General features: G+C 52.1%; 5 protein-coding genes and 1 non-coding gene across 19 annotated transcripts; 4 read left to right on the top strand and 2 right to left on the bottom strand.

Annotated features, from left to right (window-relative positions):
- Window positions 1–397: 397 nt before the first annotated feature.
- SNRPA (small nuclear ribonucleoprotein polypeptide A) lies at window positions 398–15,169 on the bottom strand. Of its 2 annotated transcripts, XM_030796635.1 has the most exons (7): window positions 15,058–15,083; window positions 14,513–14,897; window positions 8,551–8,723; window positions 6,481–6,660; window positions 2,699–2,872; window positions 2,111–2,199; window positions 398–779 (listed from the first exon to the last, which is right to left on the bottom strand). In XM_030796635.1, the coding sequence occupies exons 2-7, from the start codon at window positions 14,583–14,585 to the stop codon at window positions 620–622; spliced, it is 849 nt and encodes a 282-aa protein (XP_030652495.1). In that variant the 5' UTR covers window positions 14,586–14,897; window positions 15,058–15,083; the 3' UTR covers window positions 398–619. The 2 variants fall into 2 exon arrangements, with proteins under 2 accessions (XP_030652495.1, XP_030652494.1); XM_030796634.1 differs by having other exon boundaries at window positions 14,513–15,169.
- A 282-nt stretch (window positions 15,170–15,451) lies between these two features.
- Window positions 15,452–25,027, top strand: C17H19orf54 (chromosome 17 C19orf54 homolog). Of its 5 annotated transcripts, none has more exons than XM_030796629.1 (7): window positions 15,452–15,720; window positions 16,425–16,551; window positions 20,729–20,797; window positions 21,242–21,366; window positions 21,729–21,858; window positions 21,950–22,020; window positions 23,151–25,027. In XM_030796629.1, the coding sequence occupies exons 4-7, from the start codon at window positions 21,264–21,266 to the stop codon at window positions 23,486–23,488; spliced, it is 642 nt and encodes a 213-aa protein (XP_030652489.1). In that variant the 5' UTR covers window positions 15,452–15,720; window positions 16,425–16,551; window positions 20,729–20,797; window positions 21,242–21,263; the 3' UTR covers window positions 23,489–25,027. The 5 variants fall into 5 exon arrangements, with proteins under 5 accessions (XP_030652489.1, XP_030652491.1, XP_030652492.1 ...); XM_030796632.1 differs by lacking the exon at window positions 15,452–15,720 and having other exon boundaries at window positions 15,984–16,551; window positions 23,151–23,406; window positions 24,057–24,216; XM_030796631.1 differs by lacking the exon at window positions 21,729–21,858 and having other exon boundaries at window positions 21,944–22,020.
- On the bottom strand, window positions 25,023–50,057 carry ITPKC (inositol-trisphosphate 3-kinase C). The gene is made up of 7 exons (XM_030796617.1): window positions 48,903–50,057; window positions 41,605–41,704; window positions 37,593–37,806; window positions 33,759–33,963; window positions 30,031–30,132; window positions 29,348–29,419; window positions 25,023–26,565 (listed from the first exon to the last, which is right to left on the bottom strand). Exons 1-7 carry the CDS (start codon window positions 50,055–50,057, stop codon window positions 26,362–26,364), a joined length of 2,052 nt encoding a protein of 683 aa, XP_030652477.1. The 3' UTR covers window positions 25,023–26,361.
- A 188-nt stretch (window positions 50,058–50,245) lies between these two features.
- On the top strand, window positions 50,246–76,947 carry COQ8B (coenzyme Q8B). 6 transcript variants are annotated; one of them, XM_012496821.2, is made up of 15 exons: window positions 50,246–50,332; window positions 52,581–52,685; window positions 52,819–52,938; window positions 53,082–53,148; window positions 57,393–57,470; window positions 62,405–62,527; window positions 62,667–62,752; window positions 63,993–64,133; window positions 64,226–64,307; window positions 65,160–65,253; window positions 67,728–67,869; window positions 68,008–68,115; window positions 72,161–72,226; window positions 75,470–75,556; window positions 76,105–76,947. In XM_012496821.2, the coding sequence occupies exons 2-15, from the start codon at window positions 52,584–52,586 to the stop codon at window positions 76,441–76,443; spliced, it is 1,635 nt and encodes a 544-aa protein (XP_012352275.1). In that variant the 5' UTR covers window positions 50,246–50,332; window positions 52,581–52,583; the 3' UTR covers window positions 76,444–76,947. The 6 variants fall into 6 exon arrangements, with proteins under 6 accessions (XP_012352275.1, XP_030652486.1, XP_030652482.1 ...); XM_030796626.1 differs by lacking the exon at window positions 50,246–50,332 and adding an exon at window positions 51,388–51,511; XM_030796625.1 differs by lacking the exon at window positions 50,246–50,332 and adding an exon at window positions 51,974–52,167.
- Window positions 59,350–59,458, top strand: LOC115831013. The gene has a single exon (XR_004026569.1). It is a non-coding gene; the product is annotated as a U6 spliceosomal RNA (small nuclear RNA).
- On the top strand, window positions 76,785–102,696 carry NUMBL (NUMB like endocytic adaptor protein). Of its 4 annotated transcripts, none has more exons than XM_030796618.1 (10): window positions 76,785–76,885; window positions 81,532–81,616; window positions 83,989–84,128; window positions 85,555–85,629; window positions 85,721–85,795; window positions 87,462–87,602; window positions 91,131–91,320; window positions 95,524–95,829; window positions 99,138–99,260; window positions 101,198–102,663. In XM_030796618.1, exons 1-10 carry the CDS (start codon window positions 76,796–76,798, stop codon window positions 101,866–101,868), a joined length of 1,896 nt encoding a protein of 631 aa, XP_030652478.1. In that variant the 5' UTR covers window positions 76,785–76,795; the 3' UTR covers window positions 101,869–102,663. The 4 variants fall into 4 exon arrangements, with proteins under 4 accessions (XP_030652478.1, XP_030652480.1, XP_030652479.1 ...); XM_030796620.1 differs by lacking the exon at window positions 76,785–76,885 and adding an exon at window positions 77,787–78,039 and having other exon boundaries at window positions 95,527–95,829; window positions 101,198–102,696; XM_030796619.1 differs by lacking the exon at window positions 76,785–76,885 and adding an exon at window positions 77,787–78,039 and having other exon boundaries at window positions 101,198–102,696.
- The last annotated feature ends 519 nt before the right edge of the window (window positions 102,697–103,215 follow it).

Genomic DNA, 103,215 nt, shown 5'->3' with positions numbered 1-103,215 from the left:
ACTTTTGTGGAGTAGAAAAAGGTGAAGAAACACCTCTTCCTTAACACTCTTGTCATCTGTTAGAAAACTGGTGGCATAAACATACAAGCCTACAAAGTGAATGGTGTGCCCTTAAAAGGTGCCACTCTTGTGCAGTACCCAACCTGCCTAACTGTACGTGGCAGCCCTGACTTTCCATTTCCTGACCTAGGATTCCATTTCCTGCTGTGAATTGGGACAACATACAAAACTGCCAAAGCAGTAATTGTAATCCAAGTTTGAACAATATTACTACACTATCCTGTGTTTCCCCAAGGTTGCAAACCTCAAAATGCCAAGAGGTCCAAAAACCCAGGATGTGCTGCTGAGGTGGAGGGAAAGGAACCACGAAGAACAAGAAAATCAGACAGAAAAATGATTGTGAAAAACCAAACCTCAAAAAACCACTTTAATTCCGGCCTAACAGCGCCAGGTGCAATGTCTGGGGACAGACTCTGGGTACAATGCTGTGTGGCGACCACTCACTCACACACGGCTCCAAGAAGGCCCCCAAGGGGGGACTTACCTTCAGGGGGCTGAGCCAAGGGGGAAAGGGGTGGCCCCAGAACGGGGGAAGGGGCAGGCATGGGGGAAAAAGGTGCTACTTCTTGGCAAAGGAGATCTTCATGGCGTTGTTCTGCGTGATCTTAAAGCCCTGCAAGGCATCGCGAGCTGCCCCTGCCTGTACCTCATTGTCAAACTCCACGAAGGCGATATCATGCCGCCCGGGGACCAGACGGACCTCCTTGAAGCCAGGGAACCTGAAAGAGAACGACAGACCTCAGGGACTCAGCATTTCCCCCTAACATAATGGCATCAAGTGGACAGAGGCCAGAAATGATGCCAAATAGCCTCCAATACACAGGACAGGGCCCCATTACTCAGAATTATCCAGCCCAAAATGCAGATAGTACTAAGTTGAAAAACTCTAATGTAAACATAGCATTTAATGAAAAATTTAAACACAAACACCCAAGCAACTGCAACCTAAATCAAGAAACAGTACACCGCAGTCCCCTGGGCCCTTCCTAAATCATAACCCACCCGCCACACCAATAATAACCAATACTCTCACTTTTTCCATTTTTATTCTTGTATTTTTAGGAGACAAGGGGTTTCACCAAGTTGCCCACACTGGCCTCAAACTCCTGACCTCAAGTGATCTACCTGCCTCAGCCTCCCAAGATACGGGGATTTTAGGCATGAGCCACCGCACCCGGCCTTACTCTCACTTTTCTGATATGCTATTTCTCTAATGTCCCTCTTCTCATTCCACACTTCTTTCTCCATTAAGCAGCCATCCTCATGTTTACTAGGTATCCTTTTTTCCATCGGCATTCTCACAAAACATACAGCTTTGTGGACAGGCTGCAAATGTGGTATTGTTTTTCTGCATTTTTCAGGTTTTCACAATCTCCTCTCGGCACTATTATAAAGTTGCGCTTTGTGTTCTCAGTGCCACGCAGTACAGCATGGTGAGATGCTGCATGTAGCCATCCCTTCTCCCGGACAGCCTCCAACTCCCCACCACAAACACTGTGACGAATGCCCCACTCACAGCCCCTGAAACAGAACCACCACCAGACGAACTCACCCATACCCACAACTTCACTCAACAATGGTGAACAACCCCTCTACACGTCGGCCGCACCGGACTCCACCCTGACGCCTGGCACAAGAGTTCATGCATCCCCATCTCCCACACTTGCTATTTTTGAGCACGCTGACTTCTGCCAGTCTTAGCCAGTGTTCAAGGACATCTCAGTGTAGTTTTACATATACCTTGCCTTGCATGCCCCCATTTTGGGGGCTGGGAAAATGAGGCCCAGAGCCTGGACTCCCTCAGCCCTCAAATAAGGCTGAAAAAAGCCAGCAAGCCCTGGCCATGGAGACCTTTCCAGCCTCATCCCCACGTCCCCCATAGGCCGTGGGCCCAGCCACAGCCTCCCCCTTTCACATCTTTGGTCGCTATCCCTCCTGCAAAGCCTTACTTGGCTCAAAGCTCTGCTGGCAGAGTTCTGAGGCCTGTTTCCATGGAAATGCCTCCTGGCCATCACCCTCCAGGGACCACCCAGCCACAGGCCCCACTTACTGATTGAAAAGCATGGACAGCATGAGCTCGTTGGTCTCCTCTGGCAGGTTGGTGAGGAACAAGATGTGATTCGGTGGATTCTCAGAAAGCTGCGGGGTTGTAGGGGAGTCGGTGAGCACAACAGCCCTGAGTCCAGTGGGAGACCCATAGTACTGCCCCTTCCTCCATCCCTCACACTGCTTGAATTCACTCTGGTACTTCCACCCAACATACCACATATTGTTGCCTGTCTGCCTCCCACCTCTTTGCCCCTACAGACTATAGGCCACAGGACAGCAGAGGTTTCTATCTCAGTCCCTGCTGCAGCCCTACGGTGCAGAACGGGGTCTGGCACATAAGGAGGCACTCGATAGCTCATGGAATCAATCTAGCTGCTGGCACCACTCCAGCCTACCCTAACCTTCCAGACCCTCCAACCAGCATGCTAATTCCTCTGCCCAGGGCCCACCCCCACTGCTACTTCCTCATTCAGTACCACCTCCTCAGGGGGCCTGCCCAGACCACCCAACCTACAATAGCCCCCCAACTGGTCCCTTTCTAGTCCTGTATTCTGACTATGAGACCTGGTGGGTGGGACTAGATACTCACAGGCTGGGCAGGGGGCATCTGTCCTGGCATAAGCTGCTGTGGGGGCATGGCCCCTGGTGGGATCTGGCCAGGTGCAAGGCCTGGCGGGGGGATCATGCCAGGGGGCGGCATGTAGGGCGGCTGGCCCGGCATGTGGTGCATAATGCGGGGCGCCTGAGTCATCGGCGGCATGCCCTGTGGAGAGAGGGAGGAGAGTGCGTGGTTACAGCAGTCCCAGGAGGCAGAGAAGAGGCCATGAGAGGAAACCCAGCGGGTGAGAGATGTAAGGAAAAACACCCAGAAAGAGGCGAAAAAGGCACCCAAAGAGGGCCCGACAGAGCAAAACAAACCCAGGGTCTAGTGGGACATTAAATCAGAAAGAGTTAAATGCTATTTGGGAGGCTGAGGTAGGAGGATCACTTCAGCACAGGAGGTCAAGACTGCGTGCAGTGAGCTCTGATTGTGCCACAGCACTCCAGCCTGGGAGGCAGAGCAAGACCCTGTCTCTTAAGAAACAAAATCAAAGGAGGGGAGAGGTGGAAAAGGACAGTCAGGGCAGGTGCAGAAAGAAATGTGTGGTAGGCCGGGCGCAGTGGCTCACGCCTATAATCCTAACACTTTGGGAGGTCGAGGCAGGTGGATAGCCTGAGGTCAGGAGTTTGAGACCAGCCTGGGCAACATGGTGAAACCCTGTCCCTACCAAAAATACAAATATTAGCCAGGCGTGGTGGTGGGCACCTGTAATCCCAGCTTCTAAAGCGGCTGAGGCAGGAGAATCACTTGAACCTGGCAGGAGAAGGTTGGAGTGAGCCGAGATCACACCACTGCACTCCAGCCTGGGCAACAGAGTAAGTCTCTGTCTCAAAAAAACAAAAACAAAAACAAAGGAGGGCAGTGATGGAAAGGGACACTCAGGGCAGGTGCAGAACGAAACGCGTGGCAGCAAGGGGAAGAGGGAAGACAACAGATGGCAGGCAGCACACTCAGGGGCTGGAATCACAATCTGAAGTCAAAAGTGGACAGAAAACTAGGTGCAGTGAAGAGGAGAGAGGTTAACAGGAGCCCACAGTAATCCAGACACCATCACCAACTTGGAGAAAGTGTGAGTGGCACCAAATAGATCATGACCCAGTCAGAGCCATGAGACTCATGAAAGCCAGAGAGACACGGAGGCTCAGAGACCTAAGGAGTGGGCCTGGTTCATCCATCTTTTCTTTTGTACTCAGTGCTTTTTGTATCCTGTTTGGAAAACAGGATGTTTCCACTTTTCATGCCCTCATCAAGGTCATTTAGACATTTTCCTGTTTTCTTCTAGAAACTTTATTGTGTGAGGGCCGGGTGCAGTGGCTCATGCCTGTAATCCCAGCACTTCGGGAGGGTGAGGAGGGCAGATCACTTGAGGTCAGGAGTTCGACACCAGCCTGGCCAACATGGTGAAACCCCATCTCTACTAAAAATACAAAAATTAGCTGGGTGTGGTGGCACATGCCTGTAGTCCCAGCTACTCGGGAGGCAGGGACAGGAGAATCACTTGAACCCGCGAGGCGCAGGTTGCAGAGAGCTGAGATTGCACCACTGCACTCCAGCCTGGACTACAGAGCGAGACTCTATCTCAAAAAAAAAAAAAAAAAAAAAAAAAAAGAAAAAGAAAAAAGAAACTATATTTTGTGAGTTGTCACATTTGGATCTGCAATTCACTTCAAGTTATATTTTGCATATAGTATGAGGTAGGGCTAATTTTTTCCCCTTGCAGATATCCAACTGCCCCACATCATGAACTAGGGGAAAAAAAGTCCTTTCCCCAGTGAAGTGCAGTGGTACCCTGATCACACATCAAGTAACTGTACAAGAGTGGCTGTGCCTAGACTCTTCATCCTGTCCCTTTGGTCTGTCTTCCTACCCTTCTGCAAATTGTATATCATCCTGGTTGGTTGCTGCAGATTTTTTTTTTTTTTTTTTTGCACATGGACCTCGTGGCATGTGCCTGTGATCCAGCTACTTGGGAGGCTGAGGCAGAAGATCACTTGAACTTGAGAGGCAGAGGTTGCAGTGAGCCGAGATTGCACCACTGCATTCCAGCCTGGGGAGACAGATTGACTGAGACTCCCTCTCAAAAACAAACAAACAAACAAAAAGAGACAAGGTCTCACTCTGTTACCCAGGTTGGAGTGCAGTGGCAAAACCACTGTGAATTCACTGCAGCCTTGACCACCAGTTCTCAAGCAATCCTCCCACCTCAGCCTCCTGAGCAGCTGGGACTATAGGAATGAGTCACCACGCCCGGTTTTCTATTTTATTTTTTGTAGAGATGAGGTCTTGTTATTTTATAGAAGCTGGTCTTGAACTCCTGACCTAAAGCAATCCCCCTATCTTGGCCTCCCAAATTGCTGGGATTACATGCACGAGCCATTGGGCCTGGCCTGGTTGCTGGAGCTTCCCCTGGTCATGCAGGTCCCGGTGCTTTATTCTCCTTGCCTGGCTTGGCTTTGTCTTTCCACACTTTTAGAAAAGAGCCAATCAGTGTCCAGTGTTTACCAAAATTCCTGTTGGGATTTTGATTGCAATCACGTTGAATCTTCAATTAATTTGGATGGAACTGACCTCTCGACAGTAAACACCGAGTCTTCCTATCCATTGCTGAGTCTCTGCTTTCTCCCAGCTACATTCTGTGATTTCAGTGTAGTCGTTCTGCAAACCTTTTGTTGGATTTACCCCTCGGTGCTACTTTTCAGTGTGAACTCTACTGGTCTGTTACTGGCATATAAAAATACAACTGGGGGCCGGCCATGGTGGCTCATGCATGTAATCCTGGCACTTGGGGAGGCTGAGACAGTGAGTTTGAGACTAGCCTGGGTGGTATGGTTAAGCCCCGTCTCTACAAAAAATGCAAAAGTTAGCTGGGTGGGGTGCCACACACCGGCAGTTCCAGCTGCTAGGGAGGCTGAGGCGTATCACTTGAGCCTGGGAGGCGGAAGTTGTAGTGAGCTGTGATGGCACCACTGCACTCCAACCTGGGTGACAGTAAGACCCTGTCTCAAAACATAATATTAATAAGTAAATAATAAAACTAATTTTTTCCATATTGCCCTTATATCCAGCGACCTTTCTAAATTAGGTTCACTTATTAATCCTAACAGTTGCTTAGTAGACACTTGGATTTTCTACATGCACAATGAGTTACAAGACACAGGCGACAAAATCAAGGCCATGGAGAGAGCAAAACCAAGTCACAGCCATGAAGAAAGACCTTGAGAAACAGTCACAAGGAGGGAACAAGAGTTTCGAAAGGAGATAGCATCACCTAGGTGCTCAGTACCCCCAAAAGAGAGACAGAAACACATCTCTATAAAGAAATGGAAGGCTGGGCGCGGTGGCTCACGCTTGTAATCCCAGCACTTTGGGAGGCCGAGGCGGGCGGATCACGAGGTCAGGAGATCGAGACCATGATGAAACCCCGTCTCTACTAAAAATACAAAAAAATTAGCCAGGCGTGGTGGCGGGCGCCTGTAGTCCCAGCTACTCGGAGAGGCTGAGGCAGGAGAATGGCGTGAACCCGGGAGGCGGAGCTTGCAGTGAGCCGAGATTGCGCCACTGCACTCCAGCCTGGGCGACAGAGCGAGACTCCATCTCAAAAAAAAACCAAACAAAAAAAAACAAACAAAAAAAAAACAAAAAAAAGAAATGGAAAGGGGGTGTCTGAAGCCCCAAGGCGAGAACTCTCCCGACCCTGTCCTCCCAAAGCCAGTCCATGTGGCTGAGGAAGGCCTGGCAGTGGGAGGGCTAGTCTCCAGGGCCTGGCTTACCGGGACGGGCCCCTGGACGGCCCCCACCACGGGGGCGGCTCCCCCGCCTTGCACAGCCTTCTTGGTGGCCGGGGTCTCCTGGCTCTTGGGCTTCCTCTTCTCCCGCTTGCGGTCCCGCTCCACGAAGGTGCCTTTCATCTTGGCAATGATATCTGAGTCGGTCTTGGCATACTGGATACGCTACCAAACAGAGAGCAGAACGGGTTAAGAGCGTGGATTCAGAGCCAAATTGCCAAGATTCAAAATTGGACCTTTATCAGGGGCCAGGTGCTGCGGCTCAGGCCTGTAATCCCAGCCCTTTGGGAGGCTAAAGCGAGCAGATCGCTTGAGGCCAGGAGGTGGAGACCAGCTTGGCCAACATGGCAAAACCCCATTTCTTTCTTTCTTTTCTTTTTCTATTTTTTTTTTTGAGACATTGTCTTGCTCTGTCACCCAGGCTAGAGTGCCGTGATGCGATCTCAGCTCACTGCAACCTCTGCCTCCCGGGTTCAAGCAATTCTGCCTCAGCCTCCCTACTAGCTGGGATTACAGGTGCCCGCCACCATGCCCGGCTAATTTTTGTACTTTTAGTAGAGACGGGGTTTCACCATCTTGGCCAGGCTGGTCTCGAACTCCTGACCTGAAGATCCACCCACCTCGGGCTCCCAGAGGGCTGGGATTACAGGCACGAGCCACTGCATCTGGCCAGGAAACCCCATTTCTACCAAAAATACAAAAATTAGCTGGGCATGGTGACGCACACCTGTAGTCCCAGCTACTCAAGAGGCTGAGGCAGAAAAATCGCTTAAACCCGGGAGGCGAAGGTTGCAGTGAGCTGAGATCGCACCACTGCACTCCAGCCTAGACAACAGAGAAAGAAAAAAAAAAAATCAGACCTTATCAGGAGCTTACTGAGAAACACAGAAATATCTTGGCCTTAACTTCCTTGTCTGAAAAACAGGGATTATGATACTTCCCACTTCAAAGGACTGTTGTGAGGATTAAATGAGTTAAAGTACCTGACACACAGTAAGCCAAGTGTTCAGTAGAAAGGCTGTTGGTATTTTTAAGGGAAGCTGGAACAGCAATAAACATCAGGCCAAAGGACCGAGGAGACAAGGCTAAGAGAAGAGTGCAGTGCGGGGGGGATTTCCTGTCACACAAGAATATACTTCCGTCTTCCAGGTTCAATCTCATTCACTTAGCTGTTTAAGGAGAACCTGCCAGATGCCCGGCGCCATTCAAGGCTCTGGGAATAAAGCAATGAACAAAATAGACAAAAACCCCTCTTTCATGGTGCTTATTCAGTAGGGGAAGGTATGTTAAAGATTCTTAGTGTGGCACAGTGGCTCACGCCTGTAATCCTAGCACTTTGGGAGGTTGAGGCAGGCCAATCACTTGAGCTCAGGAATTCGAGACCAGCCTGGGCAACATGGCGAAACCGCGTCTCTACTAAAAATACAAAAATCAGCCGGATATGGTGGCATGTGCCTGTAATCCCAGCTACTCAGGTGGCTGAGGCAGGAGAATCACTTGAACCTGGGAGGCGGAGGTTGCAGTGAGCCAAGACTGCACCACTGTATTCCAGCCTGGGCAACAGAGCAAGATTCTGTCTCAAAATAATTTATTTGTTTTTTTTATTTTTTTATTTTTTTTTGAGATGGAGTCTCACTCTGTTGACCAGGCTGGAGTACAGTGGCAGGATCTCGGCTCACTTAACCTCCGCCTCCCGGGTTCAAGCAATTCTGCTTCCTCAGCCTTCCTCAGCTGGGAATACAGGAGCATGCTGCCACACCCAGCTAATTTTTGTATTTTAGTAGAGACAGGGTTTCACGGTGTTGCCCAGGCTGGTTGCGAACTCCTGAGCTCAGGTAATCCGCCTGCCTCGGCCTCCAAAAGTGCCGGGATTACAGACGTGAGCCACTGCGCTCGGCCAACAAAAAGGTTTTTAAATGAGGCAAGGTGCAATGGGAGCCTGGTCCAGCCTCACCTTGGTGAATGAACCGTAATATCCCCTCCTCTAATCCAGGCCCGCCCAGTCTCCTACGACATTTCACACACCCACACAGCCTCCGTACCCACAATGCTCACCATAGGCTTGTCATAGAAGGGGAAACCCTGCATGGAGCGCAGGGCGTTGGTGGCGCTGCTGACCTCCTTGAAGATGACAAAGGCCTGGCCCCTCATCTTCAGGCTCCGTGATACCAGGATATCCAGGATCTGGCCAAACTGGGAGAAGATGGCGTAGAGGGACTTTTTTAGCTCTGCAGTGGGGAAAAAAAAGACCTTTGAGCTCTCCTTTTTTTTTTTTTGAGACGGAGTCTCACTCTGTCGCCCAGGCTGGAGTGCAGTGGCGCAATCTCGGCTCACTGCAAGCTCCGCCTCCCGGGTTCACGCCATTCTCCTGCCTCAGCCTCTCCGAGTAGCTGGGACTACAGGCGCCCGCCACCACGCCCGGCTAATTTTTTGTATTTTTAGTAGAGACGGGGTTTCACCGTGGTCTCGAACTCCTGACCTCGTGATCCGCCCGCCTCGGCCTCCCAAAGTGCTGGGATTACAAGCATGAGCCACCGCGCCCGGCCTGAGCTCTCCTTTTTAGAAGCGCAGCCCAGATAGAGGACCATCAGACAATTGACGGGGTACCCAGAATGCCTCGGGTCTCAAGACCTAACAATCACAGAAGCAGCCAGGAACCACTCAAGTGGCCAAGTACACTCTTCTGTAAGATGTGCTTACAGAGAGCTGCTATATAACGAACATGTGCACAACATGCAAAGTGCTCAGGACAGCATCCAGCACATAGTAAACGCTCAATAAATGAGTGATTCTTTTCATTGCCACCAGCACCCTGACATGGGCCTGCATGACGTGGCCCTGGCAGATTTCCCCCACTTCATCCCTGCCCACATTCCACCGCCCTCCTGAGTTCCCAACCACATTGGCCCCCAGGTCTGACACACCAATTTTGCCCCAGGGCCTTTGCACTGGCTGCTCCCCTTACCTGGAACATCCCTCCCCTGAGGTTTACACGGTGGCCTCCTCCTAGTCACCCAGTCTCAGAGGAAATGTTGCCACCTCTGACCAACATGTCTAAATTTCTTCCCATGTCATTCTTACTCCCTTTTCTTTCATGACTATTTCCCACCTCCTGTCATGGTACGTTAACTTGTTTATCTTGCCTGAGGAGCTATAAGCCTGTCCCATTTGTTTACTGCAGTATCCCCACGCCTAGCATAGACTCCACCACGCATTTTTTTTTTTTTGTGACAAGGTCTCACTTTGTCACCCAGGCTGGAGTGCAGTGGCATGATCATGGCTCACTGTAGCCTGAACCTCCTGGACTCAAGCGATCCTCCCACTTCACCTATGGAGTAGCTGGGACCACAGGTGTATGCCATCATGCCCAGCTAATTTCTGGATTTTGTGCAGAGACAGGGTCTTGCTATGTTGCCCAGGCTGGTCTTGAGCTCCTGAGCTTAAGCAATTAGCCTACCTTGGCCTCCCAAAGTGCTGGGATTACAAGAGTGTGTCACCACACCTGGCTACAAACATTTGACTACAGATACCATCAAGTGCCTTTTCTTTTTTTAAGACAGGATCTCCTTCTACTGCTCAGGCTGGAGTTCAGTGGCATGATGATAGCTTACTACAGGCTTGACCTCCCAGGCTCAAGCAATGTTCCCACCTCAGCCTCCCAAGGAGCTGGGACTATAGGCACACAGCACGAGGCACGGCTAATTTTTTATTTTTTGTAGACACAGTCTCCTATGTTGACCAGGTTGGTCTTTAACTCCTGGGCTCCAGTGATCCTCCTGCCTTGGCTTCCCAAAGTGCTGGGATTACAGGCATGAGTCATCGCACCCCCATCAAATGCTTTATGGAGGTAACTTCACTTCCTCACAACAACCCCATCAGGTGGCAACTATGACTGTTCCAATTTTACTGGAAACAGGTTCTCAGAGGATTCTTCACTGGCCCAGGGCAACAATCTGGAGGGCACAGGGAAGGCTATGGCAGAGCCCAGTCCACGCATTCCATCTGAACCCGGTACCACCACATCTCAACAGCAAAGGGAATCACTTGACAGCAAGTGAGATTCAAGCTCACAAGTATGGACTCCCTCTCACCACCCAGATCTGCAAAGGGTACCAATGTCTTATGCAAAGAAGATGGCTGAGATGGCCAAGTATGGTGGCTCACACCTGTAATCCCAGCACTTTGGGAGGCCGAGGTGGGCAGATCCTTTGCACTGAAGAGTTCAAGACCAGTCTGGGCAATATGGTGAAACTCTGTCTCTACAAAAGATACAAAAATTAGCCAGGCATAGTGGTGCATGCCTTGTGGTCACAGCTACTTGGGAGGCTGAAGTGGGAGGATCACTCTAGCCTGGGAGGCAGAGGTTGCAGTCAGCCATGATCCCACCACTGGACTCCAACCTTCATAAAAACTGGCCAGGCGTGGTGGCTCATGCCTATAATTCCAGCACTTTGGGAGGCTGAGGCAGATCACGTGAGGTCAGGAGTTCAAGACCAGCCTGGCCAAGACGGTGAAAACCCGTCTCGACTAAAAATGCCAAAAAAAAAAAAAAAAAAAAAAAAAAAAAAAAAAAGAAAAAGAAAAATTAGCTAGGCGTGGTGGAGGGCGCCTGTAATCCCAGCTACTTGGGAGGCTGAGGCAGGAGAATAGCTTGAACCAGGGAGGCAAAAGTTACAGTGAGCAGAGATTGTGCCACTGCACTCCAGCCTGGGTGACAAATGGAAACACCGCCTCAAAAAAAAAAAAAAAAAAAAAAAAGCTGAGCTGAAGCAGAAGCCACTTGGTAAAATAGATACTAGGCTAGAAAAGAAGCAAGAAAATGTGTGTAGGCTGGTTGGGGGCAGGGACAGCATGTCAAGGTTGTTTTTAAGCAATTAGTCAAAAATTCTCCTGGTGGTGACATTTCCAGTTTTCCTCTCCATACTCCATCCCCATGAATCTCACTCAGACTTCACTCATTCCACGGGACTCTGGGCCTCTCTCTATTCTCCAGCCTCCCCTCGCCCATTCGCATTTACCCTCCACAGCTGGGAGGATATTCCACCAGGGAGGCAGCCAAGACAGGGAAGCAGTCTGGCTTCCCAACACCCTCAGGGCAAAGTCCAACACCTCATAGCCATGAGCCACTAGTGCACAGCTCACTGGAAGTTTCCCCATGATTTACAGGCCTCAAAACTACTTGTAATACCCAGAATACGCCAGGCTCTTTTGCCCCTAAACATCTGCACAAGCTGGCCCAAGTTAAGACCGCTCTTCTCCCTCAGTGTAACATAAATACTGCTCACTCTACCTGGCAGGCTCTCCAAAATGTCTCCTTTTCCAGGAAGCTGAATGGATCCCTCTTTCTAAGGTCCCAATCCCAGCCTTCAACACTCTGCCTAAGCTTCCTGCATGATGGCCCTGACTACTCTGGGCTGTCACTGTCCTAAAGAACCAGGGTTCTGGCCGGGTGCGGTGGTTCACAAGGTCAGGAGTTCGAGACCAGCAAAGCCAAGATGGTGAAACTCCGTCTCTACTAAAAATACAAAAATTAGCCGAGTGTGGTAGCAGGTGCCTGGAATCCCAGCTACTCAGGAGGCTGAGGCAGAGAATCACTTGAATTCGGGAGATGGAGGTTGCAGTGAGCTGAGATCGCGCCACTGCATTCCAGCCTGGGCAACAGAGCGACACTCCATCTCATCTCAAAAAAAAAAAAAAAAAAAAAACGCCGGGTGCGGTGGCTCACGCCTGTAATCCTAGCACTTTGGAAGGCCGAGGTGGGCAGATCGCAAGGTCAGGAGATCAAGACCATCCTGGCTAACATGGTGAAACCCTTTCTCTACTAAATATACAAAAAATTAGCCGGGCATGCTGGTGGGCGCCTGTAGTCCCACCTACTCGGGAGGCTAAGGCAGGAGAATGGCATGAACCCGGGAGGCGAGGCAGAGCTTGCAGTGAGCAGAGATAGCGCCACTGCACTCCAGCCTGGGCGACAGAGAGAGACTCCGTCTCGAAAAAAATAAAAAAAATAAAAACATAAAATAAAATAAAAAAACAACCAGGGTTCTATGTCAACAATGTGTCTCCATCACTGCCCGATAATGGTTGGGCACCACACTCTAAAAACATATGCAAAATTTACATTTCTGGCTTGTTTTTTTTTTTTTGAGACAGTCTCTATCACCCAGGCTGGAGTACAGTGGTGCGGTCTCAGCTCACTGCGACCTCTGCTTTCCAGGGTTCAAGTGGAACCTCAGCCTCCCCAATAGCTGGGATTATAGGTGTGCACCACCACACCCAGCTGATTTTTGTATTTTTAGTAGAGACGGGGTTTCACCATCTTGGCCAGGCTGGTCTTGAACTCCTGACCTCAAATGCTCTGCCCGCCTCAGCCTCCCAAAGTGCTGGGATTACAGGCGTGAGCCAGCGCCCGGCTGCTGGTTTTGCTTTCTTCAAGAGCAACTTCACTGGTAACCTCAAACTGAATCCCAGCAAGCTCCTCGGTTCTCCTGATAATTTTCTTGAAGTGGTAAGAGCTAACATTTATCCAGCCCTTTACTAGCTGCCAGTTACCATAAAAAAGAAATACTGCAAGGTTTAGCTAATTTAATCTCCCTCAACATCCATGCAAAAAAGGTATTATGATTTTGCTCAGTTTTTAGTTCTAGAAAATGAAGTTCAATAAAAGTGATAATTTACTTGAGAACGTGAGAGAGTCTTTCCCATTTCAATAATTGAGTTTTTTTTTTTTTTCCTTTTTTCAGATAGGTTCTTGCTCAGCCCAGGCAGCAGTGCAGTGGTGCAATCATAGCTCACTGCAGCCTCAACCTCTCTAGCTCAAGCGATCCTCCCACCTCAGCCTCCTGAGTAGCTGGGACCACAGACGCACCTCACCCACGCCCAGCCTTTTTTTTTTTTTTTTTTTTTTTTTGTAGAGACAAGGTCTCGCTTTGTTGCCTAGGCTGATCTTGAACTCCTGTGTTTCAGTGATCCTCCCACCTCAGCCTCCCAAAGTGTTGGGTTTACAGGCCTGAGCCACCACGCCCGGCCAAAACTTGGGTTCTTAGGCAGAATTCTATACGGGTGGCCTCAACCACTTTACTTGCTATGTGACCCTGGGCAAGTCACATCACCCCCCTGTCTCAGTTTCTTTTTCTTTTCTTTTTTTTTTTTTTTTTTTTTGAGACGGAGTTTCGCTCTTGTTGCCCAGGCTGTAGTTCAATGGCGCAATCTCGGCTCACTGCAACCTCCGTTTCCCGGGTTCAAGCGGTTCTCCTGCCTCAGCCTCCTGAGTAGCTGGGATTACAGGCATGCGCCACCGCGCCCGGCTAATTTTGTATTTTCAGTAGAGAAAGGGTTTCTCCATGTCGGTCAGGCTGGTCGGGAACTCCCGACCTCAGGTGATCCGCCCGCCTCGGCCTCCTAAAGTGCTGGGATTGATTACAGGCGTGAGCCACCACGCCTGGCCTCGGTTTCTTAGTTGACGAATGGGAATAACAATAGCCTTCTTCCTACAAGACTGTTGTGAGAATTAAATATAATCAAGATTTATATGAAAGCACACAGACCAGCCCATGATACAGAGCGTTAGCCACCATTATGGTACATTTTCATTGTGGGCTGATCACTGAAAAAGCCGGTGACCAAGAAAGCCCCAGTCCTTGCCCTCACGGAGCTCAAAGGCCACTGGGAGGAGAGAGAGCCCCACGACAGCTCAGAGGAATCAGGGTTTGATGGGAGATGGCCTCAGCGTATGGGAAGTCAGCGGCAGCCACGTGAAGGGACAGGGGAAGGCTTCCTGGAGGAAGAGTCCTGTGACCTCAAACCTTGTAAGATGAGCAGCAGTGACCAGGTTAAAGGGCAGAGTGTAAGATGAACTAATGGAGTGTTGAAGACAGGAAGTAGTTTGTGTAAAGGCCAAGGGGTTAACTCGAAGTTTGGCTGGACGAACACTTAGAAAGAGAAGCGGGTGCAGGGGATGCAAGAGGGACCAGCCCGTGCGGGACAGTCTGGACTCCGGACTATCCCGAGAACTCACCATCCTTCTTGATCTTCTCATTGAGGTTGTTGATATAAATAGTGTGGTTAGGGCGGGTCTCAGGAACTGCCATGGAGTGAAGTGTTGAGGTAAGTCTTAAAGGAGGAAAAACGTGACTTTAGCCCTGGGTTTCTCCAAATCCTTTGTCCCAACGTCGGCTGCTCAAGGATCTTCCTCCCAAAAAGGAAGTCAGGTAAGGCGGGAGTAGGGGGAAGGACGGAGGCAAAGCGCGGCAACAAAGCGTGCGTAGTACCCGCTTCTCCAGCCCGCGTGCGGAGAGAACTCTCGAGAGATTTACTACGACTTCCAGGATGCTCTACGCGACCCGGTGGGCGGAGCGCCCTAAATGGCGATTCCCATTGGCCCAAGCATCCGAAGGGCAGTCCTGGAGAAAAAACCCGGATGTGGGAGCCAGTATAGAAAAAACGGACAGGTCCTAGGCAGCCTGGCCTCGAACAGCCAGTTTCCTCAGACGGGCCCAGGGAGGCCCGGACGCCAAGCGTATCGCTCGCCTGTCGCCGATGGTCGTTTGCACCGGAGCTTACCTTCCGACAGGGCCGCAGTTCTCTCAAGCGGCCCCTGCTACTTTCCCGAGACCAAACCACAAAGCTTTCTCCCCTGGCCCCGCCTCTGCCTTTCTGCCAGCCAATCCCCGCGCGGAAACGCAGTAGCTTGACCAATCAGAGCAAGTCTCGTTTCTGGGCTCAGCTATTGCCAATCAAAACGATACTTGGGTTCCCGCCTAGGTGGAAAAACCCCGCCCCACTCCCTGAAAGCCCACCTCCTTCCGTGACTCCCGGGTCTACGGACCAATCAGTGAAGGCTACGAGTGTTTTGCCATCGGTACGCGTCTCGCGCTGAGGTGTCTTACGGAGGCAATCCTTTTTGAAGTCCCGCCTCTTCCCCCCGCCAGAGCTGCGTTTTCTGTCACGTGATCGCAAAATGGGCGGGAACTGTTGCGTGTAATACCGCGTGATATGGGAAAGGCAGTGTGCGGGGGCCGCCATTTTCCGGGAGTAGGGGGTGCTCTTTACTTCCTGATTCCTTTCCCTTTTCCGCTGGTTATCGCGGCGCCCACCGGCCTCTGATCTCTGAGTCTTCTCCAACCCACGGACGTTTTTTATTGCTCTGGTTCCAGGACCTTCTCCACAACTAGGCCATTTGCCCTGCCAGGTGTCCTTTTTGACCTCTTGACCTCTGACTCAAAGGTCAGCTCAAAGGTTCCGAACTCGGGCCTGGGATGTGAGGGGGGACTGAAACTAAGTTCTCCGCATCTTTAGCCCTGGGTCCCTAAGGCGCACCCTTAAGGCACCTCACTCTAGGTCTGAGCCTTCATATCGCAAACTCACTCATGAGTTTCCACATCCAGCCCCAAAGAATGAGTTAACTCCTACTAACTCTCCACCTAAGACTGCCGAGGTAATCCAACCGGTACCACAGATCCGGTTCCGGATTTAAGGACCACCACAGATCCGGTTCCGGATTTAAGGACCCCACCCTGTTAACCGTCAGGTGCCTTATGACTTGAGTCAGCCTCGCAATTCCTGCTCCCATGGTTTCAAATATTAGCCCTGGTCCTTTCACACCCACTGCTCAGCCCCCAGATTCTGGAACTCAGCTCTTAAACCTTTAAAATCTCCATCCCTGAGACCGTTCTCCGTTGGAGGATCCTTCCCCTCCCCGCTGAACCTCACCACCCCTCCTGTAGACCCCAAAATGACTTCTCCATGCTCTCCTCCCCTAAAACCACCAATCCCTCCTCCAAAAACCGCTGTACCCCAAGCCAGCAGCATTCCATCTCTTCCTCTACCCCCAAGTCCCCTGGACTTTTTAGCTTTACCATCCCCTCCCTGGAGTCAGCAGACCCCTGTTCCCCCACCGCCCCCACTGCCTTCTCCACCCGCTGCCACAGGGCCTGCTCCCCCTCATGTCTTCGGCCTGGAGAAGAGCCAGCTCCTGAAGGAGGCCTTTGAGAAGGCTGGCCCGGTCCCCAAGGGCAGAGAAGATGTGAAGAGGCTTCTGAAACTACACAAGGACCGGTAGGGTCTCCATGCCCCACCCACCACCCAGGCTCTGCCCTAGACACTTCTCCACAGATCTCTTGCGGGGGGTTCCCGTGTCCTCAAGATCAAACAGCCTGACTACTTAGGTCCCCCACCTAGATCCCTTCCATGGTGGTGTGCCTCCAGCAATGAAGAAAGCTGTCCTCACAAGTGCCCAGTCCAGTCCAAGCGCTTTGGGAGGCCGAGGCGGGTGGATCACCTGAGGTCAGGAGTTGGAGACCTGCCTGACCAATATGGTGAAACCCCATTTCTACTAAAAATACAAAAATGAGCCGGGTGTGGTGGCATGCGACTGTAGTCTCAGCTACTCAGGCGGCTGAAGCGGGAGAATTGCTTGAACCCTGGAGGCAGAGGTTGCAGTGAGCCAAAATTGCGCCACTGCACTCCAGCCTGGAAGACAGAGCGAGACTCTGTCTCAAAAAAAAGCAAATGCCCAGTCTAGTGGGAGAGACAGATCCCTCCACCCCTCCAGACGGTGACAACCCAGAGTGGTCAGGGCTGTCATGACAAAGCCCAGAGGGGTGTCTGTCCCAGGCTGGGGAGTCGGGGAGCTTCTTGGAGAAGGGGAACCCTGATTGCTGTTGAGCAAGTCGTGCAAATGCTGTGTGATGAGAGTATACAGCTTGTGCAGGGGCCTGGAGTGAAATGAGGACGTGTTCTATTCAAGGAACTGCAAATATGTCCTTAACTTGCCGGGGGAAGTGGCAAACATGGGGCTGTGAAAGCGGCAGAGTCAGCCCACACAGGACAGAGCAGATCGTGCAAAGGGACTGGGACTTTCCTGAGGGCACGGGGGAGCCCTGAAGAGGCTCTGTGCAGGGAAGGAGGCTGCCTGTGGAAGTGGTACTTAGGAGCCTTGAGGAAAGTGGGACATCCAGGGACCCAGGTGGGAGGGGAAAGGAGAGTGCCAGACCTAGGCTGGGGCCCTGAGGCTGAGGTTAGTGATTGCCTGGCTGAAGAAAAGAGGGAGAAGCGACTTGCCAGTACTCACATTGAAACTCCAAGCTTTCCAGGCACTTTTTTTTTTTTTTTAATGGAGTTTCCCTCTTTCATCCAGGCTGGAGTGAACTGGTGTGATCTCAGCAGACTGCAGCCTCTGCCCTACCACCAGCACCCGCCTTCTCCCTATTCAAGCAATTCTCCTGCTTCAGCCTCCCAAGTAGCTAGGATTACAGGTGCCCACCACCACACCCAGCCAATTTTTGTATTTTTAGTAGAGATGGGGTTTGTCATGTTGGCCAGGCTGGTCTCGAACTCCCAACCTCAGGTGATCCACCTGCCTCGGCCTCTCAAAGTGTTGGGATTACAGGCGTGAGCCACTGCTCCCGGCCTCCAGACACATTTATGATCTTCCCTAAATGCCCCCACTGAGATGAGGCAAATTTAATGCAAATTACAGCCACCTTTTACTGAATGCCTACCCTATGTCAGGCGCTAAGTGTTTAAATATTAATATACTGAGTCCTCTCAACAACCCCATGAGGTAGAAGCTGTTATTGTCTCATTTTCCTGGTGAGAAAACTGAGGCTCATAGAAGTGAAGCCCCTTAGCTATAATGCCCCTTAGCTATAGTGCAGAAAGAGGAAGAGTCCAATTTGAACTCTGGCGGCAGGGCTCCAGGCTCTTTGTTTGTTTGTTTGTTTGTTTGTTTTTGGGACAGGGTCTTGCTCTGTTGCCCAGGATGGAATGCAGTAGCTGGATCACAGCTCACTGCAGCCTCAACCTCCCAGGCTCAAGTGATCCTCCCATCTCAGCCTCCAAAACAGCTGGGACCACAGGTGTACGCCACCATGCCCGGCTAATTTTTTGTACATAATTTTTTTGTAGATATAGAGTCTCGCTGTGTTGCCCAGGCTGGGTCTTGAATTCTTGGGCCGAAGCGATCTTCTTGTCTCGACCTCCCAAAGTGCTGGAATTACAGGTGTTAGCCACCGCACCCAGCCTGGCTCCACGCTTTTTTATTTGTTTATTTATTTAGAGATGGAATTTCACTCTTATTGCCCAGGCTGGAGTGCAGTGGCGTGATCTCCACTCGCTGCAACCTCTGCCTCCCAGGTTCAAGTGATTCTTCTGCCTCGGCCTCCTGAGTAGCTGGGATTACAGGTGCCCACCACCACGCCTGGCTAATTTTTTGTATTTTTAGTAGAGACAGGGTGTCATCATGTTGGCCAGGCTGGTCTCGAACTCCTGACCTCAGGTGATCCACCTGCTTCAGTGTCCCAAAGTGCTGGGATTACAGGCGTGAGCTGCCATGCCCAGCCTCCATGCTTTTAATCATACTTATGTGGTATCATCTTTCATCAGGAGGGTACCCTAAACTGGGAACCAGGAGCTCTGAGTCTGCACCCCCCAACACCCAAACCGAACCTTGCCCTCTTACCAGCCTTGGAATAGGAATAATAAGCATGGGCCGGGCACGGTGGCTCACGCCTATAATCCCAGCACTTTGGGAGGCCAAGGCAGGCAGATCACCTGAGGCCAGGAGTTTGAGACTAGCCTGGCCAACATGGCAAAACCCTGTCTCTACCAAAAATACAAAAATTAGCCGGAAATGGTGGCACACACCTGTAATCCTAGCTACTCGGGAGGCTGAAGCAGGAGAATTGCTTGAACCCGGGAGGTGGAGGTGGCAGTGAGCCAAGATTGCACTACTGTACTCCAGCCCGGGTGACAGAGCAAGACTCCATCTCAAAAAAAAAAAAAAGGAGGCTAGGCACGGTGGCTCATGCCTGTAATCCCAGCACTTTGGGAGGCTGAGGCGGGCAAATCACGAAGTCAGGATATCGAGACCATCCTGGCTAACACAGTGAAACCCCATTGCTACTAAAAATACAAAAAATTAGCCAGGCGTGGTGGCGGGAGCCTGTAGTCCCAGCTATTCAGGAGTCTGAGGCAGGAGAATGGCGTGAACCCGGGAGGCAGAGCTTGCAGTGAACCAAGATCGGGCCACTGCACTCCAGCTGTCTCAAAAAAATAATAATAATAATACAAAAAATTAGCCGGGCATGGTGGCTATAATCCCAGCTACTCAGGAGGCTGAGGCAGGAGAATCGCTTGAACCCAGGAGGCGGAGGTTGTGGTGAACCGAGATCGTGCCATTGCACTCCAGCCGGAGCAACAAGAGGGAAACTCTGTCTCAAAAAAAAAAAAAGGAATGAATCCCTCAGGGCCAAGCTATCTGAGTGGCCTCCCCCAGGGTACAAAGATTCACGATCAAGGTGATGTTTTAGGCCTTAAGCATATTGTTACCTGGTTTTATTCAAAGTTCAGTTAAGGGATTTTCATTGTTGAACAGCCCAAGAAACAGACTTGAAATGAAAAACAAATCACAGAGTTTGGAGCCTGGGCAACATAGCATGACCTCATCTCTACTAAAAATAAAGAGTCGGGCATGGTGGCTCACGCCTGTAATCCCAGCACTTTGGGAGGCCAAGGTGGGTGGATCACCTGAGGTCAGGAATTCGAGACCAGCCTGGCCAACATGGTGAAACCCCATTTCTACTAAAAATACAAAATTAGCTGGGCGTGGTGGCGCATGCCTGTAATTCCAGCTACTCGAGAGGCTGGGGCAGGAGAATCACGTGAACCCGGGAGGTAGGGGTTGCAGTGAGCCGAGATCGCGCTGTTGCACTCCAGTCTGGGCAAAACGAGCAAAACTGTGTCTCAAAATAAAATAAAAAGAACTAGCTGGACGTGGTGGTACATGCCTATACTCCCAGCTACTCAGGAGGCTGAGGCAGGAGGAATCACTTGACCCTGGGAGGTCGAGGCTGCAGTGAGCTTTGATTGCATCATTGCATTCCATTCTGGGCAACAGAGCAAGAAAAAAAGAGTTGGAGATAGAGATACCACTTTGAGAAATTTCCTCAGATAAACCTGGTTGCAAAGTGCCACCCATTGCTCCTCACCCTTCAATAACTGAGAAGGCGAGCAGGGAGCAGGCAGGCAGAAGGACCATTCCCACAAACCAGATGAGGAAACTGAAGCTTGGGGAGGGCAAGTCAGTGACTGAACCAGGAGCCACCTTCAGCCTTGGGACAGCCAGGCCCATATTCCCTTCATCATCCCTGGATACGCCCACTCCCAGCCAGACCTTAGGGTAGGGGGTGCTTCAGAGCTGGCTCCCTGGTGACTGAGCGCGGCTCTGCTTCAGGTTCCGAGGTGACCTGCGGTGGATCCTCTTCTGTGCAGACCTGCCGTCCCTTATCCAAGAAGGCCCTCAGTATGTGCCCTGATGCGGGAACCCCAGACCATTTGCTGCCCTTACTCTGTCCTTGCTGGGCTTCTTAAGGACTGATCTGGAGAAGAGGAGTGGATTGTCCCTGCTGGGAGGAGGAGGGAAGGAAAGGGGGAAATTTCCACTCAGGCTTCTGAGTGCCTGCATAGTAAACATAGTTGGGACATGCGAGGAATGAACGAATGAGCCTGGTCCATCTCTCTAACTCTACCTTGGCTCCTCCTCCCAGGAAGCTCAGGTGACCTCTCCCCCACCTTCCACCCCCAGCCCTCCAGCCCTGGGCTCTCCCCTGAAGGGGAGTCAGGTCTCCCTCACTGGCCTGGGAGAGGGGAGGGGAACTCCTCCAGGGCAGCAAACCTGTTCCCCAACTCCAGCTTCCAGGTAAGGGGGCTGTGACATAGGATTGACAGGCTGGGCCTCTCTCCCCAGATGCGGGCTGGTGGCCTTGTGGATGGCAGGTACTCTCCTGTCGCCCCCCAGTGGCATCCCCTTGGAGAGACTCATGCAGGTGGCCACGGAAAGAGGCTACACAGCCCAGGGAGAGATGTTCTCAGGTGAGCTGGGTGACTGTGTGCTCCATCATCTCTTCATGAGGCTGGGACCGGAGAGGCTGGGTAGGGTGCTGGCAGCCATGTGTCAGGGTGTCTCATTCCATTCTTTGGGCCCTTCCCACTGCCCAGTAGAGCAGAGAGGTTACAAGATGGACTCGAGCTGGCTGCCTAGGTTGCAAACCCAGCTCTGCCACCTCTTCGCTGGGGCCATGGACAAGCCACTGATGCTCTTTGTGTCTCATTTTCTGCATTTGAACCAAGGGGTGGAAGGTCATGGTGAGGGTTGGAAGCATCGCCCACTGTGAGCCCTCAGCACGGTGCTGGGCACACGCAGCGAGCCCCCTCTGTGTGCTCTCACCCTGCAGTGGCCGATATGGGCAGGCTGGCCCAGGAGGTGCTGGGCTGCCAGGCCAAGCTGCTCTCTGGTGGCCTGGGTGGTCCTAACAGAGACCTCATCCTGCAGCACCTGGTCACTGGACATCCCCTGCTCATCCCGTATCCCAGGGCCTGGGAGGGAGGAGGGCAGGGGTGGCAAAGGGTGGGTCCCAGGGCCACGCCATCGTTTTTACCTTAATGCCAGCACCAGCTACGACGAGGACTTCAACCATGAGCCGTGTCAGAGGAAGGGCCACAAGGCCCACTGGGCGGTGAGTGCAGGTAGGTTCCCCCTCCTTTGTCTGCACCCCTCAACCTGGGTCTCCCCGGCCTCCGTTAATCCTCCTGACATTCTCACCCCTTGTGCTGGTGCCTCCCTAGCCAGGCTGGGCACTTAGCATAGCACCGGGCAGGCTGGGCCCCAGGTGTCCGCCAGTTGGAGCTTCTACAAACAGAAGCTCAGAGCACAGATTTCAGGATCAGACCATCTGGGCTTCAGGCCTGGCACAGCCTCTTCTAGGCTCTGTGACTCTGGGCAGGTATCATCACCTCTCTGGACCGCTCCTTTCCCCATCTGGAAATTGGGGGTAACAGTAGTACCCACCTCATAAGGCTGCCTTGTAGGCAGAGCACTCAGCACTCTTAGAACAAGGCTTGGCCAGGCGCGGCGGCTCACGCCTGTAATCCCAGCGCTTCGGGAGGCCGAGGTGGGTGGATCAGTTGAGGTCAGGAGTTTGAGGCCAGCCTGGCCAACATGGTGATACCGTCTCTACTAAAACTACAAAAATTAGCCGGGCGTGGTGGCGTATGCCTGAAATCCTAGCTACTTGGGAGGCTGAAGCAGGAAAATCGCTTGGACCTGGGAGGCGGAGGTTGCAGTGAGCTGAAATCGTGCCACTGCACTCCAACCTGGGTGACAGAGCAAGACTCCGTCTCAAAAAAAAGAAAAAAAAAAAGGCTTGGCATGTGACATGTCTCTGTAAGTATTACCAGCACCGTCTTCATCATTCCCCCTGCCTGAAAGAAAGGTGGCCAGGTTGGTCCACGTCAGGAGGTCCGGGGGAGGCCCTGCTCGGCTTCTTCATGGCTATGTGGTCTTGACAGCTCCTCTTGGAGCCTCTTCCCTAAACAGCTGAGGATGACTGGGTGACAGCATTTGCTTCATCTCATGCTGCCTCTCCACCTCCCCTGTGCTCAGGCCAGGCGAGGCAAGACTTAAAACACCTACAGCTCTGGAGCCGGATGCCATGGTGGGTCTAAATCCCAACCCACTGGCCACCACTAACGTCAGTGTAACCTAGGAATGGCAGCTGCACCCACCCTGGAGGGCTGGGAGAGGGTGGAACTTAGTGAGCCCCAGCTCCTGGTCCTGGCTCAGTCACTGCCACTCACCACCTTCTCCTCTCCCCCAGGGGTCCTGCTGGGTGTTCGGGCTGTGCCCAGTCTTGGCTACACTGAGGACCCTGAGCTGCCGGGCCTGTTCCACCCAGTGCTGGGCACGCCCTGCCAACCACCACCCCTGCCGGAGGAGGGTTCCCTGGGAGCTGTCTACCTGCTGTCCAAGCAGGGCAAGAGTTGGCACTATCAGCTGTGGGACTACGACCAGGTCCGGGAGAGCAACCTGCAGCTGACGGACTTCTCACCCTCACGGGCCACTGACGGCCGGGTGTACGTGGTGCCTGTGGGTGGGGTGCGGGCTGGCCTCTGTGGCCAGGCCCTGCTCCTCACACCGCAGGACTGCAGCCATTAGCTGGGGCTGCGGTCTCAGGCTGCAGCCTAGCTTGGTCACCATTTGAAGTGTGCCTCCACCTCTCCCACTGTGTGATGGCCACAAGATTTAAGCTAGGTCTCAGGGGCCTCCAGCCCTCCTTCATCAGGGCCGCCCCCTGCAGTATTGAGCACCAACTGGTCCCTCTAGGGAGAGATTGACAACAGCCCAGACCTTGCGGCCTGCCTGTCCCATCTGAATGTCGCATCGTCTGTTTGTCACTAGGGGCCGCCTCTGTCACCTCACTAGACATCTAAGGAACCTCCTGCCTGGGCCTTCTGCTGCTCACAGGACAGGGACACTGAACTGCGCCAGCCTCAGCTCACCCCTCCTTAGCCCAAGGTCTTCCTCACGCTTGCCACCTACTAGTCATACTGGCCTTTCAGATCCCTGAAGTGTTGTTCAGATCCCTGGAGCATTGAGTCCCATCCCCAGCCCTCTGCTGCGGATCACTCCTTAACTTCTCCATTGGGGCTCAGGTATCACTACCTCAGGGAAGAGTCCTGCAGCCCCAGTCAAGACACCCCTCCCCCACCTCATGTCTTCACAGTTTTAAAGCCCATCTGGGAGCAGTTACCTGTGCCAGCCCCTCTACCTGTGTTAGCAGATCTGGCAACCCTGTAAGGGGGGTGCTAGATGGACCCGATTTGACAGATGGCAAGACTGAGGCCTGGAGAAGTGGAATCGCTGGCCTGAGGTCACATGACTAGCACGTGGCAGGGTCAGGATTCAAGCTAGGTAGTCAGCGTCTCAGCCAGGCTGTCTCCTGGCTCCCTGAACATTAGGGTGCTGACCACAAACTTTCTTATCCACCCATACAAACATCTAGTGAGTGTGTGTGATTACTAGCTTCATGAATACCTGACCCCTCCACTCTGAAGTAGGAGGAACAGGCCTGTCTGGATCACTTCTCTGTCCCTAACTGAGCCCGTCTCATTTAGGGAAACTACAGAGCACTGTTGCTGGAGTGTACTGGCGTGATCTCAGCTCACTCCAGCCTCCACTTCCCAGGTTCAAGTGATTCTCCTGCCTCAGCCCCCCAAGTAGGTGGGATTACAGGCATGCACCACCATGCCTGGCTAATTTTTTGTATTTTTAGTAGAGATGGGGCTTTGCCATGTTGGCCAGGCTGGTCTTGAACTCCTGACCTCAAGTAATCCACCTGCCTCGGCCTCCCAAAGTGCTGGGATTACAGGTGTGAGCCACTGTGCCCGGCCACAGTGCAGTATTTCTAACCAGTGATCAGGGTAAAGAGGATGCGTGTCCACCATCCCAGCCCTGATCAGCCTGTGTGTGCATCCCCCATCCCAGCCAGGGCTTGGAGCAGCCTTGGTCACCACCGTGTCCCCTGCATTGTAACACATCCAGGCACAAGAATAGCCGCCCAGTGACTGCCAAGTGAGTGAACCAGCCTGCTCGGAGCCTGCCTCTTTCCCAAACTGCTCATTATCCTGTTACCCCACCCAGCCCACGTGTCCAAATACACTCCAGATGCAAAATAAAAAGCTCTACGACATTGGCTGTGAATGTCCTGTTTATTGGGGTGTTGTCATGGGTAGGAGGCTCAGCAGAGCCATTCTGCCTCCTGCTTTCCAGTACTACCCCGTCCAGCAACTGCCTCTCGTATATTAAGTATCAAGATGGTCAGTAGAAAAGGAGAGCGTTCTCCATTGGGGCTCAGGTATCACTCCTGAGGCTCACTCCTCAGCCCTGGAAGACAGTGTGGGAGCTTCAGCTTAAGGAAGAGGTAGGTGCCTGTCCGCCAGCCCAGCCTCAAGGGCCAGGAAGACCTGGCTATGGGTGCTGGAGGAGCCGTTAGCCACACCCCAGGGTTCTACAGTCTTTGGTTTGGATCAGGCTGCAGGCCAGGGTCCTGGCTGGCAGCCCCACCCACCCTGCACCTCTGACACACACCCAGCGCTTTTCCCTGCAGGGGCCCAGGATTGTATGGGGCCCTCCTGAGTGTAGCAGCTCTGAGTCGCAAGGGGAGGCCTGCTTTCCCAGCCTCTCAACCTCCTTTCTGCCACTGCAGTTTGCTGGGAGAAAGGAGAGAGAAGCCTGGGGGTCAGGCAGGAAGTGTAAGTCCTGAGGCCGGATCTGGTACACAGAGGAGCGAGGTACTGTCACAGTGCCGGCACAGAAGCTGGGATGTGGCTGTGGTTTGGGTCTGCAGGAGGTCAGCAGAGTCCTCTGAGGAACACGGAGGATCCCACAGGGCCACAGCAGGGCAGGATACTGCCCAGCAGTATCAGCCCTCAGGCCACGCCCAGTCCCATGGGGTCATGCCCTCTGAGCCTCTTGTCACTCAGCACTCAAATGGCTCCCTGGTGAAGACATGGACTGTCACTCTCCCCAGATGGTCCAGCAGTGCCTGCATCTGTTCACCACCACCGATGCCTGACCCTCTGAGGCGCCACAGATGAGCCTGACCCAGTCCCCAGCCTCAGCCAGCTGGCAGCCTGGAGGCTGACAGGGAGGCAGGTTAGAAGTGATTCGTGTGTCCACAGGCACCCTGTCACACCATACCCTGTGACATATGAACTGAATGCTCTCAGGGCAGCCCCTCAGAAGCCTTCCCGGCAGATCGGGGAACCCCCTTCTGGTTTTTCTGACTCACTGCCTCATCACGTTCCTTCCAGGTCCCCAAAACCCCTGCATCATGATGGGGCCAGGTGCTACCTGGTCTCCCAAGGCCCTTCAGACCTTTCCACGTTTGTCTCATGTGGCACATGACAGAATCTCTCCCGTCCCTGGGGGCCAGCTCCCCCATGGCCAACCTCAGGCCCCCCATGGCATCTCAGGGCTCCTCCAGCCAGACTGGCACCATCCAATTAACCTGATGGTGGCTCAGCAGCTCAGCTCTGTGCCAGCCCTTGCAGGAGGCAGATCATGTTGTCCAGGCCCCAGAGGTAGCCGTCCTCACGGTTGCCCTCAGCCCAGGGCAGCCTGTGGCTGAGCGTCTGGTGGTCGGGTAAGGCCACCGTCTTGCCGAAGTCTATCATCCAGACCTTGGCCAGGCCGGTGTGGTCGTGCACGAAGAGGAGGGAGCTGCCTACCACCTGCCGGGGGAGAGACGGGAGGTTAAGGGAGGAGCAGGCACTGGCCAAGGTCCCTTCCTGACAAGCAGCAGAGCAGGGTGGTTGACAGCATGAACCCTGGAGCCTGGCTGTCTGATTCATATCCTGGCTGTGCCACCTCCTGGCTGTGCAGCCTTGGGCAGGTGTCTTAACCTCTTTGTGGTTCTGCGTCCTCATATACAAAGTGAGAGTAATACAGTTAGCCTCCCTAGGCCGTGGTTTCATTTTCTTTGGTTTTAGTTACTCTCAGTCAACTGTGATCCAAAAACATTAAGTGGAAAATTCCAGAAATAAACAATGCATAAGTTTTAAGTTGCACACCATTCTAAGTACTGTGATGAAATCTCGTGCCATCCTGCTTCGTCCCACCTGGGATGCAAATCATCCCTCTGTCCAGCGTGTCCATACTGTATCCGCAACCCACCCACTAGTCACCTAGGAGCCATCTTGGTTATCAGATCGAGAAAACACAGTCTATAGTTCAGTACGATCCAGTTTCTGGCATCCACTGGGGGTTTGGAAGAGATCACCTGAGGATAAGGGGTCGACTGTAGGATCATTTACCTCAGAGGCTGCTGGGCATATTATATGTATGAATTAATCTACATTAAGTGCTTAAGACAGTGCTTGGTACATAGCAAATACACAGCAAATGTTCAGTGTGAGGCATAATCAAAATGCACTGCAGCCTTGACCTCCTGGACTCAAGCCTCAGCCTCCTGAGTAGCTGAGACTACAGGCGTGCACCACCACGCCTAGCTTTGCTTTTTTTTTTTTTGAGACAGAGTCTCACTCTCTTGCCCAGGCTGGAGTGCAGTGGCACAATCTCAGCTCACTGCAACCTCTGCCTGCTGGGTTCAAGCGATTTCTGGCTAATTTTGTTGTTGTTGTTGTTGCTGTTGTTGAGACAGAGTCTCGCCCTGTTGCCCAGGCTGGAGTGCAGCAGCGCAATCTCAGCTCACTGCAAGCTCCACCTCCCGGGTTCATGCCATTCTCCTGCCTCAGCCTCCCGAGTAGCTGGGACTACAGGTGCCCGCCACCTCGCCTGGCTAATTTTTTGTATTCTTAGTAGAGACGGGGTTTCACTGTGTTAGCCAGGATGGTCTCGATCTCCTGACCTCGTGATCCGCCCACCTCGGCCTCCCAAAGTGCTGGGATTACAGGCATGAGCCACCACACCCAGCCAATTTTTGTATTTTTAATAGAGACAGGGTTTCACCATGTTGGCCAGGCTGGTCTCGAACTCCTGACCTCAAGTGATCTGCCCGCCTCAGCCTCCCAAAATGCTGGGATTACAGGCGTGAGCCATTGCTCCTGGCTGCTTTTTTTTTTTTTTTTTTTTTTAAATACAGGGCTGGGCGCAGTGGCTCACGCCTGTAATCTCAGCACTTTGAGAGGCCGAGGAGGGCAGATCATGAGGTCAGGAGATCGAGACCATCCTGGCCAACACGGTGAAACCCTGTCTCTACTAAAAATACAAAAATCAAAAATTAGCCGGGTGTGGTGGTGGGCACCTGCAGTCCCAGCTACTCGGGGGGCTGAGGAAGGAGAATGGCGTGAACCCGGGAGGTGGAGTTTGCAGTGGGCCAAGATCGCGCCACTGCACTCCAGCCTGGGTGACAGAGCGAGACTCTGTCTCAAAAAAAAAAAAAAAAAAAAATAGAGACAAGGTCTCACCATATTGCCCAGGCTAGTCTTGAACTCCTGAGCTCAAGCGGTCCTCCCACCTCGACTTCTCAAAGTGCTGGAATTACAGGCATGAGCCACTGTGCCTGGCCTTTGCTAAGCCAGAATGCAAACTCAAATGCCTTCAGGATCCAGAATGAGTGAAGAGAGCCTGGTAGAAACTAAATAATTGGATCATGTGCTGGTCATGGTAGTGCACACTTGTAGTTCCAGTGACAGGCGGCCCAGGCAGGAGGATCACTTGAGCCCAGGAGATCGACACTATAGTGACCTATGATCGCGCCACTGCACTCCAGCCTGGGCAACAGAGTGAGACCCTGACTCTGACCAAAAAAAATTTTAAAAACTAGAATTGGATAATGCCTTCACTTAGAAAGAGACAGCTTCTCAGGCCTTGTGGACTGCCACTGATGACTGGTTTCCTTCTCTATAGCATGGGGATAATGGTACCAGCCCCTACTCATCAGGTGCCTCGCAGTGCTTGGCACAGTCAGCTCTCAGTAGATGCTGTTTTATTTTATTTGTTTTTATTTTATTTTATTTTATTTATTTCTGAGACAGAGTTTTGCTCTTGTTGCCCAGGCTGGAGTTCAATGGCGTGATCTTGGCTCACCACAACCTCCGCCTCCAGGGTTCAAGCAATTCTCCTGCCTCAGCCTCCCAAGTAGCTGGGATTACAGGCACGCGCCACCACACCTGGCTAACTTTGTATTTTTAGTAGAGATGGGGTTTCTCCATGTTGGTCAGGCTGGCCTCGAAATCCCGACCTCAGGTGATCTGCCCGCCTTGGCTTCCCAAAGTGCTAGGATTACAGGCATGAGCCACTGCACCCGGGCTTTTTTTTTTTTTTTTTTTTTTAATAGAGACGGGGTCTTGCTATGTTGCCCAGGCTGGTCTTGGCACTCCTGGGCTCCAGCAATCCTCCCACTTCAGCCTCCCAAAGTGCTGGTATTACAGGTGTGGGCCACGACACCCAGCCCCTTTTTATATCTTTGACCTGTAACTCATCAATGGTTTCCCCTCCATGCACCTGGACCCCGACACTCATACATCCACCCATGGCAGCCAGGGCTCGCACCTCGTGGGTCTTGAAGAAGGGGGAGATCTCCAGAGCTTCACGAAGTTCTTCTAGGCGTGCCACGTACTTTTGCTGTGTGACAGGGAGGGTTCCTTGGTTAGCATGGGGACTTTGTGGGGCCTTGCCCACCTTGAGCTCTGACCTCACCCCATTCCCCCAAAGAAGCAGGCAGGCTCTAGCCAGGATGGAATAGGGGAGCCATGGGGAAGACAGGGCGGAGGAGTGAGGGCTTGGATTCATCAAGGTAGCATGGAGAAGAGTGGTGGATTCCATGAATTTCCACTCCCATCTGGAGGTGGAGTCTGTCTCCCAACCCCTCGATCCAGGCTGGGTCACATGACTTGCTGAAAGGCAGAAATGATGGTGGCCATTCTGAGCCCAGGCATCAAGAGGCCTTGAATTTTTACTTGTTCTCTTGGCCCCCTGCCTCCACTGTAAGAACAATCCCAGGCCATCCTGCTATCGAGAGACGTGCGGCTAAGTCATAAGCCAAACGGCAGAGCTGGGAGCAGGGCCACCCTGGACCAGCCAGCCTTGCCAAGCCACCAACTGACCTCAGACTGAGCAAAGCCAGCCAGTATCAGTCCAGCCCCACCCAAAGCAGAAGACCACTGACTCTGGAGCAAGAATAAATGGTGGCTGTCTTAAGCTGCTACATTCTGGGACATGGGTGTCCCACTCACCAGGATGACGTGGTCTCCATCCACGAAGTCCTCCAGCACTTTTGTCACCTGCTCCAGTGCCTGCGTCTTCTTGAAGTTGGTGTTACAGGTCCCATCTGCCTTCTGTAGGGCAGGGTGTGCAGGGGCAGGGTCATGGCCTTTTCCTTCCCACGCCCAATACCCAGCAACCTCAAATACCTCCCAGGAGGCCAGGCACGGTGGCCAAGACCAGCCTGGGCAACATAGCCAGACCCCATCTCTATTTACAAAAAAAAAAAGCCTGGTGTGGTAGTATGCGCCTGTGGTCCCAGGTGTGGGATCACGCCTGTAATCCCAGCACTTTGGGAGGCCGAGGCGGGAGGGTCACTTGAGTTCACAACCAGCCTGGCCAACATGGTGAAACCCTGTCTCTACTAAAAATACAAAAAATTAGCCAAGTGTGGTGGCGGGCACCTGTAATCCCAGCTACTCGGGAGGCTGAGGCAGGAAAATCACTTGAACCCGGGAGGCGGAGGTTGCAGTGAGCGTTGATTGCACCACTACATTTGAGCCTGGGTGACAGAACAAGACTCTGTCTCAAAAAAAAACAACTTCCCAGGGCCACCCACCTGCCTGCACACTTGCTGCCAGAGGAGGAAGCCAGCTTACCTGCCCAGCCCAGCTCAACCCAGTCCCAGGTCACATGCCTGAGCCCCAGTCCTTCCACACCCTTCCAACCTTGAACCTCCTGGTTGAACCCATCTAGCAAAGTGGGCTTTGGAGCGGGGTGGAGCTGGCTTTGAATCGTGACTCTGCTCTTTTCTTTTTCTTTGAGATGGAGTCTCACTGTCACCCAGGCTGGAGTGCAGTGGTGCAATCGAGGCTCACTGCAAGCTCTGCCCCCCAGGTTCATGCCATTCTCCTGCCTCAGCTTCCTGATAGCTGGGACTACAGGTGCCCGCCACCACACCCAGCTAATTTTTTTGTATTTTTAGTAGAGACGGGGTTTCACCATGTTAGCCAGGATGGTCTCGATCTCCTGACCTCATGATCCGCCCGCCTCAGACTCCCAAAGTGCTGGGATTACAGGTGTGAGCCACTGCACCCGGCCGTGACTACTCTTTTCTAGCTGGGCAGTCTTAAGTCATTTTGGCTGCCTCAGCCTCAGTTTCCTCATCTGGAAAATGGGAATTGTGTTGGTGTCTACTTGCTAAGGCTGGTATAAGGATTAGAGGAGACCAGGTGTGTAGGATGCACAGCACAGTGCCTGGCATATAGTTATTTGAGACTAATGAGACTAATGTTATCTGTTATGTTTGAGTAGGGCTCAGAGAACCCACCTAAGTCATCTGCTACACTGTGCCAGGTACTATGTGGGCACTTGGCAACAGGGGGTAACACGACAGACACAGTCAGATGAGGGGGCAGACACTGATTAAGATGATCAGAAAGGAAGATAAGAATAATGAAAGAGTATAAGCAGCTATGAGGAGGTGAAGAGGGGACCCTGATCAATAGAACAGAAATCAGGGAGGGCTTCCCTGAGGAAGCAAAATTTGAAAGGAGACAGAAAAATGACTGAGAATCAACCAGACTGGGGGCACAGATGGAAGAGACCAGGGTGTGGTGGCATGCACCTGTGTCCCAGCTACTCAGAAGACTGAGTTGGGGGGATCACTTGAGTTTAGGAGATTGAGGCTGCAGTGAGCTGTGATCGCGCCACTGTACTCCAGCCTGGGCGATGACAGAGTGAGAGCCTGTCTCAAACAAACAAATAAACAAAAAAAATAGAAGAGCATTCCTGGCAGAGGGGTGCAGAGGCCTTGTGGCAGGAAAAAGCAAGCCTATTTCAAGTAAATGCAAGTGCTTCACTGTGCCTTAAGGTACACAAAAAGAATGAGAGGAATGAGAGGCTGGGCATGGTGGCTCATGCCTATAATCCCCACACTTTGGGAAGCTAAGGCAGGCAGATCACTTGAGGCCAGGAGTTCAAGATCAGCCTGGTCAACATAGTGAAACCCCGCCTCTCTTAAAAATACAAAACAATAGGCCGGTCACAGTGGCTTATGCCTGTAATCCCAGCACTTTGGGAGGCCGAGGCGGGGGGATCACAAGGTCAGGAGTTCAGGACCAGCCTGGGCAATATGGTGAAACCCTGTCTCTACTAAAAATACAAAAATTAGCCAGGAGCAGTGGCGCGCACCTGTAATCTCAGCTACTTGGGAGGTGGAGGCAGAAGAATCGCTTGAACCCGGGAGGCAGAGGTTTGCAGTGAGCTAAGACTGTACTACTGCACTCTAGCCTGGGCAACTGAGCGAGACTCTGTCTCAAAAACAAAAAAAAACAAAACAAAAAAACAATTAGCCAGGCATGGTAGTGCATGCCAGTAATCACATCAAGTCAGGAAGCTGAGGTGGGAGAATCGCTTGAACCCAAGAGGTGGAGGTTGCAGTGAGTTGAGACTGTGCCATGGCACTCTAGCCTGGGTGACAGAGTGAGACTCTTCCTCAAAAAAAAAGAAAAGAGAAGAATGAGAGAGATGAGGCTAGATCCTAGAGGGCCCTACAGGCTATGGAACTTTGCTTCAAGGTACTAGGGAGCCACAGAAGGGTTTTGAACAGGAGAATGGCATGGTCGGATCTGCAACAGGCATTCTCATACATTGCTGGTGGGCTGTGCGGTGGCATAACACCAACAGCGGAAGTTTGGTCATCTCTAGCAAATTTCCCATGCCTTTAATCTTTGACCCAGGAGTCCTGCTTCTGGAAATCTACAGCTCAATCTGCATACTTGCAAAATGTCTTATATGCAAAGTGATTCTTTGAGGCCTGCTAATGGCAAAAAATGGAAACAACCCAGGTGTCTGTTTATAGGGGACCAGGCACAGTCACAAAAACAGTGTTACATAGCTGTGGGGGAAAAAAAAAACAGAAAGAGGAGGCTTTCTATGGAATGATGTGGAAAACTCTCCAGGGTGTTACTATTAAGTGAAAATAGCAAAGTACCAATCAGTATGCGTACTGAGGAACATTTCGGATCTACAACTCCATTTACTTGCACTAACAGGAAGAAATACAAGAAACTGATAAAGTGGTTCCCCACGAGCGGGTAGAGAGATAGAGGGACAGAATGGGAAGGACAGCAGCAGAGTTGGGAGAGAAATTTCTCCACATTTACCCTTTTGTAATATTATTTTGACTTTTGAACTGTGGGACTAGCTATTCAAACAATTTTTTTTCTTCTAGAAACAGAGGCTCCCTATGTTGGCCAGCTTAGTCCTGAACTACTCCTGGCCTCAAGCAATCCTCCTGCCTTGGCCTCCCAAAGTGCTGGGATTACAGGCATGAGCCACCATGCCTGGCCTATTCAAACAATTATATTTAATTTGACAAAGAAAAAGGAATGCAAGAAAGAAAAAGAGAAACCTTCTCCATAGCCGGGGGAAAGGGATCCCTCCAGCTCTTGTGCTGCAGGGAGACCAGGGCCAGGATGCCCAGGGAGACAGAGGCAGGAGAAGATGGGGCTGGACTAGGACATGACCATGGAGAAGGAGAGGAGGAAAAGATGGACTCAGGAGATGCTCAGGCAGACGGATAAACAGAACATGGGCTCTGATGGGTGTGGAGGTAAGAAAGAGGCTGGGCTTCCCCAGCCCCAGCCTTTCATCCCACGCCGTCTCCTGCACTCTCTTGTGGCTTTCCCCAAGAAGCCCTGCCTGGGATCTGGCTATAGGCCTTTCCGGGACAGGCCAGGCGGTTCCTGGTCCTCACCTTGATGCCCTCGATCCGGAAGCCCAGGGTAGAGGTGGAGCTCATGGTTTCCCTCCACTGCATGTAGCGGGGCTTGGTGACTGCACCCTGGGCATGCTCCTCGGGGGTAGGGGCCCCAGGGTCCACAGCCACCATCTTCTCATACATGTCCTTCCGGGGACGGGGACGTTCCCGTGCCTTCACTAGCTCCTCTTCCAGATAGGTCCTGAGCACACAGAGGATGTGACAAAGGAAATTATGTAGAACAAACTGGAGGGCTTACCCTTCCTGATATTGACATAAAGCCACAGTGTGGCACAAGAATGGGCAAATCAACGCACAGAATACAACAGAGTCCACAAAGACACACACGTAGAGTTGTGCAGTTTATGATAAGGCACTGCAATTCAGTGGGGAAAGGGAAGTCTTTTCAATAAACAGTGCTGGGTCAACAGGACATCCATATGGAAAGAAATGAACCTGATCCCTACCTCCCACACACAGAAACATTAATTCTAGCTGGAATGTAGGTCTAAATGTGAAAGCTAAAACAATAAAGCTTGTAGAAGAAAACATAATATTTGCATGATCTTGGAGTAGGAAAAGATTTCTTAAACAATGAAAAAAACTGACAAACTAGACTAAATTAAAGGTAGGGCCAGGTGCAGTGCTCATGTCTGTAATCCTGACACTTTGGGAGGCCAAGGCAGGAGGTTCACTTGAGCCCAGAAAGTCAAGATCAGCCTCGACAACATAGCAAGACCCTGTGTGGTGTTAGTTACAACGTATATTGGTTTCTGTCTATGGTTCCTGGCTGGTAACTCCCATAGCCCTTGTTACAATCTTTTTTTTTTTTTTTTTTTTTGATGCCCGCCCGAGCTAGAGTGCGATGGAATGGTGGTGATCTCGGCTCACTGCAACCTCTGCCTCCCGGATTCAAGCGATTCTCCTGCCTCAGCCTCCCGAGTAGCTGGGATTACAGGTGCCTGCCACCACACCCGGATAATTTTTTGTATTTTTAGTAGAGATGGGGTTTCACGATGTTGGCCAGGCTGGTCTCGAACTCCTGACCTCGTGATCGGCCTGCCTCTGCCTGCCATTTACAAGTGTGAGCCACCACGCCCAGCCTTTTTTTTTTTTTTTTTTTTTGAGATGGAGTCTTGCTCTGTCGCCAAGGCTGGAGTGCAGTGGCATGATCTTGGCTCACTGCAACTTCTAGAACCTCCCGGGTTCAAGTGATCCTCCCACCTCAGCCTCCTGAGTAGCTGGAATTACAGGAGTACACCACTACACCTGGCACATTTTTGTATTTTTTTAGTAGAGTCAGAGTTTCACCATGTTGCCCAGGCTTGTCTTGAACTCCTGGCCTCAAGTGATCTGCCTGCCTTGGCCTCCCAAAGTGCTGGGATTACAGGCATGAGCCGCTGCACCCGGCCACAATCTTTTGTCATAATTTTGGGTGTGTTAGATCTCAGGAGCCGGCCTCAAGAAACCAGAATCTCTCTGACCTCTTCCTGCCCTCCTTTCACCTGCCCCAAGGCAGGACTCTAATCTTTCCCCACCTTCTTGACTGTGGGTTTTAGGACCCTCCCCAGAGAGGATGCCACCCTATACCCTGGGGGAAGGAATGCTGGTGTCTTAAAGCCTCCATAAAAACCCAAGGATTAGGCCGGGCATGGTGGCTCACGCCTGTAATCCCAGCACTTTGGAAGGCCAAGGCGGGCGGATCAGGCCGCTGCATTCCAGCCTGGGCAACAGAGTGAGACTCTGTCTCCAAAAAAAAAAAAAAAAAAAAAAAAAAACCCAAGGATTGGGTTCAGGAGCTTCCAGATATCCGACCCTGTGGAGGTTCCTGGAGCATGGTGCGCCCAGGGAGGGCATGGAAGCTCCGTACCCCTTCCCCCATACCTTGCCCTACACATCTCTTCATCTTTTGCAGTATCCTTTGTAGCAGCACCCAACCAGGGACTGGTTTTGTAGAAGACAATTTTCCCCACGGACCGTGAGGGGGATGGTTTCTGGATGAAACTGTTCTACCTCAGGTCATCAAGCATCAGTTAGATTCTCATAGGAGCATACAATCTAGATCCCCTGCAGGCACAGTTCACAATAGGGTTCGCCCTGGACCGGTACTGGTCCATGACCCAGGGGTTGGGGACCCCTGCTTTATATTAAACCAGTAAAGGTAGGTAAGTGTTCCCCTGAGTTATTTCAGCCACTCCAGCAAATTATTTGAACCCAAAAAGGAGGACATGGGAACTCCAACTTGGAGCCAACCAGTCAGAAGTTTCAAAGGCCTGAACTTATGACTGGTGTCTGTAGCCGGGGGGCAGTCTTGGGGATTGAGTCCCCAACCTGTAGGGTCTGACACTATTTCCAGGTAGATGGTGTTAGAATTGGATTGGAGGACATCCAGCTGGTGTCCGTTGCTTGGTGTGTGGGGTTAAAAAACCTATACATTTGGTCACAGAAGTCTTCTGTGCTGTCATTGTTGTGGCAGTGGTGTGAGAATGGAAAAGCATGGATACAGAACTTTTCTTAAACAGCGTGTCTCTACAAAAAAATTGAAAATTAGCTAGGTGTGATAGTATGTGCCTATAGTCACAGCTACTCAGGGGGCAGAAGAAGGAGGATCACTTGAGCTCAGGAGTTCAAGACCAGCCTGGGCAGTACAGAGAGACCATGTCTCTATACAAAATAAAATATAGCCAAGCCTGGTGGGACATACCTATAGTCCCAGCTACTCTGGAGGCTAAGGTGAGAGGACTCCTGCCTGAGCCCAGGAGTTCAAGGCTACAGTGAGCTATGATCATGCTACTGCACTTCAGCCGGGGCAAGAGAGTGAGACTCTGCCTCAAAAAATAATAATAATACAAATACTATTTTGTTTATCAAAATATGCTTATCAAAAGACTACTAAAAGAATGAAATGGGAGAGTTGAAGACTGGTGTGTGTCTGTGTGTGTGTGTGTATACAGCCTCCCAGAGCGTTGGGATTATAGGTGAGAGCCACTGAGTCCAGCTTGAGAAAGCAATTAGAGTTCACTTCTTGCAGACCGGGAGTGGTGGCTCACACCTGTAATCCCAGCACTCTGGGAGGCTGTGGAGGGTGGACCATCTGAGGTCAGGAGTTCCAGACCAGCCAGGCCAACATGGTGAAACGCCATCTCTACTAGTAATATAAAAATTAGCCAGGTGTGGTGGCGGGCGCTTGTAATCCTAGCTACTTGGTTTACACAGGAGAATCACTTGAATCCAGGAGGTGGAGATTGCAGTGAGCCGAGATCGTGCCACTGCACTCCAGCCTTGGCAATAGAGTAAGACTCTGTCTCAAAGAGGAAGAAAAAGGGATCCTATTCCAAACCCATTGGAATGGTTTAAGTTAATAAAACAGACAGTACCAAGCACCGGTGAGAATCTGGGATGACTGTAACACTCATACATGGTGGTGGGAAGGTACACTGGTACAACCACCTTGCAAATGGACTCGGCGTGATTTTCTTTTTTTTTTTTTCTGAGACAGGGTTTCACTCTTGTTGCCCAGGCTGGAATGCAATGGCTCAATCTCAGCTCACCACAACCTCCACCTCCCAGGTTCAAGCAATTCTCCTGCCTCAGCCTCCTGAGTAGCTAGGATTACAGGCATGCGCCACCATGCCCGGCTAATTTTTTGTATTTTTAGTAGAGACAGGGCTTCACCACGTTGGCCAGGCTGGTTTGGAACTCCCAACCTCAGGTGATCCACTGGCCTCAGCCTCCCAAAGTGCTGGGATTACAGGCATGAGCCACTGCGCCCGGCTAGGCCAATATTTTCAATAATGCCCACCCCCTGCCCCAGGGCTGCCCCAGCCCCACCTGCTGCCCATCTTGCAGTCCATAATGGAGGGGCCCTCGAAGTCAGCCAGGAGGTCTTCCATCTGGTTGAAGGTCTGGCCATCCTGCAGCACCATGCCATAGTAGGCAGGCACGAAAGGTCGCAGTGGGTCTTTCATCAGCTGCTCCAGGCTGCGCTGCTCACACTGACAGAAACGTTTCAGAATCCGACCATCCTCTCCTGCCTGGAAGTTCCCTAAAGGTGGCAGAATAAATGAGAGGATCAGGAACTGGATCAGGAAGAGAACCTCCCCCCAGTTCCCTGTTCGCATCAGATCCTGGCCACCATTATCTTGCCCGACCCTCCTGCAATGCTTTCTCTCCCTGCAACTTTTTTTTTTTAATGATTTTAAGATTTTATTTTATTGTTTTGAGATGGAGTCCCACTCTGTTGCCCAGGCTGGAGTGCAATGGTGCGATCTCGGCTCACTGCAACCTCCGCCTCCCGGGTTCAAGCAATTCTCCTGCTTCAGCCTCCCAAGTAGCTGGGATTACAGGTGCACACCACCAAGCCCGGCTAATTTTTGTATTTTTAGTAGAGACAGGGTTTCACCTTGTTGGTCAGGCTGGTCTTAAACTCCTGACCTCAGATGATCCACCTGCCTCGGCCTCCCAAAGTGCTGGGATTACAAGCGTGAGCCACCACGCCCAGCCTGCAACTCTTAAAAGTCTTGCCCAGGGGTTGGTAAGGAAAGGGCGAATTTCTGTTCTCTGTTGCTTAAACCAAGTCCTGTTCCCAGCACAGGATATCCTCATTTGTTTTGTAATTTTTGATTGTACACATGTGATCATCTGTGGGAATTCTGTGAGATCTAAGTCCAGAGCATCACTCTCCAGAGTGGATTTGCTTTTGCTGCTGCCTGGAGTCCCAAGGTGCTAACAACCAGGGCCTATTTAAGTTAATTTATAGATCAAGCATTTCCTGGACCATGCAGAGTGTATAGATTATAATAATTCTAATTTCTTCTTGTGGCAAGCTGTATTTTCAGATTATATTTTCTTTTTCTTTTTTTACTTGAGAGGATCTCACTCTGTCACCCAGGCTGAAATGCAGTGGCGCAATTGTAGCTCACTGCAGCCTCAAGCTCCTAGATTCAGGTGGTCCTCCCACCTCAACCACCAGAGTAGCTAGGACTACAGGTATGCACCCACACCACGCCCAGCTAATTAAAAAAAAAAAAATGTGTAATGTCGGGTTGGGGGAGTGTTGCTATGATGCCCAGGCTGGTCTCCAACTTCTGGCCTCAAATGATCCTCCCATCTCAGCCTCCCAAAGTGCTGTGATTATGTCCAGCCTGGATTACATGTTCCAAAGTTGGCTACAACAGTATCTCCTGATCACAGTGGGTCTCAGACCCATTCCTGATCTTGCTGTTATAGAATTTTCCCATCAAGGAGTATACTCTTAATTGCTCTCCCAAGTTGGGTGCAGTGGCTCATGCCTATAATCCCAACACTTGGGAGGTTGAGGCAGGAGGATCCTTTAAGGCCAGGAGTTCAAGGCTGCAATGAGCTATGATTGCACCACTGCACTCCAGCCTGGGCAACAGTGAGATCCTATCTCAAAATTAAGTGAATAAATAAAAAATAGATTGCTCTTCCATTAAATATGGGAGGGTTTATGGCAGAAGTGCTACTGCATGACTTCTGTTGGCAGAGACACTTACCTTCAAGGTAGTCCTGAGCTGTCTTGTTAGAAATCTGAGTACTCTGAGGCCACCATACTGTGAGGAAGCTCAAGGAGCTACACGGCGAAGCCACATATAGGCTTTCCAGGTGGCAGCCCCATCTGAGACCCCAGCCAATTGCCAGCATCAATCACCAGGCATGTAAGTGAATGAACCTCCAAAAGTTTTCAGCTTGTAGCCTCCAGGTGTCCCTAGCTGAGTTCCCAGATATTGTGGAGCAGTGAAAAGCCATCCCTGCCATCCTGTCTGAATTGCTGACCCAAAACTTGTAAGGTTAATAAAATGGTTGTTTTATTCTACTAAGTTTTTTTTTAACCAACACTAAGTATTGGGGTTTTTGGGTTTTGTTTTGTATTTATTTTATTTTATTTTATTTATTTATTTTTGAGACAGAGTCTTGCTCTGTCACCCAGGCTGGAGTGCAGTGGTGCTATCTCGGCTCACCGCAACCTCTGCCTTCCAGGTTCACGCCATTCTCCTGCCTCAGCCTCCTGAGTAGCTGGGATTACAGGTGCCCGCCACCACACCCGGCTAATTTTTTGTATTTTTAGTAGAGATGGGGTTTCACTGTATTAGCCAGGATGGTCTCAATCTCCCGACCTCGTGATCCGCCCGCCTCGGCCTCCCAAACTGCTGGGATTACAGGCGTGAGCCACCGCTCCCGGCGTATTTATTTTTGAGACAGGGTCTCACTCGGTCATCTAGGCTAGAGTACTGTGGTATGATCAAGGCTCACTGCATCCCAGACCTCCTGGACTCAAGTGATCTTCCCACCCTCAGCTCCCAAGTACCTGGGACCACAGGTGCATGCCACCATGCCCAGTTAATTTTTTTTATTTTTCATAGAGACAGGGTCTCACTATGTCGCCCAGGCTGGTCTCAAACTCCTGGGCTCAAGTGATCCTCCCACCTCAGCCTCCCAAAATGCTAGAACTACAGCCAGGAGCCGCTGTGCTCTGCTGAGTTTTTTGTTTTTTTAATAAACTCAGCAATAGTAACTAGAACACATATAGATGGCAAACTTGTGTTGACACAGTCTTAGGGGGCCTTGCCTTATTTCCAGGTCAGATCTAAAGACAAATAAGGCAGAAAAGTTCTCTTACTGTCTCCATTTGCCCAACCTGGGCACACTTTTCTAGTCCAGTCTGCTGCTGGTTTTTGCAAATAAAGTTTTATTGGAATACAGATACACTCATATGTTTACATAGTGTCTATGGCGGCTTTCCTGCTGTAATAGCAGAGCTGAGTAGCTGCAACAGAGACCATAAGGCCCACAAAACCTAAGGTATTTATGGCCTAGCCCTTCAAAAGAATATATGCTACCATTGTGCTACTATGTGCTAGAGGCATTTGCGACATCCTGGGGGCAAAATGTTACAGCTGCTACTTACTGAAGGCCTACTATGCTCTGCACACAGGAGAAGGCAAGGAGTGATCATTTCCATTCATGAGAGTCCTGCGCCTCAATCGTTTTTGTTTTTTTTTTTGAGATGAAGCTTCACTCTTGTCACCCAGCACCCAGGCTGCAGTGCAATGGCATGATCTCGGCTCACTGCAACCTTCGCCTTCCGGGTTCGAGTGATTCTCCTGCTTCAGCCTCCTGAGTAGCTGGGATTACAGGCACCCGCCACCACGCCCAGCTAATTTTTGTATTTTTAGTAGAGAAGGGGTTTCACCACGTTGGCCAGGCTGGTCTCAAACTCCTGACCTCAGGTGATCCACCCGCCTCGGCCTCCCAAAGTGCTGGGATTACAGGCGTTGAGCCACCGTGCCCAGCCAGTCTTTTTTTTTTTAATTGAAACGAGGTCTCACTATATTGCCCAGGTTGGTCTTGAATTCCTGGGCTAAAGCGATCCTCCAGTCTTGGCCTGCCAAAGTGCTGGGATTACAGATGTAAGCCACTGTGACTGGCCTCAATCTTTATATAATTTTGATTTTAAGTCTTCAGTTAATCCTGCAAGGGAGGTTAGATTATCTCCACATTAACACATGGGGCAGCTGAAGCCCAGTAAAGGAAAGTAACTTGCCCAAGTTCACCCACGAATACAGAGCAGAACTAGGGTTTGAACCCAGACCCATCTGTCTCCACAGCTGAAGCTCCCTCTCTCCACCAGAATAACAGGGAATAGCCCTCTGCCCTGACATATGAAGGGCCAGGCCGAGGCCTAAGCACTGCCCATAACAGTCCCACAAGGTGGGGACTGTCACCAAGCCCATCACTAGGTGGGGGAACTCAACTACAGAGAACATCCCTTTCCCTGGCCCAAGAGACTCTGCCCAGCTCTGTCCACCACCGCCCCACTTACCAGCATGTCCAGAAAGCTGGACCCAAGGGTAGTGTTTTCGGAAGGAGACCACGAAGGGCGAATACTTCAGAACTGTCTTCAGCTTCTTCCAGGGTTTGCTCTGTAGGGAGCAGAGCAGGGTGGGGTCAGGGCCAAGGCCAGGGAAGGCAGGGGCTAGAGGTGCTGCCATGAGAGGGAATGAAAGGGGACCTGCAGTTTTTCCAGGGCCAGGGGCTTCCTGGGATCACTGTTCCTAGGCTTGTTGGGGTGAGTGAGCCCCTCTTAGTTCAGCAATCACATGATCGCCCAAAGGCCTCAGCATGATAGGGGAAATTCTTTGTCCATTTCTCCCCTCTGTCATCACTTTCTTTGTATCTATGTCTCTCTGTCCTTCTCTTATGAGTAAAGATCTTATGAGTAAGGATAGGCTAGGTTTTGTTGTGGTTTAACAACCAACCCCTACATCTTCCACTGCACATACACAGTTCCAAATCTTTTTTTTTTTTTTTTAATTGAGACAGGGTCTCTGTCACCTAGTCCAGAGTGCAGTGGTACGATCTTAGCTCACTGCAACCTCTGCCTCCAAGGCTCAAGTGATCCTCCTGCCTCACCCTCCGAGTAGCTGGGACTACAGGTGCATGCTACCATGTCTGGCTAATTTTTGTATTTTTAGTAGAGACGGGGTTTCACCATGTTGTCCAAGCTGGTCTTGAACTCCTGACCTCAAGCAATCCACCTGCCTCAGTCTCCCAAAGTGTTGGGGTTACAAGCATGAGCCATTATGTAGGGACCAGTGTCAAATCTTGGAAGCCCCATCTCTGTCCCTAAACCAGGTCAGACCTTTTGGGGAAAATGATAGAGGCAGGAGTTTTGATGGATGGAGATGGACCACAGAGAGAGACAGAAATAAAGAGACAGATGACATAGTGATGACAGAGAGACAGAGACAGCGACAGAGACTGTGGCAGTCATGACAGCTGTTCACCACATAGCTCCAGCTACTAGTTCAGGGACGTCCCTGCCCTCCTGAACTGGGGATTGTTGTTTTTTGTTTGTTTTGTTTTGTTTTCATTTGTAGAGACCGGGTCTCATTCTGTCAGCCAGACTGCAGTACAATGGCACCATCATAGCTCACTGCAACCTCCAACTCCTGGACTGAAGCGATCCTCCCATCCCAGCCTCCTGAGTAGCCAGGACTACAGGCGTGTACCACCATGCCCGGCTATTTTATGGCATCTTGCTATGTTGCCCAGGCTGGTCTTGAACTCCTGGCCTCATGCAATCCTCCCACCTTGGTCTCCAAAGTGCTGGGATTATAGGTGTGAGCCACCACACCTGGCCTTGCTTTGGCCAATTAACTGTGAGCAGAAGTGTCACTTTCGGGTAGGAGCCTTAAGAGCCCGTTTATGACTTGCCACGTTTGTTCCCCTGTGGGTGAGGGAGTAAGAAGAGAAATGGAAGCTCCCTCAGCCTAGGCCCCTGAGTGAAGACAGCATGAAGCAGAGGCCCTGACCCACCACTGACCTGTGACCAATGTGCAGTATAAAGAAAAATAATCCTTTGTTGTTCTAAGTCACTAAGATTTGGGGGCTGTTTGTTACTGCAGAAAATCCTGACCTACCCTGACTAATACAGAGACAGGTACAGAATTGCTAAAAGATAAATAGGCCGGGTGTGGTGGCTCTCACCTGTAATCCCAGCACTTCGGAAGGGTGAGGTGGGTGGATCACCTGAGGTCAGGAGTTTGAGACCAGCCTGGCCAACATGGTGAAACCCCATCTCTACTAAAAATACAAAAATTAGCTGGGTGTGGTGGTACACACCTGTAGTCCCAGCTACTCAGGAGGCTGAGGCATGAGAGTCGTTTGAACCCGGGAGGCGGAGGTTGCGGTGAGCCAAGAACACACCACTGCACTCCAGCCTGGGCGACAGAGCAAGACTGTCTCAAAAACAAAACAAAACAAAACAAATATAGGAAGACTAAAAGAGAAAGATACAAAGTAATGATGAAAAGAAAAGATGAATAGAAGTAGAGAAGGAGAGATAGAGAACAAAGGAAACCACAGAAGCAGCGGATACGGTGGCTTACGCCTGTAATCTCAACACTGGGAAACCAAGGTGGGAGGATCACTGAGCCCAGGAGATTGAGGCCAGCCTGGGCAATATAGCAAGACCCCATCTCTACAAAAGATTTAAAAATTAGGCTGGGCGCAGTGGCTCATGCCTGTAATCCCAGCACTTTGGGAGGCCCGAGGCGGGTGGATCATGAGGTCAGGAGATCGAGACCATCCTGGCTAACATGGTAAAACCCCATCTCTACTAAAAATACAAAAAATTAGCTGGGCATGGTGGCGGGCACCTGTAGTCCCAGCTACTCGGGAGGCTGAGGCAGGAGAATGGTGTGAACCTGAGAGGCGAAGCTTGCAGTGAGCCGAGATCGCACCACTGCACTCCAGCCTGGGCGACAGAGCGAGACTCCATCTCAAAAAAAAAAAAAAAAAATTAAGAATCAGCTAGGCGTGGTGGTGTGCACCTGTAGTCCCAGCTACTCGGGAGGCTGAGGCAGGAGAATGGTGTGAACCTGAGAGGCGAAGCTTGTAGTGAGCCAAGATTGCACCACTGCACTCCAGCCTGGGTGACAGAGCAAGACTCCACCTCAAAAAAAAAAAAAAATAAGAATCAGCTAGGCATGGTGGTGTGCACCTGTAGTCCCAGCTACTCGGGAGGCTGAGATGGGAGGATCACTTGAGCCCTGGAGGGTGAGGCTGCAGTGAGCAGTGATTGTGCCACTGCACTTCAGCCTGGGTGACAGAGTGAGACCCTGACTCAAAAAAATAAGAAAGAAAGAAAGAAAACCAGAGAAGCAAATAGAAAACAGGGTTTTCGTTGTATCATGCTGACTAAACTATGAGCTTTTTGAGACAGGGTTAGTGTTGGATTCATGAACACATACACACACAGGAATACATTCTGCACCCCACAAGCATGTCAAGTCCCTTAACAAGTACTGGAAGAGTGGGTCACCTCCAGAGAAGGAAGCTGTATGGCTCATCCCTCTCCTACCCCAGGATCAGGGACGTGTTCATCTCTCCCGCCACCTCAGAGCCCAGCTACCTCACAGACATCTCTTTGACAGTGGGAAGGTTAAGAGGGAGTCAGGGTGTTGGACTTCAGGGTTCAGGAAGGGCTAGTCCCTCCCCAGTCCAGCTGCCGGCCCTGGGGAAGAGATGATTAATAAAGGTTCCTGTTTACTAAGTACCTGGAACATTCCAGGCACAATGACAAAGACTCAGTGTGCCACAACCTACTTCATTTCTAAAAACACAACCCCAGGGAGATTATCGTCTCGGTGTTACAGAGGAGGAAACAGAGGGTCTGAGAGGTGAAGCCACTTACCTAACATCACCCCACACAGCACTGGGGTTCTAGCTCTGGTTGGATCCCGGTGCCTTGGGGCTTATCCCCTACACTCTTGCTGGACTACAAGCTCATGATGGCAGAGACTGGGGTTGTCATGGTTATGATTACGTCCCCAGCACACGGCCTGGCACACAACAGATGCTCCAGAAACATTCTTTGATGCTTGGACTGAAGAATGTTAGTTGAGATTTTTTTAATAGTAATTTTTTCTTTTTTTTGAGACAGAATCTCACTCTGTTGCCCAGGCTGGAGTGCAGAGGTGTGATCTTGGCTCACTGCAATCTCTGCCTCCCGGGCTCAAGCAATCCTCCTGCTTTAGCCTCCCGAATAGCTGGAAAACAGGTGTATACCACCACATCTGGCTAATTCTTTTTTCCTTTTAGTAGAGATGAGGTCTCACTATGTTGCCCAGGGTGGTCTCAAATTTCTGAGCTCAGGCAATCCTCCTGCCTCAGCCTCCCAAAGCACTGGGATTATAGGCATGAGCCACCACACCTGGCCCCTTAATCATAAACGTAATATCTTCTCTGTTTTATGTTAGATCTGGGCTGGGCACAGTGGCTCATGCTTGTAATCCCAGCACTTTGGGAGGCTGAGGTGGGTGGATCACCTGAGGTCAGGAGCTCAGAACCAGCCTGGCCAACATAGTGAAACCCCATCTCTACTAAAAAAAAATTAGCCGGGTGTGGTGGCATGCGCTTGTAGTCCCAGCTACTTGGGAGGCTGAGGCAGGAGAATCACTTGAACCCGGAAGGCAGAGGTTGCAGTGAGCTGAGATCTCGCCACTGCACTTCAGCCTAGGCAACAGAGTGAAACTCTGCACCGCGCCCCCTCCAAAAAAAAAAAAAAAAGTTAGATCCAGTGGTTTATCTGGGCTTTCTCGGATTTTCTTCACAATGGTCTCAGCTTATATGCTCCTTCCTCCAGGAAGCCCTCTCTGATACCCTATGTCTGGCCAGTGACCTCCTTCTGGGCTCACACATCCTCCTGACCACTCTGAACTGTGACTGTCGGCTGATGGGTCTGTCTCTCTCATGGGCCTGGGAGCTCCATGAGTGTCTTGGTCACTGCTGTTTCCCCAGCAAAGCTAACATAGGACCAAATACATGGTAGGGGCTTAGGGAGTGATTTTTGTCTCATTAGAAGAATAGGATAGCACACCTGTAATCCCAGCACTTCGGGAGGCTGAGGCAGGAGGATCATTTGAGCCCAGGAGTTCAAGACCAGCCTGGGCAAGATAGCGAGACCCCGTCCCTACCAAAAAAGGAAAAAGAAAGAGAACACAATTTTAAAAAAAGAAGGACAGGAGGGTGAGAAGGAAGGAAGGAGGAAAGGGAGAAAGGAAGCTGAGCCTTTACGGTCAGAGAGGATTTCAAAATTAAGGGAGAAGGAAGCAAGGGTATGCTGGGCAGTGGGAACGGCTTGAGCAATGCGTGGAGGCAGGACGACAGAAGAGTGTTCAAGGAACAGCGTGTACTCAGGCCTAGTTACAGCAGAGGGGGTCAGGAGGAGGGAAGGAAGTCGATTCTGGGAAGGCGCCTGGAGACCGGAGGCTCCAAACACAGCACTGAGCCCCTGACTGCTCTCACAAAGGGCACCTGAGCAGACAGAGCTGGGCCATGGAGGCAGATTCTGGAAGGATGAGAAAAAAACTGGAGATAGGAAGGCCTGGGAGGGAGACAAGTTAGGAACCGATCCACACACTGCAGGGTTTAAACGATGGGTTTGAAACTCAGCCAGAACTGAGTTAGAATCCTGGCTCTGAGTTGACGTGGCCAACCCTAAGCAAAGAATCTCACCTCTCTATGCCTCAGCTTCCCCATCTGTTTGTTTTTTTGAGACTGAGTCTTGCTGTGTCACCCAGGCTGGAGTGCAGTGCTGCAATCTCGGCTCACTGCAACCTCCGCCTCCCACATTCAAGAGATTCTCCTGCTTCAGCCTCCCAAGTAGCTGGGATTACAGGTGCCCGCCATCACACACCTGGCTAATTTTTGTATTTTAGTAGAGACAGGGTTTCACCATGTTGGCCAGGCTGGTCTTGAACTCCTGACCTTAGGTGATCCCCCTGCCTCGGCCTCCCCAAGTGCTGGGATTACAGGCTTGGGCCACTGAGCCTGGCCCCCATCTGTTGAATGGAGACAATCTCAGTGCTGTCATAAGGATTCAGAGTTAACACATACAAAGCCCTTAATTAAGATAGATGCTATTTTAAGATAAAAAAAGACAGAAAAAAAAATTGACAAAAAAGACCAAAAAAAAAAAATTAGAAAAAACTTAAAACAGTGTCTGGTGTACAGTAAGGATTAGAATTATTCGATCCGCATCTTGCAAGGTGTATATCCTTGGATAAGTGACTTGAATTCTCTGTGCCTCAGTTTCCTCATCTGTAAAAGGGGATAATAATAGTATCTACCTCAGCCGGGTGCAGTGGCTCATGCTGGTAATTCCAGCACTTCGGGAGGCTGAAGCGGGTGGATCACTTGAGGTCAGGAGTCTTGAGGTCAGCCTGGCCAACATGATGAAACCCCGTCTCTACTCAAAATACGGAAATGAGCCAGGTGTGGTGGCGGGCGCCTGGTGTCTCAGCTACTCAGGAGGCTGAGGCAGGAGAATCACTTGAACCCGGGAAGCGAAGGCTGCAGTGAGCCGAGATGGCACCACTGCACTCCAGCCTGGGCAACAAAGCAAGACTGTCTCAGAAAAAAAAAAAAAGTATCTACCTCATTAGGGCTGCTGCGAGGAGTGAGTAGTTAATAAAAGCACAGCACTTAGCACAGGGCTAAACATGAGTGAGTGCTAATTGTTGTTGTTGTTGTTATTATTATTATTATTATTATTCACCCACTTCCAGCTCAGCTGTTCTGAGATGCCAAGGAAGTGAGAGGGCAGGCAGAGAGAAAAAAGCAATGGGGCCCAGGAAAGTCAGCCCCTGCACACAGGCACAGGCACGTCAAGGCAGGTCTGTCTCTCACAGCTAGGGCCACATGTGTGAACACGTCTCCAAGGAAGGCATGTGGGGTGAGGGGGGCTCAGAGCAGAGTCCAGCCAGGGGCCCCAGAGCAAAGAGAGGCCTCAGCAGGCAAGCTGGCAAGCTGATGGACTCCGGACTCGGCTCCCAGCCCCACGTGAGGCTCTCCAGTTTCACACCAGCCTCTGCTCTGTCCTGCCCTCCCTGAACCTGCCCGGCCAGTCCTCCTGATTCACCAGGGGAGAGCCACACCCAAGCTGGGGGTGACGGTGGACGAAGTAAACAAGAGTGTGCAGGGGGCTCCTTGGGGATCTAGGGGTCACAGGGGAGACCAGGTGGGCTCCTGGCTAGGCCAAGGATCCTTTGGCGTCTGGGGTCACACAGCCCTTTTGCGAATCTGATGAAAGCTGAGGGAATCGCTTTGCTCCCTAGAAAAATGTACATAGAAACAGGCTAAGGGGTGGTGAAGGCTTGCGACCCTTTAAGACAGCCACAGGCCCCAGATTAAGAAATGTGGCGTAGAAAGTGCACCCTGCCTGTCTCCCTATTCCAGTGTTCTTCAGATTCCAGAGGATTAGACAGATGTCAGCCCGTCGCTGCAACAACGTATGTGAACACGCACGGCAGGCTCCTTAGTCCTACAATTTCAGGGGTTCCTGGGCCCCATAAAGTCGGTCAGTGGCCCTCCATTGTAGACCCCCAGGAGTGGAGACAGTGCAGGAAGGGGAAAGGCGAGAATTAAGAAGGGGTGCCTGGAGTGAATTAGTAACCTGGCTGTCAGAGGGAGGAGGTCAGTGGATGGAAGAGGTTCCTGGAGATGAAATTGCTGGTGGGCAACTAAGAGTAAATGGGTAGAGAACTTCCTAAGCAAAGGCGGAGGAATAAGGAGTTTTGCGTGATGTGGCTCAAGGGGAGGATGGGTCCCACTCACCCCAGACCTGCCCTCGGGATCGCTGGCACCTCCGCCCCCGGCCACCACGTCATCCTCAGACTCGTCGAAGGAAGAGGCAGAGGAGAAGCCGCCGCTGCCCCCCTCAACCCGGGAGGGGGGTCCCACTGGCTGGGCCTCAGGCTCAGGGGTCTCAGGGGTGATGATGAGGCGGGGCACAGGGCACAGGGGGCTACACTTCAGGTGAGAGTACAGGTGAGTCACCAATTCCCCAGGTTCTGGTTCCTCTAATGGGCCATCCTCAGGCTCTCCCAAGAGGCAGTCTGTCCCAGGTGCTGTCTGGGAACCGTCAGTGCTAGGTTGTGTCCAGGAGCCATCGGTATCCTGTTGTATTTGGAAACCACCAGTGCCAGGCTGTTTCCTGGCTGTTTCAGTATCCTGTCTTTTCTGGGAGCCATCAGTATATGGCTCTGTCCAGGGACCTTCAATATCCTGTTGTGTCCTGGAGCCATCAGTATACAATTCTTTCCAAGAGCCATCAGCACTTGGCTCTTTTGAGGGACAGGCTCCTTCTGGGTGAGTCTGGAGGTTGGAACTGTTCTGGTGGGTCCAGAGGTTATCAGTCCAGAACTTGACCCTCGCTGGCTGAGTCTGTGACCCATGCGTTTCCAGCTCTGTCCAGGGCCCATCAACCCCTGGCTGTGTCCAGGGGCTGGCCTCCTCAGGCTGAAACTGGAGGTCGGACCTGTGCGGATCAGTCCAAAGGCCATCTGTCCCGGTCTCCGTCCAAAGACAAGTCGTCTCCAGCTCTGACCAGCTCCTTTCTGGATGCGTCCGGAGGCTGGACCTGTCTGGCTCCGTCTTTTGCCTGGGCCTCTCGGTCTCTATTCCAAGGCCAGCTGCCGTGGGCTCCGTCTGTCCGTCTGTCCAGAATTCTGCCTGCGGACTCTCTGTCCCCGGCGCAGGCCCGAGGCCGGCCCTCTCGGGCTCGCTGTGGAGGCTGGACCCCTCGGTCCGGGCCCAGGGTCCGCCCCCCTCCGGCCGCCCCGCCGGGGCCCCTGCGCCGGGCCCAGGTCGCTGCTGTCCCGGCTGCCGCCGCCGTCCTCCTCGCGGCGCCTCCAGTCCCATGCGGGCCGCCGCGGGCAGCGCCCCGGCCTCCGCCTCGCTCAGGCTCCCACGGCACGGGCAGCGCCTCATGCCCGCTCCTTCGGTTCGGGCTTCGGCCGACCCGGCCCCTCCTATCCCTTTAAATCCCGCGAGGGGTGTGGCTAGGGAGCCCCGACTCCCGGGTTCCGGCCCGCGGAGCTCCAGCCCGCCCCGCCGCGCAAGGGTTAACCGATACTCCCCCTTCAAGGGGAAAGCCCCGAAGCCCCGCCCCACCGGACGTGACGGAACGGAACAAGACGGAGCCTCGTCCGACTCCGCCTCCCAAGGGGAGGAGGTTTGCCTCTGAGCGTCCGAAGCGTGGCCAGGTATGCATCTAGGGTACTGGGGTCCTGGTGGCGCGCCAGTGGGCCCCCTCCCTCCACCCCTGTGACTAATCCACCCTCCCTACACGGTTGAATGACGAGTTCAACCTTCCCTAAAACCCCCGGTGACGAGTCCAGCCGCGCGCCCATTCTTCACGCAGGGGCGGGACGGACTTTCAAAGACTTGTAGTTCCCACGGGTGTGGGTTCGAGACCTTCCTCTGCCAGTTCCCAGCTCCGCTACCCTGAGCAAATGACTTACGCTCCATTGGGTTTTCTGTAAGAAATCTCTCTCATGTATAGAGCACTTGTTCTGTATCAGACCCTGACACGATTTCAGTTCATTCTCCAAGGCTGAACAATAGGGATGCCAGGGCTCCATTTTACACATGAGAACAGAGGCTCAGAGATCTGCCGGCCTCTACCGTTTGTTTGCAGTTACGGGGCTATCTGACATGATCTTATGTATGTGAAGCATGTGGTCCCAGGCCTGGCACTATCAGTTGTAGCCCAGTAGGATTATTTATTGTCCTAGGTGATTTTGATATATTTTGCCCCCAAGGCTGAGCTGCCACCCAGCTCCTGAGTCAGCCGTTCACGTCTGAAGGGGGACAGGAGGTGGTTTGTCTTGAAATTGAGTCAGCTGGGGGAGACATTGGGCACAGGTCCAAGGCTCTAAAATGAGTCACCTTTTCACAGACCAGTGAGAAATCGAAGGCAGGAGCCCACCTAGTACCTCATACAGGTTGGGAAGGAGAAGTCCAGAGAGGGATGAGGGCTTTTCTGAGGTCACGCAGTACGGGAATAGAGACAAAGAGGCCTGATTCCCGACAAGAGGGGTTGGGGCAGCGGGGTTCTGTGGGGGAAGCATCGGCATCCCTCCCTCTCCCAGTGGTGGGAAAGATGCCCCAACCAGCTGCTTCTATTCCAGACTGTGAGAAGTGGCTGAGTCAGCCTGTTGTGGGGAGAGCAGGCTTTCCAACGCGCGCGCGCACGCGCACACACACACACACACACACACACACGCACACAGAGAGAGAGAGAGAGAGAGAAAGATAGGATGGGAGGTGGTTTTCTGGGATGCCAAGGTTCCTGACTCAGCACTGGGAATCTTGGCTGAGTGTGTTCTGGGAAATGTCAGGCCTACAGGAAGCAGAGGGCTCCCAGTCGCACCATCCCGAAGGTGGGCGGGGAGCGGAGAGAGCAGGTTGTGTGAGGGAACAGAGACTCAGTGTGCAAGTAGGGGGGAGGGTATGTACACGAGAGAGTTGAAGGCGTGAGCGGGAAACAGTTGGCAAGCAAGGCAAGGGGTTTATATGCGCAAGGAAGGAGGTTGGGTGCCAGAATGTGGGTGTTTGTACAAAGTGGAGGGGCTTCATGTGCAAGGGAAATGTTTGCTGGGAAGAATGTGTATTCAAAGGAATTGTGTTGAGCCTGCCAGGGGTAAAAATAAGAAGGGGGGTTGGCAAGATATTCGTGCAGAAGACAGGCGTCAGGTTTGTAAGGGAGACTTTGCAAGAAAGTGTAGGGAACAGAAGGGTCTGTTGCGTACAAGGCACTTTGAGGTGAGTGGAAGGGCAGACAGGGCACGCTTGCGCTCCCGCGATGCCTCAGCAATCCCCCCAGATGGGCCCCCGGATGCCCACCTTAATTCCCGGCTCCATCGCTCGGGCCTCTCTCCTGGCCCCTTCCCCCGCGCACAGATGGAGAAACTCCGTGCCAGTCAGGGGGTTGCTGCCGCGCCATTGGTTGGCTGGCCGAAGGGGGCGGGCATGCAGAGGCTCCCGGAAGCACAGGAGGCCCCCAGCAGGTTGCGGACTCGGAGGCTGAGAGCAGTGGGTGCTTAGCAACGGGGGGACGTGCCCAGTAACGGGGTGGGGATCGGGTGGGGGGACACCGGAGGAATTGCGGGTGCCTACAGGGCCAACAGAGAGGAAGGCGGTGCATAGCAACGAGGGGGGTTTCAGAGAAGTGGAGAGGTGGCCCCTGAGGAACTGTGGGTGTCTAGTAACGAGGGCGGACGCTAGCAACGGCGAGAGTTGGGAGAGGGGGAAAGTGGGTTTTGGGAGGCGTGCAGGAAGAGCTAAGGGTTCCTAGCAACCAAGGGAGGACCAGGAGAAACTGTGGGAATCTATTAATAGTGGAGGGAGTATTTAGTGGGTGGGAATCAGAGAGGGTGGACACAGAGGGACATGGGGGCCTGGCCAAGAAGCCAGGCAACTCCCACCTGAATAATCCCTCCTCTTCTCCAGGCAATGTGGCTGAAGGTGGGGGGCCTACTTCGGGGGACCGGTGGACAGCTGGGCCAGACTGTTGGTCGGCCTTGTGGGGCCCTGGGGCCTGGGCCCCACCGCTGGGTAAGAGGCTAGGGAGCAGGTCTCCAAGGGGAAGAGGCTGAGGGAGACTTCAGAGGGTAAAAAGACAGGAGGGGTCCAGAAGGGCCAGGCGATCCCATGTCCTCCCCTCATTATCAAAGTATATCTCTTGCAGTGGCCTTGTGGAGGTTCTTGGGCCCAAAAGTTTTACCAGGATGGGCCTGGGAGAGGCCTGGGTGAGGAGGACATTCGCAGGGCACGGGAGGCCCGTCCCAGGAAGACACCCCGGCCCCAGGTATCATTACCCCACCCACCCAGCAACACCCCACGAAGATTGCTGGCCCCCTGAGCTTGGGGAAGGGTGTGGTGGCAGGGTGGCTACACTCTCTGGCCATGATGCCCACTTTCCCACCCTCAGACCTTGTCCCCATTTCCCAGCTGAGTGACCGCTCTCGAGAACGCAAGGTGCCTGCCTCCCGCATCAGCCGCTTGGCCAACTTTGGGGGTAGGTGTGACTTTGGGGGATCTTGATGTGACCTCAATTAGAAAGGGCAACATTTACAGATTGAAGCAAGGGAGAGGATGAATCAGAGACAGGAAAGAGAGAGAGACAGAGAAAGAGAGACAAAGGCAAGGGCCTGCAAAGCCAAGAGAAATCAAGAGGAACGTAAATGATAATTTTTTTTTTTTGAGACAGAGTCTCACTTTGTCACCCAGGCTGGAGTGCAGTGGCGCGATCACTGCAGTCTGAAACTCCTGGGCTCAAGCAATTCTCTTACCTCAGCCTCCTGAGTAGCTGGGACCACAGCTGTGCACCATCCGCCCAGGTAATTTTTTTTTTTTTCCTTTGAGACAGAGTCCCGCTCTGTTGCCCAGGCTGGAGTGCAGTGGCGCCATCTTGGCTCACTGCAACCTCTGCCTCCTACATTCAAGCAATTCTCCTGCCACAGCCTCCTGAGTAGCTGGGATTACAGGTGCCCGCCACCATGCCTGGCTTTTTTTTTTTTTTTTTTTTTTTTTGAGACGGAGTCTCCCTCTGTCGCCCAGGCTGGAGTGCAGTGGCGCCATCTTGGCTCACTGCAACCTCCACCTCCCGGGTTCAAGCCGATTCTCCTGCCTCAGCCTCCCAAGTAGCTGGGATTACAGGCATGCATTCACCACACCTGGCTGATTTTTGTATTTTTAGTAGAGCGGGGTTTCACCATGTTCGTCAGGCAGTGGTAGAGCTTTGGCACCAGGCTGCCCAGGGATCAAGGGATGACTCTGCTATGTCCTCGCTTTGTGATCCGCCTGCCTCGGCCTTCCCAAATGCTGAGATTACAGGCGTGAGCCACCACACCTGGCCACCTGGCTAATTTTTGTACTTTTAGTAGAAACGGGATTTCACCATGTTGGTCAGGCTGGTCTTGAACTCCTGACCTCAAGATCCGCCCACCTCAGCCTCCCAAAGTGTTGGGATTTATAGATGTGAGCCACAGTGCCCGGCAAGCCACTGTGCCTGGCCTGGGTAATTAAAAAAAATTTTTTTTTTTGTAGAGATAGGGTCTCCCTATGTTGTCCAAGTTGGTCTCAAACTCCTGGTCTCAAGTGATCCTCCTGCCTTGGCCTCCCGAAGTGTTGGGGTTCTATGCATGAGCCACTGTTCCTGGCCATAATAACATTTACTGAGAACCTGTAATGTGCAGTGTCCCACATACACACATGCTGCACTGAATCAATGAGTGTTCTATTCTGTAGATAAGGACATTGAGGCTAACAAAGGGGAGGTAACTTGACTTTGGGTTACACAGCCGGATGTCGTGCAAGTCACATGAAATAATTTAGTGGGTTGCAATCAGCATTTAACAAGAAGAATAGGACAGAAAATATGCGTGCACCTATAGAGCAAGGGAAAGTCTTGTTTCATGAAACATATACCTTGGTCTGCACTGGTTATAACGTAAATGTCTTCTTACTGCTTATCATGGTTCAAGTTTTTTTTTTTTTTTTTTTTGAGGTGGAGTCTTGCTCTGTCACCCAGGCTGGAGTGCAGTGGCGTGATCTCGGCTCACTGCAACCTCCACCTCCCAGGTTCAAGCAGTTCTCTTGCCTCAGCCTCCCGAGTAGTGGGGGTTACAGGTGCACGCCACCACGTCCAACTTTTTTTTTTTTTTCCTTTTTTTTAGGGAGACAGGGTTTCACCATGTTGGCCAGGATGGTCTCGATCTCCTGACCTTGTGATCCGCCCACCTTGGCCTCCTAAAGTGCCAGGATTACAGACGTGAGCCACTGTGCCTGGCCGCTAATTTTTGTATTTTTAGTAGAGACGGGGTTTCATCATGTTGGTCACACTGATCTCGAACTCCTGACCTCGTGATCCACCTGCCTCAGCCTCCCAAAGTGCTGGGATTATAGGCATGAGCTACCGTACCCGGCCTGGTTCAAGTTTTTTTTTTTTTTTTTTTTTTTGAGACGGAGTCTCGCTCTGTCGCCCAGGCTTGAGTGCAGTGGCGCAATCTCGGCTCACTGCAAGCTCCGCCTCCCGGGTTCACGCCATTCTCCTGCCTCAGCCTCTCCGAGTAGCTGGGACTACAGGCGCCTGCCACCACGCCCGGCTAATTTTTTTGTATTTTTTAGTAGAGACGGGGTTTCACCGTGGTCTCGATCTCCTGACCTCGTGATCCGCCCGCCTCGGCCTCCCAAAGTGCTGGGATTACAAGCGTGAGCCACCGCGCCCGGCCCCTGGTTCAAGTTTTAAAAATATAGATTCACTCGCTTGTACCCAGGAGGTGGAGACTGCAGTGAACCGAGATCGTACCATTGCACTCCAGCCTGGGCAACAAGAGTGAAACGCTGTCTCAAAAAATAAAAAAATTAAAAAAATATATATATTTACATAGATAGATTAACAGTCTGCAGAGGCAGTCGAAGGCACTGGTTAGAGCTTTGGCACCAGGCTGCCCAGGGATCAAGGGATGACTCTGCTATGTCCTCGCTTTGTGACGTGACTCTGGGCAAATTACTTCACTTCTCTGAACCTCAATTTCCTTTTCTGTAAAATGGAAGTTTTCTGTGAAATATATTTTATGAAGGTGGAGACCTCATGTAAGGACAAAAATTAGTAAGTGCACAGAAGGCACTGGGAACAGCCCCTGACATGTAGAAAGGACACAGAAAATGCCAGGTATGGTAATTGACAGACATGGTGACAACAAAAGAAGGAGAGAGACCTGAGACGTCTTTAGGGACAAGAGGAGAGGTAGCAGAGGAAATCAGAGATGGAGAGATAACATCAAAGGGAGGAAAAGAGAGAAAGAGATCTAGATAGATAGGACAAATGGGGAGAAGGGAAGAGATGCAGAAATAACTGGCTTAGAAAAGGAGAGGTCAAGCCTGGTAGCCCACACCTGTAATCCCAGCACTTTGGGAGGCCAAGGCAGGAGGATCACGTGAGTTCTAGAGTTCCAGACCAGCCTGGGCAACATAGTGAGACCCTGTCTCAATAAAAAATTAGGTGAGCGTGGTGGTATGCATGTGTGGTCTCAGCTACTCGGGAGGCTGAGGCAAGAGGATCACTTGAGCCCAGGAATTTGAGGCTGTAGTGAGTTATGATGGTGCCATTGCACTCCAGCCTGGGCGACAGAGTGAGACCCTGTCTCTAAAAAGAAAAAGAGAGATAAGCATAAAGAAGAGGAGGTGTGGACAGAGAAAGAAGAGTCACCAGGAGACAGAGGGACCTGGGACAATTGTTTTGGGGCCTTTTTTTTTTTTTTTTTTGAGACGGAGTTTCGCTCGTTTCCCAGGCTGGAGTGCAATGGCGTGATCTCGGCTCACCGCAACCTCTGTCTCCCAGGTTCAAGCAATTCTCCTGCCTCAGCCTCCTGAGTAGCTGGGATTACAGGCATGCGCCACCATGCCTGGCTGATTTTGTATTTTTAGTAGAGACAGGGTTTCTCCATGTTGGCCAGGCTGGTCTCGAACTCCTGACCTCAGGTGATCTGCCCACCTCGGCCTCCCAAAGTGCTGGGATTACAGGTGTGAGCCACTGCACCCGGCCGAGGGGCCTTCTTAACCTTGGCTGCACATTAGAATTATCTGAGGTGCTTTTTAACAAAGCACAAATTCCCATGTCTCAGGCCAATTTAATCAGAATTTTGAGAGTGCAGTCTGGGCATTATATTTACCGGAGCTCCTCTGGTAACTGGAATGTGCAGCCAGGGCTGAGAACTGCTGGGAGGGAGACAGAGACATGGAGAAAGGGTTAAAGAAAGAGGAAGCTGCACCTTAAAGGGAGCCCCGTGCAGGAAGAGGGTCAGGGACTGAGTAGGAGACAGAGATAAAAAGAATTGGGAGACAAGACCGGGTGAGGTGTCTCACGCCTGTAATCCCAGCACTTTGGGAGGCCGAGGCTGGAGGATCACCTGAGGTCAAGAGTTCGAGACCAGCCCGGCCAACACAGTAAAACCCCATCTCTACTAAAAATACAAAAAAAATTTAGCCAGGCGTGGTGGGCGCGTGCCTGTAATCCCAGCTACTCAGGAGGCTGAGGCAGGAGAATCGCTTGAACCCAGGAGGTGGAGGTTGCAGTGAACCAAGATTGTGCCAGTGCACTCCAGCCTGGGCAACAGAGCGAGACTCCGTCTCAAACAAAAGAAAAAATAAAAAGAGTTGGGAGACAAGCATTCTTGGAGAAAAACTGAGAAAGGAGAGTGGGTTAGGCTGGGGGCACCCCAGGCAAACGGGCACTCATGTTCTTCTCTTGCACTCCAGGACTGGCTGTGGGCTTGGGGCTAGGAGCGCTGGCCGAGATGGCTAAGAAGTCCATGCTAGGAGGTCATCTGCAGTCAGGTGAGTGAGCCACACTGCCTGGGTTCAGATCTCCTGGCTTTGCTGTGTGACCTTCACCCCTCTGAGCTCCAGTTTCCTCATCCGGAAGATGGAGGTGGTGATAATTTACCCACCTCTTAGAGTCATTGTGAAGTGCTTTGAACAGGCCTAAACCACCATCAGGGTCATGATTAAGAGAAGCATATTAGATTTTTTTTTTTTTTTTTGAGACGGAGTCTCACTGTGTCGCTCAGGCTGGAGTGGAGTGGCACAGTCTCGGCTCACTGCAACCTCCACCTCCCGGGTTCAAGCAGTTCTCCTGCCTCAGCCTCCCAAGTAGCTGGGATTTAGGCGCATGCCACCACGCTTGGTTAATGTTTGTATTTTTAGTAGAAACGGTTTCACCGTGTTGGCCAGGCTGGTCTTCAACTCCTGACCTCATGATCCACCTGCCTCGGCCTCCCAAAGTGCTGGGATTATAGCATGAGCCTCCGTGCCTGGCCACATATTAGATTATCTGAGAAAACTTTTAAGCCATTGGGAGTTCCTAACTCGGAGCAGGAGCGGAAAGCTGAAAATAGAAGTGCCAGTGAGGGTCTGTGTACATCAGAGATGGAATCAGACGTGTAGCATTTGCCGTTATAAAAAATCAAATTAAAAGTTGAGGGTAGGTGGAGGTTCCCTCAACAAGTCAATGTCTTAAAACAAGTGAGGGTGGATATTCCAGATTAAAAACAGATGAAAGAGACATTATTTGACAAATGGAGCATCTGAACCATGATTGCATATCAGTTTGGAAAAGACAGCCATGAAAGACTTTTTGGGAACAAATAGAAAATCTGAATATGGACTGGATGGCAGATGTTAGGGAATTGGTGTTAATTTTCTTACATGTGATTATGGTACTGTGATTGTGTAGGGGAATATCCTTATTCTTAGCAAAGCTTAAGTGCAACTACATGCAAGTGGGTCAGCAAAAAATAATAATAGTAAGTGTGTGGGTACACGCACAGATAAAGCAGACGAAGCAGAATGGCACCATGTTGAATCGAGGTGGAGGGTGTGCGGGTGTGCAGGTGTTCACGATATTATGCATGCAACTTTTCTGTTTGGATTTTTTTCTTTTTTTTTTTTGAGACAGGGTCTTGCTGTGTCACCCAGGCTGGAATGCAGTGGTACGATCACAGCTCACTGCAGCCTTGACTTCCCTGGGCTCAGATGATCGTCCCACCTCAGCCTCCTGAGTAGCTGGGATTATAGACACGTGCCACCAAGCCCAACTAATTTTCTGTATTTTTTGTAGAGAGAGGGTTTTGCCTTGTTGCCGAGGCCAGTCTGGAACCCTAGCCTCAAGTGATCCTCCCTGCTCGGCCTCCCAAAGTGCTGGGATTACAGGCATGAGCCACCACACCCAGCCTGGATATTTTTTTCAAAATAAAAAGTTGAGGGTAGGTGGAGGATTAGGGTTTGGGTAGGACCAGCCTGAGTCTACACCCCACTCTGCCACTTCCATGCTGTGTGACCCAGGGCTAGGTGCTGCACCTCTTTGAGTCTCTTGCTTTCTCACCTTGAAAATTAAAGGATTGATAATTCTTACTTCCTGGTGTGATTGTGGGCATTCAGCCAAAGAATCCACAAAGACACTTAGGATTCTGCCTGGAACAGCTCAGTAATGAGCTTAATAAAATTTTATTTTATTTTAAATTTTATTTTAAGAGATAGAGTCTTGCTGTCACCCAGGCTGGAGTGCAGTGGTGCAATCATGGCTCACTGCAGCTTTGAACTTCTGGGCTCAAGAGATCCTCTTACCCTGGCCTCCTAAAGTGCTGGGATTACAGCTGTGAGCCACCACAACTGGCCTTCAAAATTAATAAAGGCTTAAGGATTGCTTTGTTGTGCTGTGCTTGCTTCGGCATCACATATAAATAAAAATTGGAATGAGACAGAGAAGATTAGCACGGCCTCTGTGCAAAGATGACATACAAATTCATGAAGTGTTCATATTAAAAAAAGAAAAAGAAATGCTTTGCCAAAGCTGAAATGTAATTTGCATATAAACCCAGGTACACATACCTGTAAGTGTATGGCTTGGTGCGTTTTCACAAAGTACATTTGTCCGTACCCAGAGTAAGAAACCCTAGAACAGCTGCTCTCAAACTTCTTGGTCTCAGGATCCCTGCACACCCTTAAAACTGATGAATGGATGAATAAAATGTGATAGGCATACGATGGAATATTATCCAGCCATAAAAAGGAATGAAGGGGCCGGGCGCGGTGGCTCATGCCTGTAATCCCAGCACTTTGGGAGGCCGAGACGGGCGGATTACGAGGTCAGGAGATCGAGACCATCTTGGCTAACACGGTGAAACCCCGTTTCTACTAAAAATACAAAAAATTAGCTGGGCGTGTTGGCGGGCGCCTGTAGTCCCAGCTACTTGGGAGGCTGAGGCAGGAGAATGGCGTGAACCTAGGAGGTGGAGCTTGCAGTGAGCTGAGATCGCGCCACTGCACTCCAACCTGGGGGACACAGCGAGACTCCGTCTCAAAAAAAAAAGGAATGAAGGGCTGACACATGCTGCAATGTAGATGAATCTTGAAAACACTAAGTGAGGCCGGTTGCGGTGGCTCACGCCTGTAATCCCAGCACTTTGGCAGGCCGAGGCAGGTGGATCACCTGAGGTGAGGAGTTCAAGACTAGCCTGGCCAATATGGCAAAATCCTGATTCTACTAAAAATACAAAAAATTAGCTGGGTGTGGTGGCGGGTGCCGGTAATGTCAGCTGCTTTGTAGGGGGCTAAGGCAGGAGAATTGCTTGAACCTGGGAGGCGGAGGTCGCAGTGAACCAAGATTGTGCCTTTGTACTCTAGCCTTGGAGACAGAGCGAGACACTGTTTAAAAAAAAATAAAAATAAAAAACACTAAGTGAAAGCAACCACACACAGAAAAACCACATATTGAATGATTCCATTAATATGAAATGTACAAAATAAGAAAATCTGTAGGGACGTAAAGTAGATTAGTGGTTGTCAAGGCCTGGGGAGATTGGGGAAAATGAGGAGTGACTGCTAATGGGTGTAGGGTTTCTTTTTTTTTTTTTTTTTTTTTTTTTTTTTCGTTTTTTGAGACAAGGTCTCACTCTATCACCCAGGCTGGAGTGCAGTGGCGGGATCATGGCTTACTGTAACCTCTACCTCCTGGGTCCAAGTGATCCTCCTGCCTCAACCTCCTCAGTAGCTGGGACTATAGGCGTGTACCACCATGCCTGGCTAATTTTTGTATTTTTTGTAGAAACAGGGTTTTACCACATTGCCCAGGCTGGTCTCAAACTCATGAACTCAAGTGATCTTCCCGCCCCGACGTCCCAAAGTGCTGGGATTACAGGCATGAGCCACCACGCCCGGCCAGGTTTCTTTTTTGAGTGGTGTAACTGTCCTAAAGTTGATTCTGGTGATGCTTGCACAACTCTGTGAATATACTAATAATCATTGAATTATATAATTTAAATGGTGAATTATAACAGTATGTGAATTATTTCTCAATAAAACTGTTAAAATTAGAATGAGCCCCCAAAGAGCTTATTTATGTGGATTATAGTTATCAATGTCTACCATATTAGAAATTAAAACTGAGAAATTTTTAGGCCAGGTGCGGTGGCTTACGCCTATAATCTCAACACTTTGGGAAGCTGGAGCAGGAGGATCCCTTGAGGTCAGGAATTTGAGACCAGTCTGAGTGACATAGCAAGGCTCCATTTTTACAGAAAGTAAAAATATTAGCCAAGCATGGTGGTGCACACCTGTAGTCCCAGCTACTCAGGAGGTTAAGGCAGGAGGATCACTTGGGCCCAGGAGGTTGCAGTGAGCCGTGATTGCACCGCTGCACTCCAGCCTGGGTGATAGAGTGAGACACTGTCTCAAAAACACAACAAAAATACAGAGATATTTTTAAAACACAAGAGTACACACGTACACATTCCATCAGCTGTCAGCCTGATGATGTCCTCACATGTCCTGGAGCCTCTGGAGAACTCCAGTGAATGTTCTTAGAGGCATGAGAGCAGAAAAGGGAAAATAACATCTTAATGTTATGATGAAAATAGTTTGATCTCTCAGACCCCTCTGAATGGTCTCAGGGACCCTCAGGGGTCCCCGGCCCACATTTCGAGAATCGTTGCCCTTCTCATGTCCCCACCTGGTCACTCCCCTCACCAAGGGTGACCTCTGTCTTGGCTCCTGGACCCTGGATTTGTTTGGCCTCGTTTTGCTCTTTATATCAGCGTAACTGGGTGATGATTTCATGCACCCGGCTGCTTTCACTCAGCATTACATTTTTGAGACCCGCCTGGGCTGTTGTGTGTAGTGGTAGCTCATCTATTCAATACTGTAGTAGTTACTCTTTGACTCTCCTGCAATTTGTTTTAACTTATGTTTATTTCTCTTTCTTTCTTTCTTTTTTTTTTTTTTTTCGAGACAGGGTATTGCTTGGTTGCCCAGGCTGGAGTGCAATGGTGCGATCACAGCTCATTGCAGCCTCAACCTCCTGGGCTCAAGCAATCCTCCTGCTTCAGCCTCCCGAGTAGCTGGGACTACAGGCACATGCCACCATACACCCAGCTAATTAGAGACAGGGTCTTGCTTTGTTATCCAGGCTGGTCTGGACCTCCTTGACTCAAGCCATCCTCCTGCACTGGCCTCCCAAAGTGTTGGGATTACAGGTGCGAGCCAACAAGCCTGGCCTCCGTATTTCATTTTAGCCATTGCTGTTGGTGTGCAGATGATATATATATTTTTTTTTTAATAGAAAAAGGATGTCACTATTGCCCAGACTGGTCTCAAACTCCTGCGTTCATCCTGCCTGGGTCTCCCAAAGTACTGGGATTACAGACGTGGGCCGCCGGGCCTGGCCACAGTGATGATATTTGTGGTTATAATTCTAATGGTTGTTCTCTCCCCAGAGGGTGGTTCTGGGCCGTACTCCAGCCCCTTCCTGTCGGAGGCCAATGCCGAGCGGATTGTGCAGACCTTATGTACAGTTCGAGGGGCCGCCCTCAAGGTTGGCCAGATGCTCAGCATCCAGGGTACAGCATGACCGACTCCTGACCCCTGACCTCCTTTCCACCCCAGCCCTACCCACCAACAGGCCCCAACTTCAGTTACTCACACAGGGTCCCTCCTCACCTCTTCGCTTACTTCCCCCCTCGTTCCACTGTCTCCCAGACAACAGCTTCATCAGCCCTCAGCTGCAGCGCATCTTTGAGCGGGTCCGCCAGAGCGCCGACTTCATGCCCCGCTGGCAGATGCTGGTGAGTGCCCAGTGGGGGAGGGCGGTGAGGGAGGCAGGCTCCATCTCCTCTGACCTGCCTGGCCCTCCTGGCTTCACTGGCCCACTCCCTGCCTCTGAGCCTCACTTTCTGCATCTGTAAAATGGGGATCACCAAAGTACACACCTCCTAGCATTGCTGTGGTGATTAAAAGAGAGAACAGCAGCCTGACCTCTCTGTGCTTCAGTTCCCTTCCCTGGGAAATGGCGATAGTGACAGCCACACCCACATCATAGGGTCACATAAATCAGTTTACACTGAGCACTGAGAACGGCCCCTGATTCACCGTGAGTAACATGCAGGTGTTAGCTGTGATTATTACTGTTTTTTTAATTAAAGGAGATCGTGTCTGTAATAGGTTGGCACGGCGCCTGGCACCAAGTAAGTGCCCAGGACATGAGCTGTTCTAATAACTGGGTAAGGCATGGAATCCAGGATTCCGACACCCACCTGCCCTCCCATCCCTGTTCTGCTTACTCGCCATGTGGCCCCAGGCAGGTACTGCCTCTCTCTGGGCCACTCTGAATAGGACCTGACCCACAGGAAGCCCATTGTGAATTTTAGCTCTTCTTGATCACATTAACTGTGAGTTAATAATACCATATAAGAGCATAATAAAGGATGGTTGGCCACGTGTGATGGATCATGGCTGTAATCCCAGCACTTTGAGAGGCTGAGGCAGGAGGATCGTTTGAGCTCAGGACTTCCAGACCACCCTGGGCAACATAGTGAGACCTTGTCTCTACTAAATATAATAACAGTAATAACTAACTGGGCACAGTGGCATGTATCTGTGGTCCCAGCTATTCAGGAGGCAGGAGGATGGCTTGAGCTCAGGAGGTTGATGCTGCAGTGAGCCGGGAGGGTGCCACTACACTCCAGCCTGGGCTACAGAACAAGACCCTGTCTCAAAAAAAAAAAAAAAAAAAGGATTGTTATGAGTCTTAACTATAAATAATAGCAATCCCCACAACAGCCCAGGGAGTCCAGGTTCAGGGGACACAGGCTGGGCTGAGCCTCATAGTCTGCCAGTGCCTGGTTAGTCACTTCCGCAAGGGAGTTCTCTCTGAGCTTCAGTTTCCTCATCTGTAAAGGGGGTGGCAGCCAAGAGCTTAGCCCAGGGCCCTGCATGTGGTGAGTGCTGGGGTTATCAACACGTAAAGCACTCAGCCTGGGGAATGAACTCTGCCATGATGATGATGGCCGTGACCACTCCCCGCAGAGAGTTCTTGAAGAGGAGCTCGGCAGGGACTGGCAGGCCAAGGTAGCCTCCTTGGAGGAGGTGCCCTTTGCCGCTGCCTCAATTGGGCAGGTGCACCAGGGCCTGCTGAGGGACGGGACGGAGGTGGCCGTGAAGATCCAGGTGAGAGGGGAGGCCGGGCAGGGTAGGGGTGGGCACCCCACTAGCCCAGAGAAGTGACTCCCACCTTCTCTCCCTCCCGTCTCCCTTTACAGTACCCCGGCGTAGCCCAAAGCATTCAGAGCGATGTCCAGAACCTGCTGGCGGTACTCAAGATGAGCGCAGCCCTGCCCGCGGGTGAGGCGCCCACCCACTCCTCTGCTGACCTCCCAAAGGGGCTATGCCCAGAGAGAGAAAGCAGGAGAGGGAGCCCAGAGGAGAGCACAGGCAGGGTATGCTGGCGTTGTGAGCAGGAGTGTGAGAGACAGAAAGGACACCAAGGCGGGGAGAGCCCAGGGAGCATGAGCAGGTGTGGGAAAAGCCTTACGGATTTTAACAGAGCCTTAGAGAGACGGGAGCCCAGGGCCAAGATCCAGCAGCAGACTCTCAGAGGGTGTGCGTGCAGGGAGGGAGCGGGATTGTAGGTGCAGCAGAGCAGAAAAGGACAGTCCTGGGGATGGCACGTGAGGAGGCACCTAGAGAAAGGAGGGCAGGTTGTGTTTGTGTAAGAGACGGAGAGGGAGAGGGAAAGCCAGGCCCAGAAGTGAGATTCAGAGGCAGTGAGCAACGTGAGAGTCAGTATGAAAAGGAGACAGAATAGGGGCAAGCGTGACTCTGAAAGAGCTGCCAGGGACTGGGGTGCAGGCACGCGCAAGAGACAGAGCCCAGGAAAGGCTTCGGAAGACCCTGGGGAACCCTGCGGTGCTGTGAAGGATGAGGGAAATGTGTAGACAGATGATACAATGCAGGTCAGAGGCCTGAAGCAGGAGCTGCAAGGGGCAGCTGGGGAGACAGGAGAGGGACAGATGCAGGTCAGAGGCACGGAGCAGGAGCTGCATGGGAGACAGGAGAGGGACAGATGTGGGTCACAGGCCTGGAGCAGGAGCTGCGAGGGACAGCGCGGGAGACAGGAGAGGGAGGGTTGGCAGGAGAAGGCATCCACCAGTGGGCGCCCGGGGCCCTTCCCTGGCTGACACACCTCCCCCGCAGGCCTGTTTGCCGAGCAGAGCCTACAGGCCTTGCAGCAGGAGCTGGCTTGGGAGTGTGACTACCGTCGTGAGGCGGCTTGTGCCCAGAATTTCAGGTGAGCTGAATGCCCTGAGCTTCCCTCCTTCCCTCCCTCCCAGGCTGGATGGGAAGTAGCTGCCCCCTTATCTTCTGGCAGCTGGAACTGTGGGGTAGGGCAAACTCTCTCTTTCTTTCAATCATTGTTCATCCATCCGTCCACGCATCCATCACTTCGCTTACCCCCTTTGTCCTCTGTGAGCTTGGGCAGGTCACTTCCCAAGCGGCAGTCTTCTCCTGTGTCAGATGGGCCGCATATCCACTGTGGTCCGACACGGGCACTTAATTACGCAATGACACACACTTACCTCTGCTGGACTGATGGAGAGCAAGGAGCCCACAGCACTGGGAGGTGGAGAGAGTGGGCTCCACAGCATCCCTTCTGCACTGCAGGTTGTGGGAGAAGGTGGTAGAAGCATTTTGAGAACAGGTTGGCATCATCACATAAGCCCTTATATTCACGAACTCTGCAAGCCAACGATTGCCCTCCCTGCTGAACACTCTAGGGACCCTTTTGCCAGTATCCACCATCAGACTATTCTAGAATGCTTGTCTGCAACAACCCCAAACTGGAAACAACTCATATCCATCAAGTTTATCCAGCAGGGTGGACAAATAAGCAATGGTATATTCATCTGTGGAGTATTACATAGCAGTAAAAATGCATGAACTATGGCTACGTGGAACAATGTGGTTATATCTCGGAAGCATCCTGATGTGTAGCAATTAATGGCACCTCAGTGGGGTCCTCCACAGTGTGGCTCACACATTTATTGACAGCCTAAAACGTGCCAAGCTTTCACGTGCTAGACACAGCGTGAAAGATCAGTAGAAGGCAGTGGTTAGAGGCACACACCCTAGACTCAGATGCGGGATGAAATCCTGGGTCAGCCCTTAACAGGTTGCGTGGCCTGCATCCATACAATCTGTACAGTGGTCTCCAGAGAGCATCCCTCACTGTGGAGTGAGGATGAAAGGGGAGTGTGCCGATTAAATGCCCCACATGGCTCCGGTTCATGAGGAGCAGTTTAAACATCAAGAGATTTTTATCAACAAGGACAAAAATACAAACCCCGAAGGAGGAACTCGAGGAAGAGAGTGCAAAGTGGGGTGATGGGCCAGAGACCCCCCTCCCCCACAGGATTCCCAGGTGCTCTTAGGATAAAACCCCACACCACCTTCCTATTCCCCCTCACTCTCCTCCGGCCATCCCACAGGTCCTCAACCAGAGACCTTGCTCATATTCTCTGCCTCCCAAATCTTACATAGACATACTTATTTTATTTTTTTGAGACAGGGTCTCGCTCTGTTTTCCAGGCTGGAATACAGTGGTAAGATCACAGCTCATTCCAGCCTTGACCTCCCAGGCTCAAGTGATTTTCCCACCTCAGCCTCCTGAGTAGCTGGGACCATAGGCGCAGGCCACCACGCCCAGCTAATTTTTTGTATTTTTAGTATTTGTAGTTCTTCGTAAAGATGTGGTTTCACCATGTTGCCCAGGCTGGTCTTGAACTCCTGGGCTCAAGCGATTCTCCCACCTCGGTGACTCAAACTGCTGGTATTACAGGTGTAAGCCACCGCACCCGGCCAACACTTACCTCCATCTATAATCCGTCTGTTTGTGAGAGTGTGGTCTTGGGGTTGGGGGCCAGGTCCAGGGACTGGCTCATTCACTGCTGTGTCCCCAGCGTCATTTAACACAGGGACGGACACAGAGGATTCTTTCCCGTTATTTACCTGTGTTCAGAGTAGTGATTGCAAGGACTGACCCATGGGTATCACTGTAGACTTCACAGGTTTTGTTTTTTGTTTGTTCGAGACGGAGTCTCGCTCTGTCGCCCTGGCTGGAGTGCAGTGGCACGATCTCGGCTCACTGCAAGCTCCGCCTCCTGGGTTCACACCATTCTCCTGCCTCAGCCTCCCGAGTAGCTGGGACTACAGGTGCCTGCCACCACGCCCGGCTAATTTTTTGTATTTTTAGTAGAGGCGGGGTTTCACTTTGTTAGCCAGGATGGTCTCGATCTCCTGACCTCATGATCTGCCCGCCTCTGCCTCCCAAAGTGCTGGGATTACCGGCGTGAGCCACCGCACCCAGCCGACTTCACAGATTTTGATACCAGTGACTACTTTTGGGATGAATGAATTAATAAATTAATGAAAAAAGTAAGGCAAAGGCTGAAATACACCTGAACTCATCCTTCTGGGGCAACCAGAAGTCATAGAAGGGTTTCAGGTAGGGAAGTGGTAACTGGGTTTCCAGCAGCACCCAGTTTAGAGGCAGGTGCAGAGTAGGCACCTTGGAGATACTTGTTAAATCTCAGTCCAGCCAGGTGTTGGTCATCACCCAGGGCAGACAGCAGCAAGAGATGGGCAGGAGGGAGGGCATGGCACAGACTGTTCATGGAGGACTTCTGAGAGCACAAGGAGGAGGCCTCAAGCTGGGTCACAAGCCTGAAGCACGAAGTCCCCTTCCTCCCTTCCCTCCTGCCCCAGGCAGCTGCTGGCAAATGACCCCTTCTTCCGGGTGCCAGCCGTGGTTAAGGAGCTGTGCACGACACGGGTGCTGGGCATGGAGCTGGCTGGAGGGGTCCCTCTGGACCAGTGCCAGGGCCTGAGCCAGGACCTGCGGAACCAGGTATACCGTCTGGTGGCACAGTGGGAAGGGCATGGCCCCAGGGCGGGTGGGCCAGGCTCGTGGTCCCTCTCCAGGCCAGCGGTGGCACCACAAGGGAGATCACACTGAGATGCCTGCTACTTCTTCTCCCCACCCCAGATTTGCTTCCAGCTCCTGACGCTGTGTCTGCGGGAGCTGTTTGAGTTCCGATTCATGCAGACTGACCCCAACTGGGCCAACTTCCTGTATGACGCCTCCAGCCACCAGGTTGGTTCCTAGTGATGTGTGTCTGGGTACATTTGCTGTTGTAACAAATATTCCTTGATATTTCGGTAGCTCAACACAATAGCAGTTGATTACCCCCACAATAGGCAGGGGTGGCCCTTTTCCAAGTGGTGATTCAGAGGACCCGGCTCCTTCCCTTTTGTGGTTTTGCCATCCCTGGGGCCTTGCAATGCTCTGCTTCCCAAGGAAAGGGTAAGAGAGGGGCTGAGGGTAGCCCCCTGCCTAACTGCTTTGGCCAGAAGTGGAAAAAGTAATGCCCACGCTAAATACACTAAGCTCATCCTGGGGCAATGGACATACCACTTCCGTTGCCATTCCATCAGTGAGAGCTAGTCACACAGCCTACCTAGGTGCAAGGCATGCTGGAAAATGAAGTCCCTGGCTAGGCAGTGGTTCCTGGTGGCAATGTGACAGCACAGAGGGGAAGTACAGCTTTTGGAAGGCAGTTAGCCATCACTACCACACTCGTCATCCATACAGAACACAACATCACCTGCCCCCTGCCTCTTGACAGCAATAAAAAGACATCCCTGACCCTTGCCTTCTCAGAGTGCCCAGTCCAGTGGGGGGGACCTGGCACCACACAGCGATGACCTAGAGTGGTTCGTACCAACCACAATGAGGAGCACAGGCCAGATGGGTCAGGACCAGGATGGGGGAGGCACAGGCAGAGGGGTGGGGGCTGGAGTTGGGGGAGGCACAGGAAGTTCTGGGATCCCAGGGAAAGTGCCTGACTCACTGTGGGGTGAGCAGAGATTAAGGGAGCCTTCTTAAAGCAAGTGCCATTAAAGCTGGGACCACTGAGAGGCTGAGGTGGGAGGAATGCTTGAGCCCAGGTCGAGGCTGCTGCAGTGAACGAAGATCGTGCCACTGCACTCCAAGCTGGGTGACAGGGCGAGACTCTGTCTCACACACACACACACACACAAAGCTGAGACCAGAGGCTGAGCGTGGTGGCTCATGCCTGTAATTCCAGCACTTTGGGATGCTGAGGCAGGAGGATCCCTTGAGTACAGGAATTTAAAACCAGCCTGGGCTCTATTTAAAAAAAAAAAAAAAAAGGCTGAGACGGGACAGGGGAAAAGGAGACAACCACCCAGAGAGCAGAGTGTTCCCAGCAGAGGGCAGGGGGCGTACGAAGACCTGTAGTGAAGGTTTGGACCTGCAGACTTGAGTGTTGGTGGATACATCATTACCTTTATCAGGGGTTGCCAACTGGTTTTCCAAAGTGGTCTATCCCCATTTTGTCCCCAGAGGGGTCTTTCTAAAGCACAAATCTGGTCAAGATATCCCTCCTACAGCTTCACAGCCCCCTCAGAATCAAGTCTGAACCCTTTGCTGAGCATCCTGTGGCCCCACGGAGTCTCCAGCCCCAGTCCCTTGCCCCTTCTTTCTCCACAATGTGCATACACCCTGTGTCCCCTCCTAGGCTCATACCCCAGGGATATGTTTACCCAACTCCAAGTGATAGGAGTCCTGACGTCAATTTATTGGTTTCCAACAGCACTTTTTTTTTTTTGAGACAGAGTTTTGCTCTCGTTGCCCAGGCTGGAGTGCAATGGCACGATCTCAGCTCACTGAAGCCTCTGCCTCTGGGGTTCAAGAAATTATCCCACCTCAGCCTCCCGAGTAGCTGGGATTACAGGTGCCCACCACCATGCCTGGCTAATTTTTTGTATTTTTAGTAGAGATGAGGTTTCACCATTTTGGCCAGGCTAGTCTTGAACTCCTGACCTCATGATCCACTGGCACTTTTTTTTTTTTATGGGATAGATGATGTCAGTATGTCACAGATGGGAGGGATCCATATTATTTTGGGACTTTTTTTTTTTTTTTTTTTTTTTGAGATGAAGTCTCGCTCTTGTCACCCAGGCTAGAGTGCAATGGTGTGATCTCGGCTCACTGCAACCTTCGCCTCCCAGGTTCACGCAATTCTCCTGCCTCAGCCTCCCAAGTAGCTGGGATTACAGGTGCCTGCCACCACGCCCAGCTAATTTTTGTATCTTTAGTAGAGACGGGGTTCCACCACATTGGCCAGGCTGGTCTCGAACTCCTGACCTCAGGTGATCTGCCTGCCTTGGCCTCCCGAAGTGCTGGGATTACAGGCATGAGCCATTGCGCCCGGCCTTGGGACACTTTTGTTTGACGTTTATGTGTGCATTTGCATGAACGCCCAGTAGAAATACTCCCTCTCTCTCTCTCTCTCTCTCTCTCTCTCTATATATATATATATATATATATATATAATTTTATTTATTTATTTATTTAGAGATAAAGTTTTGCTCTTGTTGCGAATGGAGGCTGGAGTGCAGTGGCACAATCTCGACTCACTGCAACCTCCACCTCCTGGGTTGAAGCGATTCTCCTGCCTCAGCCTCCCAACTAGCTGGGACTACAGGCGTGCACCACCACACCCAGCTAATTTTGTATTTTTAGTAGAGGTGGGGTTTCACCATGTTGGCCAGGCTGATCTTGAACTTCTGACCTCAGGTGATCTGCCCGCCTTAGCCTCCCAAAATGCTGGGATTACAGGTGTGAGCCGTCATGCCCAGCCACCAGTAGAAACAATTTCTTACTGTGGGTTGTGGTCAGTTCAAACTCTACTGCCCTAGAAACATTCTTACAGGTGTTCATTGAGCACAAAAATTAGAAACAGGCCAGGTGAGACTACTCACTAATGTACTCTCTGCACTTTGGGAGGCTGAGGCGGGAGGATCACTGGAGCCCAGTACTTCGAGACCAGTCTGGGCAACATAGTGAAACCCTATCTCTACAAAAAATGTTTCAAACTTAGCCAGGTGTGGTGGGGTGCACCTGTGGTCCCAGCTACCCAGGAGGCTGAGGCGGGAGGATCACTTGAGCGTGGGAGTTTGAGGCTGTAGCGAGCCATGGTCATGCCACTGCACTCCAGCCTGGGCAACAGATCAAGACCCTGTCTCAAAAAAAAAAAAAAAAAAGAAACAGAGTTTATAACTAATAAACGTATTTAAAAAGAAGGAAAAAAAAATCAGAAACAACCCCAGTATTCCTCAGCCAGATAAATGCACTGTGATAGATTCACACAACGAAGTCCTTACACAGCAGTGTGAAATGAGTGACTAAGCTGGAGTGACACATGGCAACAGGGATAAATCGCAAAACCATGCTGGGCAAAAAGCACAAGTTGCAGGAGAACGATAGTAAATACCACTTCTGTGAAGTTTGAAAATATGCACACCATTACTCTAGATTGTTTACAGCTGTACACGTACATAGAAAATATAGAAATGCATAAATGAGAACTTCAGGAAATAATGATTGTAGGAAAGAGGTGACCCTGGGGACCTGGGGGGAGGTGTGATCAGGGTGGGATACACAGGAGGCTCCACGTGGATGGGGAGTATTTTTTTTTTTTTTTTTTTTTTTTTTTTTGAGACAGAGTCTCACTCTGTTGCCCAGGCTGGAGTACAATGGCACAGTCTCGGCTCACCCCAACCTCTACCTCCCAAGTTCAAGCCATTCTCCTTCCTCAGCCTCCCGAGTAGCTGGGATAACAGGCACGCACCACCGCACCTGGCTGATTTTTGTATTTTTAGTAGAGACGGGATTTCACCATGATGGCCAGGCTGCTCTCAAACTCCTGACCTCGTGATCCACCCACCTTGGCCTCCCAAAGTGCTAGGGTTATAGGTGTGAGCCACCACACATGGCCAGATGGGGAGTATTTTATATTTTAGGCTGGGTGGCGGGATTTGTGAGTATTCATTTTACTTCTCTGTATCTTTTATTATTCTCTGGATTTTTTTTTCTGGGTCTAAAATTTGTTATTGCATAAACAATTAGAACTAAAAAAAAAAAGCCTTCAGCTACCTTCTGGGGGTTGGTTGGAAATGTGGAGATGAGGCCAGGAGCCCAGCGAGGCAGCCAAACAGGGACTCTGGCAGGAGCAGGCAGGGTCGTGGGGAGGGAGACAGATCCTGGCTGCCTCCATAGACAGTGGGGGTGTGAATGGGATCCCAGCATTCCTTTCACCATTCCTTGCTTCCAGGTGACCCTGCTGGACTTTGGTGCAAGCCGGGAGTTTGGGACAGAGTTCACAGACCATTACATCGAGGTGAGTCTCCCCCAGACCCCAGGGCCTCTAAAAGGCTGAGGCTCAAGTCATATACTGAGGCAGAGGAGTAAGAAGGAGAAATGCAGTTTCTAGAATTAAGAAATAATAAATAATAGTAATACTCGTAGCAACTAGCACACACCAAGCACTTAATATGTCAGGCTCCATCTTTAGTGCTTACGTATAGTAACCAATTTAAACCACACAGCAACACAATGCGAAAAGGACCGTTTTTAGGACCGTTTTAGGCCAGATGAAGTAACTGGGTCCTGGAGAGGTTAAGTCACCTGCCCAAGATCACAGCAGACTTGGGATTCAAATTCAGGTAGTCCAGGTCCAGAGCCCAAGCTTCCAACCACTGCCCAGCTCCCTCCTAAGAGAAAGGCCCACAGTGACCATCCTGCCACCTCTCCAGACCCCATGCTGTCCAGGGCCCTGGTGTCCAGGCCAGGTGTGTGTCCCTGGGGGCAACTCTGTCTACAGGAGGTGCTTCCTCACGTGCTTGGCTCTCCCACCCTCTGGGGTCAGTTTGTCTTAGAGGCTGCAGAGAACACCATTTCATTCATTGTTGAGATTGGACATTTGCCCTGGGTCCTCTAATCATGTAGCCATCAATCTAAACGTTTTCTTTTCCTTTTTTCCTTTTCTTTTTTTTTTTTTTTTTGCATTGAGACAGAATCTTGCTCTGTTGCCCAGGCTGGAGTGCAGTGGCATGATCTTGGCTCACCGCAACCTCCACCTCCTGGGTTGAAGCAATTCTCCTGCCTCAGCTTCTCAAGTAGCTGGGAATACAGCCACCATGCCCGGCTAATTTTTGTATTTTTAGTAGAGATGGGGTTTCACCATGTTGCCCGGGCTGGTCTCGAACTCCTGACCTCAGGTGATCCTCCTGCCTTGGCCTCCCAAAGTGCTCGGATTACAGGCATGAGCCCTCCTGCCCAGCCAATCTAAACGTTTTCTGACCCCTCCTCTGTGCCCAGCTCTATTCTAGGCAAAGCTGGAGACACAGCAGTGACCTGGGCCCAGCCTAGGCCCCTCCTCACAGAACTCGTAGTCAGTGAGGCGACAGTGAGGACCCAGCATGGACAGGGCTGGGATAGGGGAAGCACAGGGGACTGTGAGCCCAGAGTAGGAGCCTGAGCCAGCCTGGGGAGCCAAGGAGGGCTTCCCGGAGGAGGGAGTGTCAGCGTTGAGACCTGAGGGATGAGGGGGGCCAACTGAGAAAAGGCTCAGAGGGTATTTCAGATAGACAACATGTGCCAAGGCCAGGCGGTGATAAAGGACATTCCCATTGGAGCAGCATTTCTCAGACTTGGATGTGCATGCGAAGCCTGGCGATCCTGTGCAGGTGCAGATTCTGGTCTGGAGGTGGGCGTAAGATGCTATGTTCTGACATGCACCCATGTGAGGCCAAGGCTACCCGTATGGGGACCACATTTATAGTAGTAAGGCCCTAGAGGACCCAAAGGAAGCTCCCATTCTGACTGGAGGGCAGGTCAGGGGGCAGCACAGTGACGAGGCTGCAGCAAATCACTGTGGATTTTAGAGGCTGCGCTCTGCAGCTCGTACTGTATCCAGGTGCCCTGCGGAGCCGTGGAAAAGATTTGAGCAGGGAAAGGATGCAGTCAGATTTGAAAACTCCCTCTGAATAAGAAGTGGTCTCAGGCCGGGCGCAGTGGCTCACACCTGTAATCCCAGCACTTTGGGAGGCCGAGGCGGGCGGATCACAAGGTCAGGAGATCCAGACCATGGTGAAACCCCGTCTCTACTAAAAATACAAAAAATTAGCTGGGCGCAGTGGCAGGCGCCTGTAGTCCTAGCTACTCGGGAGGCTGAGGCGGGAGAATGGCGTGAACCCGGGAGGCGGAGCTTGCAGTGAGCCGAGATTGCGCCACTGCACTCCAGCCTGGGCGACAGAGCGAGACTCCATCTCAAAAAAAAAAAAAAGAAAAAAAGAAGTGGTCTCTAAGCCTGGGGGTGGGAGCCCAGGGCAGCTGTGGAGAGGGGCAGAGGGGTGGCTGGGAGATGCCCAGCTGGCAGTCCATGGGAGCAGATGGGCTAGCAGTTGGGGACAGAGGTGTCTAGGGATCTGGCCTGGGGACTGGTTGGTCCACCTCTGAGACAGGAACAGGAAGAGGAGGTGATAACCCCTTACACACAGGCCCCTTGGGGCCCTCTCTGCCGGCCACTGAGGCACGAAGCTGAGGCCCTTCTGCTCCCCACTGACACCCTCCCCTCCCACCCAGTCCTGCAGCCTTTGCCACTTTATAAAAGCCCTGGCTTCTGAGGACCACAGGCCTGACAGATGGCCAGACAGGCTTGGGCAGGGGGAGCAGAGAGGGAATGGAATTAATCCCGAATCCCCCTCCTCACAAAAAAGGGCAACCCAGTAGTGAGTGATGTGACCCAGGTTCCACTCCCTACTCCAGGTCTGCTTCCCCTTCTGTGAAATAGGGACCCCTGTGCCCACCTCTTAATAATGGTAGATTATAGTATTTACAGTGCTTCCTGCATGAGACACAGCACCAGGCACGCCACAGGCATCACCTTCTTTATCCTCCCAACAGCCCCATGAGGAAGGCACTTTTGGCATCCCCACTTCACAGATGAGAAAGTGGAGGCCCAACAGGCCGGCAGGTGGCAGAGCTGGGACGGTACCCTAGCCAGCTGGCCCCAGCTGGGCGTCTCTCCATGCCCACAACTCCTGCCTGTGTGTGTGAGCTCATGGCTAGAGAGCTGCTCTGCTCCACACGCTCATTTGCTAAAGCAGGGTTCACCCAGGGCCTCCTGAGCACCAGACCCTGTGCCCCGTGCGACTAAACCCAGCTGGGATCCTTGCTCTCATGGGGCTCAAAGTCCAGTGTGGGAGACAGAGAGGTGGCCCCTGGCAACTTTGGATGCCATTCTGGGTCACGCTTATACCTGTCCAGTTGAGTGTTTGGACTCACCAGCAGCCCTGACACTTGTTCCTTGCACTGTTTCACTGTGGCAGTTCCCGGGCAGGCCCCACATTGCCGGCTAGATGGGCAGGATCCCTAACCACCTCCACTCCCAGGCTCTGGAACAGTCTTTAAGGGAGTCACAGACAGGCAAAGTTGGGAGCAGGAAGCTTCCAGGTGAGGGAGGGCTCAGGCAGGTGAGAATGGAGGTGGGTACATGGGAGGCACAGGCTTCCAGCTTCTCTTCTCCAGAGCCCCCTTGAGCCCCGGCCTTTGTCCCTCTAACTCCCACCCGTCTCCCCAGGTGGTGAAGGCTGCAGCTGATGGAGACAGAGACCATGTCCTGCAGAAGTCCAGGGACCTCAAATTCCTCACAGGCTTTGAAACCAAGGTGGGGAGACACTGGGGGAGAAAGGGGCTGGTGTTTGTTGGTGGGGTACAGTGGGGGGCTGCTTATCTCCACTGAGGAACTCAAGTAGGTGATGGGGCATGTCTATACCCGGGGACTGGGGGACTCTAGGAGGGGCTTGTCTCCACTAGGGAGAATGGAGGCTGTGTGTCTATAATTGGGTAGTGGGGGACTCTGGGAGGGATGCTTATCCATGCTGGGGGCTTTGGGGAGGAGTTGGGGAACCCTGGGAACATGGGCACCGTGGATCTGTTCGGGGGGGCGGGGGCCGCTTCTCTGTTGTAGAGAGAGTAGAGGGCTACTTGTCTGTTGGAGGCTCTGCAGGGAAGTGAGGGGTGCTTACTCGGGGAATAGGCAGCTGCTTGTCTAGTCCAGGCTCTGGAAGGAGCGAAAGCTGCTCACTCGGGGGAGTCGGGGTTTGTGTTAATGGTGGAGACTGGAGGGAGTGGAGGCTACACGTTGCTTCTGGGTTATGCAGAGGGCTCTATGTCCACACTGGCTGCCTTTGCTCTCCCCCACCCCACTCCCAGGCATTCTCCGACGCCCACGTGGAGGCAGTGATGATCCTGGGGGAGCCTTTCGCCACCCAGGGCCCTTATGACTTTGGGTCGGGGGAAACTGCCCGCCGCATACAGGACCTCATCCCGGTGCTGCTGCGGCACCGGCTGCGCCCCCCACCCGAGGAGACCTATGCCCTGCACCGCAAGCTGGCAGGGGCTTTCCTGGCCTGTACCCGCCTCCGAGCCCACATCGCCTGCAGAGACCTCTTCCAGGACACCTACCACCGCTACTGGGCCAGTCGCCAGCCAGACGCAGCCACTGCCGGCAGCCTCCCCACCAAAGGGGACTCCTGGGCGGATCCCTCATGACAGTCTCCATGGGGGATTCAGTCCCCAGAGCAGGCCATACCCTGCTGTAGTGCCTCTTATCCCTTCCCCGTCTGCCCTGGGTCAGGAGCCCCCTTGGGCTTCCCAGTCTTGCCTGGCTCTCCTCCTTGGCCCAGGAGCTCAGGATCCCTGGGGCTGGGGAACTCCCAACTTCGTGCCCTAGATCCTGCACCTCCCCACTCGAAAGTGGGCATCCGGGAACTCTAAGCCAGGGAAGCGGTTAACTTATCTTTGCCAACATTTGAGGGAGCCTTGGGCCCCTGCATGCCGTTATGCAGATCGGACTCATCGGGGGAGCCCTCACTTCTGTCTCAAGTCTCCCGTGGAAGGTGAGATGGTCCTGGAGGCAGTCCTCACCTCTGCCTCCCTCGCTCCTCCAACAGCTGCCTTCTCCCGGGTTCCAGCCTCTCAGTATGTTGGAGAGGTAGGGGTGTGGGGTGGGGGGGAGCTGAATCTTCAATCGGAATAAAAGCAGCCCTCCCCTTCCCCCAGCTCTTTTCTCTACGCTAGGGTTGGGGGGAGAGGGGGAGGAGCTCGCCAGCGGCCTCCAGGTGCAGATGGCCAGCCCCCCTACACCCCCTTGTCTGAAAGCCTCAGCCCTGCCTGTGCCATCTGTTGCCGGGAACCTCCTTCTCGCCTTCCCCACCCCCCCACGTGCTGACCACCTGCTCTAAGGGCTGTGGCAGCTGAGGCCTCCCCCACACACAGTGCCTCTTGGCTGCGGGCTCCCTCCCCTCGCTCCTGGCAACCTCGCCTTTACTAATGGGCTCTAATGTCCCTGCCAGCTGCTTTGCCAAACCCACAGGATTGGCGTAGGGGGCGGCGGGGGCGCCGTAGCGGCCAGAACCGCGCCCTGGTCCCACCCCGGCGCCCCCGTTCCCAAAGCCGAACCGATCGCGCATCAGGACGCCTTGGTCTGTTCACACCCCCTCCCCTTCCTTGCAAAAAGTGCCTCGTCACCGCTTCTGCACGCCCCCGCCGGGCTGGGGAACCATGGGGTTAGCGGGAAGATTTGGGGGTGTGGGGCGGCAAGGCGCCCCTAGAAGCAACTCTTTCGGACGCGGAGCTGGAGGGGATCTGAGGTCAGGGGTCACGGAGGGAAAGGGATCACAGGCCAGAACGGACCGGGGGAAGGACTAGGCGATGTTCATAGGCATGCCCAGCTCCGGACTGGCCAATGGGCGTGGCGGGGCGGTGGCCGCGCCGGGGAAGGCGGGGTGATGTCTGCGTGTGGGCGGGGTCTTCAGGCCAAGGGGCGGGACGGGGCCGGCGAGGCGCTGGGGCGGGGCGGGGCCTTTCTGCATATACGGCAGGCAGCGGGCCAATGGGCGGGGCCGGGGCGGGGAGCCGAGGCCGAGGGACGCTCCCCCGCCCCCGGAACGGAATCCTCCCGGGAGCCGAGGAGGCTCGCGCGCGTGCATCCCGCACCATCCCCCGGCCCCGGGCCCTGGCCGGCGTCAGACCGAGCTGCCGCCGCCGCCACCACCGCAGCAGCAGCAGTCGGGGAGCCAGGCCCAGCCAGGGCCGCGGGAGGCGGGGGCGCCCGGGCCCTGGATGTCCCGCAGCGCGGCGGCCAGCGTGAGAAGGGCGGGAGAGGGGGGCTCGGGTCGGGGGCGGCGCCGCTGCTGATGTGGCGGAGGGTGGGAGGCGGCCGCGGCGCCCGGATGGAAAGAGGGTGCCAAGGCTGGAGAGGGTGGTCCTGGGTGGGGGTCCAGGAACAGGCCCAACAAGGCAAAGCCCAGGAGACCGGGGTCTTGGGCACAGACCCCTGGGCCATCTCTTGCCAAGGCCCTGGAAATAGGGATCCTGGACACAGACCCCCCCCCCCCCACAAAACCAAGGACAGGGGTACAGAGATTCTAGGTACAACTCCTAGAACTAGATGGGGATGGAGATGGGGTCGGGGACACAGCCCCCGTATCAAACCAAGGCCTCCAGGAGGCGATTCCAGACACAATCCCTACCTCTCCCTGCCTAAGGGGGTCTCAGCATAACAACTCCCTAGGTACGGTCTCGAGGATGGGGTCACTGGGTACAGCGTTCCCACCACGCCAAGGCCTGGGGGGACTCCAAGCACAGCCTGCCCCCGGGTCTCAGAGGCACCCTGGGCACAGCATCCCCCCAATCCTTGGGCGGTGTCCTAGGCACAGCCCCTTCTCAAAACAAGGTCCCTGTGCCTGGGACTCCACCCTACCCCAGCCTGAATAAAATAAGGACAATTTCAGGCAACCCCCAATCCCTCCACCCCCTGGCTTGGTCATGGGTCCCAGGGCACAGGATCCCTAGGCCACCCCCTTTGTCCCCAGGGCTGCCCAGCTGTCCAAGAGTGGCCCCACCCGCAGACAATGCACCGCTTCCTCCTCCCGGACCTGGCCCCCAGGCTCCAGGATACGGGCTGGGCTGGGGGCGGCTCCCCAGGGAGCGGGTGCAGCCCTGTCTGTCTGCAGCGTCTGTGGTGACGGTGACGGCGGCTTTGTGTGTGGTACCTGGGGGGAAGGGGGGAAGCAAGCAATGGGGAGGTGGCTAGGAGTGTGCCCTGTGTTTCTGTGACTGTGGCTGTGTGTGTGTGTGTGTGCACGCGTACGCTGCAGCTGGTGACTGAGGAATCCTGTGTCGTGTGTGTGTGCTTGTGGTGGTATCTATGATTGTGTCTGTGACCCTAGTATTTGTGTGACTGTGTATGTGTGTGTGACAGCTGCTCACTGTGCAGAATCCTGTACTTTTTAGTCTGTGTTTGGAGGTGTGCATGGTTGTGACTGTGGTTGTCTGTGATTGTGTCTTTTGTGACCCTGTGTTTGTATGCCTCGGTAACTATAACTGGGTATGTGACAGTATGTGTTGAGTCTGGGGGTGGGCATGCGTGTGACTGACAGGACGTGGGTGGAGTTGTGACTGTGTGTGTGAGTGGAGTTGTCTATGGCTCCATGTGCATGTGTGACCCTCCCAATGACTGACAATGTTTATAGTTGTGTCTCTACCTGATTTTATATACGTGAGTGACACACACCTGTCTCTGCAACTCTGCCTGTGTGACTGCCATTGTATCTGAAGTCACATTGTGTCTGTGTGACTGGGGTTGTGTGACAGTATTGTGTATGACAGTGGTTGCATATGCAGAACCATGTCTGAGTGTGTGACTAGAGTTGTATTAATATAAATGACTGTATCTAGCTGTGTGTGTGATAATGAGTGATTGTGTGTATTTCTAGCCTTGTATGTGTGATTTGGGTTATGTATTTGACTTGGTGTCTGAAACCCTGGCTATTTAGAGGGATTATTTGTGTGTGACTAAAGCTGTGAATGTGTCTCCGTGCTGGTACCAGGAAATTATGTTTGTAGGGGTGTGTATATGATTGTGGCTTCCATATTATTGTGTGTGACCTGCATGTCTGTGACCTTGGGTGACTACAGATGTCTGTGTCTCTGTCATCATCTGTGAGAGTGTGGGGTCTGTAGCTGTGTGCCTGTTTTTGTCTCTGTGTGTATGTGCTGGACTACCTGTGTTTGAATGTGTGATTTGGTGATGAGATTGGCCCCTGACTGTGCACATGGCTCCGTCAGGACCTGTGTCTTCTGTGTAAACCCAGCTATAAATGCCACGTCCTGGTCACTGCATTTCTGTGCGTACACTGGACTGTGTATTTGTGACATGGGAAACTAAAACTGTGTGCTTATGTCTCTATGTGTGAGATACGTGTGTAGGTAGGGCTTGTGACTTTGTGCACCTGTCCACACGGGGCTGTGATTCTATATGGCCACATACTTGTCTGTGTGACTTGCGTGCCTGCATGAAGAAAGGCTATATGTTTCGCTGCATTGGAGTGACATGGTACAGCTGTGTATGGGACACTGGGTGACAGGATTATGACCGTGATAAGTGGCTGGGTCATGTGGACATTGATGCTGTGGCCATGCCTACGGGACCACCATGGCTGTGTCTTGAGGGAGGCCATCCTTGGGGACAGTTGTTTGTGAGTGGTTGCATGCTGTGGCCATCAGTACCTCCGTGTGTGGTTGTGTATAGAGGACTGTCCCTATGAGTGTGGCTGTCACAGTAGACTGTGTGACTGATGCTGTGACCAGATTTGAGCACCTATGACTGGGTATGTGTGACCACGTGACAGTGTGTGGCCAAAAACAGTGTGTTGGTGTGACTGGTCTGGTTGAGGCTGCATGTCCACGTGCAGCTGTTCCTGCATGTGGTCTCCGTGGGACCAAATGTGTGTCTGTCCGTGTGCATCTGTGACCAGATGTCAGTGTGCAACAGTGGAGATACGTGTAACAAGTGTGTATAGCTGCGATTGTGTCGTGTGGGACTGGGTCACCAAATGGGTGAACTCTGGGTGTGATTCTATCTGGGTGGGCCTGTGACGTCAGTATCTTGGGCGGGTGCCTGAGGAAACATAGCTGTCACTGGGTGTGGCCATGCATGTGCGGCTCTAGTGGGTTGTCTGGGCCCCGTTCTTTGTATGTGGCTGAGAATGTGGAAGTGACCAAATTTCAGTGGGTGGTGTGACCAGGTGTCTGTGGTGGGAACTAAGTGGGCCAGGACATGCTACATGTATGTGGACAAATGTCTGTAGTAGAGACTGTGTGTGTCCGAACATGAATATGTGGCCAGATGTTTACAGTGGCACCTTTCTGGAGTTGGGACTGTTTCTGTGTATCTGTGATCTGAGGTGTGTAGCTGTGATTGCATCTATGTGTAACCAAGTGTGTAGAGCTGTGGCCAGATGCTAGGGACACCTGTAGATATGAGTTGGCTGCATATGTGTGTAGCCCTGGACATGCATCTAGAGGGCAAGGCCACTCTCACAGCATCCCCTTGGGCAGTGAGGCTTTCCTGAGGCCAGCACATCCCCAACATATGCCCCCCAAACATACCTACTCCTTCCTGGCCCCTTGGAACCAGGTGGCTGATCTCCCTGGTAACAGTTGCTAGGACAACTAGGACTCTCATCAGGGAGCCCAAGATGGAGGGGGCTGGCTGAAATCCAAAGTGGGGGTGAGGTATCGGACTGAGCCCCAACCCAGAAAAACTTCTCACCTTCTCCTCCCCTACTCGGGCAGGGCGGACCCCGGAGGCCTGAGCGGCACCTGCCCCCAGCCCCCTGTGGGGCCCCGGGGCCCCCAGAAACCTGCAGGACGGAGCCAGGTGAGTGACCAGCCTGGGACAGGGCAGGGCTGAATGGGTATGTGGTCTTGCCTAGCACGACCAGAGGAGCTGTCCCTGCGGTCACACAGGCTTAATCACACTCATGAGTGGACACCCTCAGGCATCTTCCTCAGTGACTGTCAGAGCCCCACTCATGCACAGACCCACACCCTGACACCCTTACAGCCTCAAGTGCAGGGTCACACTCAAACACTGACATCTGTAGATATACAGTTAGACACACACACACAGATCTCTTTTCTTTCAGATCACACACACTTGCTAATGCAGTGACACACTTGAACACATGCTTAAGTAGATGTTCATCACACTAATATACACACAAACGTATATATACACACACACACACAGACACATTCCCAGACAACACCCAGATTCACAGGTGACCACAGACGCTCGCTGGATACAGACTCTGAGATACACACTCTCAAGAGACACACTCTTGGCCGGGCACGGTGGCTCAATGTCTGTAATCCCAGCACTTTGGGAGGCTGAGGCGGGCAGATCACCTGAGGTCGGGAGGTTGGGAGTTCGAGACCAGCCTGACCAGCATGGAGAAACTCTGTCTGTACTAAAAATACAAAATTAGCCAGGGGTGGTGGTGCATGCCTGTAATCCCAGCTACTCGGGAGGCTGAGGCAGGAGAATCACTTGAACCTGGGAGGCGGAGGTTGCTGTGAGCCGAGATCGTGCCATTGCACTCCAGCCTCCATTCGCAACAAGAGCAAAATTCCATCTCAAAAAAAAAAAAAAAAAGAGACACACTCTTGCACAGTCTGACAACACACACAGACCCACATTTCTACAGACGACAGCCACACTAGACAGCACCTGCAGGCCCAGGCTCTCACAGGGAGCTACGGTTGTGTACAAACATGCACACAGTCTCACAAAGAACACCCAGCACTCTCTCAGGCAACAGTCGCACCCTTACAAATAACCCTCATGAACACACTCTCAAAGACAACCTCATGTTCTCACACACCCTAACGGATGCACCACTGCACACAGATACACCCTCTGTGCAATACCCACACACCCACACTCTAAGGCAACAGCCACAGTCACACAGGCTCACCGCCAACAGCTGCACTCTTGGACACAGACAGTCTTGTGGGTCCTTCAGATGCACTCTCAGAGCCAATGTCATCACAGACAATAGCCACACCTTCACACAGAGACATAGCTACATGGATAACAGCCGTGGGCACACCCTTTGAAAGACGACAGCCTCATGCTCAAACACAGACACACCCTCACAGGCAACAGGCACTGAGCCACAAGTTCTCATAGACAACAACGGCACTCGGATATAGACAGCAGACACACACTCACAACCACTCTCAGACATCGATGCCCTTCAGCAACAACCTTCAGGGCTTCAGACTCACAGACAACAACCACACTTTTGGATGCATCCCTCACGGACAGCATTCACAGATGCACACTGTCCTACACCATTCTCAGACATGCATTCTTCCAAACAGCCTTCAGAAACACACTCACAGACATTACTTGCATGCTCAGATATAGATCCCCTCATAGACAGCATTCCAGAACATACCATTGCACACTTGCTTACACACACAAACACACGTCCCCCTCTGCTGTTGGTGCTCCCAGTCCTGGGACTGTCAGGATGGCTGATCAGTGAAGACTGTCCTAGTGGCTGGCCACCTCCACGCCCACTCCACACACCCACAGCCCTGCCTCTGATAGTCATGGGTGAAAGGCCCCAGAAGCCTTGCCTGGGTACTAGACACAGTTGTCACAGAATGGCTGTGTCTCAGAGTTCCAGAGACAAGCCACTATCCCCCATACCCCATGCACCTGACTCCTGCACCCCTGACCCATGCAATTCCCAACTCCTCTGCTGCCCTCTGATGCCCTCTGATCACCCCACTGCCTGACTTCATACCCCTAAAACCCCTGACCGTGTGGCCCCTGACTCCTATGCCCTCCAGCCCCCATGCCCTCCTATGTCTGATTTCTCACCCTTTGTGTCCTCACGGCCCTGGGAATGAGGAAGCATCCACCACATGGACTAGAAGCCCTCCAATGCCCTGAAACCTGTGCCCCGTAACCCCCACCCCAGACCTCCGGCCCCTTAGCCCCATGGTTCTGAATCCCCAGTGCCCAACTTTTGCACTCCCCTGGCTTCTGTTGGCTCCTTTCCCCACATCTCCTGACTTGAGCTGCTGATCCGATGTGCGCTGCCAACTGACCCTGTAACCCCGCTTCCAGTTATCTTGTTATCTGACCCCATGCTCCTTGAGCACTGGTCCCTCCCCGTTAAGCTCCATACCTTCTGAACCCCGCCCTTGACCCACATCACTGTCCTGTGTCACCAGACGGGGCGGGCACCATGAACAAGTTACGGCAGAGCCTGCGGCGAAGGAAGCCAGCCTACGTGCCCGAGGCGTCGCGCCCGCACCAGTGGCAGGCAGACGAGGACGCGGTGCGGAAGGGCACGTGCAGCTTCCCGGTCAGGGTGAGTAGGCCGTGGCGCGGGGGACGGGGACCAATGTGCTGTGCGGGTGCGCGGCCTGGCTGGGACACCAGCTCAAGTCGTTTGAAGTTAGTATTAAAAAGCGTGAGGCCGGCTGTCCTGGCTATCACGGTGAAACCCCGTCTCTGCTAGAAATACAACAAATTAGCCTGGCGTGGTGGCGGGCGCCTGTAGTCCCAGCTACTGGAGAGGCTGAGACAGGAGAATCGCTTGAACCCGGGAGGCGCAGGTTGCAGTGAGCCGAGATCGCGCCACTGCACTCCAGCCTGGGCGACAGAGCAGACTCTGTCTCAAAAACAAAAACAAACAAACAAAAAAAAACCTTGAAGCGTAGTGGTGGCTCACTCCTGTAATTCCAGGACACTGGGAGGCTTCGGTGGGAGGACTGCTTGAGTCAAGGAGTTCAAGACCAGCCTGGGCAAACACAGGGAGACCCTGTCTCTACAAAAAATAAGCACAGTGGCACGCACCTGTAGTCCCAGCAAGGCCGAGGTGGGAGGCTCACTTGAGTCCAGGAAGGTCGAGGCTGCAGTGAGCCTTAATTGTGCCATTGCACTCCAGCCTAGGCAACAGAGTGATACCCAATCTTGAAAACAAAAAACCAAAACACATTTTCTTGTACCAGCAAACTATTACCTGGAAGCCGTCATGTGGTGTAGCATTTTCAAAGCGCTCTACCGATAAGGGCGTTCTGGTTTAGCCATACCCTACACTTTTACATTCCTATGAGGGGGAGAGCAGGATTCACGGTGTGGACTGTGGAGCTCAGCCCCTTCCTGGCTGGGTGATGACTGACCATGGTCACAGCCCCTCCACCACCTTACGTTCCCTTCCCCCGGAAGCAGACTCTGAATGTGACGGCTTCATTTGGGAGGTGCAGGAAATGGTGTTGGGAGTGAGGAAAGTAAGGCAGCCAGTAAAGGGTGTGTTATTAAAACTGCAGCAGTGTGCAACTGAGCTTTCCCCTGGGAAACTCGAGGCAACAGTCATCCCACCTGCAGGTGAGGGAGCTGGGGCTCAGGTACCCTAACTCCCGTCAGTCATTGCGGGGATGGCCCAGGCTCGCTCTAGCTGCTTTACAGTGGGCAGAGCAGCTTTGCATGGCCTAGGGCCAGTCCTTATGCACAGAGATGCAAATACTGGCTCTGGGGAGGACCACGGTGCCGGGTTAGGGCCCGGGGATGTAGCTAGAGCGGAATCACTACTACATGCTGTGCTTCAGTTTCCCCATCTGCATGTCTAGACTAGGAATAGGGTCTCCACCTTGTAGAGGTGAGATGCAGAATAAATGATTGCATACACATCGTGTGCTTAAAATATTGTCTGCTGCATGGCAGATGCTCAGTGGACACTGAGAATGAGTGATTACTGTGCTGTTTCATATCCCCCCCATTCCCTCCAACCCAAGTACCTGGGCCACGTGGAGGTGGAGGAGTCCCGGGGAATGCACGTGTGTGAAGATGCGGTGAAGAAGCTGAAGGCGGTGAGTGAGGGGGCTGCCACGAGGGAGGGGGCAAGGTCAGACAGGGAGAGGCACCCTGACCCAGCTGCTTTGTCCCCTTGCCTCCCTCCAGATGGGCCGAAAGTCCGTGAAGTCTGTCCTATGGGTGTCAGCCGATGGGCTCCGAGTGGTGGATGACAAAACCAAGGTAGGAGGCCTGTGGGGGTGGACGCCAGGGGGCCTGTCTGCTCACCCTGCTGGAATCAGGGCGGAGGACGCCTTTCCGCCTCCTCTGCACATCCCTCCCTCAGGGACCTTCTAGACGATGCCGTGTGCTCCCTCCATTGTCATAACTCAGGAATAAATGCTGTGATTATTTGGGAACTGGCATAGGCTGTGGGTGAGAGAGACTGGAGCAGCTGCCTCAGCTCCAATACCAGCTTAGGGACCCTGGGCATGAGATTTATCCTCTCTGGGTCTCAGTTGTGTCATCTTAAAAATGCAGATTATAGGCCAGGAGCAGTAGCTCATGCCTGTAATCCCAGTACTTTGGGAGGCCAAGGAGGGTGGATTACCTGAGGTCAGGAGTTCGAGACCAGCCTGGCAATATGGTGAAACCTCATCTCTACTAAAAATACAAAAATTAGTTGGACGTGGTGGTGTGTACCTGTAATCCTAGCTACTTAGTAGGCTGAAGCAGGAGAATCTCTTGAACCCCAGACTTGGAGGTTGCAGTGAGCGGAGATCATGCCTTTGCACTCCAGCCTGGGCAACAAGAGCTAAACTCCATCTCAAAAAAAGAGGGATTATAATAGACCCTACCATTAAGTGAGAAAGCATATGCAAGTTATTTGAAATGGTGCCTGGCTGGGAGGGCCCCTTGAAGCCAGGAGTTCAAGATCAGCCTATGAAACATAGCAAGGCTCCATCTATACAAAATAATTAAAAAAAAATTTTAAATGTGGTCTGGGCACGGTGGCTCATGCCTGTAATCCCAGCACTTTGGGAGGCCGAGGCGGGTGGATCACATGAGGTCACGAGTTCAAGACTAGCCTGGCCAAGATGGTGAAACCCCACCTCTACTAAAAATACAAAAATTAGCCAGACGTGGTGGTGCGCGCCTATAATCCCAGCTACTTGGGAGGCTTAGGTAGGAGAATCGCTTGAACCCAGGAGGCAGAGGTTTCAGTGAGCCAAGATCATGCCACTGCACTCTAGCCTGGGTGACAGAGCAAGACTCCTTCTGGGAAAAATATATATATATATTTAAATGGGGTCTGGTACATCTAACTGCTCAGATCAATTGAATGTTGGCCATTAAGTATTTATTGTCACCCTGCCCCGCCAGAAGGAAGCACTATGAGGCCACAATCTAGGTATCTGTTTGCTCACCTTGAATCCGCTGCCCCCAGCCCAGAGACTGCCCTAGGAGGTGCCCAGGACATGCTGAGAGTTGGGTTAATGACAGAACAAGATCACCACCTTTGCAAGGCAGTTCCCTCAGCCCAAAATACTGTTCCTTGACTTTTTTTCCTAGTTAGTACCTGCTCCAGGAAGCCTTGCCTGACTGACCCCAAGCTGGCTTCTGCCATGCTGGCCTTGACCCCTCTGCCTGTGCCTCCCTGGTCCTGGCCCTGACCCTTCTGCCTGGGCCTCCTTCATAACATCCTGGCTGTGACTCTGGGCTGCCCATCTCGTGATGGGTCTGATCTTTCCGCTGACCTGGGAGCCCTCTGCAGGCAGGGCACAGGGTGTCTCAGTGACTGCTGGGTCCCTACCATGTTCAGGACTGGATTTCAGCAGACACGGAGAGAATGTTGAGTGAACACTTGAAAGAGAGTTCACACTCTTCTGGCCGCCCCGGCCCCTCCTAGGATCTTCTGGTCGACCAGACCATCGAAAAGGTCTCCTTTTGTGCTCCTGACCGCAACCTGGACAAGGCTTTCTCCTATATCTGCCGTGACGGGACCACCCGCCGCTGGATCTGCCACTGTTTTCTGGCACTCAAGGACTCTGTGAGTATTGCCACAGCTGGCCGACTCTTCCCTCCCATGCCCTGGCATCCCAGCCCCACCCCAACAAGCTTCCTGCATTCAGGAACGTCACTCACCTCTGTGTGCCCAGTTTCCTCATCTGGAGAAGAAAGTATACTCACAGTTCCCAATTTAGAGTATTCACGTAAGGGCCGGGTGTGGTGGCTCACACCTGTAATCCCAGCATTTTGGGATGCTGGGGCGGGCGGATTGCCTGAGCTCAGGAGTTCAAGACCACCCTGGACAACATGGTAAAACCCCATCTCTACTGAAATACAAAAAATTAGCTAGGTGTGGTGGTACACACCTGTAGTCCCAGCTACTTGGGAGGCTGAGGCAGGAGAATCACTTGAGCCCAGGAGGTGGAGGTTGCAGTGAGCCAAAATTGCACCACTGCACTCCAGCTTGGGCGGCAGAGTGAGACTCCATCTCAAAAAAAAAAAAAAAAAAAAAAAAAATAGTATTGGCCAGGCGCAGTGGCTCACGCCTGTAATCCCAACACTTTGGGAGGCCAAGGCAGGTAGATCACCTGAGGTCAGGAGTTCAAGACCAGCCTGGCCAACATGGTAAAACCCCGTCTCTACTAAAAATACGAAAACGTAGCCACACATGGTGGCAGGCACCTCTGATCCCAGCTACTCCAGAGGCTGAGATAGGAGAATCACACGAACCCTGGAGACAGAGGTTGCAGTGAGCCAAGACTGCGCCACTGCACTCCAGCCTGGGTGACAGAGCGAGACTCTGTCTCAAAAAAAAAAACAACAACAAAAAACTATTTGGGGATAAGAATGAAAGCCGGAAAAGAGCAGGGCCATCTCCTGTGGGTAGAGTGTGGTGTTGAATGAATTCCTTCCTACTTCTGAGGAAGTAGGAAGTTTTAAGCATTAAGCAGTGGAATTTCCCAAGTTCAACTTTTTTTTTTTTTTCTTGAGGTGAAATTCACATAAAATTAATCATTTAAAAGTGTACAATTCAATGGCATTTAATACATTTTCAGTGTTGTTTAACCATTGACTCTAGCAGTCCTGAAACATTTTCATCACCGCTAAAGGAGACCCCATCTCCATTCAACAATTCACTCCCTGTCTCCCCACTACGCCAACCCCCTGGCAACTACTAATTTGCTTTCTCTGTGGATTTACCTATTCTGGATATTTCATTTAATGGAATCGTATAATATGTGTCTGGCTTCTTTCACTTAGTGTAATGTTGTGTTTTTGTTTGTTTGTTTTTGAAACGGAGTTTCGCTCTTGTCGCCCAGGCTGGAGTGCAATAGAGCAATCTCAGCTCACCGCAACCTCTGCCTCCCGGGTTCAAGCGATTCTCCTGTCTCAGCCTCCCGAGCAGCTGGGATTACAGACATGTGCCACCACGGCTGGCTAATTTTGTATTTTTAGTAGAGATGGGGTTTCTCCATGTAGGTCAGGTTGGTCTTGAACTCCCGACCTCAGGTGATCCACCCGCCTCTGCCTCCCAAAGTGCTGGGATTACAGGTTTAAGCCACCCCGCCCGGCAATGTTTTTAATTAATTTATTTAATGAGACAGGGTCTCTCTCTGTCACCAAGGCTGGCGTGCAGTGGTGTAATCTTGCCTCACTGCAACCTGGGTTCAAGCGATTCTACCACCTCAGCTTCCTGAGTAGCTGGGATTACAGGCACACGCCACCATGCCCGGCTAATTTTTTGTAGAGACGGGATTTCGCCATGTTGCCCAGGCTGGTCTCGAACTCCTGGACTGAAGCGATCCACTCACCTTGGCCTCCCAAAGTGCTCAGATTACAGGCATGAGCTGCTTGTATCCGTAGTTCATTCCTTTTTTTTTGAGACAGAGTCTCGGTCCATTGCCCCAGGCTGGAGTACAGTGGCACGATCTTGGCTCACTGAAACCTCCGCCTCCAACCTTCAAGTGATTCTCCTGCCTCAGCCTCCCTAGTAGCTGGGATTACAGGTGCGTGCCACCATGCCCAGCTAATTTTTGTATTTTTAATAGAGACGGGGTTTCACCATGTTGGCCAGGCTGGTCTCGAACTCCTGACATCAAGCGATTCGCCTGCCTTGGCCTCCTGAAGTGCTGGGATCACAGGTGTGAGCGACTATGCTCGGACCATCTGATTCTTTTTGTATGTCAAATTTGTAGGCATCAGACTACTTCCCGCTCCGTACTTCAGCATGCACACCATTAAGTAGAATTCGTTATTTGTTTCCAGATTTTTTTTTTACTTCGAAGCAAAAGATATGATTGTCTTAGTTCAGGCTGCTGTAATCAAATAGTGTAGACTGTGTGGCTTAAATGACAAACATTTGTTTCTTGCAGTTCTAGAGGCTAGATGCCTGAGGTCAGGGTGTCAAATGGCTCATTTCTTGGTGAGAGCTCTTTTCCTGGTTTGCAGATGGATGCCTGCTTTCTGTATCTTCACCTAGCAAGGTGGAGGGGAGATCTCATGTCTCTTTCTCCTTTTTAAGGGCATTAATCCTGGCCGGGCACGGTGGCTCACGCCTGTAATCCTGACACTTTGGGAGGCCCAGGTGGGCAGATCACTCGAGGTCAGGAGTTCGAGTCCAGCCTCGCCAACATCGTGAAATCCCATCTCTACTAAAAATACACAAATTAGCCAGGCGTGGTGGCGCATGCCTATAATCCCAGCCGCTTGGGAGGCTGAGGCAGGAGAATCACTTGAAGCCGGGAGGTGGAGGTTGCAGTGAGCTGAGGTTGTGCCACTGCACTCTAGCATGAGCATCAGAGTGAGACCCCGTCCCAGAAAAAAAATAAATAAATAAGGGCATTAATTCCATGATGAGGACCCCACCTCATGATCTAACATGACTTTCATTGTCTTTCAAAGGCCCACCTCCAAATACCAGCACATTGTGGATGAGGGCTTCAGCGTTTGAACTGAGAGAGACACACACGTTTAGTCTATAGCAATGCACAAGCCTTCGGTGTACAGTCAATGAATTTCTACAACTGCATACACCCATGTAACCAAACCCCTATCAATATCTAGAACATTGCCACCACCCAGTCATCCTCTCATACCCTTTCCAGTCATTCCCCACCCCATAGGAAACTACTACTATTCTGACTTTCTTTTTTTTAGACAGAATCTCACTCTGTCACCCAAGCTGGAGTGCAGTTGTGCGTTCATAGCTCCTTGCAGCCTTGACCTCCTGGGCTCAAGGGAACCTCCTGCCTCAGCCTCCCAAAGTGCTAGGATTACAGGCGAGAGCCACCACTCCTGGCCTGTTCTGACTTTTTTCACCATAGATTAGTTTTGCCTCTTCTGTAATTTCCGGTAAGTGGAGCCACACAACAGGCTCATTGGTTTCTGGCTTCTCTCACTTGGAGCTGTCATTTCCAGCCCTTCCATGTGGTGCAGATGAGCACTGAGGCCCAGAGAAGTGCAGGGACTCATCTGGGGCGACCCAGTACCTAGCGGCTGTAACCCAGCGCCCCTGGCCCCTGTCTGCACTGCTCAGCGCCTCTAATCCCCACCCATCCTCTCCCGACAGGGCGAGAGGCTGAGCCATGCTGTGGGCTGTGCTTTTGCCGCCTGCCTGGAGCGAAAACAGCGACGGGAGAAGGAATGTGGGGTCACGGCCGCCTTCGATGCCAGCCGCACCAGCTTCGCCCGCGAGGGCTCCTTCCGCCTGTCTGGGGGTGGGCGGCCTGCTGAGCGAGAGGCCTCGGACAAGAAGAAAGGTGGGTGTTGCCTCGAGCGCCAGCAGGGCACAGAGTGGGCACAGGGTACCCAGTATCGGTGGGCGGGGGGCTGCAGAGGTACAGAGACTCAACAGTTTACAAAGCAGGGGATGCTTCGGGCCAGGCGCCATGGTTCATGCCTATAATCCCAGCACTTTGAGAGGCCGAGGTGGGCAGATCGCTTGAGGTCAGAAGTTTGAGACCAGTCTGCACAATATGGTGAAACCTCGCCTCTACTAAAAATACAAAAATTAACCAGGCATGTTGGCCTATGCCTGTAATCCCAACTACTTGGGAGGCTGAGGCAGGAGGATCGCTGGAACCCTGGAGACAGAGGTTGCAGTGAGCCAAGATCATGCCACTGCACTCCAGCCTGGGCAATAGGGTGAGACTCTGTCTCAAAAAATAAATAAATAAAGCAACTTCCATGGAAAGAGTTCTCTGGGCAATATTCTAAGGGCGCACCAAGTGGTTTGCTATCCACCAATTCAGGGCTTTTTGAGGCTTTTCTTTTTTTGTTTGTTTGTTTGTTTTGAGACAGAGTCTTGCTCTGTCACCCAGGCTGGAGTGCAGTGGCATGATCTCGGCTCACTGCAAGCTCCGCCTCCTGGGTTCACACCATTCTCCTGCCTCAGCCTCCCGAGTAGCTGGGACTACAGGAGCCCGCCACCACACCCAGCTAATTTTTTGTATTTTTTTATTAGAGACGGGGTTTCACCATGTTAGCCAGGATGGTTTCGATCTCCTGACTTCGTGATCCACCTGCCTTGGTCTCCCAAAGTGCTGGGACTACAGGCGTGAGCCACTGCGCCCGGCCTGTTTTTTTTTTGAGACAGAGTCTCGCTCTGTCAACCAGGCTGGAGTGCAATGGTGTGATCTAGGCTTACTGCAACCTCCGCCCCCCAGGTTCAAGCAATTCTCCTGCCTCAGCCTCCCGAGTAGTTAGGATTACAGGCATGCCTAATTTTTGTATTTTTAGTAGGGATGGGGTTTCACCATGTTGGCCAGGCTGGTCTCGAACTCCTAACCTCAGGTGATCCACCTGCCTCGGCCTCTCAAAGTGCTGGGATTACAGGCATGAGCCACCACGCCTGGCCTTCTGAGGGCTTTTCAACCTGTGTATCAAGACCTGGGAAGCCAATTTTCTGTACTGTGGCTGGCATTTTTTTTGTTTTGTTGTCTGAGTTGAGGTCTAATTATGTTGCCCAGGCCGGAGTGCCGTGGTGCAATCACAGCTGCCTGCAGCCTCAAACTGCTGGGCTCAAGTAATCCTCCTGCCTCAGCCTCCATGTAGCTGGGAATATAGGCACGAGCCACAGCATCTGGCTAATTTTATTTTTAGTTTTTGTAGAACTGGGATCTTGCTGTGTTTCCCAGGCCGGTCTCAAACTCCTGGCCTCAAACGATCCTCCCACCTCAGCCTCCCAAAGCACTGGTATTATAGGTGTGGACAACTGGGCCCAGCCCATATGGCTGGCATTTAAAAAAATGAAATCAACCTGGGCAACATAGGGAAACCCTGTCTCTACAAATCATTAAAAAATTAGCCAGGCATGGTGGTGCAACCTGTGGTCCCAGCTGCTCAGGAGGCTGAGGCAGGAGGATCACCTGAGCCCAGGAGGTAGAGGCTGCAGAGAGCTGCGATTGCGCCACCACACTCCAACCTGGGTGACAGACAGAGTGAGACCCTGTCTCAAAAAAAAAATTAATTTAAAAACAATGAAATAGAGAATCATAGAAAATATCAGAGTATATTGAATGGCATAAGGGTTAAATATAATTTTTTTTTTTTTTTTTGAGACGGAGTCTTGCTGTCACCCAGGCTGGAGTGCAGTGGCGCCATCTCGGCTCACTGCAGGCTCAGCCCCCTGGGGTTCACGGCATTCTCCTGCCTCAGCCTCCCGAGTAGCTGGGACTACAAGTGCCCGCCACCTCTCCCGGCTAATTTTTTGTATTTTTAGTAGAGACGGGGTTTCATTGTGTTAGCCAGGATGGTCTCAATCTCCTGACATCGTGATCCACCCGCCTCGGCCTCCCAAAGTGCTGGGATTACAGGCGTTGAGCCACCACGCCCGGCCAAATATAATTTAATGATACTTTTATTTGAGTGAGAGAGAGAGTGTGTGTGTGTGCGTGTGTAAGAGGCTACCATATAAAAGATATCTCTTAACTCTGGATTGCCAGAAAGTTTGAAACATACTTGGTAAAACTAACTTTCTAGGTAAATCGTTAAATACTTTGTAAGTTCTAAAACTCCGTGTGTGTGTGTGTGTGTGTGTGTGTGTGTGTTTAAAATATAATTTTATGTATGTCCTGAGTCACCATATAATTAATTAATTAATTAATTTATTTATTTATTTTACTGTGAATTTAAGTTCTTTGGGAAAACACTACTTAGAATTTACAAAGAATTTACCATTGGGAACTGATCCTGATTAAGGGAGACTAATGAGATTTGACAGGTATTAATAGATGCAAGATGTGATCCTGAATTAGATCCTGGATGGTAAGGGGAAAAAAAAGAACATATTTTTTTTGAGACAGAGTCTCTCTCTGTCACCCAGGCTGGAATGCAGTAGTGCCATCTCAGCTCACTGCAACCTCTGCCTCCTGGTTTCAAGACATTTGTATGCCTCAGCCTCCTGAGTAGCTGGGATTACAGGTGCCTGCCACCACGCCCAGCTAACTTTCTTTTTTTTTTTTTTTTTCTGGAGACAGAGTCTCGCTCTATTGCCCAGGCTGGAGTGCAATGGTGCGATCTTGGCTCACTGCAACCTCTGCCTCCCGGGTTCAAGCGATTCTCCTGCCTTAGCCTCCAGAGTAGCTGGAATCCCAGGCGTGTGCCACCACACCCAGCTAATCTTTTTTTGTATTTTTAGTAGAGATGGTGTTTCACCATGTTGGCAAGGCTGGTCTTGAACTCCTGGCCGCAACTGATCCCCCCACCTCAGCCTCTCAAAGTGCTGGGATTACAGGCGTGAGCCACTGTGCCCAGGCATGCTTTTGTTGGATTCCAAAACATTTAACATTCACTACCTAAACTGACCCTCTCGGAGGCTTGGGAGGTAGCATTGAGATGTTTATCCCTGGTTTCTAGTTGGCAAACTGGAGCCCAGAGAGGGCAGGGGACTTCCTGAGGTCACACAGTGAGTGGGGGCAGAGGTTTCCTGGTTCCAACCTGTCCTGGGCTGTTTCCACTGCCTTGGGCCAGGCCTGCATGGGTGCCCCCATTGTGTCACAATGGGAGAAGCAGCACTGGGCGACATCCTTCTGGGAGGGTCTCTCTGGGCCTGAGTTTAATCTCCATGGCATTCAGGCCGCAGCTCGGGGAGGCCCTAGTAGGAGGGTAGTTGTGTGTTTGTGGTTTGGCAGGGGTGAGGGGAGCCCTGCCCTTGAAGAGCCTGCCTCTCCTGCTGAGTGGGGAGGTCAGGTTTCCTCCCAGAGTACAGAGAACAGTCTCAGAGTGGAGGGAGTCAGGCTGAGAGCCTGAACAATCTGGAAAGCTTCTCAGAGGATGAAACATCCAAGCCATGTCTAGAATGACTGGAGGAAGGGAGAAGCTACTTGAGGTGGGAAGAAGGCTGGGAGGTGGGAGACAGACGGGAACAGACAGTGACAGAGAAAGACAACATGATATGGAGAGACAGGCCAGAGGGAGACAGGGCGGGCAGTCATTTGGAGCATGGGCTCCAGAGTCAGCCTGTCCCTTCCTAGCAGTAGGACTTGGGCACATCACACTGGGCCTTTGCTGGGTCTCAGTTTCCACATCTGTAAAATGAGAATCATATCAACCCCATGGGTAGTCATGTGGATTGAATGAGTGAATACTTGCAAAGCATCTGAAACAATGCCTGAGAACATTGTTCCGGCACCAAATCAGTGTTTGTTAAGTGATCAAAAAGGGCGATAGAGGGCCTTAGAGGGAAGAATGGTGAGAGCAGCAGGGCAAGACAGAAAGGGGCAGGAAGCTGGAGAGACACAGAGGGTGAGCCTGGGGGACGGCTTTCCAAGGGCCTCCTGGGGAAGGGGATCGTGACTTGGGTGGGGGGTGAGGGATATCTCAGGGCTTTGACCAGCTTGTCTTAAGGGCAGGACTCACTGGGCAAGGAAGGCAGCCTTGGAGAATGATCTAGAGAACCAGGTGGGAGAGGCCTTGAATGCCACGGTGAGATATCTAACCATCCATCTCCCCCATGTCTCCAGCAGAGGCAGCAGCTGCCCCCACTGTGGCTCCTGGCCCTGCCCAGCCTGGGCACGTGTCCCCAACACCAGCCACCACATCCCCTGGTGAGAAGGGTGAGGCAGGCACCCCTGTGGCTGCAGGCACCACTGCAGCCGCCATCCCCCGGCGCCATGCCCCCCTGGAGCAGCTGGTTCGCCAGGGATCCTTCCGTGGGTTCCCAGCACTCAGCCAGAAGAACTCACCTTTCAAACGGCAGCTGAGCCTACGGCTGAATGAGCTGCCATCCACGCTGCAGCGCCGCACTGACTTCCAGGTGAAGGGCACAGGTGAGCCCTGGGCCCAGTGGGAAAGGGCGTTGGAATCAATTGGCACTATCTGATATGGGCAAGGGATAGAGGCAAGATGGTTCACACTGTGATTGATTTGCACTGTCTGCTATGGGCAAAGGAGAGAGAGTTGGAACATGTCATGATCGATTAGCAGTGGGCAAGGGAGAGGAAAGAGATAGCACAAATCAGGATTGATAAGCCATGTCTGCTCTGAGTAAGCGACAGTAGAAAGGCATCACAAGTTACGATCAATTAGTCTGGTGTGGTTAAGGAAAAGGAGAAAGATGACGCACATCATGATTAGTTAGCAAAGTCTGCTATGGACAAAGAAGTCGGGTATGGATAAGGAAGTTTGCTATGTGCCAGAGAAAGAAGAGAAGCAACACCGTTGGCCTGTTTTTGCTCAGGAATAGACTGAAGCACTACAGGTTAATGCTCCCTCCCTCCAAGCGTTTGCCTATGAGATCTGGCTAGGTGAAGGATACAGGTATTCCTCAGGCTCCGGGGAAAGGAGGATTGTGATGGATTAGCAATGTCTGCCTAGAGCAGGGAGCATCAAGGGATGGCAAAAAAGGCATCACAATTCATGATCAATTAGCAATGTCTGCTGTGGTTAAGGAAAACGAGAAAGATGGCACATATCATGATTGGTTAGCAGTCATGATCTCCATACAGTATGTGTCATGGGCAAGGGAGAAGAGAAAGTAGCAAGAGTGTTATGTTTTTACCCAAAGGGGAGACTCCCAGAATTTGGTCAGTAGAAACATGACATGCAGGGCACCAGTGAGCTCAGAGATCCTAGGGGTCAGGGGCATAGTGATGGATCAGGAACATTTGTTGTGGGCACAGAGTTGAGCAGAGGCAGTACCCATCACGAAAAGGAGCAGCATGTCATAATTGATTGGCATTGTCTGCCATGGCTGGTGGTAAGAGAGAGGAGATATAAAGGTCCTGTTTTACTTGGTGGGAAGATGGAGTTACAAGGATCTGTTTCTTCTAGCACTTGGCCAGGGGAGCCATGAGGTCTGGACAGGTGACGTGTAAGGTGACCAAAGAGCTCTGTGGGGGAAAAAAGCATCGTGTTTGATTACTAATGTCTGCCATGGGCCAGGGAAAGGAGACGGGTGGTGTACGTCATGATCTAAAAGTGATGTCTAGCCAGGTGCAGTGGCTCATGCCTGTAGTCTCAGCACTTTGGGAGGCCAAGGCAGGCAGATCACTTGGTTAAACCCTGTCTCTACAAAAAAATACAGAAACTAGCCTGGTGTGGTAGCACATGCCTGTAGTCTCAGCTACTCAGGAGGCTGAGGAAGGAGAATTGCTTCAGCCCAGCAGATTGAGGCTGCAGTGAGCTAAGATTGCGCCACTTCACTCCAGCCTGGGCAACAGAGTGAGAACCTGTCTCAAAAAAAAAAAAAAAAAAAATTAAGAGCAATCTCTGCCATGGGGAAGGAAGATAGAGGTGGCACGCTACTGAGTTTTTGCCTGAGGGAGGCAGGCAGTAGGGCTGTCTTCCCCACCAGCAGCCAGTGAACCCATGTGGTCTGGCCCACTCTCGCTCCTGGATGCCAAATCTGCATCGCCTACCCGTTATGGCCTTGGGGATTGATGTGGGAGGGTGTTGAGCTGTATCCAGGAGGCTGGGCTGCTCCAAAAGGTAACCGGTGAGCAGATGCCAACCTTTGTTGAGAGTGACGCACACTCCCTCCATGCCTGCAGCATTCCTGGGCCGTCACACACCCTCACATTTGCTGTCCTTACGCAGCCTGACACCAGGCATACTCCCCAGGCTGTCACACGCGCTCCTGAGAGGTGGCAGGAGCTCCAGGCTTTATTTGGAAGCCTCACACTCCTGTGGCCAGCTGCACGCTCACTTGGATATGACTTGCCACACAGAAATTTCACATACTCACATAGACATTGCACCCCCACACACATGTCACACATGCTCAGAAGTCACAAACTCAGAGTCACTTATACTCTCAAGTCACACACACTCCAAAATCGCAGAGTCAGAAGTCACACATGGCCAGACGTGGTGGCTCACACCTGCAATCCCAGCACTTTGGGAGGCTGAGGCAGGAGGATCACTTGAGCTCAGGAGTTTGAGACCAGCCTGGGCAACACAGCAAGATCTCATCTCCCCAAAAAAATTTTAAAAATTAACCTTTATTGTTAACCAGGTGCGGTGGCATGCACCTGTAGTCCCAGCTACTCAGGAAGATTGCTTGAGCCTGGAGGCAGAGGTTGCAGTGAGCTAAGATTGTGCCACTACACTCCAGCCTGGGCAACAGAGCGAGACCCTGTGTCAAAAATAAATAAATAAATAAATAAATATTTTAAAAAAAGAAACACACTCAGATTTACACACCTTCACAGACCACACACCCAGATTTATGCAAACTCCAAAGCCACATGTGCAAATCCATGCACACCTGCAAACACACTCATACATCACACGGCAGATGCACTCACATCTGGGAGTCACGCATCAGGACGCCACACACCCAGACTCCAGTCACACTCAGATGCCACGCCCTCAGAAGCTGCATGCCTGTTTGGACGAACATGCACAATCATTGTCGACCTTGGCTGTCCCACCTGGGCGCCCCCACAGCACACCTGCAGACTCCTATGGCCAGTTCTGATGTTCACTGGAGCATCTACATGGCTCCTTGGAGACAGCCATTGGCTAAAACATCACAGACATGTGTCACGCACCACACATGGCAGTCCTTAATTATTTATTTGGATGGTACCTTTGCTCATCCTAAGCCCTCGCGGGGCCGCCATGCCTGCTCAGTGTCTCCTGCCTTGCTGGCACAGGCGCTTCTCTGCTCTCATGATGTTTGCCATAGATCAGGCTGGGTGGGGTGGACAGGGCCCCACTTCTCTGCCCAAAGCTGGACAAATGATCCCCAGCCAGTGAGCGGCCATGCCACAATCCATTCAGACTGGGCCCATGTCCTTGCCATGCACATGGTTGGGCATATTTTTAAACTAATATATGTTGCTAAATGTTTTAGACAACTCTTCTGGTTTGTGGCCACACACAAATCTTGAGGTCCTTGGTTTGGGGTCCCTGTTACTGTCAGCCATCAAATGTCACACACTAACTTGGTCGTTCTGCCACTCAGATGTGACACACACATATGCACAGTTATTTGGTGGTCATGGCCACTTAGTTACTACAGTGGGAAAGGATCCAGGTCAGAAGAGAGGGCCACCAAGGGCGTGGGGTAAAGGGCAGGGCTGTGGCAGGGCCTGGGCCTGTTTGCTGACCTCCGTCCTGCCCTGCTTCCCAGTGCCTGAGATGGAGCCTCCTGGTGCCGGCGACAGTGACAGCATCAACGCTCTGTGCACACAGATCAGTTCATCTTTTGCCAGTGCTGGAGCACCAGCACCAGGGCCACCCCCTGCCACAACAGGTAAAGCCAGGCTTTCTACTGGGCAGACACCCTGCATGTCCCTCCTGTACCCCCTCCTCTATCCAGGGCTACCCAGACACTCCAGGGGTCTTGGGATCCTACAGGCTTAGTACCATGGATCACCTCAGAGCCAGGGGATCATCCTACAACCATGGATCATCTTAGAGCCATGGGATTACCTGAGAATCATGCAATTACTTTAGAACCATGGATCATCTTAGAGCCAGGGGATCATCCTAGATCCATGGATCATCTTAGAGCCATGGGATTACCTGAGAATCATGCAATCACCTTAGAAGCAGGGATCATCTTAGAGCCAGGGGATCAGCCTAGAACCATGGGATTATCTGAGAATCATGTGATCATCTTAGAGCCATGGATCATCTTAGAGCCAGGGGATTATCCTAGATCCGTGGTTCATCTTAGAGCCATGGGATTACCTGAGAATCATGCGATCGCTTTAGAACCATGGATCATCTTAGAGCCAGGGGATCATCCTAGATCTGTGGATCATCTTACAGCCATGGGATTACCTAAGAATCATGTGATCACCTTAGACCCAGGGATCATCTTAGACTAGATACTAGAACCATGGATCATCTTAGAGCCATGGGATTACCTAAGAATCATGCAATCACCTTAGAAGCAGGGATCATCTTAGAGCCAGGGGATCAGCCTAGAACCATGGATCATCTTACAGCCATGGAATTATCTGAGGATCATGTGATCACCTTAGAGCCATGGATCATCTCAGAGCCCTTGATCATTTTAGAGCCATGGGATCCCCTTAGAACCATGGGATCATCCTAGAACTATGGATCATCTTAGAGCCATAGGATCACCTTAGAAACACAGATCATCTTAGAGCCAGAGGATCATCCTAGAACCAAGGATCATCTTAGAGCCATGGGATTACCTGAGAATCAAGTGATCACTTTAGAACCATGAATTATCTTAGAGATACGGGATCATTTTAGAGCCATGGGGTCATCTCAGAGGCATGCGCTCATGCTAGAATCTTGGGATCACCTTAGAGCCCAGAGATCGTTTTAGAACCATGGAATCCTTGAGAACCGTGTATCATCTTAGAGCCATGGGCTTATCCTGGAACCACAGGAGCACCTTAGAATCTCAAACACTGTAAATGTAGAACTCGAGAATCTTAGAAAGCCCAACCCTAAACTGTCGAACCTTACTATGTTAGGATAATATTATACATGTGGAGAAAGATCCATGCAACCTTAGAATCTTAACTCCTAAAACAATACATTCTGAAAGTATTAGAAAATCAAGGGTGATATTCAAAATAGTGAATACCGGTTGGGTGTGGTGGCTCATGCCTGTAATCCTAGTACTTTGGGAGGCCGAGGTGGGGGGATCACTTGAGGTAGGAGTTCGAGTCCAGCCTGGGCGATATGTTGAAACCTCGCCTCTACTAAAAATACAAAAAATCAGCTGGGCGTGATGGTGCGCGCCTGTAATCCCAGCTACTCAGGAGGCTGAGGCACGAGAATTGCTTGAACCTGGGAGGCGGAGGTTGCAGTGAGCCGAGATAGGTCATCCCTGGGCAACAGAGTGAGACTCTCAAAACAAACAGACAACAAACAAAACAAAATAGTGAATCCTGGGTTTGGCACTGACCAGTCAGAAGGGCAGTGGAGCTAGGAGGATGTCAGTCCTACTTAGACTTCCCATCATAGGGCCTTAGAAGCTCAGAATTGTATGTTCTTAGCACTCCAGAACCATTACGTGGTCCAGAATGGTGAAGTCACTTGCCTGAAGTCAGCAAGCTAGGGAGGTGCAGAGCTGGGATTCAGAGGCAGGCGGTCTGGCTCTAGAGTCCGTGCTCTGATCCCCATGCCATGCCAGTTCCCAGCCTGGGGTTCTTCTGCTGAAGCCGTTGCCCCCTCCCTCACCTGTCCCTCTCCTCTCTCCAGGGACTTCTGCCTGGGGTGAGCCCTCTGTGCCCCCTGCAGCTGCCTTCCAGCCTGGGCACAAGCGGACACCTTCAGAGGCTGAGCGATGGCTGGAGGAGGTGTCTCAGGTGGCCAAGGCCCAGCAGCAGCAGCAGCAACAGCAGCAGCAACAGCAGCAGCAGCAGCAGCAGCAGCAGCAAGCAGCCTCAGTGGCCCCGGTGCCCACCATGCCTCCTGCCCTGCAGCCTTTCCCCGCCCCCATGGGGCCCTTTGACGCAGCACCTGCCCAAGTGGCCGTGTTCCTGCCACCCCCGCACATGCAGCCCCCTTTTGTGCCCGCCTACCCGGGCTTGGGCTACCCACCGATGCCCCGGGTGCCTGTGGTGGGCATCACACCCTCACAGATGGTGGCCAACGCCTTCTGCTCAGCCGCCCAGCTCCAGCCTCAGCCTGCCACCCTGCTTGGGAAAGCTGGGGCCTTCCCGCCCCCTGCCATACCCAGTGCCCCTGGGAGCCAGGCCCGCCCTCGCCCCAATGGGGCCCCCTGGCCCCCAGAGCCAGCGCCTGCCCCAGCTCCGGAGTTGGACCCCTTTGAGGCCCAGTGGGCGGCATTAGAAGGCAAACCTACTGTAGAGAAACCCTCCAACCCCTTTTCTGGCGACCTGCAAAAGACATTCGAGATTGAACTGTAGCCCAAGTCGCCCCGCCCACTCCATCATCTCCAGGTGCCCCACGCCTGGGGGTGGAGGCACAACCTCTCCCCTAACCCTGCTCCCTGGGGCTGTGCCCCTCAACACCCTCTCAACACCCCCCTCCCTCAACCACCCCGACAACCACTACAGAACCAACATTGTGATGCCCAGGTTGCAACAGGATGGAATTCAGGGACGGACCCAGCCTGGCTAAGGGAACCATTTCACTGCCAGACTTAAGCTGGCAATGGCCCCTTCCCCCACCCCAGACACAGGGGTTGGCCACAATCCCACTGAATGCCCGTGGTTCACACTCCATTTCCCAGTTTCTGTTGACCCCCCACCTTCCAGTGTTGGACAGGATGGAAGGGGGACACTTGCTTAGGGGCTCTCCTGGGCCCCACACCAGTGCCCATCCCAAATCTGGTCATCTCCTCCCCCCATACACAGCACAAGCTAAGGGCTGCCCTCTGCCCACACGCTGCGTTCACTGCCAATGCTGTACTCACCCCCATCATCCTCCAACTTTGGGGCCCATGTCTTCCTTGGGCCAAGGTCTCATGGGGGCTGGGGCCAAGTTGGGGGCCCAGGAGGCGGGGAGGGGGGAGGAGGAGAAGATGCGCAGTTACCTCATGTCGGTGCCCGCTGGGGAGGGGTCCGGGAAGAAGGGGAAGGGGTGCCTGGCGGGTACTTTTCTATCTTTTATTTCCAGATTTTTTTTGTATCTAAACTTGAAGATTTGTATTATACAAGGACAGCCAATAAAGGAAGAATATAATGGTGCCCCTCGGGAAACGAGGGTGTGTGTAGGGCGCTGGTGAGGCCCCAGAAGCTTTCGTCCTGAGTCATGGACTGAAACAGAGTCAGAAGGATGTCCCTGAGTGATAACCTCTGAGTCATCGCATGGTAACAGGTACCACTGACTCAGCACCTGCCAGGCGGGTGTTAAAGGAGCCAAAATTAATCACCCCATTTCTATTCCTTACGGAGTTAGAACCAAGGAATAAAAAACAAATATTATAAACTGCTGGCTGGGCACAGTGGCTCACACCTGTAATCCCAGCACTTTGGGAGGCCGAGGCAGGCAGATCACTTGAGGTCAGGAGTTCAAGAGCAGCCTGGCCGCCATGGAGAAACCCCGTCTCTACCAAAAATGCAAAAATTAGCTGGGCGTGGTGGCAGGCGCATGTAATTCCAGGAGGCTGAGGCACAAGAATTGCTTGAACCCGGGCAACAGAGGTTGCAGTAACCTGAGGTCACACCACTGCACTCCTGCCTGGGCAACAGAGCAAGACTCTGTCTCAAAAAAAAAAACAAACTGCCTCTAATTAGTTCAATATTAATATT

Source organism: Nomascus leucogenys, chromosome 17, assembly GCF_006542625.1.
Source record: "Nomascus leucogenys isolate Asia chromosome 17, Asia_NLE_v1, whole genome shotgun sequence".
Lineage (NCBI taxonomy): Eukaryota > Metazoa > Chordata > Mammalia > Primates > Hylobatidae > Nomascus > Nomascus leucogenys.
This window is presented reverse-complemented; position numbering and strand designations above follow the sequence as displayed.

Bases quoted from the DNA above. Each gene is read 5' to 3' on its own strand.
- SNRPA (XM_030796634.1), bottom strand. From the start codon at position 14,585: ATGGCAGTTCCTGAGACCCGCCCTAACCACACTATTTATATCAACAAC. The intron at 6,661-8,550 runs GTGAGCATTGTG...TCTGTTTGGTAG, and splicing joins CCTTCTATGACAAGCCTATG to CGTATCCAGTATGCCAAGAC. The intron at 2,200-2,698 runs GTGAGTATCTAG...ACAACCCCGCAG, and splicing joins AGATGCCCCCTGCCCAGCCT to CTTTCTGAGAATCCACCGAA.
- ITPKC (XM_030796617.1), bottom strand. From the start codon at position 50,057: ATGAGGCGCTGCCCGTGCCGTGGGAGCCTGAGCGAGGCGGAGGCCGGG. The intron at 41,705-48,902 runs GTGAGTGGGACC...TGCTCCCTACAG, and splicing joins ATCCCGAGGGCAGGTCTGGG to AGCAAACCCTGGAAGAAGCT. The intron at 26,566-29,347 runs GTGCGAGCCCTG...CTCCCCCGGCAG, and splicing joins CCTTCTTCAAGACCCACGAG to GTGGTAGGCAGCTCCCTCCT.
- C17H19orf54 (XM_030796632.1), top strand. From the start codon at position 16,229: ATGACTTCTCCATGCTCTCCTCCCCTAAAACCACCAATCCCTCCTCCA. The intron at 16,552-20,728 runs GTAGGGTCTCCA...GCTCTGCTTCAG, and splicing joins CTGAAACTACACAAGGACCG to GTTCCGAGGTGACCTGCGGT. The intron at 21,859-21,949 runs GTATCCCAGGGC...TGCCAGCACCAG, and splicing joins GGACATCCCCTGCTCATCCC to CTACGACGAGGACTTCAACC.
- COQ8B (XM_030796622.1), top strand. From the start codon at position 51,645: ATGCGCAAGGAAGGAGGTTGGGTGCCAGAATGTGGGTGTTTGTACAAA. The intron at 57,471-62,404 runs GTGAGTGAGCCA...TTCTCTCCCCAG, and splicing joins AGGAGGTCATCTGCAGTCAG to AGGGTGGTTCTGGGCCGTAC. The intron at 64,308-65,159 runs GTGAGGCGCCCA...CCTCCCCCGCAG, and splicing joins GAGCGCAGCCCTGCCCGCGG to GCCTGTTTGCCGAGCAGAGC.
- NUMBL (XM_030796618.1), top strand. From the start codon at position 76,796: ATGGTCCTGGAGGCAGTCCTCACCTCTGCCTCCCTCGCTCCTCCAACA. The intron at 76,886-81,531 runs GTAGGGGTGTGG...CTACTCGGGCAG, and splicing joins CCTCTCAGTATGTTGGAGAG to GGCGGACCCCGGAGGCCTGA. The intron at 81,617-83,988 runs GTGAGTGACCAG...CTGTGTCACCAG, and splicing joins AACCTGCAGGACGGAGCCAG to ACGGGGCGGGCACCATGAAC.